We start from the raw sequence: 143,691 nt of genomic DNA, 5'->3' as shown, positions 1-143,691 counted from the left end.
GTCTACACACCGAGTCTACACCGCACACTGGATTAGGTGTGAATGTACATTCTGAATCAGAACCTGCTCATTTATACAATATAGTACGATGATGCCAAAAAGCGTCTTACAGTAAATCTCCTCTCCTTCATTTTGTTTACAAATAGTGGCATGTCAGTTAAGCACAACCACCTCAATATTTAGGGTCAAATTTGGTCTGTTTTTCCACTAACATCTGCTCCCTATGTGGATCGATTTGGATTAAATTTAAACCAGGAGATGCTTGTAATATTCTGGTTTAAACGACACCTCAACTGTCTTCGTGGATTCTCTCAATATTGTGTTCCAGATAGTTTTAGCTGGGTTAGACATATTGCATTGCACAGAGTCTGTGATATCGATCAAATTTGGTTATTTTTTGCAAATTTCTGCTCCATATGTGGATCGATTTGGATGAAACTTTAACCACGTGGTGTTTGTGACATACCGGTTCAAACAAGACGCGACCCTGTTTGTAGGTTCTGCCGAAGTTTGTGTTCCAGATCATTTTAGATTTCAAAATTCAGATAAATTTTCCCGGAACAATAGGGTTTCAGCCTGACAGGCCAGAAACCTAAATATACAATATAAGAAAAAAAAAAGAATCCTCTGTATAAATTATTGTGGCAGTTCGGCCTACCACACGCCACCCAAGTGGCGTTTCAGGGCCCTCCGGCACAGAGACACAGACGACGATGGGTTGTAGACATCAGTTTATTGCAGAGAGGAGGCAAGGTGGAATTAGCTGGGAGCAGATGGAACATGTCATGACAGAGCTCCTATCCTGAGTGTGTGTTTTCAATGGGGTTTTAACCTGCTGCTCCTTACCCCAACCAACGAGCGTCAGGTGTGGCTGCTCCAGCTCTCCCATCCACACACCACAACAATTCATATTTTATTATACACATTTCTGAACTAAATTAATACATTTACATGTACACACACACACACACACACACACACACACACACACACACACACACACACACACACACACACACACACACACACACACACACACACACACACACAGTGTTTCAACATCCCCCGTCTTTGTCAGGTGACTCACATCAATATGCTATGATATAATATAATACATTTTACACATGGGCAGTACGCCCGGATAAATAAACCAAATAAACCACGCGACTTGGAAATACTTATAAGGGCACAGGGGCAGTTTACAGCTGCACGTGAGCCTCACAAGGATAGTTTGGCGAATTGGCGGGCGTGGCAGTAGTAGCATATCAGAAGTTATTGACTTTTTTTCCACATGGGGGATCATAAATGTGTATGAAAACGGTAATACTGAATCAATAAAGGACGCAATGTGTCCCATATTTTTGTGCACACCCTCCTCTAATGCATACACTATGCCTTTACATGCTTGGAATGACACTAGAAAAAAAAACAAAAACCAAAAGAGTTTCACGAGACATAGGGAAGTAGTATTGAATCAGAATTACAGGCAAGTTGTCTGTCACTCCACGTCGTTGCCTTGGTTGCGGAGACTCAGACACCCAGTATTTTAAAAGGTCCGAAAATAGCTTGAGCTCAAATGTGCCTGTAAAGAAAAAGAGGCTGTCCATTAGTAAATTGAATTTGCAATATTGTGTTTCTCCACATTTCCCTCGCTCTCGAACAGGTTCATCTTTATTTCAGTTCCTACATCCAGGAGAGTTGTTCTGATCAGTTTGACAGTAAAAACAAGGAATTTATTTTCACAAAATAATGTATTGTTCAGTCATCCACCATAGTGGTCTCTGGGGTCTACCAGGTCATTTGCTATTTCCCAGTTTATTGATGGGTTCTTTCTGCTTCAAAATATACCAAACTTTATTTTGGCAGACCAATACTGAAAGTATATTAGTATTATAATAGTATTATTATTATTATTATTACATTATTGCATTGCATTATTATTGCATCACATCGACTACCTCTGAGATTGTCACATGAGTCATGGAAATGGAAGAGCTTGTTTTATCCAGAGCAGAGTAGTTTGCTCAGCTGGACATTTATCAATTTCCAGAGTTTACAACTCTATTCATATAGTGTTTGCAAAGTGAAAAACAAAAATAACAAATACCTTTTATAGAAATATATTTATTGATAGAGAATATGATGACATCTTACATTAATAACGTCATTAGTATGACATATGTGACTTATTTACTTTGTTATAAAGGAGCAATAGACACATTATTTTGCTTTTATTCATCATTATGAAGTTGACATTGATTGCACAGTGTAACAGCCATAGAACAATGACACCATCAGCGGATTTTGGATTTGTTTGTACTACGAGCCATAGATAGATAGATACATACATACATACATACATACATACATACATAGACAGATACATACATACATACATACAAGTTTGCCCACTGACAAAGAAATGAACGGTCTATAATTTTAGTGGTAATTTTTGATAGGTTTATTATAACAGTGAGTGACAGAATATGCATTTCATTGCGTGAAATAAGTATTTGATCCCATACCAACCATAAAGAATTCTGGCTCCCACAGATTAGTCCTCTCGCTTTAAGAAAGTACTCCTAATCTCAACTTGTTACCTGTATAAAAGACACCTGTCCACAGAATCAATCAATCAGACTCCAACCTCTCCATCATGGGCAAGACCAAAGAGCTGTCTAAGGACATCAGGGACAAGATTGTAGACCTGCACAGGGCCAGAATGGGCTACAAGACCATTGGCAAGAAGCTGGGTGAGAAGGAGACAACTGTTGGCGTGATTATTCGAAAATGGAAGAAACACAAAATGACCGTCAATCTCAATCGGTCTGGGGCTCCACGCAAGATCTCACCTCGTGGGGTATCAATGATCATGAGAAAGGTGAGGGATCAGCCCAGAACTACACAGGGGGAGCTTGTTAATGATCTCAAGGCAGCTGGGACCACTGTCACCAAGAAAACCATTGTAACACACTACGCCGTAATGGATTAAAATCCTGCAGCGCCCGTAAGGTCTCCCTGCTCAAGAACGGACATGTACAGGCCCGTCTGAAGTTTGCCAATGAACACCTGAATGACTCAGAGAATGCTTGGGAGAAGGTGATGTGGACAGATGAGACCAGAATCAAGATATTTGGTATCAATGCGACTCACCGTGTTTAGAGGAAGAGGAATTCTGACTACGACCCCAAGAACACCATCCCCACCGCCAAGCATGGAGGTGGAAGCATTATGCTTTGGAGGTGTTTCTCTGCTAAGGGGACAGGTCGACTTCACCACATCGAGGGAAAGACGGATGGGGCCATGTAGCGTGAAATCCTGGGTGACAACCTCCTTCTCTCAGTCAGGACACTAAAGATGGGTCATGGATGGGTTTTCCAGCACGACAATGACCCAAAACATACAGCCAAGGCAACTAATGAGTGGCTTAAGAAGGAGCACATTAAGGTCATGGAGTGGCCTAGCCTGTCTCTGGACCTTAATCCTATAGAAAATCTGTGGCAGGAGCTGAAGCTTGGAGTTGACAAGCGACAGCCTCGAAAACCTACTACGAGAAACGTCTGACCTCTGTACTTGCCAACAAGGGTTTCTCCACCAAGTACTAAGTCATGTTTTGATTGGGGATCAAATACTTATTTCACTCAATGAAATGCAAAATAATTTATATATTTTATTTAATGTTATTTTCCGGGTTTTCTTTTTGATATTCTGTCTCTCATTGTTATAATAAACCTACCAAAAATTATAGACCGTTCATTTTTTTGTCAGTGGGAAAACTTAAAAAATCAATGAGGGATCAAATAATTTACCCCACTGTAAACACACACACACACACACACACACACACACACACACACACACACACACACACACACACACACACACACACACACACACACACACACACACACACACACACACACACACACACACACACACACACACACACAGATATTTGGCTTTTGGGTGAAATTTCAGGATGAACCTAAAATGCACTATAACCTTTACAGGTGAACTTAATTTGACTTTCTCTAAACTTTTGAATGAATTCAATTAGAATTGGTATTTAAACAGTCCTCTTCATCATGCTGTTCACATTTTGACATCACGAGACCAAGACGACGCCTAACAATTGACCAACAGTACCTCGCCATTGCGAGGCTTCAAACAGGATGTTCTCAGAGGGAAGTGGCCACTGAGCTTAGAGTGTCACAGAGCGTCATCAGCAGGTTGCAACAGAGATACAGAGACTGGAAGAGTCACAGAAAGGCATAGAAGTGGACGTCCTTGGGCCACATCCCACACTGATGAGCGCTTCATTGTGAACAGTGCCCTGCGGAACCGGATGATGAATGCCACTCAACTCCAGGCACATTTAAGGGAGGTGAGAAGTACCCAAGTGTCACGTCAGACCATTCAAAACCATTGGCGTGGTCTACGTGCTAGACGACATGCAAGGGTACCTGACCACACCACCAGGCACCGCATCATCGTCTTGCATGGGCCAGGGAGCATTTACGCCAGACGAGGGACCAGTGGCCTCAGTGCTGTTCTCTGATGAAAGTCGATTCACGTTGAGCAGAAATGATGGTCGCCAATGATGTTGGAGACGTCAAGGAGAGCGCTATGCATCAGCCACTGTTGTCACCAGACGAGCCTTTGGTGGTGGTGGTGTTACCGTGTGGGCAGGTGTCTAGTCAATACAGAACTGTCCTACACTTTGTGAATGGTACAGTGACAAGCCCATACTACCTGAATAACATCATTAATCCAGTCATTGTGCCCCTGCCTGAACAACACAGGCCTCATTTCATCTTCATGGACGACAATGCTCCAGCTCATCGAGGTCGCATCATTAGGGAACGGCTGCTGGAGACTGGGGTACCTCAAATGGAGTGGCCTGCAATTTCTCCAGAACTGAATCTCATAGAAAACCTATGGGATCAGCTGAGTCGCTGTGTAGAGGCTCGTAACTCTGTGCCCCAGAACCTCAATGACCTGAGGGCCGCCCTTCAAGAAGAGTGGGGTGCCATGCCTCAGCAGACAATAAGTCGACTTGTGAACAGCATAAGACGTGGTTGTCAAGCTGTAATTGATGCTCAAGGGCACATGAAAAGTTATTGAGACATTGACATTTTTTGTTGTGGTATAGCCACCACTGTAGTTGGCTTTTGTTTCAATAAATTGTTTGAGATGAGGAAATCACTATTGCATGCTTCTGCTTAAATGTCGTACTTTCATGATATATCACTGTAGCGTGAACTTTTTACATTTTCCATAAATTTCACCCAAAAGCCAAATATCCCTAACTTTGTGTGTGTGTGTGTGTGTGTGTGTGTGTGTGTATATATATATATATATATATATGTATATATATGTGTGTGTGTGTGTGTGTGTGTGTATATATATATATATATATATATATATATATATATATATATATACACACACACACACACACACACACACACACACATATACATACATACACACACACACAGTATCCTTTAAGAAAGCTACCAGTACCCTGACCTGTGTCCTCTCACCCAAGCAGTCCTTTTAATGTGAGTTCCTGCACGCTTAATTCCCTCAGCTTATTCCTCATCATCTCTATACAAGTCACATCCTTCCTATAATTTAGAACCATGCGCCCCACTTACTCCCCCTTCTTCCTGACGTCCCACACAAGCCGGTTTGATGTCTCCCTAAAAATTCAGCGTTTAGTTCGGTGCGCAACGGCCAAACCGTGTCACCGCAGCTTCCTCTCCCTTGCGACACCCTTTTGACTCCGGTGGTGATGCCTCCCTCTCCCCTCTCTGTCCCGCCTTCTTGGTTTGAGTTTGGAAATGGAGGACGGAGGAGCCATGTACTCCAGGTAAATCATAGACCCTTGCATATAAAAACGACTCGTTGAAATCAGGTTAGGGTTAGAAGGTAGACTATGGTTAAAGCGGTTGAGAACTGCAAACGTTAAAGTGGGTTTTTTTTTTCTCCAGGAAAAACCGCAGCTTCCCCGTTTACATGGATTTGTTTACAGGCCAGTCGTGCCCGTCCCAATATGGCGGTGACGTCGACGTATCGCAACAGCGCGCCGGAGAAGTCAACGCGGCGTCGAGGTGTATATATATATATATACATTTGTCAGTGATTGCAAAAAAACCAAGATTTAACTTAAACGGTGACTATTTCGATTTACCTCTTCGAAGAACGCGTTTCTTTCTTCCCCCTTGTTTCCAAACCGCTGTCGATCATGTACGCGCCGGGCGAAACGTGACGCCGTCCCTTCTCGACGCAGCTCTTCCGGTCGGAGCCAAACTCGCCGCGTGAGTTGAAAAATGCGAACGCCTCTCGGTGTCGCGCCAAAGACCGATTCCCAAAAAGTGATCGCAGCATCTACCTTGTCACCGAAACCGTATTTACGCCTTCAGTTGACGTGGTTTCATTCACGAGGGTTATGTTTTAAAGAGTATGTCCCGCCCATTTTTACCTGTTGAAATGCCTTTAAAGGGCCGAAATCAGTAACAGTCGTTTTCCACTTAACAAAAAAGCGATTGCAGCGCCTACCTTGTGACTGAAAGGTTGTCTATGACTCAAAATTACTTGATTTCACTCTTGATGGTTATATTTGACAGATGATAGTCCACCGGTCCCTTTTACCAGCTGTAATACGTTTAAAGAACCAATTCAACTCATAAAAGGCAGTTGTGCATTTGTCAAACCATAGAAATGCAGTTTTGCACTTGCCAAAAAGTGACTGCAGCTCCTACCTTGTGACTGAAGGGTTGTTTATAGGTCAGAATGGCTTTGTTTCATTCATGGGGGTTATATATTAAAGATTATAACACACCCAGCCCTTTTAACCTGTTGAAATGCCTTGGCCAAAACCAGTAACATGTAGTTTTCCACTCGGCAAAAATTGATTGCAGTTCCTACCTAGTGACTCAATAAAATCATAAAAAATGTGAACATAAAAGTCGTTCTTTCTATTTATTTAATTGCATGGAGGCTGTTTGGTGCTTGTAGCGACCAAGCAGACGGAGGATTTGGACACAGTAATGACATGATTGGTCCGGTGATAAAAGTTGCAGCTCCAGGCTATTAATTCATAATTATATTATTTAATATGAATAACTGATAATAAAAGAAGGGCTTCTATTGCCAGTGGAAACCAGGTGATCAGGTATTGATCACTCAGTAAACAGATCATCGATCTCTCTCAAAGCCGCATAACAATATCCACTAATAAATACATAATGAGAAATAATCTGCTTGGAGATGGATATGGTGCTTCATATCCGCATGTGTAAAGTTAAACAACTATGAATCAACACGTTTTGGAGGGAATTTAACATTCATTTAAGTTTGCATTAAATTATTAATAGTACGCTGAATTTTTATACCTTCATGCATTAGTAAAATGGTTATATATAATAAAAGACATTTAATATTTTAGTTGAATGTATTTTATTGGAGTCTTTGTACATTACCATAGCAACATATCATCACGTTTTGCCGTGGTACCGCCCCCTCGCTTTCCCAGGCAGTTCGCAAAGTGTGCGTTGCCGTGTCGTGCCAAAAAGTGATTGTCCACCAAAAAGTGATTGCCATCCGTTGGATGGGCTATGACTTGTCAAATATGACCCTTATGAATGAAACCAAGTCACTTTTAGTCATAAACAACCTTTCAGTCACAACGTAGGAGCTGTAATCACTTATTGACAAGTGCAGAACTGCATTGTATGAGTTGTATTGGCCCTTTAAACATATTTAAACTGGTAAAAAGGACTGGGTGGGTTATAATCTGTCAAATATAACCATCAAGAGTGAAATCAGGTCATTTGAGGCAGAAACAACCGTTCAGTCACCAGGTAGGAGCTGCAATTACTTTTTGGCAAGTGGAAAATGACATGTTACGGATTTCGGCCCTTTAAAGGCATTTCAACAGGTAAAAAGGACTGGATGGGCTTTAATCTTTAAAATATAACCCTTGTGAATTAAACCAAGTCATTTTGAGACATAAGTAAGGTTTCGGTGACAAAGTAGATGCTGGAATCACTTTTTGGCACGATACCGTCTCCCGTGTTCCTGTTAAACAGTCAGAACTAAGCCCCCTCCTGAGGATGGAGAAGGGAGGCCCGGTATGACTAAGCTCACATGGAACTCTCACAGTGTTGCATTCTCCTCAGTAGGGCTGGGTGATACTGACAAAATCAAATATTGCTCATATCAATAGCAGGTATAGACGCATTAATTGTAAAAGGTAGTACAGTCTACAATGTTCAGAAAATGATAACCGTAATGCTGCCATAAAGACAACATTGAAGTATATCACAATATTGTCTCAGTCCCAGACAGAATGTACCAATAAGCCATCACCCATTCCACCCACCCATACATCACCCATTCCAGGTGATGTGGAGCATTCCACGAAAGGAACTTATTGATACAGTATTGATATTGATTTGACCTGATGTCAGTTTAACCCTTTTCACCCCAACCCTGTCAAGGCTGTCGAAAACAGATTTATTACTCGGTGACGAAAGCAGAAAACCAACTCCATGTCGCAAAATGTGTTAAAATTATAAAACAGGTGTTTTAAATGTCCAGAGAACGACTTGCTTTATTCTGCTTAAACTTAGTGTTGTAGGCCAGCAACAGACAGAAAACAGACTCCTGCTGTCTGGTTCCCTAACGGCCACCTCTGCCAATAATATTGTCAGTAGCAACATATTTAGTGAGAGAGCAGCTTCCTTGTCCACGTGAGCCGCCGCTCTGGATCCTGTCAGTCTCCTAGTTCCGATGGTTATCTATCTATTGCAGAGGTTTAAAGGTTAAATCGGTCTAAATTCGATAGGGCAAATAAAACGTTCTCACACACTTTTCAGACTTTGTCTCGAATATACTGTATACATTTACAAGAAAATATGTCTCCTGAGAAACCGGTCAGACTGGGGAAGATGTCCAGCGTGTTTCCACATGAAACATTGTTGTTGTGACTTTTAGTCAAGCTTAAGTGTGTGTGTGTGTGTGTGTGTGTGTGTGTGTGTGTGTGTGTGTGTGTGTGTGTGTGTGTGTGTGTGTGTGTGTGTGTGTGTGTGTGTGTGTGTGTGTGTGTGTGTGTGTGTTGTATTCCTGGTTTTAATGCGGCAACTTGGACATGAGGGCTGCAGTTTCAATGGGTGATTAATTCCCTCCCCTTTCTTTCCTTCTTTTTTTCTTCTTTTCTTTCTATCCCACTTGGTTTGTTTTTGTCATTCCCCCTATTTTCTTCTCTGCATTACATTTTGGCGGATTAATATTTGCGGTGACAATGTTTCGGCTAAGATCTGCACTTAACAGCATGGTAAGTCCTTTTGTGTGCTTTATCGGCCTTTTGGTTTATATAATTGTTGTTTAAATTCAATTGCTTTTAAAAAGTTTTGGTCCTTCTAGCTATGCATGATATTCTGCCTATAAGGATCCTTTAAGGATACTAGAGGATGTTTCACTTCCTTGAGTGGTGGGAGTCTATAACCCCACAAGAAGGTCTATTAATGAGTCTGTGACGTCATCTTTTTGTAGATCAGTGGTGCGCACTACAGCAGGTTTTCCCTCCAGCCAGAGGAGGACGGTAGGAATTGCACCGAGGTCGAACTCTCTGATGAAGCCCCGGACGACGCAGTTGGGGCTCGGGGGCCCGCCGCCGCCACCGTCATCTGCCAGTCGTGCCCCCAGCGGCAGAGCGGGCGCATCACCTGCTGCCTGGGCATGGGAGCGCTGCTCATCCTCATTGTCGGTGAGCCGCGCTCATCCTCACGACTGGATACGCTGGTTCCGCTTCGTCTCTCTCTCTCTCTCTCTCTCCAGTAAATTCTGTGAAACTGGTTCTACTCATTATGAATTTGGATTTTTGAGGTCCCATTTTGAGTCTACTGTATTCTTATCCATCAAGTATTTGATACTGCACTTACTGTTATACAGGAGAAGTTATTTGGTTTAGAAAGAAATGTGTATCACAGACATCATTAAAAGATTGGGAAACGTACACCAAATACTTTTTGCTCATCAATTGAGCAAAAAATTACTCCTTAAATAAATTGCTTTAGACAGTGTGGAATACATTTTCGAAGTTGAAAATATTACAATTATATGCTGAATAAATATATATTTTTTACATTTTGAAAAAAAGGATGTTGCCTGTCCTGAGGGTGGGGGGAAAAAAAACAAGTAAAAAGATAAACTATAAAAGTTGGAATACAATTATAATTTGTTTTCAGTACTTGGTCGGGCGGTTGTGATACACAAATATTTATATTCCATATGAATATCCCAATTTTCCCAAAAACGGTTCCCAATCAACTGTCATTCTCTACATATGAACAAAATATGGTAAAATTATTATGCCACTTTCGCAAAAACTATTCAAACATTCAGTTATTTTACAAGAACATAATTTACTATAAAATAGAAAGGGAAAGTATGTATGGAGTTAATTAACTTAGAACTAATTACCATGTTGCTTGTCTTCGGGAAAAGCTGATTAAAATTAACATTTTAATACATAATTGTAATGTTTTCAGCCGGACATGAATAAATCTGTTTGCAGCTGTAAAAGTGCAGCCTTGGTATGAACGTTTTGCTCCAAACAAGATTTAAAAAGATTAGGATTTGCTGAACCCACTGAGATCAGTTAGCGCTATAAGAATATCCGGTAAAAGATACTGTAAACTGCTGTCTTTTATTTACTACACAAACATGTTATGCATCATACTTGGCTCTAAATGCAAAATGTTGCCCAGTTGATGACTTTAAAATGGGGGTGGCGGGGTCCTCTAACTCTATTATGTTGTAATTTGCGTTTGTACTGTTTTTGTACCATTTTTAGCTTCTGTGTGTTTATCAATGTAAGGGAACAATGAAGAGGTGAATTTGTTGACGCAGTTTAAATTTCAATACATTGCAACAAAGTTGCCCTTAAAAAAAAAAAAAAGTCTATTTAAATTTGTTAATTTGATCGTTACATCGTTAGTTCTTAATCTTATGATTTTGGAAATGAAGTGGAGAAAAATATTATAATGCATCCTTTTTTTTTTGTGTATGAATTAAAGACCTGAATTAAAGTCCTGACTGTACATTGTTACTTTTCTGAAATCATAACAAATCTATTTAAAAAAATCTTTTTCCCCCCATTCCTGCCAGGCTACCTGATTGGCTACGTGAGCCACCGCAAACCTCTGCAGCAGCCAATGAACTGCACTGCTGAGCAGGAAGCGGGCGAGATGCCGGTGAAGGATCCAGAACCGTCTCTTTACTGGAGTGACATCACCCGCTTACTGGCGCAGAAACTCACCCCCCAGACACTGAATCAGGCTCTGAGGTACCACCAGACGAACAAATAGCAACCCAGAAAGCGCTAGCGGTTTTGTAACCCCCCCCCCAGGTTTCTAGCATTGATTTTGTTGCCACTGTTGCTTTTATGCTGCAACAGGTTTTTCGATCATCACATTTGATAAGACATATAAGAGGTATAGATAAGGAGATGTAATTTTTACTTTGTGCACCGAAAAAGTAGATGCACAAAGTCCATGCCGGATTCAGGACGCATGTGTACCAATGATTCCAAATCATTCTTAATTGGGGCTTCTGTCCACAACTTAGATTTGATTGATCAATATACTCTCGATAGATACGCTACTCACAAAAAGTTAGGGATATTCGGCTTTCGGGTGAAATTTCAGGATGAACCTAAAATGCACTATAACCTTTACAGGTGAACTTAATTTGACCTTCTCTAAACTTTTTAATGCACATATCCAACTGTTCAATGTTTCAGTACTTTTTGCACAACTTGCTGTTCTCTAACAAGGAGCTGAACAGCAAAATTCACAACAGGTGTTTGATCCATGAATCGACCAATACATTTCCTGGTTCAATTAGAATTGGTATTTAAACAGTCCTCTTCATCATGCTGTTCACATTTTGACATCATGAGACCAAGACGACACCTAACAATTGATCTACAGTACCTCGCCATTGTGAGGCTTCAAACAGGATGTTCTCAGAGGGAAGTGGTCACTGAGCTTAGAGTGTCACAGAGTGTCATCAGCAGGTTGCAACGGATAATACAGAGAGACTGGAAGAGTCACAGAAAGGCATAGAAGTGGACGTCCTTTGGCCACATCCCACACTGATGAGCGCTTCATTGTGAACAGTGCCCTGCGGAACCGGATGATGAATGCCACTCAACTCCAGGCACATTTAATGTAGGTGAGAGGCACCGAAGTGTCATGTCAGACCATTCGAAACGGTTTACATCAGTGTGGTCTGTGTGCTAGACGACCTGCAAGGGTTCCTGACCACACCACCAGGTACAGGCATCATCGTCTTGCACGGGCCAGGGAGCATTTACGCTGGACGAGGGACCAGTGGCCTCAGTGCTGTTCTCTGATGAAAGTCGATTCACATTGAGCAGAAATGATGGCCGCCAACGATGTTGGAGATGTCAAGGAGAGCACTATGCATCAGCCACTGTTGTCACCAGACGAGCCTTTGGTGGTGGTGGTGGTGTTACAGTGTGGGCAGGTGTGTCTAGTCAATACAGAACTGCCCTACACTTTGTAAATGGTACAGTGACAAGCCCATACTACCTGAATAACATCATTAATCCAGTCATTGTGCCCCTGCATGAACAACACAGGCCTCATTTCATCTTCATGGACGATAATGCTCCAGCTCATCGAGGTCGCATCATTAGGGAACGGCTGCTGGAGACTGGGGTACCTCAAATGGAGTGGCCTGCACTTTCTCCAGACCTGAACCCCACAGAAAACCTATGGGATCAGCTGAGTCGCCGTGTAGAGGCTCGTAACTCTGTGCCCCAGAACCTCAATGACCTGAGGGCCACCCTTCAAGAAGAGTGGGGTGCCATGCCTCAGCAGACAATAAGTCGACTTGTGAACAGCATGAGACATGGTTGTCAAGCTGCAATTAATGCTCAAGGGCACATGAAAAGTTATTGAGACATTGACATTTTTTGTTGTGGTAAACCCACCGCTGTTGTTGGCTTTTGTTTCAATACATTGTTTGAGATGAGGAAATCACCATTGCATGCTTCTATGTAAATGCCCTACTTTCATGATTTTCCATAAATTTCACCCGAAAGCCAAATATCCCTAACTTTTTGTGAGTAGTGTATATTTGATTAAGAGACTCTAGATAGATATATATGATTGATCAGGAGATGATAGATAGATAGAGAATGTTTGATCAAGATACTCCAGGTGGATAGATATGATTGATCAAGAGACTAGATAAATAAATATGATTGATCAGAAGATAGATAGATAGATAGATAGATAGATAGATAGATAGATAGATAGATAGATATGATTGATTAAGAGATTCTAGGTAGATATATATGTTTGATCAAGATATTCTAGATAGATCTTAATGTATGATCAGGAGACTCTGGATAGATGTATATGATTGATCAGGAGACTCTGGATAGATATGATTGATCAAGAGACTAGATGTATAAATATGATTGATCAGGAGATGATAGATAGATAGCTAGATAGATAGATATGATTGATCAAGAGATTCCAGGTGGATAGATATGATTGATCAAGAGACTAGATAAATAAAGATGATTGATCAGGAGATAATGGATAGATAGATAGATAGATAGATAGATAGATATGTTTGATCAAGAGATTCTACTTTGACACATGTGTTTGATCTAGGAAAGCTTGATAGATATGACTGATTGAGAAATCCTTGACATGGATATGATTGATCGAGAAACCGCAGATGGATGGATTAAGATTAGCAGAGAGACAATGGATTGATCAAAGAGACTATAGATAGATGTGATTAGTTGAGACGATCGAGAGATAGAGCTGATAAGTCGAGAGACTGCCTCACCTCACCGTCACCCCCCCCGCCGTCTCCGCAGTGAGTTGGACCGAGCGGACTGCATGGCGGGGAGTGCTGCCGACATGCACCTCGCTAACAACATCTTCAACCAGTTCAAGAAGCAGCGGATGGATCCCTGGACCGACGCCCACTATGTCCAGCTGCAGACTCAGGACAGGTGATTCCACGCTTGGAGGTGCTGCTCCACGTGGCCTTGAGCAAGAGAACAGGGGTGCGGACTGGGAAATAATTATTTTGATTCAATTATGAATGTAAACAACTCTGCTTTAGAGTGGCTATCTGTAAGATTATTGTTCAATAATTCCATATTTGAACCTTGAAGAATGTGACCGTCGAAGACGAACATCAACCCCCGATGTTTGAAATAATTCTGCCTTCATTCTCCAGGTCTTTGAGGTGCTTGAAAAGTCCTTGAATGAAACGGCATCGTTAAAAATCTTTGATATTCCCCTGGTTTGATAAAGATCACATGAAGCTTTGAAAATTAAAAAAAAAAATAGTATGGCGGGGGAGGGGAGTACCTAAAAGTCCTTGAATTACATTTTGTAATGAACCCTGAAGGGAAATACCACCCGTTTTCAGCATTAAATTGACCAAAACAATCTCCCTGGAGTTGTGGTGGTCCATAGAACCAATTCTTCCACTTTTCTGTACCAGAGAGCGGCAAAATCAGGGGATTTGGGGGGGCTGGGCTGTGACGTACCGTCGATGTCCTCTTATCTCACCCTCAAGAGCCTCATTGAGATAAATGGACAATCTCAGTTCCATGAAAAACAGCATGACTTGATGACCGTGTGACTGTTGAGTGATGGTTAAGTTTTTGTAAAGGTGTCTTAAATCCCGTGTGGGGTGGGCCAAACAATGGCAAGACTTAAACAAAACAAAAAAGATTCAATAATAAATGATTAGAGTGGAGAATAACCTTTTCTTTACCTGCTGATTGGCAGTGAGCGCCCCAACCGTGTACTTTTTGGTACAGAGGAGTTCCAGCCCCGGGGTTATCTGGCGTACAGCGCTACGGGAAGAGTCCAGGTAGGGCTGGGTTTAAAAAATAATAATAATAATAAAATAAAAAAAACAATACTCTTGACAAAATTCAGTTATGTTTAATTTTCTGAATCGATTGAGCTCAATTGCAATAGCTTTCCTTCGAATGTCATGCAACCAATTTACACATAACTCTACACTATGTGTCACCAGAGTCACAGATGTATTCATTTTAAATATTTTGACACTGGTCAAAGCACTTTTATTTTTATTTAAGATAGAATTTTACTGTTTTAAACAATTGTTTTATGTTTTATTATTTAAATAGTTGTTGTTTTGTTCATTTTTTTAACAAAAAGGTCCATACAATATTGCAACTAAAGCAACGTTTAAAGAGGAATTTGAACATTAATTTCCTCTATTAGACGGAATTTGTTTCATTAAATCTTTTTTGTCACGCACGTCAGATGGAACACTGAAAGCTGGCAGCTATTCTCATCATGTATACAATGAAATTGAAATGTGAGATGAATGCTACTCAATACCCAGCTGGGGTGTGTGTGTGTGTGTGTGTGTGTGTGTGTGTGTGTGTGTGTGTGTGTGTGTGTGTGTGTGTGTGTGTGTGTGTGTGTGTGTGTGCGCGTGCGCGTGCGCGTGTGTGTGCGTGCGTGCGTGCAGGGCAAGGTGGTGTATGGCAACTATGGCCGCCAAGAAGACCTGGATGTTCTACAAAGGAAGAGCGTTGAGCTAAAAGGAAGCGTTGCGCTGCTTCGAGCTGGACGCATCAGCTTTGCTCAGCAGGTGTGTGGGTGTGTGTGTGTGTGGGTTATGTTATTTGTTTATTTAATGGAAGACATTCAAGCAATTGTTGTGGGTGAGTTTAACCCTAGAATGAGAGTATGGGTTTATGTCCAGACAAAATTTATCTGGCTTAAAAGGGTTGTTTTTTATTTTTGTTCGTTTTTTTATAACCTGTGCTGTCAGCATGCTGGGCATACAACAAAGAGTATTTGTATGCCGTTGCATCTAGGACAGTGTTAGCCTGCAAGTAGAGTTCAAGTTGCAAGGGGTGTGTGATGTCCAACGCTGAGTGTACATGACTTATCCCCATTGGTACTGGTGTAGAAGGTCTGTATTATGCCGTGGCGCCTCCAGGCAGCGGAAAGAGCCTCGAAGCCCCCTGAACTCCATAGCCTTGTACACACCCTACGGCTGCAGGAAAGCCCTGAGCACCCTGCCCTGCGGCCACAGAAGACCCCCGGGCCCCCAGAGAAGCTCCCCAGAGGAGACCCCGCACCCCAAGGGCACACACATACAACTAACCCCCAGTTGCAGGCACAAGATGAAGGCACAGAACCCAGGCGGCAGGCGCCAGGCATGAACCGCAGGCCCGGATCCCGGCCCCACGGCGACAGACTGACACCCCGCCCGAACCACCTGCCCCACAGGCGAACTGGCAGGACTCCCATGCCCACTCACACCCCGCGTAAGGGCGAGGCCCGCCCCACCGCAGCCGACCAGACGCCCCATCCGGCGCTCACACGGAGTGCCCATACATGTAGCAGAGTGTGCTCAGCACGGGGCACCTGGATGTTTGCCAACAGGCCAATGCAGATATACAGGCCCTCCACCGGGGCGCCCGCCACAGAGAAGCCGTGTAGCAGGAGCAAAAGGCTGCGGGCTGTCCCCCACAATTCTCACGATTTTAGACAATTCTAATATTTTTGGTTGCTGAATAAAGCAAGAAAACAATCATCCGGGACATTTTTGAGGGTTAACGAAGGCGCCATGCAGAATTGTGTTTGGAAAAATGTAAGAAACAGGAGAAAATAGTATTTGGTTCCTGATGACCGCAGATTGTGTAAACGTGGAATGACATCTGTAAGAATTCCCCTTTTGATTTAATTATGGATGGAGAAAATTAAAATAAGTGTATTCACTGTATAGAGATAATAACAATTAACCAATTTCTGTATTTTGGGGTCATCAAATTCTGACATTTACATGCAAAGTTCACATTTGTGCAGGAAGTCAAACATGTTTTGTTTTACATATTTGTTAGGAAGGGCAAAAACAAGTCAACAAGACCTTTAGCACAAAACATCCCACGAACATGCAATAAATGGATCTCACAGTCTGGGAACATTTTCTGCATCTTAGGTGGCCAACGCTGCTGATAGGGGGGCCGTCGCTGTTCTCATCTACCCAGACCGCCAGTTCCACAAGTACAAAAATAATACCAGCCTCTACGGACACGTGAGTCACCTCGTGATGGTTCAAGAACGATCGCTGTTATTCACTTCAATCTGCTAAGAATTCTATAAATGTGTTTGTAACAATAGAAATTCTTCACGTTAAAATGAACTTGCCCCAATCACAGCAGCTCTGCGTATACAGTAAAGCAAGGTATCGGCTGTTTCTTTAAATCCAAAGCGATACTATAGAGCTGAAATGTGGTTTACAGAGGTCTTCCTTGTGTTACAATGTTTTATTTGAGCAATCATGTTAAAATGACTCAGAAAATGGCACAGAATCCCAGGAGCCTCATGCATAATTGAAAAAGGACTATATGCTGTTGCAATGGACCTCCACCCTCTGTTTCTCTGAATTCTGTTTTTTCCACCAGTTTGTTGTCTGAAAATGCATGAAAATACTACAGTATCCATGGGCATCATCGGCTGTTGCTATGGTACTGGTACAAGGTCAAATCAGTCTTGTGAGCTTAGCATGGTTTGGTCTAGTAGTAGGAAACAATGGCATCTGGCAATCTAAATGCCATTAGATTGCCAGATGTGGCCTACAGACCTGTGGTTTGTGACCCCTGGTCTATGGGAAATCTGAATGGAAATCTTACTTTCGGAACTTATTTATTTGTTTGTAAATAAAACAATATTTTATTTATTTATTTATAAATGAATTCGTAATTTTGGTTAATTCATTGCTAAAATGCATGCAACATTTTGTTGCTATATGTCATTATCCCATTAGGTCCTGGTCAGTGTTGATTCTTTGCATATCCCCCTTTCTTGTTTAATATTTATTTTGTTTGTTTCCTGCAGGTCCATCTGGGTTCTGGAGATCCTTACACCCCCGGGTTCCCCTCCTTCTACCAAACCCAGTTCCCCCCATCTAAGTCCTGTGGTCTTCCCTCCATACCGGCCCAGACCATCACCGCCAACATGGCTGCCACTATTCTACAGTAAGGGAATGTCAAGGAAATCAAACCCTCAGAATTCAGATTAAACTCTGACTTTCTTTTTCCTCAGAATTCTCGCTTTGTTTTCAGAATTCTGACTGTTTTCTCAGGATTCTGAGATGAATCTGCAATGTCAAATCATTTTTACGTGGCAATTCTTCATGTGCCCCTAATCCTCTTATATAGTATATCACACTAAAACTTTTAAACAAAACTGTAACGTGAAATAAATATTGGGTCATATCTTCCAGTCATTAACTTTGTTCATTGCGCATAGTAAAATGGTTGATTTCAAGTGATTTGGCCAAGTTATTTCCCACCTCTGAACTCATTACTACTCTACTCTACTCTACTATTGGATTTAAGTGTAATAAACATTTAATTTTTTGTTTTTCAATTCAACTTATGGATGGTATTGTATTGTGTCTCTCTTTGGATCACTGAAATCAACCTCAGACGGGTTTGTGCAGATAAAGGCATAATGAGGAAGGTTTCTGCCAGACAAATTCATGGGATTAAGAGAGCAGCTGCTAAAATGCCATTACAAAGCAGCAAACAGGTATTTGAAGCTGCTGGTACCTCGAACCTCAAGGTGTAGGATTCAAGATTCAAGATTCAAGATTCAAGATTTTTATTTGTCACATACATATACATACTTCCATACATATATGCAGTGAAATGTAATAATAAGCCTCTGGATCCTCCAGAGGCTTGCAGTTGTGCATAAACCTACTATTCGGCCACCCCTCACCGATGCTCATAAGCAGAAACAGTTGCAGTGGGCCCAGAAATACATGAAAACTAATTTTCAAACAAGTCTTGTTTACTGATGAGTGCCGTGCAACCCTGGATGGTCCAGATAGATGGAGTAGTGGGTGGTTGGTGGATGGCCACCATGTCCCAACAAGGCTGCGACGTCAGCAAGGAGGTGGCGGAGTCATTTTTTGGGCCGGAATCATGGGTTAGGGTTAGAGCCGGTAGGCCCCTTTAGGGTCCCTGAAGGTGTTAAAATGACCTCTGCAAAATAGCTTTTGATTTCAGTAAATATGACCTCCTAATGCTGCAAATTCAATAAATGACCATTTTCAGTTCTTTACAACCTATAAAATGTTTTGAAACTCTGTTGTGCATAATAATTTGGAGCAGTGCATTTTGTGTTTGTAATAAAATAAAAAAAAATACTGTTATCATTGGGAGGTTGATGACTTAAATTATAATGACTGTCATTTGCATCGACTATTTAGGAAAATCTGAGAAAAATATCATTTGCACAATAATTTGGAACGCGGTGTATAGACGACATAAAAAGAGGACATAGTGGATATAAAGGACAAAAAAAAAAATTTTTTGTTGATTTACGTTACTTTAGATGGACTCATTCACTATCCTTCCTTCTCTAGGAAGATCGGCGGCCCTGAGGCGGAGGCAGACAGCGGCTTCATAGGAGGCATAGCCTCCGTCTCTTACCGACTGGGTGGCAGCTTCAACATTACAGTGGAGGTCAACAACGTTCTGGTCAACAGGGAGATCCACAACGTCTTTGGCATCATCAGGGGATTCACCGATCCCGGTAGGAGGGACGGATGTCCAACAGCCCCTGCTGCATAAAGACTGCTTCACAGATATGTGGCATTTACATACGCATGTTTTCTGCCTATAGAGGCTGGATCTGACATTTTGTACTCCACAGTTTTCCAATCATTGCACAAATTTGAATGACAAAATTGGCCAAATTTCCTTGGAAAAGTTGCACTCAATTCGCAAACATTAAATTTGTGCAACAATATTAATTTTAGAATTAATTTAATGCCATAAAATACCAGATATATTTATACAATTTAAAGTGGAAATCCATAAGTTGTCCCACAATTCCATTTGGAACTGCAACAGTATTTTTCAGCATCCGGGCTTACCAAAAACAATTTTTTCAAAGATTTGCCTTCTTCTAACATATTAATTTCTTTTTTTTCTTGGCCACTTGGTGTCGTGGATATTTTTTCAACCGAGGGTGCAATGTTCTTTTTTGTGACAGTTTATTGACCACAAATAGTCACGCTGCTTCTTCAAATTCACCCAAATTCACTTTCATTCCCTGCACAAGCAGTTTGAATTTGAATCCGCCTTTCCCACCTTGTTGTTGGGAAAGGCGGATTATGTGGAAAATTATTTCTTTAAGAGCCTGATAATTTTTTTCCCAGTTGCACAGAGCCGCTTCTGCTCTGTTTAAAGTTATTTTATGGATGAATGGTTTGTTTTGTTTTTTTATTTTGTGAATATGTGAATAATTAATGGTTGTGTTCATGTTTTCTATTGCTGCATTTTCTGCATGTTCTGCCACTTAGCTAAGAGGAAGAGGAAACGGACAATGGATTTCTTTTGCTGACTTAAATGCACACATCCCAGAGTTGTTCCAAGTGTTTTTTTCTCCTGACATTTTGCTGAACAAAATCTCCGCCCTCATGGGAATGCTTCCATTGAAAAGCATGGAATCCGTTCACATAATGTTTTCAGAAAATGATTTGAAACATTTGTGTTCTGTGTGAAATGGCTTTAAACCTGCAGAATGAATCACTGGGTTTTTGATTTATGATCATCATGAATCATACACAATATCTGAATTTGTGACAATATATGCTTTTATAATCAAAATCCTATGTTTGAGCCTCGAGGTTTAACACAGTGAACTGTACGTTAATGCAAATAACAGTATATCAGAACAAAAACTCTTTAGTTCTTCTCAAAAACGCTCTCAATTAAAACACCTGTAAGTATTTCCGACCTTTTTTATTGTGTGTGCTCAGATCAATTCCTCATTCTGGGAGCACAGAGGGACTCCTGGGGTCGTGGGTATGCCAGCGCCACCATGGGCACGGCCATCCTGACAGAGCTGTCCAGGGTGGTGCACGAGCTGGTGGAGAGAGGTGAAACAACGTGTGTGTGTGTGTGTGTGTGTGTGTGTGTGTGTGTGTGTGTGTGTGTGTGTGTGTGTGTGTGTGTGTGTGTGTGTGTGTGTGTGTGTGTCTGTGTGTGTGTGTGTGTGTGTGTGTGATTTTATAAAATCTCCATCTAGCTGCCCTTCGGAGATCAACATGGTAGATTGGCTTTGCTATTGGCGGACTTTTTGTGTGACACAAATTGTCACCAAAATTTTACTTTACCTGAAACTGTTTGAATTAATAGGAAATAAACTGGTTAAAGGGTTTAAGACAGTAAGCAGTTGAAAATTGTTTTATTAAAAATTACCAATACAAATAAATAAAATTATAAATATGTTACCAATAAAAAACTTTTAAAGATTAAAGTAGAGAGTAGATAGATTAAAATAGAGAAAAAATATTCTATTAATTCTTCAGGGGACCCTTTGACTTTCCCTCTTATACAGTATATTTATTCAAGTTAATTATATACTGTAATTGAAACACCTTGTAACTACAGAGCAGCAGCGCCAACACCAGGAATATAGCCAAAACTGAAACACCCTCAACTAGTCATATACGTTATTTATTTAATATATTGTTAATATATCATATTTGTATCAAATGTGTTTTCAGATGGATTCAAACCTAGGAGGTCCTTGGTGTTTGCCAGCTGGAGCGCGGGGGAGTATGGAAGTGTCGGTGCCACAGAGTGGCTGGAGGTAAGCACTTTGATTTCTGTAACTGCATTTGTGCAATAATTCCCTAAACCCTAAACGTATTTGGTACCTGTTCCCCCGTTCAGGGTAACATTGCTTCCCTGGACAGGCGAGCGTTCTCGTACATCAGCCTGGACCAAGCGGTCATGGGTCAGTGCAATGACACATGGGTCGGGGTCCTGGTTGATCTTGACTCTGGATGCTTTTGGCTGAACGTGTCTTCACTTTACCAACAGGTAAAGGGGGTTTCGTGGCCTCAGCCAGCCCCCTGCTGCACAGTCTGATCGAGAGAACCCTAAAAGAGGTAAACAAAACCATTGTGTAATAGCTGGAACGGGTTAAACTCCACTTTATTACAGTACCACATTCTCAGGTTCTCCAAGAAAAAGGAAAAAAAACATGGTTTGCATTTGACTGTTTTGTTATGTACTCTCCATTAGAGGTAGTTGATATTGATAAAATGATGATCCAGCTTCTGCTTTGCAGGTAAGAGGTCCACCTGGTCCTTGTCCCCTCAGCAGCCTTGTGGGATCAACAGACTGGTGAGACAATTCCAGCCTTACCTTGTATACAGTAGCATGGGTCATATGAGCGAATTAAGCTGGTACACAGTATATGCATATGTGTTTATAGCATCCACAAGTCAACGATTCTGTTGTTTGTAGAATAAGACGGATTCCTTGTGTAGAGAGAAAGATACAGGCACTGAATTTTTTCCAAAAGAGTAGAGGCTTAATAATACCACTAGTCACTTAAATACAGCAGGCTTATTATAAGCTTAGGATACTCAATAATGTAAAGTTAAACAGTAAGGAAAAGTCTAGAAATACTGAAAAAATAACTTACTGAACATTCTGTTACACTGAACCAAACAACCTCTGCAGATCTGCTCGAGTCTAGATCACGTTACACTTTCAGCCACGGGACGGATGATGCAAGACATATGCATATAACTATATCTCCATCCAGGCAAAGGCCCATGCCAATGGATGACCCCGCTTATCCATTCCTGGCCTTCTCTGGAATCCCCTCTGTCTCCTTCCACTACATCTCCAGAAATGTGAGCCTTGGTTCATTTTTTAATACAAATGCACATGTATATTGATTCCTATGGAGAAAAAGGATTAGGTCACAAATTCTCTATCAATTAATCTGTTTTTATATAAATTAATCATATGTATTCATACATACATACATTCATTTTAAAATCTCATTCATTGAAAATAGTAAGTCTCCATTTGAACAAACTACTTGCTGTTGTTCTGGAGAAGACCGAGCTTTCTCATTTTACCATATTTTTTTATGCAAAATCTAGACAGATATAGAATATTGTATTCTATATGGTTTCCACTGGCTTTTTCCACAATTATGGCCAAAATTTCTGTAATTTCCACGCAATGATATGAAAAAAAAAAAAAAAATGTTGTTCAGATATGATCTGGTTTTTAAATATCTCAAGGTGTCATTTTTCGTCGCTTACTCTTTAAGGTCGAGGCATACCAGTACCGAGGTACCAGCCTGGACGTTATGGATCATCTGGGCTACGAAACCAATCAGTGCACCAGCCAAATCGGTGTGCTGGCAGCGCAATTTGCGGGCCATATGGCGCTACGGCTGGCGCATGACCACCTGCTTCCCCTGGATGTGAATCAGTATGGCAGCACCCTCACCAAGGCTGTGGTCCAGCTCAGCGGGCACATCAGCCAGCTCTCACAGGTAGCACACATACATATACTGGACATGCACACACACGTTTCTTTCTTCATACATGCAGCCCTGGGTAAGTTGTGTCACACAGCGGTTGACCAAATGGTTAAGATTAACAAAACACCCGTAATGTGATGATAAATAATTAAAAAAATACATTTAAATATTTATAATAATCAAAATATTAAAACATTTCATTGTCAATATGGATAACTCGATTTTTATATTGTGTCATCTCCTTGATATATTTTAATTTTTTTTATGGTGATCTTTGTATGTGCCGTTTACAGCGAAATGGCATATACCATATACAGCATATACCTGAGCAGCGAGTCATCCATTTTTTTCTCCTGCAGTCCGGTGAGCTAAAAGAAGTGAGTGCCAAGTGGCTGCACCATGCACGCGGTTCCTTCATGCGGGCTGCCAACGACCTCAGCAACACTATTGCCAACACGGATATGAGCGATGCTCAAGCCTGCCGTGTCCTCAACGACAGGATCATGATGGTGAGATGTCAGTGATCTTTGTGCGCTTTGGTTCATTGCAGTACAATAATAATGGGAATCTTATTTGGCATTATTTTATTAGTTCGGTCAGGACAACTTCGTCAAACAAAACTTTAATTTCAATTTGCAGATAGATCTATTTCGTGGTATGGCTCGTGGTAAGGCTGGGACCTTCCTGCCCTTCGAGGATAAGTGAAAAGCCTAAGGCAGGGAGAGCAGCAGCAAAGACGCCCCATGGGGTGCAGAACAGAGCAGGCATCAATGGCAACAGAAATTTAATTGGTCAGACACAGCATGAAAAGGACCTGGGGTGTAGACTGGCTACAAGCGAATTGCAGAGGAAGCTGCAAGGGTAGGGAGGCTAAAGTAGCTTAAATAAGGTGCCCGATATGAGATTTGCCAATTGGATACATAGATGGGAATCAGCTGATCCATGAGCTAATGTGGATCAGCTGATGTGGACTAGCATGACTTAAACTTCTTTGTGGTCTGCCTGAACTAATTTCAGCTAAATGTTTTGTAAAAGTTAACTACGCACTGTTTTCATATCACAAAACTTTTTTTATCCAAAATAAACTGTAATCCTTCTGGGCACATCCTTCTGGTTGGTAACTACAAATCTGAGCACAAACGCACTGATACATACACCTATACTATAGCTTTAGCAACAGCACCACTGACTTCACTGGCTAAGCCACTTCCTGGTGAGCAGTCATTTCGAAAACCCTCCTGTCATTCTCCCTCCCTCCAGGTCGAGCACAGCCTGCTGTCTCCGTATGTAGCCCCCCAGAAGACTCCTTTTCGCCACTTGCTGTTGGGTTGCGGCCCGCACACCCTGCCATCGCTCGCGGTCAACACTGACCCAGAGCAGCTCCGAACCTGGCTGGCCCTATCCACCTGGACCCTGCAGGGCTCCGCCAACGCCATGGCGGGGGAGATCTGGAATGTTGACAACCAGATCTAGGGGAGGAGGGTATGGAGATGCTTGTATGTGAGGGGAGTCCGACAGACAATATAGGAAACTGATTTTGGCCCTTCCTGGTGAATTTTAAATGTGATTGTGTATGTGCCTTCTTCTTGGTTCTGGTGAAAACCGACATCAGCTCCTCTAAATGTTTACCCATAAGGCATTCATTGCTCAAAAATAAACAAGGACATTAGTAACACTGCCAATACAGTGTACCAGTCGGTAACCCACTGAATTACCCTCTCATGTGTTGCAGCAACCCATATTTTATTCAGGAAAACTCATCTCAAATGCCAAACTCTGCTTTCTCCATCTGACATGCTGCTGTTTGTTGATGGCACCACATCTGCTCTGGTGCAGCTTCATGGCTAGGTCCCAGTCGAAGCAGCCCCACTGCACATCGCAGTGAGCCCCCAGGTGCCGGCGCACCAGAGCATCCTGACTTGGTGATAAATCCCTATCCAACTCATCACGGTCCTTAAACATGAGCTGCGCAGCGTCCAGGCTGCAGTGCGTTACTGTCTCCAAGCCGTCTCTGACGAGTGGAAGAGTGGAAGCGCTGCATGACTCAATCTCCTCTCTCTGACTGTTCTCAAACACCTCAAGGAAAACCAAATTTTTCCCTGGTCTTGGGCTTGGTCAGTGCCAGGTGGCACAGCAGAGGTTGTCTGGCTCAATGCTCATAGATGGAAATGGTCTGTGTCTTTTTAACCAGCTATGGTCTTCAGGATGTCGGAGATCTCCACTACTTACCTGAAGGATATACTTCTCTCCCTACCGACTCTCAAGGCCTTGGTCGTGGAGATTGCGCGAAAGGCTGAAGTTGATGCTTCCTGTCCTTCCACTCATACTACTAAACCGAGCACTGATTGTGTTCAAACATGCACTCCTAGGGTATAAAACAGATAACTGGATATTTAAGTAATATAAAAATGTTTGAAAGAATTGGATTTATTTTAAAACCATGCAGGGGGACCAAGTGTCTGGATAGTGTAGAAAAACACTTTTGGAATGGAAAATACTTTTGTAATGGAAAACAGTAAGATTCACCTTGATTTGCTTGTGACAATGTTTTATTGGCATCTCTCAACCGTTTATTAATTATGACACATTGCACTTGTGCTTTCTTTATGTAACCAATGCGACCCTTTTGAGTTGTGCCTGTACCTTGTTGTTCACCAGCTCCTCACATAACTGGGAAGCTTGCGAAGGCCATGAGATGCACCTGTGTTCCTGTGAGGGTTTTGTGCGTAGCTTCTATATAAACAAGATGTACATTTTGCCAACAGTGCTTTTCGTAAAGGAGGAACACTGGCTATATGGCCAATATTCCTACCAGAATGTTTTTAACACTTTCCGCAGGCTGCCTTGTTTTATGCTGTAATATCTCAATGAAAAACATTAAATAAATAACTTTGTATTATTGTATTCAGACCGTCTATTTCCACAACACATCAGTCAACAATTATTTAGAGGGCATAGAACATGCACATCGGTTTGAATTCAATGCAATATCTTCCTTATTGCTAGTGTATTTCTGCAGAGCTTTTCGGTCGCCTTCACTGGTCCTCCATTTTTTCCAGCTCCCACAGTAGCTCACAGTCAAGAGTTAAAATCTAATTTTTGCACGAGAAAAGAATCGTCCAATATCGGCCTGGAGTACTGATTTAAGGAAGTAATGAAGGTTGCGGTTTTTCCGCTGAAAACTAGTCTTAAGTCTTAATGCATGAATTCAAGATTGGTTCATTGAGCACTCCCAAGCCTAAAGGATCAACGCCACAATCGATTTGCTAATCTCTGGTTATGGCCTTGAGCTATAGACAACTTTTTGAATGTTACTTACTTTTGCCCAATTAGCTCATTTGATTTAGTCATATTCCATCATATTCCATTTATTTTCCCCAATTTTGTACTGTAATTTTTGCAGCAGATAATTAAATAGGATTTTTAACATTTGATTTTGTAAACATTTTCTACTTTGTTCTTGGTATATACTATACAGAGACCACCATTTTTTTAAATTAATAACTTTTAAAATATTGAGCTGCACTCCAAAAAATGAGCTGCTAGATGTCTACAGCAAATTCAATTCATGATAACCAACCAGTAAGAATTATGATCCCACTTTGCTGGGAATTACTGTAAAGGATTGTTTAACACATGTAGACAAGGTAAATAACATCTCTCTATAACCACACATCTTTGAATGTACACAGTTCAAATTGGAAATTGTTATTTTCCAAAACAATGTACAATTAACAATGTGTCTGTTGGGCCCTGGTAAAGAAACCAGGTCCTTGTGAATGTCTGTATCGGAGGATGAAGGTCTTCTTGTGTTGTAGCTGTTGTCGCTTGTGTTGTATCACAGTTTTGACTGAATGTGGACATACCGAGGCAAATGTCACCTTTACCTGTGACATCCTTGTTCTCAAATATGTTCATGCTGTTCTCTTTTGAAATATGCACCATCTATTTATATATTGTATAGATAGATATTGTATGTTCTGTGGATGATTTTTGTGTTAAAAATGAAATCTTATGTCAATATTTTCAAACTAGAATTAACCATTTATTTAGTGAATACTAGTAGTTATGTACTACTAGTTATCTTTTCCTTCTGCCCCAAAACCCTTCCATTTCCCTAATCTGCTGCTCCCTCGCAGAGCATCTGGTTTGTGGAGCAGGTGGTAGAGCTGGGGTCTTGTGTGCTAAGGGGATGGGGGGCAGGATAGGCTTGGCGTCGGACCCGGGCCGTGCAGAGTAGAGGGTGTCGCCAGGAGAGGGTTTCTCTGTGTCTTGATGGGGCGTGTTGGGTGTGTACAGTGATCCTTGTCCTTGAGGCATTACCAGTGTATGTCCGAGTGCAGAGATAACTGGGTGCTCGGTATCTGGTCCCGAGACCACCTCAAAGGCTGTGTCTGGGACCCTGGCCTCAGAGAGCACTCTTGTTGAAGTCGGGACGGACAAAGGCAAATAGGTGCAAGACTCATCTGAGCTGTTCTCTATGTGCTTGCTAATATGTTGCTCATCTATGATTGAGATCACACCAGGATATTCACTTTGAGAAGGCAGAAATGACAGAGGTGTTTGGGCAGACATTTTAAAGATCTGGCTGTAGTTCCCCCGACTCTTCCCTGCAAGGGCCTCTCTGACCAGCTGCTCACTTCTCCCAATGGAGGCCAACTCAGTGGAGGTGTTCTGCGACCTGCGGTATATGTGAACCTGGTTCATGTTTCTGCAGGAGAGGTCTGGGGGCTCCAGGGCTGAGCAAGAGGCTGATGCTGAACGGTCAGACTTAGCGAAGGTTTGCTTCTCTTCTGCCAGAGGTGCTGTGGCTGTGGAGGCATGATCTGGCAAGGCTCCGTCACTGCGATCCCCTTCCATCTGCTCTACCAAGCCCACATAGTCCTTCAGCAACTGTCTCAGAGTATTGTAGGCTTCTGCCTGGTCATCGCATGGAACAACATAATTGAAGAAGCCCGGTTGTTCCCTGTTGGCAACAGCATAGTGGTCAATCCGCCACACCACTGCATCTATCTGGGCCTGGGTGTACAGGCCGCAGCCCCTCAGTCTGCTGACATAGCGCTCCACATGAGTGGGTATAAGCAGGATGTAGCGGAGCTCAAAATAGCAATTCTGTAGACTGAACACACCCTCCAGTTCCATATGGACGCAGCAGATTAGGCCTTCCCTCGCAACGTTCTCAATGGCCTCTCTGCTCAGACCGTAGCGCTGACCCTCGTACTCCATGGTCTGGACAAAGCTACCCATGTAAACCATGTTCTGAAATTCTTCTTCGCTGACGAAATGGTAATCAACACCATCCTCCTCTCCAAGATAGGGCCCTCTGGTAGTGTGACAGGCTCCGTAAGCAATGTATTCACTGAACTCGTGGCACAGCTTATGGGCCAGTTCTCTCTTGCCACAGCCCTGAGGGCCGGTCAGCACCAGCATGGGATATGCAGAGTCCATACTGGGCAGTGTACTATCATAGAGGACCTGAGGCTGCATCAACTGGTACACTAGTTGTGTCATGTGATTCCTCGCTGCCACCACCTCTAGAGGAGGATCATACTTATTCAATGTAGACACCTTCTCTTCAGCTGTGACTTTCTCCTTGTCCAGTCTCATCAGATGTTGAAGGAGGAAGATTATAACAAGTCTGTAATCCTCTTCCTCCTGTACAGGGTTTTTCTCCAAGTTGAGATTGCTCAGCAGGAAAAGGTCATGGATGTGTGTGACCTCCTTAATTTCACAGATCAAGTTTGACTCTAGGTTGATGGAGTACAGAAGGTGTAGGTTCTGAAGGCCAGAAAGACTTCTGATCCGGTTGACAGACAGGTCTAGTACCTGCAGGCTTCCCAGGGTGTCCAATCCCTCTATCTTTTTCAGCTGGTTACCCATGAGGTAGAGGTATTTCAGAGGAAGACTGTCTAGACCGCTGATCCTGGAGATCTTGTTGTGCGCTAGGCTGAGATGGGTCAGGCAACTGCATGGCTCCAAACCCCTGATCTCAATAAAGCTGTTGTGGTCCAGTTTTAGTTTACTGATAGATTTAAAGGCTGATAAATCCTTCATTTCCCTCATGTTGTTGTACGATAAATTCACCTCTTTCAGGTTCTTTGGTGGGTGGAATCCAAAGTAGTCACAAAGTTCATTATGTGAAGCATCCAAGATGATGAGATAAGGCATATGGCTCACAAAGGATAAATCTTTAATTTTGTTGTGTGCCAGCTCAAGTTTTTGGAGATGGACGTAATTGCATAAAACAGAGACTTCACTCAGACCTTGACCTGCCACATTAAGAAACTGGTAAACATGCCGCAGTCCAGTGGCAGCACGCCCAAGGTTACACAAACAGCTCGACACACCTGCTGTGTTGAGAACACCATCTTCCTGCTGCCCAAAAGACTGTTTGAGCAAGATATGCTGTTGCACTTCTCCGGAAGTTGATGGTTCCTCAGCTGACCTCTTGTCATAACAAGTTGCCGACAGAGTTTGGGGTCTCATTATTGTCAGCAGTTGAACAGGAAAAAAATAAATATAATAAATATAACTATCTAGATATAGTTACGAATTGCTGTTTTATGATTAGTTCAAAAAGCAGGGGTGGCCCTGTGTATATATGCATGTGTATGTCTGTATACATGTGCCTTCTTTGGCATTAACACATCCAAATTTGTGTGTTTTACAGCAACTTAATTACAATTGTAATGTTGCATTACCGCCCTCTTCTGTCACTTAATGCTCGCAACCTTGCACCATGTCTATCTCCTAACTGTCTCCTGAGACACACAATCCTTTGTAGTCCTAATTGTGACTTTACTCTATACCAGGGTTATCTCTGATTCCCTCCCATATCTCCAAATGCTAAGCTTTATAGGGGGAGAGCTGTGACATCACAAAGACATCATATGATGATGTTCCTGCAGCTACCGGGGGGGGGCATTCCACGAAAGAATTTTCCTGATATGTTGTTTACATGTGCCTCCCTGACTACTGGGTATGTTCTTACAGATGGATATACAGCAAAAAGTGGAACATGTTGTGATATCCTACCCAATCCTTTGTCTTTTTCAAAGGGACCAGATGGAAAGGGATGGCCCACGGAGCATGAACATGGGGAGAACATCCTCCCCATGTTCACATGGGTTTCCTTCAGGTGCTCCTGTTTCTCCCACCCCTAAAAACATGCATGTTAGGTTAGATACTCCTGCCATTGCCTCTAACGAAGGCAGTCAGGGGTCAGCCAAGAACTTGAGTTGGTGCCGTAGCTATGTGGCAGCCCACTGCTCCGGGATAAGCAAAATACTAGGGTGGGTCAAATACAGAGGACTAATTTCCATTCCATTTTCCATTTCAGGCATTCATAAAGTATACAAAATATTGTTTAAAATGGTCCCCACAATCAGGCATTTTGTAGATAATCAACTTAATGTTATCCTTGTGGGATGTTGTTGTGGTTAATTATTACCCCCCACATGACAAGGAAATAATTATGATGTTATACTAAACCACCAATATTCAAGGTATATGTATTAAATAAACCTTTTAAAAAATGTATGCTGTACAAACCAAAAAAGGGAATTAAGAAAAAAGAAAATAGTCTTCTACAGAAACAGGCCTGAGCAGAACACCAGCCAATGACAGCTGAAACAGAGAAACAGACAAAGGTCATATCCAAACAAAACACCAGCAGGAAAAGGAAACATGCCTAATTTGGTAAAATGTGATACAAGCATTCCAGGAAGCGTGACAGGGCCTTTCCTGGAACAGGGGATGAGGTCACAAGACTGTGATTGGTTCACTGGGACATACCGCCAATGCTGATTGGTTCACTGCAAGGAGGAACTCCATAGTAAAAGGTTACCGGCGTTGAAAGGAGCAGGACATGTAATGGGAGGAGATAACTTCTTGGGTATATAAGGAAGTCCAAGGCATCAGTTTGTTAGTTGGACTCTGGAGTCCCTCTCAATGTTTATTTCTGTACTTGACACTCAGATACACAATAAACTTTTTCGCATCAGACTTTGTCCAGTTGCAGTGTTTTTTCTTCCAAGTTTTTTGAGGCCACATTAGATAGAAACGGGTCCAAAGATCCAGACTGGATCTTTTCACTGGCCAAGACTTTTCACCAGCACCAGGTCCTGACCTTTTTTGGTCGCGACAATGTGAGATAAGATAATGTGGGTAAAATTGTCAAATTTCTTTCTACGGAGCTTTGTTCGGCTCAATGTGATGCCTCCCTGTAAACCCCTGGGTTGAGGACAATGCAGATCAGTCATCTTGGTGGTGGTCCAGAGCCTCATCTTCCAGATTCCAGATTTGTCCTCCTCTCTCCTGTTGTCCATGCGCTTGGGCCTCCCCAGCGCCAGTAAAACGGTTCTCTGTGGGGCATCCAGCCTAGTCTGGCTGATGTAGGAGCTGAGGATCAGGGAGAGCAAGTCCTTCTGAAGCTGCTCCACCCTGTGGTGGGAGGTTGCTGGCAGGCATGCTCCACTAGGAGGCCATGTGGGTCTCCCACCCTGACGGAATGGTCTATGTCAGACACCTCCAGCAGGTCCTTGCAAAGAAGCATTGCCTCACCGGGCTCCTTCTCGTACAACCTGCGTGCCTGAATTAATCTCGATCAGGGTGATTTTGTGCTGCAGGTTGCCCATTCGGGCATCCTGCTCTTCGGGGTTCTATCCTTTGGCTTTTGACAGACACTTTTGGGCTTCTGTCAGGGTCCCAGTGCTTTCTCATAGTTTCATTCATAGAATGAAACATAGAATGAAACTGCTGGCCAGCTTCATAGAAGCTGGCCAGCAGGTCCAGCGCTCGACCCTTGGTGTAGAAGCAGATGATGTACTTCATGATCTTGGGGTTCTTGCGCCAGTCCAGGGACTGCAGGTAGTTCCCGGCCATAATGTAGATCTCTTTCTGACGAGACACGCCGACAAAGAAGACAATCTTCTCTGTATCTCCCGATTTGAGGAGAGCCCTCATAGCCTTTAGCTTATTGCCGGCCTGTGTGTACTTCTTGGTTGCCAGGTGGTAGTTTCCTTGTTGCATGCAGCAGTCTGCGACTCTCTGCAGCAGATCCCTGCGCTCGTCCTCTGGCAGCTCAGCAGATTCCCTGCTGAGTGTCATGGACTCTGCCAGCTGCTCTGTGATGGTCAGACTCTTATCCAGACACAGCTACAAGGCATCATGGTACTTCTTAGAGGCCACCTATAGCTCCACCCCCTTCTCATACTGGGAGTGTTGATAAAGAAGTTGGAGCAGCGCGCTAGAAGGGCGCTCGGACCAGGGACATGTAGTCCTGGGCATACCCGTAGTAGCACAGCGCTGAATTCATGTCAGACTGGCTCTCCAGGTACTGGGCCCACCATTTGTAGATGTTCTTGTCTTTTTTTCTTGTTGACATAGGTCTTCAGAGACAAGATATTATCGAGGAGCATTCTGGGTACTTCAAACTTGTGTGTGTCTGACTTCTCATTGTATGTGAGGGCCAGGTTCTTGTCGCCAACGGCCTCCAGATGTTTGCCATAGTTGTAGTAAGCGGTGCGCAAGTGGATGCGGTCATGGTTTTTTGCTGTTTGAATGGCCAGCTGCCACCGGCCACAGGCCTGGTAGAACTTATTCAGGAGGTCATAGCGCTGACATGCTATGTACAGCTTCTCTGCATCTTCCAGCATTCCCAGTTGAGCTGCCAGCACGGCTACCTGGGCCTCCAGTTCAGGCTTCAACCCGGAATGCCGCAGGGAGTGCGCTGCCCTGCCGTTGCCCATGTTGCCAAGGCAGACCTGAGCCACGTCCAGTCGCCGGTTCTTCGCGACTGCATGCCATGCATGCCATGTTTTCCCAGACTGCCACACTTTTGATGATCTTGATGGACTTGAAGGCCTCATCCATGTTGCCAATGGTGAGATAGAAGCTGAAATTGAGCATGGCGTTTCGCATGGCCTTCTCACAGTTCTCCAGGCCCACAACGTCCCTGAGGGATTTCCTGGTCACCATAGGCGGGGTCTGGGAGGATAGGGCAGGGGAGGGAGCTGATGCCTGGGGCAGATCTGAAGTCGGAGTCTTCCCCAGCCCTGGGTCAGTTTCACCAGGTTTGCAGGTGAAGTAATTGTGGGGTGCGTCAAGGGCCAGCAGGGCCTGCAGGCTGACAGGTTTAGGGAAGCTGTCCTGCAAGAGGAGACCATATTCCTGAGTACAAAAGAAGGTCACCATGGTGACGTCCACCGTGTCCAGGTTGCAGGAGGCACATTCAGAGCTGGCAGGGACCGTCTCACAGACAAACAGACATGTCTCACTCTCGTCCCAGAAGTGCGACACCAGACAACAACCGCTAAGCTCTGTGGCCTGTGATTGCTGCCGCTCCCCGTCGTAGAGCTTTGACAGCTGGCTGTTAGGCCGGCCCGCAAGAAGGTTCAGTCTTGAGCCCCAGTCCAGCTGGGTGACATTGCCCTCCACCTCAGTGGGTGTCTGCAGCTTCCGCTGGACCTTGGCTTCATTCCTATTGCTTCCAGACTGTAGCAGCATTTTCCACATCGCAACACGACCCAGATTAGTCCCTGCCGCCAATATCTCTTTCTCAGAGCAGTAAGACACACAATTGATTAGCTCACCTCTCTCAAAACCCAGATTCTCATCCAACGACAGGACGTAGTTATCATCCCTCTCCAAGTCCCATAGCCTGATGAACTGCTCCCTTGTGGCTGTGATCAGAAGGCCGTTTTCTGTCGAGATGATGTCTGCATTCTGCCCAGCCTGACAGCTCAGCTTCACTTTCATAAGCTCCTGAGCACCCCCCTCAGGTCCCATGATGTACTGTGACAGCATCAGGCTCTCTGTGACCACGACCAGCGTCTCTCGTCTCCCCAGGTAGAAAGGCCTCTGGATGGGACCGTCAACCCTGAGGAGGACACTGGTCTTACCACAAACATCCGCACTGTGCACCTTCCCATCTGCAGTGCTGACATAGAGCAGCAGCTCTTCCTGAGGGCCCTTCTTCATGGCTGATCCTTTCCCATCCTTCCCCCAGTTTCATTTATCTAGAGCTTTCGCTGTTTCTCCCACAGCTGCTCTGGCGAGCATCATCATGTCTTCCCTGGAAGATGGAGGAATAAAGATGCAGCAGCTCAGCATATGGTTGTAGGAGTGCTTCACCAGGTGGCTTCCCGGCAGTCTTCCTCTGACGTTCAACCTCCAAACTGCCAGCAGCCCCATCTGATCCCCGATGACCAGATGGCTTCCTGAGTTAATCTACTCAATCAGTGTGATGTAGGTGGTGTGGGTGTTCTGCGGGACTGTCTGCTTTCCGGAGGGGTGCATGAACAACACCAGCTCCCCAGTCTCCCAGCTGAGCGCCAGCAGGGGCTTCGCCGGGTGCCAGCGAAGTGCCGTGGGCTGGTATGGACGTTCCATGTGGCAGCTCTCCACGTTCAAGTTCAAGTTCAAGTTCAAGAGATTATTTGTCACATACATATACATACGTTCATACATATATGCAGTGAAATGTCATGACACCCGGTGATTACGCACAATAAGCTCTATAAATACTAAAAAATACCAAAATGTGCGTAATCGACACAAGGTGCTCGCGCAGGCAGCCGCAAGGGGAGGCGCCACAATCGCGATTCTGGGTCCTATAATTATATAATTGAATTAATTGACTGTGTTGTATTAAATATACATTTAAATCCTCCTAAAAGTAATTTTAAATAGCCTTACATTATACGTGGTACCCCTGCTGGAGGTAAAGATCTACGCTTCCGCCGTTGGTGGGACTGTTGGAGAGCACAGCCAGGACAGGGTGGGCTAAGTGCCATGCCACCTTGGTGGGAAACCCGTGGGATTCTGATGCTTTAACACGGTGTTCAAAGTACACTGCCATGTTCCCTGTTGCCGTTTTCAAACCCGCAAATTCACTTATCAAGTGAAGTAACACTTGGGTGTGAAAGATGACATTATTCGAGCCGACTGTACTGCGGTTTTTAGCCTAGCATGTGAGAGGAAAACATCTCTGTAGTTACAACTGACATGTTGGGGGGGATAATCTATTTTTTGCTTGTTGATATGTATCTATTACATGCATGATCAATATGTAGATACTGGGCCAATAACAATGAAAAGATTCTTCTTGAAATTGTAAAAGTGCGCTCGCCCAGTATGTGTATGTATGTATGTCCTTCTTTGACATACAGTAAACAGATGGCAGCATTATTTTTTCCTCTTGGCTTTTTATGAATCTTGATTCCTGTACAATTGTATTACTCCCTCCCTGCTGTTTAATGGTTCTCTTTTCTGAGCTTTATAGGAGGGTAGTTTTCACAAAAACATCACATGCCCCCACAGTAGGGAATTCCCCAAATATGTTAACATTTGTTTCCATGGCGACTGGGTTTGTGCTGGCAGATACTGTATATACTGTCACACTCTTTTGCCCAGGAAGCTTCTCGGTCAAAGGGTTGCCGCGAAAAGTGGAATAACTTGTAAACCGTTGACCGATCGCGAATCGCAGGCTTTTGCTGATACTGGAGAAATTGTAAAAGTGTGCTAGCCCTGTGTGGCTGTTTGTGTGTTATGTAAGGGCTGATAGAGACAGTCTAGGAGCTAGTAGACAGTCTCGGAGACAGTTTAGACTTACAAGGTCTCATGCAGAGGGTTAGCGCGAAAAGTGGAATAACCTGTAAACCGTTGACCGATCGCGAATCGCAGGCTTTTGCTGATACCTGCGGCAAAGTTTTGCATTACAAGACAATACTGGAGAAATTGTAAAAGTGTGCTAGCCCTGTGTGGCTGTTTGTGTGTTATGTAAGGGCTGATAGACAGTCTAGAAGCTAGACGACAGTCTCGGAGACAGTTTAGACTTACAAGGTCTCATGCAGAAGCAGTGAGGATAGTTTAGGAGGGTGGTAATGCAATGGGACAGGACACAAGCTGCCATAAAAACCCAAGCAGCTGCTGTGAGTTGATGCAAGGAAAGTTGAAGTCACACGATAAAGGAATCCTCTTCACCCTGTGTTTTAATGGACACCCCTTGGCGAATGCCAGTATTTCCCAACCAGAACTTTTTTATCAGCAAATGTTAGGTAAACTGTGTTAAAATGGAAAATTAGGCTATATAAACGTTGTAAAATTCTTTGTACAATTAAAAAGCCTTTTGGTTATTTCGTGTTACAATGTATTTTGTTGGGAACAAAAAACTTTTACATTACACTGAGCCTTCTCGCACTTAATACCTGATTACTAAACCTTCCTGAGCCTCACTTCTTATGTGATTTGACCTTAACCCGTTTGTGTTGTGCTTGTCGGTTCTCATCTGTTCTCAGTGAGCATAACAGAATTAAATGATTATCACATATTAAATTATGCATATTATATAATCAAACCTCACTTTACTATTATATTACAATTATATTAATATCAGATTAATATTTCTATCAGATTATATTTTTATATGACATATTGTTCATATTATTAGACTTCTATATATTCTTAGCAATGTGCTTTTCTTCTTTGGCGTAAACTAATTGCAACTGTTACTGCTACCTTGCTAGTGCTGAAGCCGGGCGTTTTCTATTTTGTTTTTTATGGCAGCTCACTTACTGCTTTGTTGTGTTACCCTTTTGCCAATTATGTGCTCTCTGTTCACACTTCTCTTCTACTGTACGTTGTGCAAACACTCAGTATTCTAACAAGAGTTGTGACGTCACAAAGACATCACATGATGCTCCCCTGGTAGCCGCGGCGACGCTATGTGGGGAATTCCCCTAATATGTTCAGAAGTTTCTGTGACAACTGGATTTCTCTGCCACACTCTTTCCCAAATTTTGATGAAAAAACATATAATTTTTTTCATATGCCGGAAACCTTCCACAAGGTAGTAGAACGCTCATCCTAATCGAGACGGTCATATTTTGTGCTTTTCAAGAACTTATCACTGGGAACTCACAAGGGTGAAATTCTGTTCATCAATAATCTTGTATGAAAGTGAGTGATGACAGTGGTGAGAGTTAAAAAGGATGTGCTCTTCAGACACCTGCACATTGACACAACTGCTCTCCTTAACATTATTTCATCATAAGGGATAATATTCTGCAGATAAAAGCATTTCATATAAATTAATGTTTTAATGAAAAACTTCAGTTTCTCTAAACAGGACTGCGTTAATCTTTTTTGTGGGGGGGTTGCTGAAGTTGAATCCTCCTCCCATTAAGCGCCGTTCTTTGTTGATCTGGGGTAGGATCACTTGTTGCTCTGTCTTGGCCTTGGTTTTCTCCTCACCCCTCTGCCTTTTCTGAACCACATTCTTCTGCTTCACACTCTGCAGCTCTTCAGCCAACTTCTCGTTCTCTGACTTGTACTCTTTTACCTTGGACTCATACATGTTTAGCTCCACCGTTAATGCCTTGATCTTCTTGGTCTTTTGCTTGATGGTCCAGTGGCTCTGTTGGAGCTGCTCGGCTGTCTCAGGACCCTGTTGGCGGGACAGAGTCTGCTTCAACTCAACATACTCTCTTTCCTTTTCCTGCAATAAAATCTCTTTGTCCACCACCTCTTGGGTCTTTGTGATCAAGCGTTTCAGTAAAGACTGAATTTTCTGGATGAGCCTGAACTGGTCGGGGTCACTGCCCTCAAGCTTTCTCCAGCGGTGTAAATTGGTGGGGTTCTCCAGCATCTCTTGAAGTTTGCTGTTCCTTGTCCTTTCTTTGAGCAGCTCCTTCTGCAGGTCGACGAGCTCCCACCTCAAGTCTTCTGCGTCGGACGCTGTTTTGCCCAGGATGATCTTCTCGTGCCTGCACTTCTTTATCTCCAGTTTGAGCAGACGGATGTCCTCCATTCGCTGCTGGTACTGGATGTCACCCTTGTTTAGGATAGATTTCTGAGTCTTGTTCATCTCGTAAAGAAGTTTAAGTTCGTCATTGCGGCGCAAAAGCTGTGAGCCCATGATGCCACGTTCTCTGATCACCTGATCCAATTCTTGCTTCTGTCGGAAGTTCTCAGTGTCAGCGTCAGCTATGACCTTGCGCAGCGTTTGCTCTTCTGTTATCTGGCTGTCAATGTAATGCTTTGTTTCCTCTGCCTGTTGCTTCATCAACTGCATTTTCTCCTTGAGACCCTCGTTCTCTTTCTCCACATGCTGGAATTCCTGGTGTTCCCTGGCCATGTCTGCATCTTTTCCACTGATCTCCTCCTTCAACTGGTCAATCTGGTGGTTAATGATCTTCAGCTTTCTCTTCATCTCTGTGATCTCATCCTGAGCGACGATGAGTTCCTTGCTGTAGAGGTTCCTCTCTGACACAACTGATTCATACAGGTTCTGCAGCTGCTTGCGCTTGTTCTCCAACTCACCGACCTGCTTCTTATACCCAAACAGCTCTGTTTCCTTGACCGTGATGTTGTCCGTGTGTTGCTGCACCGTGTGCCTCAGATTGCTTGTCTCATTTATATAACGCTCACGGTCTTTCTCCAACTGGCAAATGATCTTGCGTTGTTTCTGTGTCTCCTCGTGGTAGTTGTGGATCTCCTGGTTCAAGGTCTTCTTGTCCTGCTCCTGAAGCCTCACCATGTTCTGCTGTTTCTTTGTTGCGCTTGTAGCTTTTATTACATTCTTTTTCAAAATCTCCCTTTCTCGCGCCAACTCATCTATGTTTTTCTTGGAGATCTCTGCCTGCTTATTGGAGGCCTCGAGTGCTTTCTCCAGACCACAGATTTTGTTTTTCAGTATCTCCTGCTGAACCTCAACTTCCTTCTTCTGATCCTCCACCTGTTGGTACCTCTTTTGGAGGGCCTCTCTCATCTTTGTTAACTTCACTATCTCCTGATTCTTTTGAACCACCACTTCCTCTTTCATCTTCAGCTCTTTTGCTTGTTTGTGATATTCCACAGAGATGTGTTCCATGGCCACGGAGAGCTGCTTGTGGTCATTCTGCAGCTTGGTGCCACTCACATGCATGTTCTCCAGCTCCTTGGTGGTCCGGTCGTTCAATATCTTCAACTCCCTGAGTTGATGTTGGAGTCTGTGGTGCTCGTCTTCGGCCTGCTGGCTCTGTAGGGTCAGAGCTTTGATGTCAGCCATCTTGGCCTCTGTGTTGGCCTGCAGCTTCTCCATATCCTTTTCGAGCCTCTCGCTCCTCCGCTTCTCCCTAGAGATCTTGTACTCGTTGACTTGCAGTTCCTGCTGGAGTTGAGAAATGGTCTCTCTCTGGGACTCATCTAGCTTCTGCTGAGTGACAGCAGCCATGGCGATGTCCTCTCTCAGTGTTTGCATAGTGGTCAGCAGCTGATCCCGCTCTGTGGTCAGCTGCTCCTTCTCCTTCAGGTCATTTTCTTCACTTGTGGACAAACTCACTCCGCGTTCTATCAGCTCATTCAAGTTTTCAATTTCCTCTTTCAAAGTTGTAATGATCCCATTGGTACTTTTATTTTCTTCGTGACCTTTATCAATGTTTTTCCAAGCTATTTCTAGTTCATTTTTCAGATAATGAATAGTTGTCCTATCATCTTGGGACTGTTTCAGTGCAGTAGCAACTTTGGTGGAGTTGGACGCAATCTCAGTATTCAGATCATGGCATTTTGACTTTAAGCTCTTCTCACTCTCATTGGACTTCTTCAAGGCATTGAAGACTTTCTCATACTCCTGCCGCCACCTGTCCATGCTCTTGTCCCCTGCGAGTTCATCAAGAACTACGTGGAACTCTTTCTCCATGGTGAGAAATGTCTCTTCCTTGCCATCTTTTTCCTCCATTAGATCAGCCAAGTTCTGTGACCCTGACCCAGATAAGGAAAATAAATCGACCCAAGAAAATTGATGGATGAACCAAGTAAAATCGATAAAAAAATGTGTTTCCCTGTGCTAACGTGCCTATTTTCCAGGCGATGGTTGTTGTCGCAGGTTAATTAGCAAATCTCGATTCTGACATTGATTTAACTGCTGGTATCCGGCTTGATCACTACTTCCTTGTTGGTCTTCAATGGTTGACATCCCTTGAGGTGTCTTGTTAAATCGGAAAAAGGTCTCAATTTGATTAAGCGCTATGCGTGGAATAGTCTGAAATTGATGGAAGCTTCTTGTGCTTTAACTTTGGCTGACATAATTCTGTGTGTGTGTGTGCGTGTGCGCGCGCTCAACCTTGACCCACCGTTGCCGACTGCCAAGGGCTGGTCCTCCAACGCTGAGCTTTATAGGGGGAGAGCTGTGACGTCACACGTGCCGCCTAGGCTATCAGGGGGTGGGGCTATGTGGGAAATTCCCCTTTGTTTACAGTGTAAAGTTGTGGCACCCAAAATGCATGATACAATGAATATCTTCGTGAATGGAAGCTGGGCTGACCTCTAATCTAGTAATCTAATAAAGTTAAACAATTACACCCTTTAAAAATTTAAAGCAAGATTACTTTTTATTATATTCATTATAGTTTGTTTCCACATGATATAAACCCTCTCCAACTGTTTTCATGACAACTGGGCTTGTGCTGACATATTGCTAGATATAGAATCTAGAAAAAAATCTATCTACTCTGTCGGTCAGTCTGCCTGCCCGTCTCCGTCACTTTTAAAATGCTTTATTGGCATAACAAAGAAATACATTTGCATTGCCAAAGGGCAACACCGTGAACATATTAAAATAAAGATATACAATTTATAACCATAAAGGTGTAATATTATAATCACAGCAATAATTAAATCACTCTCTTTCTCCGCTATAAACTAAACATATGAGTCCGCTTGGTGGAATGAAATAAGTATTAACTTATGGTGTCACAGCACATATAGGACGGGTCCTTCCTTAACCCCAAGAACAGATCCTACATCGCCATGTTCTGCTTCGGGATTATTCCATAATTAACCCGTGGTTGCGGATTTGCCAAATCATGCTGCGAACACTGCTACCTTCTGCTCACACCCTCACAACACCTCACATTGCCTTTACTTCTACTCAAGCTCCAATACTTTAATCTCTTGTATGACCCTTTTATTTGTGTGCCTGATGAATCTGCTGGTCTTTTTTCTTCTATGCTCCAGTAAAGCTTCCTTTTCAAGAACAAGACACACGCTTGTCTTTTTACTTCTCTGTCCTCTTCCGCTGCTTGAAGTCAAGAGGCCGGAGAGACTGAACTTTTTTGGGCGTTTCCTTTCTTGACAACTGGCAGATGTTGTGACTTTCTATCTTCCTGCTTTACCTTCTGGAATGGATGGCCAAGTTCTGAATTGTCAATTTGTGTTGGAGCTCCCTGAATCTTAGCAGCTCCTCTTCATCCGCCATCTTGTGTGGGCCTGTCCCCACCCCCTGACACACACCACAGCATTTATGTCTTCCACAGCAAGTTGCATATGTGCAGTTCTAGTGATGTTCTTAATATAGGGTGTTAGTGTGCAGGGAATTGAAATATCACATTATAAAAATCAAACCTTAACAATGCGTTGAAGATGTAACCATTGCATTGAAAAGTATGACTCAACCATAGACCTGTTTATTTTTTTGGAATACATTTTTATTTCGAGTACATTAATTATTACTCAATGTATTCAATGCTCAAATTAATCTTGAAATATACGCTGCTCAAACTCCAGAATACTCTTGTCATCGGGCAGACAGGTTCCAAACGCTTCAAGTAAAAGGTTCTCTTCTTTAACTGCTTTTGCAAAATCTGCAAAGGAGAGTCGGCCATCATGGTCGTGATCCATCATCTTCAGTGTGATTTCCACCAGGTCCTTAACTCCTTCATCAGGGTCCTCCTCAATAGGCTGTCTGATCAGGCTGTTCATCAGCATATGAAACATCTCCTCTCTCGAGATGTAGCCGTCACTGTTCAAGTCATATACATCAAAGCAGTATTTGATTTTTTCATCCAAAGTCCCACGAAGAAAAACTGAGAGACCCTCAACCCACTCTTTGACACTGACAAAGTTGTCATTGTCCTTATCGAAAGCATGGAAAACCCCGTCCATCTGCAGGTCGTCCGTCATTCCGAAGGTTTTGTGCAGTATGTTTCTGAACATCCCTCTGTCCAAGCCGTGGATGACTCTTCCAGTAACGGGCTGGTCCCCCATGAGTTCATTAAACAGTCTGATCAGGCACTCTGCCTCTGCTTTATTGAAGCGTTTCACTCGTTTAATTATTTCTTCAGCGAGGTTTTGTATTTTCTTTTTATTCATAGCAGACATTTCCGATACCGATTGGGGCATCACGCTAGCAAACTTCCACCTGACCACCTACTCCTCCTCCTTCTTATTGTTGTGTACATATATTATTCATATCTAGTTTTATTTATCTTTATATCTTGTGTGCCTGGCCGACAACAGCTCATGCTGCTGGCTCCTCACTCACTACCGCCCTCTTGGGTTTTCACTCAGCTTTATGAGGGGAGCGTTGTGACATCACAAAGACATCACGTGACGATTCCCACCGGTTAGTGCAGCTACGGGGCTATGTAGGCTTAATATGTTTGTGATTCCATGTCAGTTGGTTTGTGCTCAGATAGATGCTCTGCCGCACTCCACGATGATAATTGTAAGAGTAATAGTAAGTGCCATCTCACTTAATATTAGGTTTGCATGTAACGCTGCCGGTGGTGAGGAGATCTGTCATGGAAGGCTGTTTGCTTAACCATAGTGTTGAAATAGTCCATTTGTGTGAGTCGATCTTTACAGGATCCGATAACGAAGTCAGAGCGAGGGTTGCAGGATTTAGCGTTAAGAGCCTGCGCCACATTTGAATATACACTGTATACAGGATTGTGGTATCTGTAATACATGTGCAATGGGGATGTACCCGAATCCAAGTAAGTTATCGGGAAAGCACAAATAATGCACGGATTGGAACTGGTATTTCTTCTCCCTGTTGCTCATTATTATTTGGGAAAAAAAAAGACTTGTGTGATGGGGGACGGGAGGCACAGGGCTTTATTTGTTGCGTTTCATTCGTAAATGGAGTTCAATAAATACTACATCTATAATAAAAACACAGCTTATTAGTTTTTATTTCTTATATATTTTTTTAAAGATGTGCGGGTACTCTCCACTGGCACATGTTCAGTATCCAATGATAAGACATACATTTGGCTGGGCAAATTAGTTTCCAGGAGTGCCCGCTCTCTCTCTGCTGCATTTTTTGTATTCTCCATGTATGTTCAGTGGTCCATCTTACCTGTTTCAGATGTTAGGCCAAATAGGAGATCAATAGGCAACCTTAAATTAAAGATGAATTGGGGAGGAACCTGTTCCCTTGCATTGTGTGTAGTTCTGTGCATAAATGAGCTTGTTCATGGATCCCTTCCAATTTGTGCCCTTCTTACCTTGATCCTAAGACACCACAGTTCTTTTGTGGCTGAGCAAAGAGCTGATTCTCAAATGCACTGCCTTGATCATTGTGTATCCGGGTCGGAAGTCCAAACTTAAGGCCGTAGTCATTGAATATCCAATCAGCAACCGTCTTGGCAGACTTTGATGTGGTGGCACTTGCCTACTAAAAATGAGTGAAGTGATCAATGATAACTAATATACACTCATATCCGCCCCTACATTTGTTTCAGGCCTTGCAACATAATGCTCAATATCCTTTAGCACGTACAGCCAAAAAGATATTAATCAACATCAGTGATGTGGTTCAATCGATGCCTTGGTGGCCCGTCTCATCATGCATCTCTTTCAGTACTGTCACAACCAGAACTCGGAGAGACCCAATTGACGACACAGGGAGACAGAAGGCAGGCAAAGGATGTTTATTAGCCTGGACGGTGGAGTTGGCTGGGGGGACCCGGTCGGGTAGGGATGGAGCAGGGCTGGGCAGGGATGATGATGACCAGGAGATGGGGTCCAGGATCCGGGTGGAGAAACGGGGAACCAGGCTGGATGTAGAAGGACGGGCAGCCTTGGTCGACGAGCGGAGACAGGCAGGTAAACCGGGCTGGCTGGATTTGGAGAGAGACTGGGTCGACGAGAGGAGACAAGCAGGTAAGGGGAAGATGAGACATAAACTAGGAACTAGAAATAAGCACTAGGAGCTAGGAACTTGGAAGGGAGCCAGTAGCGATACAACTCGGGTAAGCTAGTTGACGGTCTGGCAATGAATGACTGGGAAGCTGGGACTAAATACTGTGCAGGTAATTGAGCCCAGGTGTGTGCAATCGGGCTGCAGAAGTAGGGAGTAGGGAGCTGCAGATGGGGCAAGGGCGGCCTCTAGTGGCGCTGGGAGGCCGTGGGCCTAACAGTACCCACCCTCTACGGACACCTGGAACCGGAAGGGCGAGTTCGATTGAAATCCCGGATGAGGGAGGCATCCAGGATCTGTCTCTGTACAGTACCCCCCCTCTACGGACACCTGGAACCGGAAGGGCGAGTTCGATTGAAATCCCGGATGAGGGAGGCATCCAGGATCTGTCTCCGGGGGACCCAGGAGCGTTCCTCTGGACCGTATCCCTCCCAGTCCACGAGGTACTGGAAGCCCCTCCCCCGGCGCCGCACATCTAGCAGGCACCGCACTGTGTAGGGTTGGCCGGGTGGCGGTTGATGGTGCGGGGGGGGTGGTGGGGCCTCGGTGGGGAGGGAGAGAAGGCTGGAAACCACCAGCTTAAGCAGGGATACATGGAAGGTAGGGTGGACACGGAGGGAGGGAGGGAGACGGAGGCGTACGGCACAGGGGTTGATGATTGACACAATGGGGAAGGGGCCAACATACTGGGGAGCGAGTTTTCGGGAGTCCACCTTGAGGGGCAAGTCCTTTGTGGAGAGCCATACCATCTGTCCGGGGACGTATGTGGGTGCGGGCGCACCGTGCCGGTTCGCCTGCCGCTGGGACCTGGCAGAGGCCCGGAATAGGGCAGAGCCGGCCCTCCTCCACGTCCTCCGGCAGCGACCAATGTGGGCCTGGACGGAGGGTACGGCGATCTCAGCCTCCTGGGCAGGGAACAGCGAGGGTTGGTAGCCCAGAGAGCATTGGAAGGGCGACAGGCTGGAGGAGGCGTTCACCAGGGTGTTGTGGGCGTATTCGGCCCATGGCAGCTGGTCGCTCCAGGAGGTGGGGCTGGTGGTTGTCAGGCAGTGGAGCATGGCCTCCACTGCCTGACAACTCCACTGCCTTGGTCTGGGGGTGTAAACCGGAGGAGAGACTGACTTGTGCCCCCAGCGCCGAGCAGAAGGCGCGCCAGACCTGGGAGGTGAACTGGGGTCCTCTGTCCGACACCACGTCTGCTGGGATGCCATGGCGGCGGAACACCTCGGCCACCAGCAGGTCTGCGGTCTCCCTCGCTGATGGTAGTTTGGACAGGACGAGGAAGTGGGCCGCCTTAGAAAAGCGGTCCACCACAGTGAGGATGGTAGTGTTGCCCCGGGATGGTGGGAGACCGGTGACGAAGTCCAGGGCGATGTGGGACCAAGGACGAGTCGGGATGGGTAATGGGCGAAGGAGGCTGGAGCGGGGTCGGGTGGAGGTGGGACAGGCCGAGACGAAGGACCGGGTGTCAGGGAGCAGGGTCGGCCACCAGAAGCACTGGTGGACGACGGCCAGGGTGCGGGTGATCCCGGGATGGCAGCTGAGGCGGGAGGCATGGGCCCACTGCAGAACCTGGGAGCGTGCGGAGTCAGGGACGAACAGGCGGTTAGGGGGTCCGGTACCTGGGTCGGGCTGGTGTTCCTGTGCTTGGGTGACGAGGGACTCGATCTCCCAGGTGTGTGTGGCGGCAAGGCACAGGGGTGGAAGGATGGGTTCTGGATCCCCTGTCTTCTCCTCTGGCGCGAACACACGGGACAGGGCGTTAGGTTTGGTGTTCTTGGTTCCTGGGCGGTAGGATAGAGAGAAGTTAAACCGGCCAAAAAACAACGCCCACCTGGCCTGCCTGGAGTTGAGCCACTTCGCCGTCCGGATATAGGCCAAGTTCTTATGATCGGCCCAGACGACGAATGGGTGGATTTCTCCCTCAAGCCAGTGGCGCCACTCCTCCAGGGCTAGTTTGACGGCCAGGAGTTCCCGGTTAACCACATCATTTTTGCGCTCGGGTGGGGTGAGCCTGAGGGACAGAAAGGCACAGGGGTGGAGCTTACCGTCGGTTGGAGAGCACTGAGAAAGTACTGCTCCTACCCTTGTGTCTGAAGCGTCCACCTCTACCACGAACTGGAGGTTGGCATCGAGCTAGTCCAAGACTGGGGCCGACGAAAAGCGGCTCCTGAGGTCAAGGAACGCGGCCTCGGCCGCGGGGGTCCATTTGGAAGCCACTGCGGTGGAGGTAAGTGCTGAGAGGGGAGCAGCGATGCTGCTGAAGTTACGGATGAAGCACCGGTAGAAGTTTGCAAACCCGAGGAACCATTGGAGCTGCTTCCTATTGCTGGGGTTGGCCACTCCAACACGGCGGCCACCTTCTTGGGGTCCATCTCCAGCCTCCCTCGGCCAATGATGAATTCTAGGAAGGAAATGGACGGAACATGGAAGACACACTTCTCGGCCTTGACAAACAGACGGTTCTCCAGGAGGCGCTGCAGCACTAGGCGTACATGTTTTACGTTGTCGGAGAGGGATTTGTATAGAATCAAGATGTCGTCGAGGTACACAAAGACAAATTAGTTGAGCATGTCCCAGAGGACATCGTTAATTAGGGCCTGGAAGACCGCTGGGGCATTTGACAGACCAAAGGGCATAACAAGATACTCGAAGTGTCCGAGCGGGGTGTTGAACGCGGTCTTCCACTCGTCCCCTTCGGATGCGGACCAGGTGGTAAGCGTTGCGGAGGTCGAGCTTGGAAAAGTGGGTGTTACCCTGGATGGGGACGAAGACTGAATCCATCAGGGGCAAGGGGTTCTTAGCAACAAAGAAGAACCCTGCGCCTAGCGGAGAAGACGAGGGGCGAATAATCCAAACATTGCCGTAAAACAGTCAAATGTAGAGCAGTGGCGTAGTAAATGTATAATGGAGACTCCATTATGCACTCTGCTGCGGGTCCCCGTTTCCCCTTTCTCCATATAAAAACAGTGTGTTTTTATGGTTTTAGATGTATTTTTTTTTACTCCTTTTCCTGATTGAACGAAACAAAATTCATCAGCCATTGATAGCTACCGGGGTGTAACCTTCCATTTAAAGGACTGTCTCTGTCTTGTTTTGTACCTCTCAGTCTGCAACCTGCAAGAAAGTTTTCGCCACTACCACATCTTTAGCAATGGGTGCAGTATTCACTTCCAATTTGCTGACAGCCAATACATTTTGGGAGCCGTGTACGGGTTGTAGTGGAATACTGACACTTTGGTAAAACTGTATAAATTTATTTTAGATGATTGCAACCATTGGGAGATACAACTGCTTTGAACAAGTCTCTGCGCTGATCTCCAAGGGACATGGAAAAAAGCACAAGATTATAAAGAGCTTGAGTATACGTTGATTGCGTTACCTGCCTCACGTACACAGAAATATGGGCGGTCATTATGTGCTTATGAGGCACAATAGATGTACAGATGCAAACGGGAAAACAGAAAATACCTGGCGCCTTTAACATCCTCCCTATCAGGTACAGCGCTGCTGAATCAGGTTCTTACTGTATCACGTGGTTCACATGGAGGATGTCAGCTCACTGGAGTAATGCATACTTATGAATTGTAAAGTAGACATTATATGGTTTAATAAAGATATCAGAAGTTTTTCTCTTACAAACCCTTTGTCAAGCTGTATCTCCCCTCTGTCCTGTTCTTCGGGGAGGCTAGTAGTTTTGCATTAGGCATCTAGTCTTGCACTACAAATGGGGGCGAATACTGTGCCTGCGCATGGTTAGGCAGTCCGATTGACTCTCTGATTTGTGTAACTTCAGTATAACTAGTATACAGTATCAGGCTGAATTTTACTTGCGTGTTCATGGTTTGGGCCTTTTCCTGCATCCTGCATCATTAGACTGAGCTGAGTGCATGGTGCATGGTAAGTTTCTCGAGGAGCAGTTGATTCCACTGAACACCCCTCCCCACATCAAACATGAACATGAACGAAAAACATGGCGGTCTCCGTGGAAGAGATGGTGGCTGCGAATGACCCTCCCTCGAGTCAATGTTTGGTTTGTCCATTCTGGGATACTGGAGAAACATGGCGGTGAGACATGGCGGCCTCCGTGAAACGTACCTGCTCCCTATGTATATAAAAACAGCTCATTCTAAGGCAACGGCAACACAACAATTCTTATTTTCATGGGATTATACACCGATTAAAATATACTTATCAATATTATATTCCTATTCTGCCAAGCCCCTTTTGTAAATTCTACACACTGCACCTTTAATAGATCAGCCTTTTGTTTGACTCCAATTGGATTCAGAAACCCATCCAATGTGACGTCATCTTTCTGTCACATGATTTCCGTCAGCATGACCACAATTCTCTATCTCATGTTCTCAGCACCTTGGTTGTTCGTTGTACTTCACTGATTATTACTATTTACTGTATTTTAAATGGTTTTTTTTCAGCTTTCAGTGTCCTTAAGAGCTAATGAGATTTGAACAACTCATCATTCACATTATCAGGTTGGTGGAGGAACCCAGGACAAGGAAGCCCGCTACAAGACAACAAGCTGTTACAGGCTGTTTGTTGGTACATGTGTTTTTTTTCGTCTATTTCTTCAATTCTATTTCAAGTTCAAGTTCAAGAGATTATTCCTATTTCTACAAGCAGGGCTGATTCAAACTTCTTTGTTGTAATTTGTATCATTCATGTGAATTCTTGTTAGTTTCCTATTCATTTAGACATACTTTGTTAGAAATATGCACTACTTTTTCCCGACATGCTGTGCAAAAAGCTAATTGACGCCTTGGTTTGGTTTGTCCCTCTCTTGTGGCCAGCAATGGGCACATGGCAGGCTTGATAACTACCAGCCACCCCCCAAAAAAAAGTTACTGAAAAAAAAAGAAAGTAAAAAAATATATATATATAAATGCAGCATTCTATGTAGCCGAGGCAACGTCCAATCAATTTATATTGTTTAACCCGGGAGACTCAAACTCAAATGACTTGGGGGGCCACTGACCAGGTCTCTCTCCTGTGTGGAACATCAAGGGAAAAACAAACTGTCCCATGCATTTTTGTATTTATTTTTTTTGTATGTATTTACACTGAGCTAAAATAGACACATAAACATAAAAAGCAAATGTTATATTCCATTTTATTTCTTATTGGGTGTTATATTCTGATAAAAATTAATTGAGCATTGTGGTTTTTATATTGATATTCGGGCCAGATTTAACTATTTCAGAAACCTATAGTGGTTAGGGTTAAATTGACTCAGGGGCCTGTAGTTTGAGACCCCTGGTTTAACTTCAGGGTCCATGTAAACGTATTCACCCCTGGTTTAACTTGGAAATGTTCAAGTTTTATTTTTTTATTGTATATATAAATATGTTAACAAACTTGCACAACTTTCTATTTTTGACAGTGTTAATTGTTGATACAGTGGTTGTTTTCTATTATTTAGTTAATGTTAAGGTGTATTGTGGATTGCCATTGCATTTTTATCATATCATATTATGCCATCCTAATTCCATCCTAAAACTCTATATACTGGAGCTAATCTTAGCCATGGCTGCTGTGAGCCCCCGTTCAGCGTCCTAGCGTTGCCTTGGCGACATAGTTGCCTCTCAGTGCGCTGGCCCTTTAAGGCTTTAAGCGCACGGATGACGCTGTGGTCCCATGTCGCACCGAAATGTGCGACCTGCCGAAATATCGCTCTTATATCGAAACGTTGGTTCGGGGAGGGAAATGATTGCACAAATGTGGTATGAGTACTTCAGACAATATATTTTAATTTTAATTTTTGACAAGGGCTACATTTGCATATTCTGTGGAGTTTTAACGGAAATTGCTGTAGACGCAATGCTTCATAGGCTGAATTAAATCCGCAATCATGTGAACCCAATATTTGTGCACGCAGGGGATCCCAAGAAATGCAGATGTGTTTTTGTCGTGTGATCTATGCTGTATCTCATTTTAACTTACAAGATAGAAGGATAAAAATAAAAAACAAAAAACAGCGGTAATCTGAGAGTCCCCTTTTTGGACAGGACACTGATCTGGGCGCCACACCGGCAGGGACGCGCCCCGGAATCAGAGCGAGAAGGCGGAGAGACGACGCATCCATCCATTCAAAGCACAAACCCAGGATCTGCGGTGCTAAAATGACATGCATGTAATTCCTCTCTCCTCAAAGGTCTGGCTACAGATTTATCATTGGCTATAATATTCACCTATTTCCTATGAAATGCATATTCATAGTTCGCTTTGCATTGTCACTATTCCATTGCCTTCTATTAATGTAAAGCACTTTGAGTTGCATGTTATGTGTACTGTATGAAAGGTTCTATACAAATGCAGGTTATTATTACATTTCCTTTTGTCAGCTTATTAACATGGTAATTTGCACCGTTTGGGGTGTGATAAAGTTGCGTGTTTTTTTGTTTTGTTTCTTTTTTCTTGCTGCTCTGCGCAAATTAAGTGGGAAGTTATGGTTATGGTTGGTGTAGTTGGTATAGTTATGGTTGGTGTAGGTGGTTTGGTTATGGTTGTGTAGGTAGTATGGTTATGGTTGGTGTAGGTGGTATGGTTATGGTAGGTGTAGTTGTTATGGTTATGGTTGGTGTAGGTGGTTTGGTTATGGTTGTGTAGGTAGTATGGTTATGGTTGGTGTAGGTGGTATGGTTATGGTTGGTGTAGTTGTTATGGTTATGGGTGGTGTAGGTGGTACGGTTATGGTAGCAACACCGACAGCATTTCAGGTACCTAATTTAAGGTGGCATTAAAGCCAGCAGACCAGACTGTAATCAGCTTTAGAGTTCAAGTAGGCTGCAGTGTGTGTGTGTGTGTGTCTGTGTGTGTGTCTGTGTGTGTGTGTTGCAGCCTGCTGGTGGATCTCCAGGTTTATCAATAAACATTTCTATCGTAGTTGCTCTCTCCACTATGATGACATTTTTAGCTGATTAATTAATAATAATCATAATTAATAAATGCAAAAATGATTGCGATTAACTAGAAACTGACCCCATCATTTACTACAACATTCCTCGCATTGCTTTGAGGTGGGAACGTGTGGTTGTGGAATCTTGGCCATCTTCTCAAATAACTGCGACCCAGCGATTGTGGAATAGTTGTGCCGGCTCTATTTGTGTCGCCTCTTTTTAAAACCGTATCTTTCTCTCCATTTCTTTCCAGTGAGTGTTGCTGGGCTTGCCCCCTGCTGCCCACCTCCAGGTGACCCCCGGTGGCCCCAGTCACCCCCCCCCCCCCCCCCCTGTTTATTTCCATTTGTTTCCTACATGTATGATGTAGGAATGTATGTACATGTACCTTTTTATTTGAACACAACTGAGGTAAGGGACTGTCTTGTTCCGTCCCATTCCAAAAAAAGTCCACCCATTGCTTTTCGTTGCTAGGGGAATATTTTTTGTTTAAATACTTTACTTATAAATAATAAATCCTGCACTTCTGTCATGGGGAGACCACATTTGCAACTTTACATTACGTGCTATGTGTGCCAACATGAATTTTGCACGATCGCCCAAGCCTAATATATACAGTATATATATATACATATATATATATACACACACACACACACACACACACACACACACACACACACACACACACACACACACACACACACACACACAGTTGTTGTGCAGCAGCTGTCTCAGGTGTTCTATCACTGTGAAGGGGGTTATTATAGGATAATGACCATCTGGCTGCACATTATTCCACTTATTACACTGCTACTTACTTAACTTAATATTAATTTGAAAGGATTTTATTACCTCTATGCCTAGTTTAAGCGCTTTCGCTAAGAAAGCTTTTAATTGCAACAACGGAGCGAATGATTGCCCTAGGTATGACTTTTCTATGTATAACATATTTACTGTTGGTGAAATGTGAAAATAGACGTATCTCTACATTAATCACTTCAAGTCTTCTATTGTAGTTTATATGTAATGCCACAAGATGGCGCCACCAGCTAGTGTTAGCACTAGCGTGAAGGGCGCGTGAGATGAGGGGTGTGAATCTAGGCGGAGAAGTGGTTGCCGATGACAACGGTCATTATTAACTGTCAGCGGTCATTATTTGGAAAGAACCAATCACGTATCACTGATAGCAGCTATGGACCAATCAGAACAGTGTATTCTACAGAGGCGCGTCATGAAGCCCACATGTATGTCTCCTATATTTAGACTACTGCCCTCGATACCACACTTGCACACAGACGAAAAAAAACAAACTGATGCATTTCTGCTCATTTAGGCCGTGGACATCACATGCACACACATATGTATCTGTCCGTCTCTATCGAGCTATTGTTGTCATGGTTACGCACTGTAAAATGATGGCAACAGTTAAAACTGTCTGTTTTGTGGATGTTCATCCAGTTTTTTTGCCTTACCCTCTCTCTCTCTCTCTCTCTCTTTCTCTGTCTCTCTCTCTCTCTCTCTTACACACACGCAGGCACGCACGCACGCACGCACACACACACACAGACACACACACACACTCTCTTCTTCTTCCCTTTCGCGTCCTCCCATCCGGGATGCTGAATAATTAAACAGTGGGCTTGGATGCTGGAGCCAGGGTGAGAGACAGAGAAAGAGAGGGAGAGCGAGAGGGAAAGATAGAGGGAGAGAGAGAGGGGGAGAGGGAGAGGGAGAGGGAGAGAGTGTTTGGGCGTTAGAAAGATGGAGAGGGATGACGGGGCGTCGAGTTGTCCTGTGCTGTAGCAAGCAGTGAGTCAGCAGCCAGAGAGGGAAAGAAAAAGCCATAAGAGATAGACAGACAGACAGAGATAGACAGACAGAGGGGGGGGGGGCTTTATAGATAGCTAGACACAGATGAGGGGATGGGGTGTGAGAGCGCGAGAGAGTTGATATCCATTAAGCGGAGAAGGTCACAGAGAGGAGATTAACAGAAGGGACAAAACAAAAAACAGCGGAAGTAAGGAAGGAAAGAAGGAAGGAAGGAAGGAAGGAAAGAAAGAAGGAAGGAAAGAAAGAAAGAAGGAAGAGAGAGAGGGAGAGAGGGACAGGGGTAGAGGAGTGGACCAGGTCGGCTGCAGCTATGGGAGAGAGCTACATGTACCAGCGCCTCCCCTACGCCAGAGGAGAGGAACTGGGAGAAGAGGAGGAGGAGGAGGGCAGAGAGATCAGGGCAAGGGACGGCGGACAAATGGTAAAAGTCTCAAGTTGTTTACCGTGTTTCAGGGGTTTTGTTTGTGATAGGGGAGTAGATGAACTGATTGATTGTTATGTGTGTAAATGTAGAGTGTTTATACTGTATTTTGATGTGCGTGTGTGATGTGTGTTTAACTTTGGCTCACATTACTGTGTGTGCGTGTGTGTGTGTGTGTGTGTGTGTGTGTGTGTGTGTGTGTGTGTGTGTGCGCGTGTGTGTGTGTGTGTTGCACATGTGTGCTATTTGGCATGTGCGTGTAAGTGTGCAGTGGTGCAAAGAGTACTTTATTTCTGTACATAAGTACATTTATCAAGTATCTTTAATTACTTAAGTAGATTTAAAAGCATACCTCTCTACTTAATTTCAAACAGTCACATTTATTTGGTTTAAAAATAATGTATTTGTATATTTAATGTAATGTAATTTATATACTTTATAAATTACGACAAGATCACCTCTACAATTTTTTTCACTATTATTGTTGAGGGGTTATCTGCAGAACAAAGGTACCAAAGCACCTTATGCATTATTATAGGCAACAAGTACTTTTACTTTTTATTTCAGAAAATATTTCATTAATAACTTTCATGTCTGCAAACCTGCAAACACACACATGCATGTAAAAACACACTCTGACACATACACACAAAGAAAGTACTTGCTGTTAAATGTAATTTGAGTGTTAAAGTATTAAAAGTAAAAGTACTTGTGTGCCTTATTTTTGGACTTTTTCTTCAGTCACCATTGCCCCAGTGAACCACTGATGGTGTTGGAATAACTTGAATATGGAATAAATTCGGTGTCTCAATTCACAAATATACACAAAATATATTCAGTCACATAAAAATGATGCTACATTTATTTGTAAAATGATGTACACAACACTTATTTCAGGAGGGAGAGATATATTTACGTATTTATCTTTATGGATTATTTTTTTGCATTCAAAATCTCAATACAGATTTGTAGATTGTAGTATTTATTCATATTCTCCCCTTTGTATTCATTTTATTATATATATTTCTTGATTCTGACACAGAATTGCTTCCATAGTTCTCTCAATACTTGATCAGCTGTCACCAATCACTCAAAACATCAGGTTTTAGAGTTTCCCTGTTGATGAACTGAGCATCTGACCGGCTGTGTAGATGCAGTGTGAGGAAGGCACCGAGTGGCTCGTGGAGCTCCTGACGGACGTGCAGCTGCAGCAGTACTTCCTGAGGGTCCGCGACGAGCTCAACGTTACACGCCTCTCCCACTTCGACTATGTCAAGAACGAAGACCTAGAGAAGATCGGCATGGGGCGTCCCGGTGAGCCCAGGGTTTTTTTTTCTTTTTATTAAATATTTCGTAACAGCAGCATGATTTTACGCAGGAGAGACGCTTGCTTTGTTTTGGAGTCAGTGAGTGGTGTTATCATTATCACAACTGCAAAACTCAGGAAAAACAACAAAAGCACAGTTATTATTTTGCCTTCTCAGTTACACAATTTTCAGCCAAGTTGATTTTTTAATCCATTATGAATCTTTTTTCAACTTTGAATGATGTATTGTTTAACGTATTTGCTGTTGCCTCCCTGATTTTTCTTTTTTGTTTATTAATTGGAGGCATTATGTTGTATCATTAACGATCCTGTTTGTTTCAAACACTGAGGCTTTTGCCAGTGTTGAACCATAAATAATGTAAAAATGTAAAAATGCATCGCAGTTGGATATATGATAATGGATTCCCGTTGGGAGTGTGAATATAACGCCGAACTCTGAATTTCCCTCCAGGCGTCTCATTGTAAAATATGAATACGTTTACATGCATCCCATAATCCTTTGCTTCTTGGTTGCTTGAGGTGGTGGGCATTTCCTTGTTCCTTTTTTGTGAATGTTCATCCATAGCTACAGTTCACTGACCACAACTAGCTTCGCCTGCTTAATGAAATTTACGGCAGCCATTTTTGTTGGGAGTGGTGGACCCCGCCACCAACAATGAAAACAGCATGTACTGTAGAGGGAGCACATATATAACATCATTACATTGAATGGCTGTTTCTTACACAGGCAGCTAAATAACACATTGAATATGGGATTTTTTTAAATAAAACATTTATTTTTTCAAAATAAAAATATTAAAAGACGGACAGATACAGGGGTTACATCCTCGGCATCACACAGATGAAATGGCTGAAGACCGGGGAGACAGTGATGGATGAAGGGTCACACGAGAGTCACACGAGATGCATGGCCGAGTGATTGCTAACACACGCTTAGACCACAAAATCTCCAGACGAGTCATACGGACAGCACCTGACGGAGCCACCAAGAGGCTGATTGATTACATCCTTGTAGACAAAAGAACGGGCAGGCGGCATAAATGGAAACAAAACACAGTTGTCCCCGGGAGTGATCACAGTCTTGTCGTAATGACGCTGAGACCGAAACTCAAGAACCTTAAGATGACCCCCCACCACGCGGGGGAAGTACAATGTCGGGAGACCCAGAGACCGAGATGTGCTGGAACCGTTCAAAACAACGATCGGAGGAAGGTTTGCACCGCTGATTGGAATGACATATCGGACGCATTCACAAATGCTGTGACGGGAACCGCCCTCCAAGTCCTGGACAAGGCAAAGAAACTCAAACAACCTTGGATGACGGCGAAATTCCTGAGAAACTGCGACAGAAGGAGAGGTCGAAAAGCCAAAAGATATAAGGACGAGGAGAAACTGGAACGTAGCGTGTGAAGTCGTGAAGCAGCTAACCGAAGAGAAGACGGCTAAAACTTCCGTAGTCAACTATGCCAGCGGTAAACCGCTAGCAGAGGATGGAATGATTCAGACGGACGGGGATTGTCGAACCACTGATGGAGACTGCCGGACGGTGAAAGCTACGGCAGTTCGGGCGCGTAACAAGAAAAAAAGGGTCTCCAGTAAATACCGTCATGCACGGCACAGCTGATGGAAGAAGGGGTGCAGGAAGGCCGAGGGGAGAACGGGTGATGGACGCAAAGAGACGCGGGGTGCGGTCTGGATGTTTGGAGATGGGTGGTGATGTGACAGCCCCCGGGCTCCGAGAATATCCTGGCCTGACCTGTAAGTTTCCCACGTCCGGTAGGGAATGTCCACAAGTTGAAGGTTTATCATCCGAGTTCGGAAGTCGATTGTTCTCTTTGTTATCTGTTTCTGTTGAGTTTCAGGGCGTGGGACGCACCTCTGATCCCTATCGGTGGTTCATTTTGTGTGTTTTCAACCGCTTCTTAAGGTCAGAGGAGACTCTGGGAGGCGGTGAAGAGGAGGAGAGCGCTCTACAAACGCAAGTCCTGGATGAGCAAGGTGCAGTCGGCCCTTCTCTCTCTATCTCTATCTCTATCTCTATCTCTATCTCTATCTCTATCTCTCTCTCTCTCTCTCTCTCTCTCTCTCTCTCTCTCTCTCCCTCTCTCTCCCGCTCTTTTTTATCATCTCCATCATCCATCTCCCTCCCTTTCTCTTACTCCCCGTTCCCTCTGTCTCTCCCCCTCTCCCTGTCTTTCTTACTTTTTAAATGTTGAACACAATCGAGCAAAATTGTAAGTTCTATTGCTTCTACATGATACAATTTGCATATATGCAATATGCATACAATTGCATTTGATTGAATTTACTTACCTTATGGAAAAAAATGTCTTTGTTTTTTTTTAAAACTTGTCTATAAAAGTATTATATTTAACCCTCCGATACCTACGTGCTTCTGTGGGCAGGTGTTTCCAGGGAAACGAGCTGAGGCCGACGGGCAGCAGCAACAGCTGCAGCAGCCCGGTCCCCAGGCTGACCTGGCCACGCCCACCACCAGCAGCGGCGGCAGCAGCAGCCAATCAGGGGCCTCGCTGACCTGCCTGATCAGGGAGGCGGAGCTCCAGCTGTTTGAGCGTCTGGGCGACGGCTCGTTCGGAGTGGTGAGACGAGGAGAGTGGACCGGACCCAACGGCAGAGTGGTGAGTGAGTGAGTGAGTGAGTGAGTGAGTGAGTGAGTGAGTGAGAGAGAGAGAGAGAGAGAGAGAGAGATTCATAGAGAATTCATCCCCAGAGGGAAATTGCAGTGTCCCAGCAGCTCACATCAAACAAGAGGCAGTAATAATAACAACAATAAAATAATAAATATGAAAATAAAAAAAGAATGTGGCAATATATGTGGAAAAAAAGTCAAATATACAATAAAGCCTCACAGCTCACTGTAAATAAAAATATAAAGATCTGGCAAGACAATGGAAAATAACTCTGAAGAATTGAAGCAGTATAAACCTGAAGAATGTGCATATGCAGTAAAAACAGAATGAAGAATAAACCAAAAATGAACAACTTCTGGTTTAAATGTTTTTTTTTAATGCAGATTTTATGGATGTTTTTACATATATCTAACTCTCTCTCCCCTCCTCTCCCCCTCTCTCCTTCCTCCCTCCAGCTGTCCGTTGCAGTGAAGTGTCTGAAGGGAGGCGTGTTGGACTCGGAGGCTCTGGACGACTTCATCAGGGAGGTGAACGCGATGCACTCACTGAGCCACCAGAACCTGATCAGCCTCTATGGCATCGTCCTCACCCAGCCCATGAAGATGGTGAGCGACACACACACATACACACACACACACACAGACACACACACACACACACAGACGCAATCGCCACGCCCCCTGACCATGAAATAACCCAGGTCCTCGCTTATCGACCAATTTGCATAATAACCAGGTCCTAGGAACAGAACTCGTCGTTAAGTGAGTACCTCTAGTAATAATAAGGACACGGGCCAATGCCTTTCACGCCGAAATATCCAGCCTGGCTAAAACTATCCGGCAGACATACTTGGCCAGAATCTACGAACATGTTTAAGATAAGATAAGATAAGATAAACCTTTATTAGTCCCACACTTGGGAAATTTACAAGGTTAAGGTTTTGTGTAAGCCGGTATTTCACAAGGATCACGTGGTTTAAATTTCATCCAAATCGATCCACATACGGAGCAGATATTAGTGAAAAACCGAACAAATTTAACCCAAATTTTTCAGTTTGCCTTGGTTAACTGGCATGTCACACGTCCCATTCTAAAACCAATGAGATGAGATTAAGAGTAAGATGCTTTATGACGTCATCATATTATTTACTATAAATGTAGAAATTCTAATTGAGAATGTCAAGTAGGACCGTGTCCAGTGTGCGGTGTGGACTCGGTCACTTTAACTAATTCACACTTCATCTAATAACTAACTTGTTATTATTATTTCATTAGTTTTGCACCTTTCTGCCCTGTTAGCTTGTGTGAATAGTTAATACAAGCCACAAATGAATGTGACTGCTCAACCTTGTTTACTATTCACTATGTTAGCTTCCATATGACACATTTTTCATTTGTACTTTTGGGAATGGGGGGTGTCAAGTCCTTGAATTCCCAGGGAGGGGGGCCCGGCAAAAAAACACTTGAATACAACTGGTTCAACATAATACCTACTCTACATATATACATACATACATATACTCAACATAATACATACACTATGTTTCCAATGCAACCTGGCAACCCGAAGTTTATGAGGGCTTGACTCCCTAGTCATTTTAAAATGTGTGTCTCAAACAGTGTGTCTGTCTGTTGTCTGTCTGTCTCTCTGTCTGTCTGTCTGTTCATATATGTGCACGTGTTCCTGCTATGTGTGTGTAGGTGACCGAGCTGGCTCCTCTGGGCTCTCTGCTGGATCGTCTCAGAAAGCGTCAGGGCCACATCCTCATCTCCGCTCTGTGCGGCTACACTGTTCAGGTCAGCGTCACCGCCAGGCACATACATACACCATGCATCCAAACAATCAATAACAGAGGGATGGATAGATAAAAATCAAAAATGTAGGGGAAGTTTGCATAAATATACTGAATATAATATCTGTACATGTGCTGCATGTGACAGGGTGGAAAACAAAGAGTTCTAACTATATAGACACTGCAATTCGTTCTAAGTATGAGTGGAAGTGTGTTTGTATTTTTCATATTTCCATGCATGTGTCTGATGTGTGTGTGCAGGTGGCGTGCGGCATGGCCTACCTGGAGCAGCGGCGGTTCCTCCACCGGGACTTGGCGGCCCGCAATGTTCTGCTGTCCACCAACGACACAGTGAAGATCGGCGACTTTGGCCTGATGAGGGCGCTGCCCAAACACACTGACCACTATGTCATGGAGGAGAGCCACAAGGTCCCCTTCGCATGGTAGGACACTTTATCAGGGGGCGGCTTTATTGGAGACAGAAGGGGGGATCCTATTGACGTTGGCCCACTTGGGAGGGCCGTCGGTCGTCAACGCCACATGAATGGCGACATATTTCACTGTCAATGTTTTCACTACACACAGTCTGTTGAAGTATACCACAGCCTGATATTCAGATTGGACGTTCGGAATTGGAATAATTGATGACTGTGGGCTTTCCTCAAGCCCAGTTAATATTCTGATAGTACTAGGGACTGATAGTACTAGGGCTGCCCCCTGAAAGGAGACGAGTCGAATCATCAGCAGGAAAGCCATCAGTCGACTGAGATTCTTTAAGTCCAGCCTGCACAGGAATTACTGCATAGGGATAACATTTCAACAAGGAATTATAAATAAAGCGAATCATTAATATAGTTTTATATGTGTGGTTCGAACATGGCTCTCCCTCTGCCCTGGTTACCGAGCCCTGTTCCTCCAAATAAAACAACTGAAAACAGTGTGGGTGTGGGTCACCCGAGCAGGAGGGGACACGACCTGTAGACTCCTTCAGATTATTTTCTGCGCGTAATGCATGGAGAGGGGGCGATTGGGGAGAGAGTTACAGAGAGAGTGTCCCCGTTACACACGGTTTAGTTCCATACCCAGATGTTCAAACTTCGGGCGCTGATCGCTGGCTCGCGCTTCGTCTGTACCGTCAGAGAGGGAGACGGGTGCATCAGTCCCTCTCCGTGCACTGGCCTCTGGAGTGTTTTTGAAACCCGGGTCAACCCACTAAAAATTGGCGATTTACACCTTTACCATGACGTCACAAAACACAAACACGCCGGAAAAGGGGCGTGTCATGGTTCCTGTGTGATTGGGAATAAAACAGTAGATGAGACAGCAACTTAAACAAACAACGATAAACAAACGAACGACAAAACTTGAAAAATAAAGACGTTTTGAGCCGTTCAAAAGAATCGGATCATTCATGAACGACCCCACACCACAGTAGAAGCAGCGCTCCCCACCGAGCGGCGTGGGGGGTTCTACACTGTGGTCTCCATGGAGTGATCCCCACACTCAAAATCACTTCATGGTTCCCCATGCGGAAAAAAGTCAATAACTTCTGGTTTTGGATTCTAGATGAATATGAAATGATGGAATGATACACGGATATTGCTGTCTATTTACGCGCCAACGTCTGGAATTTCAATGTGCGTTGCGCCGGTAAAGGGACCAAAATTAGTGGCATGACCCAGGTGTCCTGTTCACATCAGAGCCGATTGGAGGTGGAGCCGATTAAAACCCGAGTCTATTGCTGGGTCATTTAATCCGGGACCGAGACCCGGGTTTTTCCTTCCCCACTGGTGACATATGAGGAATGTTAGTGGGTGTAACCGGGTTTTTGGTGCAGCGCAATGGGGCAATAGTCTCTCTATCTCTACCTCGCATATTATGGGAATCAGTAAATAATACATAAAAGGTTTTTATAACTCCAACTCTCTCTCTCTCTCTCTCTCTCAACACTATTTGGAGTGTTTATTTGAAAAGTTTGGAGAAGAGCTTTCTGCCACTTTTAGATACAACGGACTGAACCGGACTAAATGTACAGTCCAGAGAACATTTTTAATCAAGAGGTCCTTCCGTCGTTTGTTGCCCCGGCGACAGTCCGAGCGTGGGTGCAGGATTTTAAACTACAGTGGAGCTGCAAGGAGATTATCCCATCAGTTTTAGATCTGTTTGCGTGATTCTTTCCCTGTATCGCTATATCGCTGATTTTTTGGTTGTTTGTTTGTTTTTTTAAATTCTCTCTGTTTCTCTCTCTCTCCATCTCTCTCTCTCTCTCTCTCTCTCTCTCTCTCTCTCTCTCTCTCTCTCTCTCTCTCTCTCTCCATCCCTCTCTCTGTCTCTCTCTCTTTCTAGGTGTGCTCCAGAGTCCCTGAAGTCTCGGACCTTCTCTCACGCTTCAGACACGTGGATGTTCGGCGTCACCCTGTGGGAGATGTTCACTCACGGGCAGGAGCCCTGGCTGGGGCTCAACGGGAGTCAGGTAATGTGCGTGTGTGTGCGTGTGTGTCTGCGTATGTGTGTGCGTGCGTGCGTGTGTTTATATGTATCCACGTGTGTGTGTGTGTGTGTTGGCGTGCAGATCCTCCACAAGGTGGACGTGGAGGCGGAGCGGCTGTGCAAGCCAGAGGACTGTCCACAGGACGTCTACAACGTCATGCTGCAGTGCTGGAGCCCCAAAGCGGAGGACAGACCCACCTTTGTTGCTCTCAGGGACTTCCTGCTGGAGGTGCGGTACGGGACAGAGCACAAAGTGGCACACGGCACACAAAAGATGGCTGCCAGAGTCACCCGAGTCAGGAACATAATATGATTGTGGAATCTTAACGGTTTTACAAAATGATCACCATCAACTAAAATAGGAGATCAGCTGATGATGTGGGTCAATGACAAGACTTTTATTTGTGTCCGAACCAATTATCATTGAAATAAACTAGACATGAAGACACATGTTAAAGAGAAAACATCTCTATAAAGTACGCTCAACTTGAAAGGTAATTTTGGGAGTTTTGTGGCTTAAAAGGCTTAAAATGTCAGGCGTTGGCACCGTGTTTAAGACCTACAAAGCTTTATTTATGTTGTACGGCCTGACATAAAAAAAAAAAAAAAAAAAGATGTAAAAAGTCTTTCGACTTAATAGACGTACGTGAATAGACAAAATACATGTGTTTTACAAAATATAAAAAACTATAAATGCATGTATTTCAATATTCTTTTGACTTCCCTTTAAAAACCGTATTTGTCGTTTACCCATGTGTGGAATCTCCTTTGCAATATATTCGAGCAGCATCTCGCAGGTCCGATCTATCTTTTCCGTAGCCTGACTCATTAGTTATTTGACAGGGTTCTCACCAGGTCCTTGAGGTGCTTGAGGTGCTTGAATTTCATCCTCAGAAATTAAATCACTGAAATGCCTTGAAAATAGCCCTTTTGTGCTGAGGTGCTTGAAAAGTCTTTGAAAGAAACGCGATCACTGGAAACCTGTGATATTCAATTGTATCGTAATAAAATGTTTCCAGAAATGACATAGAAGATGCCAGGGAAATGTACTTTGGTTGGTTGGAAATAGAAACTTATAATAGCAGATGACAATGACATTAATAATAGATATATAGATATTTCATTGGTAAATATCACATTGAAAATGTATTATATATGTTTCAAGTGTAAAGTAATTGAAAAAAAAGTGCTTAAAAAAGTACTTAAAAGTCCTTGAAGTGAATTTTGTAATGCCAAACCTTGGTTAGTACTGGATTCTTTCATTCAGTATAATACCATAATGCCATGGGACGTGGCGTCTGAGAGTCTGAGAATCATCTCGGTGGAGATTTCAGCCAAACCTCGTGCAATGTACGATGTAGAACCCGGAGTCAAAACTGATTCAAATCATATTCATTCCCAAGTAGGAGCTGTGGTCCAAATTTTTCTTTTTTATAAGGGACATAAGGAGTCGAATTAAAAGCGGACGGAAGTAGACTAAATTACAATTGTGTGTGTGTGTGTGTGTGTGTGTGTGTGTGTGTGTGTGTGTGTGTGTGTGTGTGTGTGTGTGTGTGTGTGTGTGTGTGTGTGTGTGTGTGTGTGTGTGTGTGTGTGTGTGTGTGTGTGTGTTCAGACCATGCCTACAGACATGAGGGCTCTGCAGGACTTTGAGGAGGAAGACAAGCTGCAGATCACCATGAATGACGTCATCACCATTATCGAGGGCAGGTCAGTGTGTGTGTGCGTGTGGCATATCAAGGCCCTTCCTACAAGTCATAACAAAATAGTATTTTGTCTTTATCTTTTTAATGGTTTTCTGCATGTGTTTGTGTGAGAAGAATTATTTTCGACCTCTGCTGGTCAAGTCCCACTGATAGTGGGACACAAAATATGGAAAATATACCACAAAGCCGCCAACCGTACCCAATAAAAAATCTGACGATAATGCACTGAACCTTGTTATAAACAACAGATATAATCTCAAAACAACAGAAATTCTTGAAAACTAAAACAAAATAGAAAAAAAAAAATGTAAAAATTAAAAATAACTGAATATTTTTCAGTTATTTTTTAATTTTTACATTTTATTTTTTCTATTTTGTTTTTTCTATTTTTGGTCAGGCCCAAAAATGAAATATATGGTCCTATACGACAATTTCATAAAAAAATTATATATAATATATTTATTTTATATATATATATATATATATATATATATATATATATATATATATTTATATATATATATATATATATTTTTTTTTTAATGTGTATGTTTGTGTGTTTATACTGTATATATGTATATAATATGTGTGTGTGTGTGTGTGTGTGTGTGTGTGTGTGTTTTTGCGTGCATGTCCAGGGCTGAGCACTACTGGTGGCGCGGTCAGAACCGGCGGACACTACGGGTGGCCCAGTTCCCCCGCCACGTGGTGACGTCGGTGGCCGGCCTGTCGGCTCACGACATCAGCAAACCGCTCAAACACTCCTTCATCCACACGGGACACGGGGACATCGACCCCCACCGCAGCTGGGGCCACGCCGACCGCATCGACAGGTACGAAACACACACACTCACGTTTACACTCACTGCGAATCGGAAGGATCAGGTCGGTTGTTTTGGCCCCGGTGTCCATTATCTTTGTAATTTGTTTCTGTTGCAATTACGGTTTTAAACACTAGAGGGCAGCCTAGCATAACATTTGGTTTTAAGTAGTCCTGGCTGTGTGTATGATTGGGGTAAAATTGCTGGAATTCCTGTTTGTGTTGTTAAGGTTGGCCATCCAGAGTATCAGCTCTGAATGTTTTATGAATTGCCCCGGATCTATAATAGCCCCGTGTCTAAAAAAAAAAAAAGAGAGACGGTTAGAGGGCTTGTCATCTGGTCAGGGCCGGCGTTTCCTCCGAGGGAGTCATAGAGAAGGAGCCATCGTGTCGCAATTTGTGCGAGTTCCACTGCATGTCCCTGTGCCCTGTTCCTCTAAATAAAGCCAATAAAAACATTGTGTTTTTATTTTGTATGTATTTTACCCCCCCCTTCTAAAGTCTCGTAAAATCTCCCCATTGAAATTAATGGGCTTAAATTCTGTTATGTGTAGCACGAAAACAATCATGCTCTGGGACACGGTTCAATAGGTACATTTTTGTGACTATGAGCGCGAAAAAGGGTCAGACCGGGTTGTGCACCAAGCCCCTGATGTCTTTCAATCCTAGAAACGCCCCTGATAATAACAATAATAAAGCAAATCAGAAAACGCATTTGATAAAAATAAATAGATATTATACTCAACCTGAGATTTGAGACCTTGAAGGATCACATACCGTAGCAGTTAATGAGACTTCCCCAAAAGCTCAGCGTGCTTTGCCTCCCATCCCATTCATACTAAATGACACAATGTGTGTGTGTTAGGAGATTTGACAGGAAAAGTGCAAACCTGGCAACCTTGCTCTGATGTTGACTATTAAGCCATGAATAGCTGCAGTGTCAGACCGACTTAAAAAATCTGTGTTGCACAACAGAAAGAACTGCCGAGCGAGACCCTTGAGACTCAAGTCAAATCCTTCTCAAATAGATTTTATTTTTATTTTTTGGCACGGCAGATCACATTCGACTGTGAGTAAATAATGCAGGATGTTCATCCGTTTGTCATATTTATGTCTCTGGTGTTTTAAATCAACCAGTCGTTAGCTATTTGGGCACCCTCTCTGTCTATGTATATTTATTATGGGAAAGACTGTGCTCTTTAACTGTGTTCTCCGCTCTGAAGTCTGTATTTAGGGAACCCCATGGACCCCCCCGATGTCCTGGGAATGAATCCTACCAAGGCCCGGCCCACCAAGCTTCCCAACCGCACCAAGAGTGAGTGGTTCCCATATACATTACATTATACTGCCATTACTTCGACCTGTCACTTTAAAGCAGCGACAGATACAAAGCGTACAAATACAAAATGTGTCATGCAAAATAATGCAATTTATAGTAAACTGTCTGGAGCAGTCAAGTTTATTTGTGGCTTTTATTCCCTATTCACACAGGCTAAGGGGAAACAAAGGTGCACAAGTGAATAATAATAATAATAATAATAATAATAATAATAATAATAATAATAATAATAACAAGCTGCAGTGTATTGCTGCAGGCAGCAATACACTACAATACAATTTGTTTTAGGTAATTATTACTGTTTTCTTTGTTTTATGTGAAATGCATCACAATTTACTTAATGTATAAACATCAAACATGGTGGAGTTACGTGGTGTAGTTACGTCCATAGAATTTTGTGACTGACCTTCAGACTGACCTGGACGTATCAACATGACTTAGTTGCGAGCGTGTCATTTCATGAATCCAACTTTCATAGACATTATGTATGAAGCATTTCCATTTCAACCAGACGTCCAACATTGATTTTAATTTGTAATTTGACATAAGTGTATGCGATAGGTCAGTTCTAAATAATTGTTCCAAATTGCTGAGTTTATAGTTTTGATATTGTTTGTAAGTTCAAAATAGATTAATTAGTAAATTAGCACAACAAATGACAAAACAAGTCAGATAATTGTTTCATTAAACAGTTGTCCAAAACAGCTAGACAAAATTATTAAGCAAATATCACAGTATTTATCAAGATCACAGGTCAAATAAACAATAAATGTTATTAAAATGGAAATCTTAAAAAAATAAAATAAATAAAAAATTGACTTATTGTGTGAAATTGTCGAAGTAAACAATGTTTAGAAACATTTTTGTTGTATGCAGTTTTTTAACTAAAGAAAACAATGTTTTGTCATAATTGGACCCAATAGAGGAGGGAATTTTTATAACGACAGCTTGATATTTTTTATCTGTCTGGTAAGTAAGCTGCAGAACTACTTGGTGCGTCATAATCTTCAGACCTATTATGATGAATGTGAATCAACAATTGCAGACCACGACCCCTTTTTTGATAATTGTACATCTATTACCGGAGATAGTTAATAAACATGCATCATCATTATTTACAGTGACTTCTTAAGTGCCTTACCAATTGGCATAGTGATATTATACAACGCAGAGTCAATATGATCTACACCATGGGTCTCAAACTCGTGGCCCACAGGACGGTATTTTGTGGCCCCCTACTTGACATTGCGCGAGTCGTTGCCCTGGGCGTTTTATTATTTATTTTATCACTTATGGGCTACCGTAGCTCAGGCTCGTGACAGCTTCCGGTGGTGTTTGTTGAGAAGTTAGCCAACGCAAATGAGCAACGTTAGTCACTTGGTTGAAACGTGATTCCGGAGTGACACCAAGTGAAAGGAAAATATATCCTGTCACCTAGTGCAAGGTTCAGAGGACTTAGGAAGTGGGCGGACTCAACAAGAGTAATCAGTGACCTAATAAAGACAGCAAAGAGTTGCAATAGGAAAGGGAAAATAATTACATGGATAGCAAATAGCATGAGATGGGCGGCAAGAACAAAAGATTATTATTACAAGAAGAAATAAAGAGAAGGAAAAAGGACAGATATGTGCGATCGCAAAAGAAAACAAATTTACCAAGAACAATTTTATCAAAGCAAGAAATTAAAACATATAAAACATGAGACAATGCACTTGATGTTAAAAATTAAGTGCAGTAGCATGGACATATCTGTGTGAAAAGCTCTTCTCCACCATGAACTTCAAAGTCAAAGTACAGGTCCAAATTACTGATGAGGATCTTCAAGCCGTACTGAGGGTCTCAACCGCTTCCTCCCTCAAGCCAAATGTGGCTCAGCTGTTTTATAAAACATCATTTGTCTTGTCAGCAATTCTGTTATTGCAATATAATCTCTTCCTGGAACATTATTATTTATTCTACCAGACTTTTTTAATATCCTGATAAAGGGGTATTTCCTTTAATCAAAACAACATCTAGGTCACTTTGTGTCCATGTACAAACATTATGAATCTTGTTTTTAAAAATTGCTGTTAAAACTCATAGCTGTGCATTGTTTATTTCTGGAGTCTCCAAATTGTAAATGACCCTGATGAAATGAGCCTCTTAACACCGAGACATGTGGGGAATCAATGCTTACATTGAAAGTTTTTTCCATTAGTGTTTTTTTCATCAGATTTTTCTTCAATACTTTTTTTTTGTAATTTTGTGTTTGACCTTGACAACTGGATTTTTGGACAATGGCTTCTTTATTGTCTTAGATTTTCGGCAATTTTCCGGCATCTGTAAGAATAACAAAAATAACCTTTGTAATTACTTCTGCCTTTTCATTACAGTTTGTTAAGTTCGGGTGTAGGAAAATGTTTTTTTATTATGTTTATTACAAGAAAAGTATTTCATCTTTTATTTTAAATCATATCTTGTCATTGTTATAGCTTACCTAGTTGCTTTGAAGTACATCCGAAGTGTCTGCGATGGTAGATGGCGTTGTGTCTCGTTTACGTCATTTATGATGTATTCAAGTCGATTTACGATAGTATTCTAATTAACGTAATTTTTTTGTAAAGCTCAGGAGGTAGAGCGAGTCGTCTAGTAAGGAGAGGTTGCTGGTTCGATCCCAGGCTCCCCCTGGTAGCATGTTGATGTGTCCTTGAGCAAGGCACTTAACCCCCTAACTGCTCCCCAGGTGCCTCTACATGGCAGCCCACTGCTCCTAGATACTGTAACGGGTGTGGTTAAGACCCAATTACAGCACAAAGACAGGCAGGGATATTTGGTAATGTCTTTTATTTGTAGAGCAGACGGAAGACAGGCAGGGAGCAGGCAGGATACATAGGTCGGGGACAGGCAGGTTCGATAACGAGGAGTGCAGACAGAAGACAGGTGGAGTGGCAGGCAGGGTACGTGGTCGGAGTGAGGCAGAGTCGGTCGCAGGGAATCAGTCTGGAGAACGCTGGAGAGTCTGGTGCAAGCATCAAAGACAAACTGCCAATGGGTGACTGGTGAGAGAGGCATATACAGTGGGGCAAAAAAGTATTTAGTCAGCCACCAATTGTGCAAGTTTTCCCACTTAAAAAGATGAGAGAGGCCTGTTATTTTCATCATAGGTTCACCTCAACTATGAGAGACAAAATGAGAAAAAAAAATCCAGAAAATCACTGTCTGATTTTTAAAGAATTTATTTGCAAATTATGGTGGAAAACAAGTATTTGGTCAATAACAAAAGTTCATCTCAATACTTTGTTATATACCCTTTGTTTGCAATGACAGAGGTCAAACGTTTTCTGTAAGTCTTCCCAAGGTTTTCACACACTGTTGCTGGTATTTTGCCTCATGCCTCCATGCAGATCTCCTCTAGAGCAGTGATGTTTTGGGGCTGTCGCTGGGCAACACGGACTTTCAACTCCCTCCAAAGATTTTCTATGGGGTTGAGATCTGGAGACTGGCTAGGCCACTCCAGGACCTTGAAATGCTTCTTACGAAGCCACTCCTTCGTTGCCCGGGCGGTGTGTTTGGGATCATTGTCATGCTGAAAGACCCAGCCACGTTTCATCTTCAATGCCCTTGCTGATGGAAGAAGGTTTTTACTCAAAATCTCACAATACATGGCCCCATTCATTCATTTCCTTTACACGGATCAGTCGTCCCGGTCCCTTTGCAGAAAAACAGCCCCAAAGCATGATGTTTCCACCCCCATGCTTTACAGTAGGTATGGTGTTCTTTGGATGCAACTCAGCTTTCTTTCTCCTCCAAACACGACAAGTTGAGTTTTTACCAAAAAGTTCTATTTTGGTTTCATCTGACCATATGACATTCTCCCAATCCTCTTCTGGATCATCCAAATGCTCTCTAGCAAACTTCAGATGGGTCTGGACATGTACTGGCTTAAGCAGGGGGACACGTCTGGCACTGCAGGTTTTGAGTCCCTGGCGGCGTAGTGTGTTACTGATGGTAGCCTTTGTTACTTTGGTCCCAGCTCTCTGCAGGTCATTCACTAGGTCCCCCTGTGTGGTTCTGGGATGTTTGCTCACCGTTAATACAGGTAACGAGTGGAGGACAGAGGAGCCTCTTAAAGAAAAAGTTACAGGTCTGTGAAAGCCAGAAATCTTGCTTGTTTGTGGGTGACCAAATACTTATTACTAGTACTCGTCGGAGACCCCGTCCATCTCCACGTCCTCCGCTAAATGGGCCACGTCCTCATCAAAGGAGGGACCCCAAGGGTCGACATCCTCCGCCTCTGAAACATCGCTGGAGGACGCAGACAAGAGAGGTGGTGGGGTCTGCGGTCGGGAGGGTTGACCCGGTCTGGAGGGCTGGTCTGGAGGGCTGGTCAGGATGGCGCTGATGGAACCTCCTGATGAGGGTGTGGTCCAGAATGTGCCTTGCAGGGACCCGGGAGCTCTCCTCCGGGCCGTAACCCTCCCAATCCACCAGGTACTGCAGGCCTCTCCCACGCCGGCGGGAACGTAGGAGAGGGCGGACAGAGAAGGCAGGACCCCCGTCAATGAAGCGCGGAGGAGGCGGGGGAGGCGCCAAGGGGACCAGAGCACTCTCCTGGACTGGCTTGACCTTGGACACGTGGAAGGTGGGATGGACGCGCATGGACCTGGGGAGCTTGAGCCGCACTGCCACCGGGTTGACGACCTTCTCGATCTTGAATGGGCCGATGAAGCGAGGAGCCAGTTTCTTAGAGTCCACCTTCAGGGGGAGGTCCTGGGTGGAGAGCCAGACCTTCTGGCCCGGCTGGTACTCCGGGGCCTGGGAGCGGCGACGGTTGGCGGCAGAGGCGTTGCGGCCAGTGACTCGGAGGAGGGCGGCCCGGGCCCGGGTCCAGGTCCTGCGGCAGCGGCGAATGAAGGCCTGGACGGACGGGCAGGAAGCCTCCTTCTCAAGGGCCGGGAACAGAGGCGGTTGGAAACCGTAGGAGCACTGGAAGGGGGAGAGGCCTGTGGCCAAACTGGTCAGGGTGTTGTGGGCATATTCCACCCACAAAAGCTGCTCGGACCAGGACGACGGGTGTTGTCATATCATGCAGCGAAGGGCCGTCTCCATCTCCTGGTTCTTCCGCTCTGTTTGACCGTTGGACTGGGGGTGGTTCCCTAAAGAGAGGCTGACGGTGGCCCCCAGGAGCGAACAGAACTCTCTCCAAAAGACAGCGGCGAACTGGGGACCCCGGTCGGATACAACATCTACCGGGATGCCATGGAGGCGGACGACGTGGTACAATAATAGCCTGGCGGTGCCCTTGGCCGACGGGAGCTTGGGTAGAGGCACGAAGTGAGCCATCTTGCTAAACCGGTCCACCACGGTCAGGATGGTAGTGTTGCCGCTAGACGGTGGCAGACCGGTGACGAAGTCCACGGAGATGTGAGACCAGGGGCGATGAGGAACCGGCAGTTGGTGTAGGAGACCAGCAGGAGCAAGAAGAGAGGGTTTGTGCTGGTTACAGGTGGGTCAGGCATTGACGAACCCTCGGACGTCCTCACCCAGGGAGGGCCACCAGAAGCGACGCTGGACGACCTCCTTCGTCCGCTGGATCCCCGGGTGGCAGGTGAGTCGGGAGTTGTGGGCCCACTGGAGAACCTCGGACCGGCGGTCAGGCAGGACAAACAGACGGTCGGACGGACATGCGCTGGGTCCAGGTTGGTCCTGGGCGGCGGCTCTGACCCTCTCTTCCACCTCCCAGGTGAGTGTGGCAAGTAGACGGGAGGACGGTAGAATGGTGTCAGGGTCAGCAGCGTCTTCCTCCTCCTCCTGGAACTGCCGGGACAGGGCCTCAAGTTTGATATTGCGTGACCCCGGCCGATAGGAGAGGGAGAAATTGTTAGGAAGAGCACCCAACGGGCCTGACGGGGCTTCAGTCTCCTGGCGGACTGGATATAATCCAGGTTCTTGTGGTCGGTCCACACCAGGAACGGCAGCTGGGTTCCCTCTAGCCAGTGTCGCCACTCCTCCAGGGCCAATTTGACGGCGAGAAGCTCCCTATTCCCGATGTCATAGTTTCTCTCGGCCGGGGTTAAACGCCTGGAGAAGAAGGCGCAGGGATGAAGCTTCTGGTCGGAGGCGGTTCTCTGGGACAGAGGCGTCCACTTCAACCATGAACTGCCGTTCGGGGTCAGGCAATACCAGAATGGGGGCTGAAGTGAACCGTGTCTTCAGGGCCAGGAAGGCATCGTTGGCGGCAGTGGATACCGAAATGGCACCTTGGAGGAAGTTAGGGCTGTGAGGGGGGCAGCCACCGTGCTGTAGCCTCGGATGAACATCCGATAGAAGTTGGCAAAACCGAGGAAGCGCTGGAGTTGTTTGCGGGTGTCCGGGGCGGGCCAGGTGGTGATGGCGGAGACCTTAGTGGAGTCCATCTGGATGGTCCCCCTCCCTACGACGTACCCCAGGAAGGAGACGGATGGGACGTGAAACTCACACTTCTCCGCCTTCACAAAGAGTGGGTTCTCCAGGAGGCGCTGCAGGACCGTCTGGACGTGGTGGACGTGCTCAGCTTGGGATCGGGAGAAGATCAGGATGTCGTCGAGGTACACAAAGACGAATTTGTTGAGCATGTCCCTGAGCACATCATTGACCAGTAATGTCGTTGAGACCGAGATAGTCAATACAGGGGCAAAGCGACTTGTCCTTCTTCTCCACGAAGAAGAAGCCCGCCCCCGCCGGGGGTGAGGAGGGACGGATGATGCCCGCTGCCAGGGCATCGTTAATATAGGTGTCCATGGCCTCTCTCTCCGGGGCAGACAGGGAGTACAGGCGGCCTCTGGGGGGGGTGGAGCCGGGCTGGAGGTCGATGGCAATATCGTACGGCCTGTGCGGGGGAAGGGATGTCTCCTTGGCCTTGCTGAAGACCTCCCTGAAGTCGAGGTACTCGGCGGGGACCCCCAACATGTCGGGTGCGGAGCTGGAGCTGTTGGATGGCTGAGGTGCGGCGGCTTGCTTCAGGCAGACCTGATGGCACACAGGACTCCATCCCAGAATAGCCCCTGTGGTCCAGTCGAGGTGTGGGTTGTGACGCTGGAGCCAGGGGAACCCCAGGAGGAGAGGGTGACGAGGTGAGTGCAGGATGCAGAACTGTATCGTCTCGTGGTGGTTGCCGGACAGGAGCATGCGGATGGGCACTGTCTGATGGGTGACTGTCCCCAGGAGGCGGCCATCCAGGGCAGTGGCAGGTACCGGAGAAGACAGGAGAACTCGACCAACACCCAGCTGCCGTGCTAGGTTATCGTCAATGATGTTAACATCGGAACCAGAGTCAATAAGTATGGCGAGGGAATGTGAGCCTTGGGGCAGGAGCAGCCGAGCCTGGTAGAGGGGGCGTAGGTTGGAGGGGGGTATGGAGGTGTGGCTCACCAGGACCTCCTCCCTCACTGGCGAGCCCGGCCCTTTTACCGGACACCCGGAAATGTAGTGTCCAGCTAGACCGCAGTAGAGGCAAAGGTTCCCCACCCGGCGTCTCTCCTTCTCCTCTGGGGTGAGGCTGGACCGGCCAACCCGCATGGGAGGGGCCTCACTTGTGGGTTGACGGGCCGGAAGAGCTGGCGGCCCGGAGGAACCTGGAAGATGGGTTGCTGGGCGGTGCTCCACTTGCCTCTGACGCCTCTCTCGCTGGCGGGCCTGGATGCGTCGGTCGCTACGGGAAGCAAGCTCAATGATGCCATCGAGAGAGGTGGGCAGGTCGTGGGAAACTAGCTCATCCTTCACGTACTCTGCTAATCCCATCAGGAACGCGTCAATCTGGGCTGCCGGGTTCCACTCGCTCAGTCGAGCCTGGGTGCGGAAGTCGATCGTGAACGCCACCCTTGCTTCCTCGGAGGCGAAGGTGTGGGGCTGCAGAGCGAAGAGGATGGAACAGTTCGTAATGAACTGACTACAGCCATCTGCGTCTCCGGCGTAGCGTTCTGGAACCCCCACCCGGGGCTCCAGGGAGTACCCAGGCTGGGCCGGTGCAGGTGGGTCCGGGGAAGCAGGCGGTAAGATGAACTGACCAAGAGCGATGGCGAGCTGCTGGACCTGGGCAGCTAGCGTGGCGAGCCCTTGCTCCTGGCTAGCCGCTGCTAGCCGAACGTCCGCTGAGGTGGAGGCTAGGACAGCCTCCTGGTGTTGGAGCTGTGACTCCACCCTTCCCAGGCATGCCAGCAACTCGGGGTTGTGTGCTGGGTCCATTGTTGGCCAGTTTGTACTGTAACAGGTTAGGACCCAATTGCAGCACAAAGACAGGCAGGGATATTTGGTAATGTCTTTTATTTGTAGAGCAGACGGAAGACAGGCAAGGAGCAGGCAGGATACATCGTCGGGGGCAGGCAGGTTCGATAACGAGGAGTGCATTCAGAAAACAGGCGGAGTGGGAGGCAGGATACGTGGTCGGAGCGAGGCAGAGTCGGTAGCAGGGAATCAGTCCGGAGAACACTGGAGAGTCTGGTGCAAGCATCAAAGACAAACTGGCAATGGGTGACTGGTGAGAGAGGCATATATAGTGGTTAGATTACAGATCGGGAACAGCTGTGTGCGCAGGTGAATGGAGTTGGACTAATGGGACAGGTAAGGAGAGGGAGGGGAAGGTAGAAGAAGGCGGAGATCATGACAGATACATAAGATACTAGGATGGGTAAATGCAGAGGAATTGCCAATTTCCCCGCTGTGGGACTGATAAGGGTTTACAAATGAATAAAAAATAAAATAAAAGATACAAATATACATGTGAATCAAAGATTGGTAAAATCTAAACACTACAGAGCGACCAAGTCCACGCCACACACTGGACACGGTCCAACTGGACAATCACAATCAGAATCTGTACATTTAGAGTAAATAATATGATGATGTCATCCAGTGTTTTACTGTAAATCTAATCTCCTTCATTTTAGAACAAGATGTCTGACATGTCAGTTAACCAAATCCAACTGAACATTTCGGGTCAAAATTGTTCTGTTTTTCACTAGTATTTGCTTTGTGTGTGGATCGATTTGGATGAAATTTAAACCACGAGATCCTTGTGACATAGCTGTTGATTTGACACCTCAACCGTGCATTGGCTGAAATACATTGGCTGGTCTCTGTAATATCGTGTAATAAGTTTGGATGAAACTTCAACCACAAGATGTTTGTGACCGTGCGGTTCAAACAAGACGTCAACCGTGTTCCTGTGTTATGCCGAAGTTGGTTTTCTAGATAGTTTTAGGCTTAAAAATTCAGAGAATTTTCACCTGAACAATAACAATATGGGTCTGCCCTCCAGGCTGGACAACTAATAATGATGAAAACAAATAATGGAAATAAATTAAAATATGAGCAAAATGTATTACTTTCAATGAAAATGAAATTAATGAAAATAACAAACCCCTAATTAAGAAACTTTAGATAAACATATTTCATTAAATTTAATTAGTCATTAGTCAAATTAGTGCTTAAAATGTATATTACTACTTTATTTATTATTATCATTATTATTATTTATTATTATATTATTTTTTTTCTGCCGCCACCCCACAATTTGTAGAAATGCTTGCATATAACTATTGAGTGGTCCAGGGAAAGGATATTGCATTGATACAACATTGTGTTGACGTTCTGTCGACGATGTGTAAGCTGTTTGGCTCATAATGGGAGGCTACTTGGCTTCATGGGAGTTCAAGTTCAAGTTCAAGTTCAAGTACCCCCCGAGCTCGGCAGCTGCATGGACACCCCACGGCTGCAGGTAAAGCCCCGAGCACCCTGCCCCGCAGCCACAGAAGACCCCAGGCCCCCAGAGAAGCCGGAAGCCCGCGGAGCAACCCCCACCATACACACCAACTAATTTTGCTAACTAGATAGAGTTAACTACACAGCAGTTAGCCAAGTCGTCTAGGCTAATCGGCGGCGAGTCCAATAGAGGTTTAACCACAATCAATTTGATAACAACATTTAAACAATGAGTCAGTCTTTTATTCCCTTTTTATTATAATGACGGTTCATATACTCACTATCAACGGCAAAGACTGGTTTAATATGTACTAATTGGTTTAATACGTCCTAAATGGGCGGCTCCAATTTGTATCATAATGTTTTCAACATCTCCTCTAATTTATAGCCAGTGATAAAAATGTAGACATGATGTTTTTCTTTTGAAAAGCTAGCGATGAATGAAAAGCTAGTGAGCGATTACGGACATGGAAGGGAGTTCAGTGTGAATGCCTTAAATCGAATAACACACACTGATTCGACTGTCACTTTGTTCTTTGTTAAAGTTCTGGACAAAATTGGTGGATTTTTTATTTTTTATTTTTTCCCGCCAGTGGAAATTTAGTGGAAATCCGTGTTCATGTGACGTAAGTGTCTTATTTTTTTTTTCCTTGAGGTCACAAAGTGCATTTGTGTGTGCCGTTCCTCTTCAGGGACGACTTGGTTAGATATCAGCCACTTGTCTCTTTAAACCTTGCCTTTTAAGGGATTGTTTTGACAAGAGTTTTGATTTTAGCCCTTCCTCTTCACATTCAATGTATTTGGCCAGGATATTGTTTTTTATTTTTCACCCCCTTCTTTTTAACTTCTGTTTAAAAAGCATCTGGCATATACCTTGTGTGGAGTGCAAAATGTAACTTAAACCTTGCTCAGAAAAGGTGTACAAAAATCCTCATGAGGGTGGTATAAATAATTAGTATTTTATATGGGCTGTGTGTACAGTATGTAGCGTTTTGTGTGTGTGTGTGTGTGTGTGTGTGTGTGTGTGTGTGTGTGTGTGTGTGTGTGTGTGTGTGTGTGTGTGTGTGTGTGTGTGTGTGTGTGTGTGTATATATATACACACACATTGGTTAGTACCTACTAAAAGTGGCCCAAGGAAGGACAACCGGTGAACCAGCGACAGGGTCATGGCCGCCCAAGGTTCACTGATGCATGTGGGAAGCAAGTCTTGCCCGTCTGGTTCGATCTCACAGAAGAGCTACTGTAGCACAAATTGGTGAAAAAGTTAATGCTGCTATGATAGAAAGGTGTCATAACACACAGTGCATTGCAGCTTGCTGTGTATGGGAGCGGTCAGAGTGTCCATGCTGACCCCTGTCCACCTCTGAAAGCACCTACAATGGACACGTGAGCATCAGAACTGGACCATGGAGCAATGGAAGAAGGTGGCCTGGTCTGATGAATCAAGTTTTCTTCTACATCGTGTGGATGGCCAAGTGTGTGCGTTGTTTACCTGGGGAAGAGATGGCACCAGGATGCACTATGGGAATAAGGCAAGCCGGTGTAGTCAGTGTGATGCTCTGGGCAATGTTCTGTTGGGAAACCCTGGGTCCTGGAATTCATCAAGATCAAGATCAGGATTAACTTTATTGTAAATCAGACTATACACAGAACACATGCACAGTAGAACAAAATTACGTTGCCTCCAGCTCATGACTGGTATTAAGAAAGACTATGAAAACTGACAAGTAGAGAATAATAGTTAGTTATATAAATGTAATATAACTAAACATTGTTTTTTTGCACAAAAAAAAACATGTTTTTTTGCTTGTTTTTTTGCTTGGCTCAAAGAGATGCTAAAAAAGTTGGTCAGCACATTCTCTAAGCCCATGACCTGGTATATTGTCAGGACCTGCAGCTTTATCGTGAGTTAACTCTTCTCAGGGTCCTTCGGACACCTGGGTCAAGATTGAGTACTTGGTCATCGCGATGAGGGGTAGCTTTCCTCACAGGTGTGTCGTTGAGTACCATGCACAGTCCAAAATACCCGTGGAGCTCATTGCGGAAGTCAGTGTTGTTGTCTGTGATCGTAGTCTGTGATCGTTTGGATCCCTTGCCACTTAGATTTGTGACCATCTGATTATGGCTGCACTTTGCTACCCCCATGTCCCGGTTCAGGTTGGCTCTTGCTGATCTGAGGGACACCATGTCAGGCTCTCTTTAGTGTCTGCACTGGAGGCGATGTACACGGCTGTGATGGTTATGCCAATAAGTAGGGGGAAGATTTTAGGGTCCAAGTTTTATTGTCAAAAACTTTGTCTTGAGAGCAATGACTTGAGACCACTGCAACGTGACTGCACAACTTGTTATTAGTGTAAATACACTCACCACCACCCCGAGATTTACCATCAAGCGTGTAGCTCCTGTCCACTCGGAAGGTTGTTAGCCCCTCCACACGAATGGCGTTATCAGGAGCAGTCGCGTTCAGCTGTGTCTCTGTGAAGATCAGAGCGCAGCAGTCTCTCGTCTCACGCTTGGTTTTTAAATCCAGTCTCAGGTAGTCCAATTTATTTTCCGTTAGCAAGCAGAATAGAGGGGAGCGCTGTCCTGCAGGGGTTAGACCTTAGCCTACCTCTGATCCCGCCGTTGTGTTGCCGTGCTTCTGTTTTCTCTCACGCCGCTTCCGTTTCCTTTATATGCGGGTTTTGCTGGTAGGAGACTCTACGAGGCTGCTGGATCCAGCAAGCATTGAAGTCTGACATTGCGTATAGTAACCGGTTGCTAAACTGCTGGATTATGTAGTGCTAGTACAGTCTGGCCATCGTAAACTAATTAAGCTTTGCTACCTTGATCAATATGTGCTAAATTCTCATTAGTGCGGGAGCCAGTGCAGCCGCTGCTGCACAGGGCGCCGCCATGTGGGTGTTCATTTCACACGTACCACCTACTTGAGGTGGTACGTGTGTACTTCATGGCAGCGGTATTCCCTGACGGCAGTGGCCTCTTTCAGCAGCATAATGCGCCCTGCCACACTGCAAGAAATGTTCAGGAATGCTTTGAGGAACATGACAAAGAGTTTAAGGTGTTGACTTGGCCTCCAAATTCCCCAGATCTCAATACAATCGAGCATCTGTGGGATGTGCTGGAACAACAAGCCGGATCCATGAGGGCCCCACCTCCCAACTTCCAGGAATTAAAGATCTGCTGCTGACGTCTTTTAATAAAATTATACAAAGAAAATGTGTTCCTTTCCTTCCATCTCTTCATGGATTTCCCCAGTTTGGGAAATCCTGAACTGGCCAAAGGGCAGACGTGTCTGTTGTAGCTCGTTCTATCTGAGAAAAGTTTGAGGTTAGGAGAGAAGCTGTTTTGACTTAACCTCCACACCCATCTCTACCTCCAACCATCTATTCGACTCCACTCTTTTTGAACTCCACAAAGTCAAAACTCAATCAATCTCAGCCTCAATTTATTCAACAAGTTACCGTTGCCTCGCAGGGGAATCCCCCTTGAACCTCGCTATACCATTGAAGAGTCACCTGCTTAAAAAGCCAAACGATGTGAAAGTACCTGGAAATGAAGTGGAATGTAAATGTGAAAGTTTTTTTTTTGTTTGTTTTGTTTCTTTGGTTCCTTGATTTTCGTGTCTTTTTGTGTTTTGGTCTCCCAGAGCAGCCCCCACCTCGCCCCCCTCAGCCGGCTGTGCTGCTGAAAAGTACGTCTGAACTTTGCAAACTTTTTTGTGTCTTTTGTGTTGTGTTTGCATTCGTGTTTTTATGTGTGTCAACGCGTGCTTGTGTGTATGCATGCTCATAACATGCATATATGTTTTTTTTGTTTTTACATATGTGCATAGTACGAGTGGGTGTATGTGTTTCTGTGTGTGCATGCAGGCACATCTGCGTGTGCACATGTAGGTTTTTGTATATGGGTGTGTGCTTGCGTTTCTGTGGGCGCTGTTTTTGTTGGTGCACGCGTTTGTGTTTATGTGTGGGTGTGTTTCTCTTTTGACGTGTGTGTGTGTGTGTGTGTGTGTGTGTGTGTGTGTGTGTGTGTGTGTGTGTGTGTGTGTGTGGGTGTGTGTGTGTGTCTGTGTGCGCTTGCGCGTGTGTGCGTATCCAGAGCCCTTCTATGACTCCGTGCTGGACGATTACGATGACCAAGATGAGGGTGGCTCTACATCGGGGCTGAAGAGGCTGGGTGTGTCCCTGGGCCTGAAGCTCCGCCCCTGGGAGGGGCCGGGCATCCGCAGCACCAAGAGCGAGGTGTCGCTCATCGACTTCACCGATGACAGCTTCAGCTCCACCACGCCGTCACCGCTTAATGACACACACTCGGCGGACCAGGACACACTGCAGGTACCACCAGAGAGGAAGTGGGCAAGGAACGGGCGTGTCACAATTGGAAAGTGGGCGTGGCTTCGCAGTCCCCACCAGTCAGTCGCTGCAGGGCTGTTCGTGGGGATTGGATTGGAGAGCGACTAAAATGATTAATCTACACCATCCTCTCTGCAGGCGCTAAACTCAACCAGTAGATGGCGCTGAGTCACACTTACTATCTGTAATTACCTACTATTTTATTAAGTCTCTTACTTACTTTTTAATATTTAATTTATTTTTAATATTTAATAATTTTAATCAAATTTATATTTCATTGAAATCCACATCCCGTGCTATTTGGTACTTATTTTTATTTTTCATGTTAATTTTGAAATATTTTGCATGTTCAATTTTTGTCGTTTAGCAGATGCTTTACTCTAAAATTATAATATAATAATAATAATTACATTTTTACAATAAGTTTATTAAGTCAGCCGGAGCAAACCTGTGTATCAAAGTCTGCCACCTTAACCATTCCCTATTACTTGTACTAGTAGAGTTAAAGTTTAAATATCTTTTAGTGTAGGGTTAGTTATACTCTGTACCTACTTCCTGTTCCTGACTGAGCTGCTGTCACTTCCCCCCTGGGGCGATAAATAAAGTACCATCTTATTAATAGTTAAAAATGATGCTCAGGATTGATGTGTTTCATTTGACAGTCATATCTTTCAGTATTGCTGCATCTCTTCATTGGAGTATTTCAGCGTAAACATTAAATCCCTTACTGGTGCGTCGGGAACTCACAAGACACAACATGTTACTGTCCCCCTATGAATTCACTTTTGTTGTTGTTGTTTTTTATCGTCCACAACAATTGAAATTAATTCTCATTACTTTTTACTTCACATTAACTTCCACTTTCAAGCTTTACCTTGCACTAAGTTAAATTATATTTTATTCTATTTATTTTTATATAGCACAGTAGTTATTTTATATGAATATGTATATACACATATGTATATATGTATATATGTGTGTATGTGTATATACGTGTATGTATGTGTATATATATATATATATATATATATATACACAGTATATATACATATGTGTGTATATATATATATATATGTATATATATTCACTACCACATTGTGTGTGTTTTTGTACATTATGTGTACACTACGATTATATATAATTTACTATTTATAAAATGATTTAAAGTACTTTTTTTCACATGCAATATAATTGAGCAGAGGAATTTCCTGATCAAATATTTCTGATCTTCTTCCTCTCTCTCAGGACACGCCTTCCATTTTAGACTGGCCCCTCCCACTGCCAGCTTATGACGAGGTCGCCGCCGAGCAAGAGGACCAATCCGAGGACCAGGAGGTGCAGTCCATCAACAGGGGATTGGCTGAGGCCGCCCTGCCCACTTGCACAGTGGAGGGCCGGAATGAGTCCCAGTCGGCCGACCTCTTCCGGGAGCTGCAGAGAGAGGTAGAAAATTCAATTCTACCAAATGCCTTTGACGTTTACCTTGTTTCCTTATACTGTTCAGCCTGGTGTTGGATGCCAGTACTGGTGCCGATCTCTGTCCATCACTTAAACACCCCCTGTAACAACAATCACCTGTCCACTTTATTATGTAATAACACCTCTATTCTGTAATAACTTTCTTATGATTTGTAATATCCTATTTCATAATGTAGTGGTTTATAACATATTGCATTGTATGATATATATGTAATAATAAAACTTAAAAAATAAAAAAAATTGGCTTGCATATAAACAAAAAGACAAACACATTATTTAATACGTCATTATTACAAAATAAGGCTTATCGTTTATCAAGATGCTTATAACAAAATACGGGTGTGTAATGTTATGTTATGCTCCTCCCCTCTTCTGCCTCAGGTGATGGTGAAGCTGCAGGTTCCCATGACAACGGGCCGCTCTCTCCCCTCCTCCCCCCTCCCCCTGGCCCCCTTGGGCCCCCACCGCCAGATCTACCTCCTTACCCCCTCGTCATCCTCCTACGAGGATCGTCCCGTCCTGCCCCCCCGCAGCCCCGTGCCCCCCCTCCGCTCCTCCAGGCAAGCCCCGCCCCCACGCCCCCAGATGCGCTCTGGCTCCGCCTCCTTCTCCCTGGCCGTCGAGGAGGGCGCCCCTCCCCCCCAGATCCCCCCCAGGGACCACATCGTCTCCCAGCCCGGCTCGCGCTCCTCCTCCCCCCTCAACTCGTCGCCCCTCGCCCTGCCACCTCCTCCCCTCTCCATCTCCCCCCGCCGAGCGTCGGCCCTGTGCTACGTGGGACCCCTGGGCTCTGCCTCCTCCTCTCTGCCGTCGCGACCCCCAGGCCTGGGCGCCGCCTCCCTGCTGGACCCTCTCTCCTTCCCTGAGGGGCGGAGCCTGCCTTCACTAATTGATGGCTCACAGAGCGCCGCCCCTGCCCCCCTGCCAGAACGCCCTGCCTACCTGGAGAGGTGCGCTGTCGGTTTCAAACGGGCTTTAGATCATTCTACTTTGCTTTTTATATGATTTAATTAGGCTATAATAGAAGAGGAGAGAATATAGATTAAGGCATAATTGAATAATAGAATGGAATATTGGTGCAATAGAATGGAAGATTATATAATGGAATCCCATAGAATATGGTGTCATAAAGAAGATTATGGTATGATAGTATACAATATGATATCATAGAACAAAAATGGTATGATAGAATATGATATCATAGAAAACATTTTGATATCATAGCATGGAATATGGTATAATAGAAAACAATATGGTATAATAGAATATTATAGGATATCATAGAACAGAATATGGTATACTAGAATATACTATGATGTAATAGTATATAATATAATACAGACTAATATAAATAGAATATATCATATAATACCTATTATACAATAAAAGTTGTACATTTTCTTTTTAGAAGTAACTTCTAATCAAATCTAAGGGTCTGTTAAGATTGGCTTGGATTGGATTGCACTTCACAAATTTCTGCAGGGACAATGAGTTGCAAGGAATGCAAAAACAATATGCAAGCATCAATAGTATAAACAACAGGCAGCAATAAATAAGTAAACAAATTAAAACACCTGAACAGCTGCTTCCAGCAACGTTAAGATGCTCTGATTTCATCTAATACACTTCATATCATTTGATGTGACAATTAGTCTGACAAAAAAAATCAATTTCAACTTTATTTGCACACAAATTGGACAATATTGCAATTTAATAACGTATGTGCATTGCATACTGCATGTCCCCATGTAAAAACTGTCCCTTCTGACGACAGACTTAAGATCTGGAGAACAATGATTGCTATCCAGGTTTTCATGGCAATCACCGCAACACTATTAGATTACCCTGGTTAGCAGAGCTCTCAAAAAATACATTGTGTGTGTGTGTGTGTGTGTGTGTGTGTGTGTGTGTGTGTGTGTGTGTGTGTGTGTGTGTGTGTGTGTGTGTGTGTGTGTGTGTGTGTGTGTGTGTGTGTGTGTGTGTGTGTGTGTGTTTGTGTGTGTGTGTGTGTGTGTGTGGCTTAATTAGATAAATCTTATCTGAATATGAACCTGTTTAATCTTGACTCTCCATGGTAATTTGTTCACTTCAACCCTTTAACGGCAATCTCCCTCTTGGAGAACATGCTTTGAATAATGCAACAGAATGCATTTTATCTACTGTAGGCCTATGGAAGTTCAAGTTTCAAGTTTAGTTTTGACATAACATTTATTATGGTACCGTATTACCTTTCCACGTATCAGTACAAAGCTGTATATTTTTCGTGTTATTTGTGGTGATATCATTCTGTGATATTCATAAAATTGCTGCAAAATTAATCTATGTTTACGATCTCTCCTGTGTTCTCCAGATACGGAGCGGCCAACTTGGCCGCCGTCAAGCCCATGATGCAGCACGGCGGAGACAAACCAAACTCCTCCTCCAACAATAACAACGGCTGCACAACGGCTTCCGCCATGCAACAGGGGCGGAGCCTCAAACAGGTGAGAGCACAACCAGAACATTTCTACTACTATAACATCCCATAGTGCAGTTTATACATTGGTATTATTTGAACAAAATAAATGTATTGATTACAATATGTAAAATGAAGTTTCAATACAAAGTAAGCCAAGAACGGACTTGTGTTGTTGGCACGTTGGATCATTCAGTTTGTTCAGCATAGAACTTCAGTTTGGGGTGGAGCTTGGAGCATGAAATTCAACATCTAGAGAGTTCCAGAAAAGGCAAGTATACGTATAGTTTTTAGTAAACAGCCTTCACTTTGGTTCATTCAGTTTGTTCAGTGTAGAACTTCAGTTTGGGGCGGAGCTTGGAGTGTGAAACGTACGTACAGTTTTTAGTAAACAGCCTTAGTCTTTGCCACACAGGAGGTGGCGTACGAGTATTCACAGCATGGGGTCATATTCAGGTTATTCAATGACCGGAGCGCACCACAGACGGCTCGTTTTACCGATATGTGTAAAGTTCCAGCAGTTCCTCGCCATGTGCAACACAGCACAGCGCGTGTCCGCTGAACATATCCCCCCCGCGGTCCGGCTCGCATGTCAACCGCAGATTCATTGCAAAATTTAACCATCTTAGTAAAGTGCAGTTTTACTGCCACTGTTACTTTTTAAAGTCATGATTCCATGAATCTGGATGCAGAGTTGCAGTGAAAAGAAGAGACAAGACAGATGCTGTGTTTTACCCTGAAGCGCTGTGATTGGTTTACGGTGCTTCGCGCTGTGTTGCTGCTACTTTACAACATGTTGGGAATGAGCTGCGGATACAGCCCATGTTGCCGCTATGCATCTGCTCGTCCGCTATATTGGAGACATCAGAATCCGCCAGTAAACAAATACTGTATGTGTGTTGAGAGCTGCAGACTTCTCTATAAAACTGACTGTAACTCGCTTAATTCTGAACCGATTTTCATGAAATTTGGTTTGTTATGAACATGAGAAATTGAACTTGATACTGGTTACTTATAAGAATTAAATTCAGTTACTGGGGGCGGATCTAACCATATTATTTTAATTCACTACCATGTTTGAAGAAAGAAGGTATCATGCGTGCCTCATATTTCACTTTAATTTAACAATTGAAATATATTTTATATATTTTGAATGTTGTTTCATCGAAAACCATGGGAAAAAGTTCCTTGCTTTAAGTGTTTTACAGAATAAATATAAAGCAAAGTTATATCTCTCTCTTTTTCTCAATTCAACGTTCAATAAAGTGGTGTGTGTGTGTGTGTGTGTGTATGTGTGTGTGTGTGTGTGTGTGTGTGTGTGTGTATGTGTGTGTGTGTGTGTGTGTGTGTGTGTGCGTGCGTGCGTGCGTGCGTTCGTGCGTGTGCGCGTGACAGGTGCAGGAGGCAGTCCATGGCGTGACCATGGAGGAGTGTCGGACTGCACTGCAGGACAGCAACTGGAGCGTCACGCAGGCCATACGCCATCTGAAGGTTCAGTTACACAACCCTGTCTGTCTGTCTGTCTGTCTGACCGCATCCCGTATTCTATTCTACTGAGTTATTGATTCAAAGTTAGCGAAAAAGGCTCATAATACCACTAAGCACATAGGTTTCTGCAAAACCCTCTGGTTCTGGATCAAGACTGTGTGTGTGTGTGTGTGTGTGTGTGTGTCTGTCTGTCTGTCTGTCTGTGTATGTGTGTTTGTGTGTGTGTGTGTGTGTGTCCGTATGCGTGCATACTACAGGTGGAGCAGTTGTTCAGACTGGGTTTGCGGTCCAGAGCAGAATGTCAGGACGTTCTGGAGCAGCGCCAGTGGAATCTGGAGCAGGCCAGCACGCTCATACTCAACAACTATGGCCTGCGTCCGACCAGGTACACACACGCACGCACGCGCACACACACACACACACACACACACACACACACACACACACACACACACACACACACACACTTCATCGTAATGCTCTTGGAGACCATTTGAATTGACTATTTGAATTGGGGAAGATGATTGGAATTGATGTATTGCTGCACGGACCGGCACGCGGTGCCGGGAAGCGACCGGATGATTACCTTTTTTTTATATGAATTTGCCTTCGTCTGAATCCCGGCGACGTCTCTGGATCCGAACAACAAAACCAGGCGTGACGGTACATGCACACGGATGCCGATAGATCCTCTGTTAAACCATATCCGACCCTGCCTCGATTCCTATGAAAAAGAAAACCCCTAAAGCTGGGGGGGGGTTCCATGACGATGGCACGCTTGCGTGGCCTGCGCGCTGCGCTGCCAGGCCTTAGCTAGTGTCCCCGCTGCAACGGTAATGTAAAATAAATAAATGTGTTGGAGAAATCTCTTGCGATAAAAGTGATGTATATGTATGTGACAAATAATCTCTTGAACTTGACCTTGAACTTGAACTTGATGAAAGGACACGGAAGTGAGTACGAGTTTGGGGAAGAGCGGATATTAACTTCAAATTGTAACTTCCAATTTCTTATTACCAATGGAACGGGCCTCGCCGGTCCCGAACGAATCCCAATCCCACTGGATAGTACACTGGCAGGCAGTAATGCTGTGGCACAGGAAGTGATTTGGTTTATTCAACACATCAGGAAGAGAGTCGCTGTGGAACTAGACTACTCGAAAATTCTAAATGTGCTGAAAATACAACGGACGGCTTATTGAAAAATGGAAGTCGGGTTCGGAAGTTCAAAGGTAATTTTACCAATGCTGCCACACCGTTGTGGTGTAGCCGGTATGCGTGTGTGTGTGTGTGACTTGCTGCTTCCAGGGGGTCCCCTGGAAAAATTATAACGAGTTAAATTTCACCGTGAAAGAACGTGCAAAAGTAATGTGTTTGTGATCATAGACTCTATGAATGTGGAAGTCTGGACCAAATCACTCGCTCTCTCTCACTCTCACTTTCAATTCTCTCTCAATCAATTCAATTCAAAAGGGTTTATTGGCATGGCATTATAAAATAATAATAATAATATATATATATTGCAATTGGCTATATACAATGTTTACCTAAAATAAAAATAAAATGTTAAGTTGCAGTAAAAAAATAAATAAAGAAACAAATAAATAAATAAATAATTTCAAGAATTTAAAACGATATAAAGGAGTATTAAAACGAGTGTAGATAACCTCAAATTACAATGTATAAGTGTAAATAATGTAGTTATTCACATTTATTACATAATGTAATGTAATACTACATTCCATAATATAGTGTAAAATATCTACAGATATGTGGGAATAACCCAAAAATTTAAACATTGCTGTTAAAAATAAATTAACAGATATGTGAAGATTCCCTTAAAATAGGGAAATGTAACCTTCCATTTCAAAAATATCTGTAGAGATCAGTGAGAGAGATCATTCAGACATGGCGGTCCAATGTATCTGGATATATAAATACAAAGGATTTGGACTAAACTGCAGATGGTCTCTCTCTCTCTCTCTCTCTCTCTCTCTCTCTCTCTCTCTCTCTCTCTCTCTCTCTCTCTCTCTCTCTCTCTCTCAGGAAGTGACAACAGCCACCTGGATCTTGTGCACAACGTGGCACGGCGGGCGGGCGGACGGATGGTGAGAGCTGCCTTCAGCCTGAGCGAATGAGTCACGCCTCGGATGTGCAGACACACCGGTTCCAGGTGTCGGAGGGTTCACACGCACAGCGATCTTACGTGGAACATGGAGCGCAGAACACGTCTCAGCTGTGAATGTCAGACTTGTCCATCTGTGTGGAGCACACCTCGCGCTCCTCATTATCCAGCCGTGCATCAGGTACATGAGTCACACCGCTGATTGGAAATGTTACTATTTATGATGGTTTTTATTAGAGATAGATTATATAAAGCTCCTGAAAATATTGCTACTCGTGTGTGAGTGCGTGCGTGCATGCGTGTGCGTGCCTGCGCTCCCATTCTGCTTCCCGACGTTGTGAATGATGGTAGCCTCGTGTTGTTTACGGACGGAAGCCTTTTGTCGACTACACGCTAGCGCTTGCATTCCAATTTGAAAATGAAAACCCGGTCCCGACGAGGGCGGCGTCCCATTCCAAATGTTATTTGGCGCTAGATGAAGAGCGTCTGAATGCGCTTGACTCATTTGCATTTCCGTTAAAGTTGCGCAAAAATGCTTAATTGAAAAGCTTATCTCGCTCTCTTACCTTGTTGCGCAAAAATGCTTCATTGAAAAGCTTATCTCGCTCTCTTACCTTGTTGCGCAAAAATGCGTCATTGAAAGACTTATCTCGCTCTCTTACCTTTTTGACATGATAATTTTGACTAATTCTCTAATTCTGACTATTGAGAGAAATGGCTCTAAATTGTGACTAAGCGCAAATTGCTTGATTCTCGGGGGAAAACCTCCATGAAATCTTCCGTGCAGCTGCAACATCTGTCGTCTCCTTGTTCAAATCAGAACCGAGTCTGTATTTAACCACACCCGGTGTTCATTCATTCCAAATTACTGTAAAGATTCTATTTTCATATTTCATTTATCTTTTTTTTTTTTCCCAAATGGAATCAACGTTTGCTTTAAAGTTTACAAAACGCTTCCGTATCAGGGAAATGTGGCCTCGCCTTGTTTATCTGGTTTTCGCTGCGTTAAAGTCAACCTGTACAGATACCGCACCATGTTCTCCACAAGGAGTCACGACACCACCTCCTCAGATTTCTTTTATCTTTTATTTTTTTTTGGGGTTGACGCCTCAACTGCTGGTCAAGTGATTTATCATGAAGGTAAATGACTGACAGTGCGGGGACAACAGAAGACACTTGCGATTAAGATAAAATATCAACATATATAATCAGTGTTTTTCCTTTGGTCCTATATGATTTTTTAAAACATTTTTATCAGGTTTTTTACGATACTGTACATTCATTATTTGGTGTGTATGCTTATGTCAACGTGAGAAACTTGACACAACCACTCACCAAAAGCTGTAAAAATGTGAAAAAAAAAATAGGCTTTACTTGGTCACTTTGTTCTATGCGACTCATAAAAAACGGCTAATTTGACAGGTCAGGCAGGTACGACTTCTCAAAACCTCTTCTTCTTTGCGAGCCAGAGGAGTGTTCATGTTTGTGCCAAAACTCCCTGGTGTCGAGAGCCCCCGTCGCATGAGGAACAGTATTAAGGCACAAAGGGGAAGTCGTGCTCGCAGCTGAAAGAAAAGAGGTTTTCTGACCCTGATATCCTAATCGTTTTGTTTTTTTTATCGTTGTGACCAAAAATGCTTGATTTTGCTGCGGCTTTTGCTCAAATCCGGCGATGCAATTGCTTTTTTTTCTTTTTTCATTTTTTATTCTCAATACTATTGCGTAAATTTCAGGAAATTCATAAAGAAAAAAAACTATCTCTTCCTATGGTTCTTCTTCCTTCCTTCGCATTATTGCATATCAGAGAAACAACTGGAAATATTTTAGGACTCTTTTTTTCTGGGCTCAAAGTTACAAAAAAAATAAAATACTGTGCTTTTATCTGGGTCCCATTGATTAAAAATAAACATCTTCATAAACTTTCAGAAGAATGGATGAGAAGTTAAGATCAGATTTGGCCATCTAATGCGGAGAAGTGGTGGCGATTTTGCATATTTGCAGGTTCTCGAAGATAGCGCAATTTCCTGGAGGGACGTGTAAGTAAGAGTCCTAAGTAGTGGAGAGGATATTGCACCAAATTGAGGAGGTGAGCAATCAAAATGTACTCCTCACCCCAATATACTTGAATGGCCTGTCATTGCACAGCACATTTCAAGCCGTTAAGAATCTGGAGTCGGACATCAAGTGTGAAAGGTTCCGATTTGTATTTTTATTTAATTATTTTTATTTTCAGAAGAGTATTACAGCTCTTGTTCAGGTTTTGTCGTTGGTGCTGGATTATTTTGGTTTTCCTTCCTGGGAGTGAGTTTTGGGCTTCAACTCTGGACCAAAGTTGCTCCCATCAGTTGACTAGTTAAATAGTTAAAACGGATAAAAATAATACATGATCCAAAGCATAATAATATCCTCATAATTATAATAATAATTATAATAATATTAATATCAATTCCCTCATCCTAAAAAGAGAATTTCTCTTCCGGACAACACTGAGAGATGTCAAGAAATACAGGATCTTTTTTCCTGACCGCGATAATTCTTTTGGCATTTTTCCCCTCTACAAAATGTGTCGTTACATCCGCTGTTAAATCCTAGTTCATGTGTCAAGTAAATTTCCTTTGTTTTCCCCTCCCACGTGTTTACTCAGGCTCGGTCAAGGCCCCTGCAGTCGCTTCCGTTATTCTAAATTGGAAAACCCTGCTGCGTGCGATTTGCATACAAAGCCGTCGCGAATGAAACCTTGAAAGGGCTGCTCTTCATACATCTCAGCATGGACTTGAAAACCACCCGGCTATAATCGAAATGGAACCGCATGCTCCTTTGTGAATTCTTCCCACAGAAAGTGCATGTCATATTATGGAAGCAGGGAATGTAGGTGCTGAGGCCAAAATAAACCTTGATCACAATGAGGGGGAGAATTTCACTGCAAGGCAAACTTATAAAATCTTCGAGACACAAACATGCTGTCAATCTCGGGCTTAGAAGTCAAATCATGACTCTAAACTACAACTACAACATTTGATCATCTTTAAAACTAGGCACCCGCTTGTGTAAAACATCTTAAATATTTGTCATGAAATCAATCATTTTGGGGATAAATTACCCAGACCAAGACGTGGACCTAAGTGCGTCAAACTGCATTGTGCGATTCACTATAGACTATAACACACCACAGACTATAACAATAATAACTGCCTCATATTAGGATCAAATGATAGTACCACAGGAAGATGTGTTATATATATATATACTATATGTATGTATGTATGTATGTATGTGTATATATATATATATATATATATATATATATATATATATATATGTGTGTGTGTGTGTGTGTGTGTGTGTGTGTGTGTGTGTGTGTGTGTGTGTGTGTTGACTGGCCAAGTTGAAGCTTTTTTATTTAAAAAAAAGTGAATGTTTTTTAAACTTTTGTCAAAAACTTAAGTATTCAATTAAAATGAATTTAAATTAAATTGTCCTGAAGCATCTTTTTTTTACTTTACACTTTTCTCAAGTTAAAACCTTCAGTTAAACTCTTAATTGAAGATGGTTATTTGCAAGGGGGCCTGGGCTGTCGTCTGGCTTTGTGTATTGTATCCACGTTAAGCTTCTCTGTCACGACTCATTTGCCAAACGCGCTGCTCTTCCCCAAGGTTTATCATTTTGATAGCAACATAATTAAGCCGGTGAAATTGTAAATTCACTGAAGGTCTAAGTGGTGCGTCTGAGAATCCCCCGGCGTCCCTCCGTTTTTGTGATTTATGCTGAACGTACGTACTGCCTGCATGGTAACAGCTGTGAAGCTTCAAATGCAAAATGCAAACATGGCGTCCATTGTTTTATAATAAACTTAAGATTTTGGATCATCACCGTCTCAGGACGCTGTGTGTTCTGTGGTTATTTCAAAAACACCAAGGCCTCTCTCACACTCTGTTCCAGGCTTGCAAGATAGGAATCGGTTTAGAAAGTTGAAATTATGGGAACAGGTCAATACTTTACGGTCAATTCTGCCTTGTTCCTGGAGGTGTTTGAATTTTTATTTTGGCAAATGGTGTAAAGTCTCAAGTTAGATCCTATAAGCTCACCAAAACTTTTTACCGCAGCTGTAGTTCAGTACAAAAAAAATCATTCAAATTTAATGACGTCAGGATAGATGAGTCCAGTCACGCTACCCCAAAGCATGTTCCGGATCATCCATGACATTAAAACCTGCCAGAATGCCTTCACTGTGAGCAAAGCAAACTAAGCCACTAAGAGTCACATCTCCGAAGAGTTTGCCACCAATATATCAATGTAGCAGAACTAAAGAACTGTTGTTTGAGGCCGGTTTTGGTTGTAAATTTTGGACGGGTCACCAGTAGGATAAACTGTTATCTGAGGTTTAGCGCTGATCTTATGAACATTTAGAAATGCTGTATCCAGTGTTATTGACGTGCTGTAGATTGTCCCAATTGATTCAAAAAGCCAAAACTAATCTGCAGTCCACCATCAATGTGGTGTATAACGTTATATCATACCTGATCCTATATTAACTGACTTAACTGTTCTTGTTTTTGTTGATTTTGACGAGTTTTAAGTTGTTTTATTGACATAATACACTAACAACATATGAGTACTTCTCATGTTGCACTTATTTATTGAGAAAAATCTTGCAGAGCTAGTTCTGCCAGAAAACTCAACGGCGCAACATGCTTTCACGCCCTTATATGGGCCTTCCTGCTTTGCTGCCTGCCTTGCTTGCTGTATTGCTGCGCTCCCTCCACCTCCCCTGCATCCACCTGCTGGGCTGTACTCCTCCATCCAATGGGTGGATTTGAGCTCGTCACTCCAATAATTCTAGCTCATTAAGGATGCCTATGTTTTGTGTACACCTCACGAGAGCGATTAGCAGTCGAGCCCAGACGCCCAAACTCCAGCGATGCTAGATAAATAAAGATAATTTTAAATTAAATCTAGAGTTTTCTGTCAGAACAACTTTTATCCCGATTCCTTACATTACGTCCATCATGCACTTATTTCTCATTGAATTTAGAAACGGGTACTCGGGTACTTACATTTGAGGTTGCACCAATGGTCGATGTCTGATTTGATCGTTTCTAGCCTCTCATATAAGTCCCTTTTGACAAAAGCGTCTGATCATTGAATAAATGTAAATAATGTGCAGCTAAATACAAAAATTCCATTCTACAGTATTGGATTCACCATGTTTACAACGTTTCTAGTGTAGCAAACCCCAGTCAATCAGGGTCGTCCGACTCTTAGCCAAGGCTGGTAAGCCGCATACAATCGGGGAGAATTGAATTCTTCCCGCCACAAAAGAGATAGTGGGGGTGAGGTTGGGAGGGAAGGCGTGCAAGCCAATCAACCTCATCTCATTGTCTGACAACCGGTCCAATTGTGTGGGAGTGAACACTGATGGGCCCGTGCGATGCTGGGCCAGCACAGTGGAGGCATCACTGGCTCCAGCTGTGGCTCCACGAGTAGCATCTGTCCATTGCAGTATACACAGAGAAGCGCTGGCTGTAAAGAAAGATCTAAAGACTGTTCTAGATGAGGCAGTCTCAATCTCAACCTCATCAAAAGCCGCCCACTGCAATCACGTTTATTTTCCATTTTACGTGATGAGATGGGCAGTGACCATAAGCAGCTTCTGTTACACACCGAAGTACGGTGGCTCTCAAGGGGGAAGGTACTGATGCGACTTTTGAATTGCGTAATGAGGCGAGGGTGTTTTTTCTTGACACAGAGTTTAAACTCGCACATGGCTTCGGTGATTTTGAGTGGCTGGCTGAATTGGGATACCTGGCCAACATTTTCAGCAACATAAATGGACTCAACCTCAGTCTCCAAGGAAAAGCAGTAACCATGTTCAATATCCAGAATAAAATAGAAGCAACCATAATAAAAATGGATATGTGGGCCAGGCGAGTTGACCGGTCATACTTTCACTCGTTCGAGAATCTGTCAGACTCTTGTCTGATTTTTTACAAAGGAAGAAATGTGGCTTCCCATCATTAATTGCATCAAATTGCACCTGCGTGGTTTGACGACCAAGCTGTGCGAATACTTCCCCATCCCAGATGTGCAGTGCAGCTGGATGGAAAACCCCTCCGTCAGCCACAGTGACGAGACCCTCGCAGGCGTGAGCGCAAAAGAGAAGGACGGTCTTGTGGATCTCTCCTGCGACAGCGCATTAAAACTGGCTTTCTCACAGAAGTACCTGACCAACTTTTGGCTTCATGTTGCTTCTGAGTAGTATCCTGATCCGTCCGACAGAGCTGTGCGGTTTCTGATGCCTTTCCCAACGACGTATCTCTGTGAGTCTGGCTGTTCGCCGCTTGTGGCATTGAAGAGGAAATAAAGGAATAAACTAAATGTTGAGCCAGATCTTGGACTGAGACTGTCGTCCCTTAAGCCAGACATCAAGCATTTGTTGTCTGCCATGCAACATCAGGCTTGATGAGGTGAGGTCAAAACACTGCGCCCTTCAGACTGCGCTTACTAGATACAGTTACCAAAGTTACCTGAAAGTTCGATGGATATAAGGTTATTTTTAGCCCACCTCTTTTTTTGTTCTACCAACTGCACTTTATGTATGATATTGCATATGATTATTAAAATAAACATCCTCTGAGATCGCACTGTTTGGCTCCCATATTACTTCTGGTCAGATGTGGGCTGCGAACACTTGAGATTTTCAAGTGCCGAAAGTGAGTCCTAAAAGGTTGGGAAACGCTGCTCTACACACACCTCTATCCCGTCGTGGGAAATCTTCAATATTTCGTTTGGAATTTTCTGGCCCTGACCCCTTGTACAGTCTGTGGCTGGCGGGTGTTGCAAACCGACTATGATTTATGAACGATGCCGCCTCCCACCCTGAGATCCTGTCGTGTGTTTATGCTTATGCTTATGAGGCCTGACGGGTGGCGATTGATCGTGACGATGTCTTCAAAGCTGCACCGCACTCATTACATCTTAGTGCAGTGGGGATCATCTCATCGTCCTCTTCTTTGTCAAATGGGTAGTTCTCATGAAACCACCATAAATGTCATATATGTCCCAAATGAATTGATACGCATATTCACAGAAAATATGAAATAAATCATTCAAATGTTGACTATGATATTATTTCAGTGTTTCTTCTGTGCATTATTATCAAAAATTTATTACTGTAACACATCTGGGTAAAAATACACCTACATTACCGCAACAATGTATTATCTCTTATTTTTAAAATAAATATACATTTTATTAATTTTAAACATGACAATAGGAAAAGTAGTGAGGGAATGTAGTGATAGAGTATACATTTTTTCACATTTTTGTGTGTTCGACCATTTTACGCTAAATTGAGGGAAAGTGCATTAATTTCCGTCACAGCCGTCTTTAATAGGATTTGAGAGATTGAGTCAGATTTGAAAAGTTACAAACTGGAATTGAGAGATTGAAAGCTGAATTAGAGAGTTTGAAAGCCACATTTGAGAGATTGAAAGTCGGATTTGAAGTCTGATTTGGGGGATTGAAAGTCGAATTTGAGAGATTGAAAACCAGATTTGAGATATTGAAACCAGAATTTGAGAGTTTAAAAGCCGGATTTGAGATATGAAAGTGGGATTGAGAGATTGAAAGCTGGATTTAAAAGATTAAAAGTCGGATTTGAAGGATTGAAAGTCGGATTTGAAAGATTGAAAGTCGGATTTGAGAGATTGAAAGTCGGATTTAAAAGATTGAAAGTCGGATTTGTGAGACTGAAAGCTGGATTTGAGAGATTGAAAGCCAGATTTGGTGGATTCAAAGTCGGGTTTGAAAGATTGAAAGCCCCATTTGGGAGATTGAAAGCTGGAATAGGGAGATTGAAAGTCGGATTTGAGAGATTGAAAGTTTGATTTGAAAGATTACAAATTGGAATTGAGAGATTGAAATATTTTTAAAATTTAAAATCTGACTTCAATCTTGCAAATCCGACTTTTTAATCGTTCATATCAGAGTTTCAATCTCTCATATCAGACTTCCCGTCTCTCTAATCCGGCTTTCAATCTCTCATATCAGACTTTTAATTTCTCATATCATATTTTCAGTCTCCCCAACCCGGCTTTCAATCTCCTGAATCCGACTTTCAATCTCCCAAATCCGGCTTTCAATCTCCCAAATCCGGTTTTCAATCTCTCAAATCCGGCTTTCAATCTCTCAAATCCGACTTTCAATCTTTCAAATTCAGCTTTCAATCTCCCAAATCAGACTTTCAATCTTGCAAATCCGACTTTCAATGTCAAATCAGACGGAGGGAGATGGTCACTTAACAGGGCCGCAGTACGATCGGCCACTTATCTTATCCAGCGTGACCAGAGTCACGGACGCCCCCTCCCTCCATTCTTTTAAGAGGTTTAGGTGATAGATATGTGTAGCCCCCTGCCGTTCGACCTCATAATCAACCTTGTTTACCTGCTGTGTGACCACAAAAGGTCCTTGCCACTTCGCAAGCAATTTAGAACTGGAAGTAGGGAGCAACACAAATACTTGTCTCCTGGTTCAAATTGTCTGAGTTGAGCCCCCCGGTCGTATAAGAGGTGCTGATGTACCTGAGCCGGCCGAATCCGCGCATTTAACTTTGCTCTCGGGTCCATTATATACTGTTTTTCATTCTTACTGGTGCTAGGACCTTCCTTCCAGTTTTCTTTAATTAGGTCTAGCCCCGGGGTCTCCTGCCAAAGAAGATTTCAAAGGGAGAAAATCCTGTGGAGGCCTAGGGAACCTCCCGCACTGCAAACGACAGGGCAACAGCAACCACTTGTCCCAATTACATCGTGAACAAACTTTCGAATCATGTTTTTCAGCGTTTTATTAAACCGCTCCACCACACCGTCAGTCTGGGGATGGTAAACGCTGGTCCGAATTGAGCGGACGTGCAGTAACTTGTAAAGTTCCTGAAGTGTACATAACATATAGGTAGTGCCCTGGTCGGTAAGGATTTCCTTCGGAATCCCGACTCAGTAGATGACCTGAAATGCGCCTGCGCTACACTTTTGGCCATAATAGTCCGCAGGGGCACTGCTTCTGGGTATTGGGTTGCATAATCCACTAGGACTAACACAAAACAATACCCACGGGCACTGCGGCCCCATGAGGTCCATACCGAGTCTTTTGAACGGGACCTCGACTAGGGGGAGGGTTCTCAACGGTGTTCTTGGCGTAGTCATAGTGTTGACTAACTGGCACTCAGGACATACAGCATACCATTTACACACATCTGTCCAAATTCCTGGCCAATAGAAGTAGGCCATTTTCCGCTGTTGTGTTTTCTCGTGACCGAGGTGACCGGCCATCAGGTTATGGTGAGCCACCTGGAAGAGCATTTCCCCGCAGCTCTTCGGCACCAACAGCTGGGTTATCTCCTCTCCTGTCTGAGTGTCATGGCTCACTCAATATAACCTGTCTCTAATCACAAAAAATACGTGTGAGTGAGCTTGGCGTCTGGGAGTCTGATTTGGGAGATTGAAAGCCGAATTTGAGAGATTGAAAGTCTGATATGAGAGATCGAAAATCGGATTTGGGAGATTCAAAGTCGATTTGAGAGATTGAAAGCCTCATTTGAAAGATTCAAAGCTGGAATTGAGAGAGTGAAAGCCAGATTTGAGAGATTGAAAGTCTGATATGGAAGATTAAAAGCTGGATTTGGGAAATTGAAATTCGGATTTGGGAGACTGAAAGCTGAATTTGTGAGACTGAAAGCCGGATTTGAGAGATTGAAAGTCTGATTTGTGAGATTGAAAGTCGGATTTGTGAGATTGAAAGTCGGATTTGCGAGATTGAAAGTCTGATATGAGCGATTGAGAGCCTAATTTGAAAGATTGAAATTCGATATGACACATTGAAAGTCGGATTTTTGAAATTAAAAGCCTAATTTGAGAGATTGAAAGTTGGATTTGAGAGACTGAAAGCCAGACTTGAGAGATTGAAAGCCGAATCTGGCTTTCAAAATGGGCAGTCTGAGACATACCCTCGTTTTCAACAACAGAGCAGAAATGTGTGGCCAGAAGTGCCGGTCCCAAGCCCAGATGAATAGAGAGGGTTCCGTCAGAAAGGGCATCCGGTGTAAGAACCATGCCAAATCAAACATGCAGGTTAACAACGACCACCACTGGTGCCGTTAGCCAACAGGGTAAAGGTGGAAATTGTGCTACTGTCGGCCGAAGAAGAAGAAGAGGGCGAAGGCGTGTCCGGAGCCAGCAGGAGGAAGAAGGGTAGGAGAGTAGAGATGAGAGTAAGAATATTGAATGTTGGCACTATGAAGGGTAAAGAGAGAGAGCTGGATGACATGATGGGGAGAAGGAAGGTAGATGTACTTTGTTTACAAGAGACCAGGTGAAAGGGGACTAAGGCCAGGAGTACTGGAGCCGGGTACAAACTGTTCTACAATGGAGTGGATGGCAGGAGAAATGGGGTAGGGATAGTCTGGAAGGAAGAATATGTCAAGAGTGATGGGCATGAAGCTGGAAATTGATGGGGTGATAATGGATGTGGTCAGGGCATATGCTCCCCAAGTTGGGTGTGAGATGGAAGAAAATTAATAATTCTTTAGTGAGTTGGATGTAGTGGTGGAGAGCGTCCCCAAGGGAGAGAGAGTGGTCATTGGAGCAGATCTCAATGGGCATGTTGGCGAAGGGATCAGAGACATAGGTGATGAGAAGGTGATGGGTAGGGATGGTGTCAAGGAGAGGAATGTGGAAGGACAGATAGTGGTGGATTTCGCCAAAAGGATGGAATTGGCTGTTGTGAATACATATTTCAAGAAGAGGGAGGAACACAGGGTGACATACAAGAGTGGAGGAAGATGCACACAGGTGGACTACATCTTATGCAGGAGTAGAAATCTGAAAGAGATTAGTGACTGCAAAGTGATGGTAGGGGAGTGTGTTGCTAGGCAGCATCGGATGGTGGTCTGTAGGATGACTCTGGAGGCCAAGAAGAGGAAGAGAGTTAAGCGCCGAAGATAAAATGGTGGAAGTTGAAAAAGGAGGAGTGTTGCATGCAATTTAGGGAAGAGGTAAGGCAGGCAATAGGTGGGAATTAACGGTTACCAGATGACTGGGAAACAACTGCAGAAGTGGTGAGGGAGACGGCGAAGAAGGTACTCGGTGTATAATGCGGGAAGAGGAAGGAAGACAAGGACTCTTGGTAGTGGAATGAAGAAGTACAGGAGGGCATAGAGCAGAAGAGGTTGACAAAAAAGAAATGGGATCGTCAGAGAAATGAAGAAAGCAGACAGGAGTACAAGCTGATGCGATGCAAGGCAAAGAGTGATGTGGCAAAGGCAAAGGATGGACAGTAAGGAAGGAGAAAAGGACTTGTACTGATTGGTTAGACAAAGGGACCAAGCTGGGAAGGATGTACAGCAGGTTAGGGTGATGAAGGATAATGATGGGAATGTGCTGACTGAGGAGAGTGTGTTGAGAAGGTGGAAGGAGTACTTTGAGGAGCTGATGAATGAAGAAAATGAGAGGGAGAGAACAGTGAATGATGTGGGGATAGTGGATCAAGAAGTGCAGCAAATTAGCAAGGATGAGGTGAGAACAGCATTAAAGAAGATGAAGAGTGGAAAGGCAGTTGGCCAAGATGACATACCTGGGGAAGCATGGAAATGTTTAGGTGAGATGGCAGTGGCGTTCCTAACGAGACTGTTTAACATGATCCTGGAAAGGGAGAGGATGCCTGGGGAGTGGAGAAGAAGTGTACTGGTATCTCTCTTCTCGCTCTTCAAGAATAAGGGAGATGCTCAGAGCTGTAGTAACTACCAGGGAATAAAGTTGATCAGCCACAGCATGAAGCTATGGGAAAGGGTAGTGGAGGCTAGGTTAAGAGGAGAGGTGGGGATCAGCGAGCAGCAGTATGGTTTCATGCCAAGAAAGAGTACTACAGATGCAATGTTTGCTTTAAGAATGCTGATGGAAAAGTACAGGGAAGGTCAGAGGGAGTTGCACTGCGTCTTTGTGGGTTTAGAGAAAGCATATGATAGGGTGCCGAGAGAGGAAGTATGGTATTGCATGAAGTAGCTGGGGGTGGCAGAGAAGTACGTAAGAGTGGTTCAGGATATGTATGAGGGCAGTCAGACAGTAGTAAGGTTTGCAGTAGGCGTCACGAAGGCATTCAAAGTGGAGGTAGGATTGCATCAAGGATCAGCTCTGAGCCCTTTCTTGTTTGCAATGGTGATGGACAGGTTAACAGACGAAATCAGGCAGGAGTCTCCGTGGACTATGATGTTCGCGGATGACATTGTGGTCTGTAGTGAGAGTAGGGAGCAGGTTGAGGAGAGCCTGGAGAAGTGGAGGCATGCATTAGAGACTACTTGGGGTCGACCATCCAAAGGAGCGGAGAGTGCGAGACAGAGGTGAAGAAGAGAGTACAGGCAGGGTGGAGTGGTGGAGAAGAGTGTCCGGAGTGATCTGTGACAGAAGGGTTCCAGCAAGAGTGAAGGGGAAGGTCTACAGGACGGGAGTGAGATCAGCTATGTTGAAAAGGCAGGTGGCTGAACTGGAGGTGGCAGAGGATGGATGAGTATGTTAAGATTTTCATTGGGAGTGACAAGGATGGACAGGATTAAAAATGAATACATGAGAGGGACAGCTCAGGTTGGACAGTTTGGTGGAAAAGTGAGAGGCCGGATTGAGATGGTTTGGACACGTGTGTAGGAGAGATGAGAGTTATATGTGGAGAAGGATGCTGAGGATGGAGCTGCCAGGCAAGAGGAAAAGAGGAAGGCCAAAGAGAAGGTTTATGGATGTGGTGAGGGAGGACATGCAGGCGGTTGGTGTAAGGGAGGAAGATGCACAGAACAGAAGGTGTTGGAGGCAGATGATCCGCTGTGGCGACCCCTAACGGGAGCAGCCGAAAGAGAAAAGAAGAAAGGCATTTCCACCAGAACATACCTTTTGCCCGTATTTGTAACATCGACTATTACTTTTTATTTGTTTTTTATATTTTTTTATATTCGACTCTTATATATTTGCCTGTTATTTTATCTTTTTATGCCCACTATGCAGTTGTTGCCTGTCATGCCCCAAGAATTTCATTGTACTGAATGACCTTGTGTTGTACTGTACACTTGACAAATATAACACTTTGAACTTTGAACTTGATACAGAAAGCACATAGAAAATTGACATTCAAAATCTCCTCCTCTTCCTATCCATCCGGTTTCATCTGTTGCTCTTGAGTGACTTCTCTCGTTTCCGACAGCAGCGTCAGCGCCGCCGGCACAGCTTGTAACTCGATAGGGATTCGTCTTTTCACTCGTTCATGTTTCTGCGTCCGTTTTAACTAGTTTTGAGTCTAATTGGATATATTTTCCCAGATACTCGGTCGTTCAACATATAAATGACAAGGGGCTAATTTGTGTATGTTTTTGCTGTTGTTTATTGTTTTTATAGTCGCTGATTTGGAGCTTCCTTTTCGCTGCTATTTAACGGTTTAATACTGAATTTGTAACCACGTTCATTAGTTTGAGATGAGAAATATAACAAGCAAGGAGAAAACACCCTTGTTCGTTGGGAAGGTTCTACAGCAATAGCCTGGGGCGCTGTTGGCACCGTGCTCTGGCAGGTTATCTCCCAAATAGGAGCCTTTCTGTGTGGAGTGTAAATGTTCTCTCGGTGCTCACATGGGGTTTCCTCCACCTACCATCAGTATGGACCCCCAACAAAAACATGCACACATCATCGTCTGACCAGCGATGGACGCTCATCGACGAATACTGCCCATTGCTCCTGGCTGCCCCCCCAGAGAAAGGACAAGCCAGGATGGGTCAAATTCAGAGGCCTCATTTGACCGGCCACCATCCATAAGCATGTGCATGTGGGTGTGTATGCATGTGTTGTGGTGTGTTGCGTGATAATTAAAGATTCTTCTTCTTTTTAATTCATGCATATATTCATTATACATTTATTCAGTGATCAGCAATTTGTCCAAAGCGACTGACATGAGAGGCTTGAAGCGATCAAAGCAGACATTGAAGAAACCTGTAACTTAAGTGCCTGAGCAACTCTTTCTAAATTCAGTTTCTTAAGGAATCAGAATAAAATTGTGTTTTTTTTTATGGATTCTTTTTAATGTTCTTGCATTATGAATGGAATGAACAATCTTTACAAATATGCAGGAGTAAAAAATGAATATATTTTTCAATATCTTGAAAAGATTCGGTCGAATGTGCAGAGGTATTTAAGTGTGTGTGTGTGTGTGTGTGTGTGTGTGTGTGTGTGTCAGTGAGAGAATGAGACCCTTCATAGATCTCTGAGACATGGCCCTTTTAAAGACCAGCTCAGTCGATCCCCCATCAGCTGGAAGCCGATCTTGTGACTGATCATTACCGATCCCTCGCTTCTCGTTCCTCTTTGCATAGTAATGATTACATGAACAGTGAGTCTATTTATCAATTGGCAGTATCGACTGACTAAGCGGATCAATTATGTGCCGACATAATTACTCCATTTTATTACCTTTTTGGCTCCTTCTCGGTGCGCAGGAAATGGGTCGATTCCTACGGCTTTTATTGATAGCTCACTCAGGCTTGCCCTCCGTCATTTGCTTCATTTTTATTTTTTATTTTTCTTAGCCGTCATTCTCGTTGCTGTTTGTCAGCGTGACTGTCAGTCATGTGGAAAAAGATGGGAGCTCATTTTTCACGCAGTGAGTCCCATCAAAAAACAAAGTGAAACTGCTGTGTTTAGATAAAGAAAGAGCGAAAGAATCACGGGGGAGAGAGAGAGAGCGAGAGAGAGAGAGAGAGAGAGATGAGATGAGAGAAAAGCAGATGGATGGGCAGAGAGCGAGAGAAAGGAATCAGGATGACGTCATTTATTTTGACATCTGTTTTGGCCCTTTATGTTCGTCCTTGGGCCTGCGACTGGAAACTGAAAACCCTGCTGTAGGGGGCGCTATTTGATACCAATAATCATTGTTATTATGGATTGTGCCTTTTTTTATGTTGTTGTTTATTAAATTCACGGTTATTATCCTCCCCTCAGGCCCTGTCCATGTGGATCTTTTAGAAGATGTAGTGTTTTTCTGTGACCTTCAGGAAGCCACCGGCGATGGCTAACGCCCGTCGTGCCGTTCTCTGTCTCCCACAGTCTCTCCAGCTTCAAGAACGGCGTCTATACGGAGCTGTGTGTGAATATCAGAAACAAGCTCCAGCCACCGATCAGACAAATATGCTCCTCACACTCTTCTGTGGTGTCCGACACCAGGTGTCACGGCGTGTCATCGCCCCCTACTGGCCTGGCGTGCCTATGTCAGTGTTTTTTAAATCCTTTTTTGCATTCTCGCCTAGATGACATCAGGTCGTGCTTGTGCCGATTTTGAAGTTAACTTGATTAAGATAATCGGGGTGAGGTGCATACACACACACTAAACTTAATAACAGTCACTAAACTTGCAAATACACACACAGCACTGTTATACCCATGCACATATACACCCACAAAATCTCGCTCACACAAAAACACTCTGTCACACCCACACATACACAAACAATTTTTCTCTCTCACACACACAAACACACACACACACACACACACAAAAACACACACAAACACACACTAACGCAATTATTATCAAACATGCATCTGGATGCACCCACAAACCCTCACTCTCTCTAGATACAAACACACACACAAGTGTGTACAAACAATAAATAAAATATAAACAGTACATACCTTTACCCCCCCCCCCATATATATATATATATATATATATATATATATATATATATATATATATATATATATATATATATATATATTGCTACTGGTAATCAGAAGAATAAGGATATTCTGTAAATATTTATATAAATATATGAAATTATGATGAAGGTCAAATAGGAAAATACTCCTACAGAAGTAATAAACAGTAAAAACAAAAACAATCATTACATCAGTGTTTCATTTTATTTTTAACATGTTAATCTTCACCAATACTGAAAAAAGTGTTTTGCAATATGTTAAACATAACAAATTGGTCAACTTGATACAAAAAGCATTAAGTGCTTTTAATGTTTTTCAGTTAATTTGACTTGTTCAGTAAAATCCAGTCCGTCTTGGGCTTGAACAAGTGCATTGAAATCTGTCTGAATGTCTGAGGTGGATATGCCAAGGACAGCTGAGAGGGGACCAGCAGTGATAGAGGATCTGTATCTGGATTTGTTGAACTTCATCACTGAGAATGTCTGTTCACATACGTAGGTAGATCCAAAGAGGACTAGAATCTTCTGAGCATGCCTCCTCATGTGTGGAAAGTTCTCCTATTTGAGGGAAGAGTTAAAATCAAGCAGTGAGACTGATCTAAAGTGCTCTGCCAGAAATGTGTCAGACTGCAGGTCAATGAGTTCTATCTGAATCACTGGGTGCATTATCCACACTGCAGGTGAAGGGAGAAGAAACCATTTGAATTTCACTCTCAACTGTTTTAAAGTCTTGAAATCGCCTTGAAAACTCACCGTGCAGTGCTTCTAACATGGATGAGTACCTGTGGAGGTGATCAGCTGTTGGTGCGGCTTCCTTCAGTGTTTTGGGCAATTTGGTGAGAATGTTGTCCTCCATTTGGCTTGAGAGAAGCTATAACTTCTCTCATGAAAGCCTTCACTACGCTGTACATTTCATCCACAAAAAGGCTCCTGCATTGCAGTTTGACATTTAGTTAATTCATTAGTGCAGTCACATCTACAGCAAAACCAAGGTCTGGCATCCAGTCTGCATCTGAAAGCTGTGGGATGGCATTTCCTTTCTTTACACAGAACTCGTGAATCTCTTCTCTCAGGTCCCAGACACTTTCCAGCACTTTGCCCAGGCTGAGCCACCTGATAGCTGTTTGGTAGCTTATGTCACGATGTTCAGTCTCATTTTCCTCCAAAAATGCAACAAACTGTCTGTGCTCCAATGCTCTTGCCCTGATGAAGTTAACTATTTTAGTTACAACATCAACAACATGGTTCATTTTTAACACTGACTTACACAAAATTTCCTGATGTATAATACAATGCAAAAATGTCAATATCTGCTCAGGGTTCATTTCTGTCACTTTATCCTGCATTCTCTTCAAAAGTCCAACATTTTTCCCGGTCAAATTTGGACAGCCATTCGTTGTCACACCTGCCAGCTTGTCCCATTTCAGTTCCAACTTGTCCAAACATATATTTTCCTCCGTGAACAAATGACTCCCAGTTGTCATCCCTTTCATTGACTCCATGGCTGCCAGCTCCTCTGTGATTTTAAAGACTGTTGTTATCCCACGTAAGAAGATGAGTAGCTGGGTAGTGTCACGTACATCGCAGCTCTCATTCAAAGCCAAGGAAAAATAGTCAAAGTTGACCGCTCCGTGGTTCAGCCGAAGCTCCAGATTTCGTTGGGAGAGGGCACATTCTCAAATGCTCCCTTTTTCTCCAGCATATTAGTGCTGCAGAGTCCAACAAACACTCTTTAAAAAACTCAACATCAGAAAACAATTTACTTTTTCTAGCGATTTTGTTGGATATGACATAACTTGTCTTGACAGCTGCATCTTTGCATGTGCAAAGTTTAGTAAACAGTCTTGTTGGTTTTGCAGCTTAGCTAGAAAGCATCCGACTCTCTTGCACGCTCTTGATCGGTACTTGTATTTCTCCTTATGTTTGGTAACGTAGTGGCGATTCAAACTTAAATCCTCGAACACAGCGACCTGTCTACCACAAACTATGACCACGGCTTTACCTTTGACTTCTGTAAATACATTTTTAACAGTCCATGTCTTGTTCAAAACGTAGCATTCGTTATCATTTTTTCTTTATTTGGCGTGAGCAGACATCTTGAGGGCTAGCTGGCCAGCATCACTTGTAGCTGTTCACCCACGCATGCGCACCATTATGCAAATAAAAAGAAAGCCACGCTTTTCAAAATAAAAGCAACACAGTTCTATTGCGTGCATAGCATAAATACTTTTTAATTTATGTTCTAATTTACGATTGACCTCACGCGGGCCGGATAGGGACCCGCGGCGTAAAATGCTCAGGTCTGTTCTCGGTGTTGCTTGAAGGTAAGTGTCCTATCCAGGCATACGCTGAGGTACTTTGGGGCTTGCTCAAACTCCAGACGCTTGTTATCCCCAAACACATCCAGTTCCTTCTTTGCTTCCCTGTTGTTAAGGTGATGCCGACGCCGTCTTCCCAGTACTGAGCTGCAGGCGCCACCTGTAGAGGTAGGTAGCCAAGATGCCCATGTCCTGGTTGAAGCCCTCTTCCATCACCTTCCATGTAGGTTGACGCAGCATGATGGCCAGGTCATCTGCGTAACCATATTTCCTAGATGATGTATCTGGAAGGTCATGGATGTAGATGTTGAAAAGCATCGGTGAGAGGACAGAACCCTGAGGAACCCAGGTTCTCAGTCTTCTGAGCCTACTTCTCTGGCCATTGTTGGTCTGTAAGATGAAGCTACGGTTCGACACCATCTCCATAATGAAGTTCACCATATGACTATCTGGGATTGTCCTCAGTAGCTTCAGATGGAGTCTGCGATGCCAGACTGTGTCATATGTGGCTGTCAGGTCCAGTAGCACCAGCCAGCTTTCTCATTAGCCTGAAAGCTGTCTTCAATGTCTTGTGTGAGCAGTGTTACCTGGTCCACCGTTGACCTGCCCTGGCGGAAACCGACCTGTTCCCTGGGATGTTGTGGGTCCACCACTGGCTCAATGCGGCTGTGGATCACCCTCTTAAGAATGTTAAATGGGACACAGAGCAGCGAGATGGGTCTGTAGGACTTGGGGTCTTCCGAGGGTTTGTTTGGCTTCAGCAGGGCTTTGACTGCAGCACAACGGATCTCCGGAAGCAGGACGAGAGGAAGGCGCAGAGCCAAGCAGATGTTGTCGCATTCTGGTGGAGCACGACTTCTGGGTGGATGTTATTGTAGTATCTTGGTATTTTGCCGTCAGGTAACAGAGACCAACTCCTGGTTTATTCACTTTTTATTAACCGTCTTCAGCAACATGTGGCGTGGCCGTAACATGCCAGGCTGGCTATCAGTACAGCAACTAGCAGAGAGAGCGAAGGAGCATTTACTTAAGATAGAGTCCCTCTACTGGCGAAGTCATATAACTGCACTCTATCACATCCCTCCCTTCTTAGCTCATGCTTTTCTGTCCTTTAGTTAACCAACGAAAATAATAATACACCACAGCATTTTCTTTCCCGTCTAGCCAGTAACATATAAACTTATATATATATTTTAGCTTGCTGTACCCTGCTTCCTTTATATAACTTTATGTAACAATCACAATGTCAGAACACCTTTTATTTCTTCCGAACACTTTGTTATCTACTTTTCTTTCTTTTTATTTATTTATTCAAACCCTCATCTCCCCCTTAAGGAGACTAGGCACATTCTTGCCCCTAAAGGCATCCACTTTATGTGGAGTAGTCTTTCAATGGTTTGGAGGACGTTTGTCCCTCCTTGATCTGCGCAATCCGTCGGCTGATGTACCCCCTGGTGCAGTATCCTCCTGGGTCACCACCGGCACAGCACTGTCCTCTCTTTGGTGAGAACTTGCGCCCTCCAGTGCTCCAGCAGCTGGTGGACTGGGTTCTGTTATGTCGTCCCCTGTAGTACTGGACACTGGTGTAGGAAGCTCCTCTTCCTGCCTGCTGAACAGCTGATCGACATGTCGCCTGACCACTTTAACATCCCCCAGCAACACAGTATAGGAAACTGGTCCTGTTAACTCCTGCACTCGTCCAGGTATCCATTTAGGTCCATATCCAAAGTTCTTAGTGTAGACAGTCACCTTCCTCAAAGTTGCGATGTTTGGCATGCCTGTCATGGTAGTTTTTCTGACTTGTTTGTTTTGACCTGACTTTTTGTTTTAAATCTGGGTGCATCAAGTCAAGTGTACACCTCAGCTTCCTTCCCATCATCATCTCAGCTGGTGACAATCCAGTAGTCGATTGTGGAGTGATGCGATAGCTAAACAAAGCCCTATCTACCCTTGTCTCCTTGTCTTGTCTCCCAGCTGTGCTCTTCTTCATCAGCTCCTTGAATGTTTGCACCGCCCTCTCTGCTAGACCATTAGATTAGGGGTGGTTTGGTGCTGATGTGACATGTGTGATTCCGTTCCTGGACGTAAACGCTTTCATGTGTTCGCTGACAAAACACTGAGCATCGTCTGACACGATCATTTCTGGAATGCCATGTGTGCTGAAACTATTCCTCAAACAATTTACAGTCACTGCAGAGGTGGATGAAGTCACTGGATGAACATCCAACCACTTGGAATGCGCATCCACAATTACTAAGAACATTCTACCCATGAATGGACCTGCATAGTCTATGTGGAGTCTTCTCCAGGGCTTTTCAGGCCACTCCCATGGATGTAGTGGTGCACTCGAAGGTGCTTTCCTATGTTCTTGACATGCAGCGCATGATTTTACTTTAGTCTCTATATCCGCACCCATGTGAGGCCACCACATGTAACTTCTTGCCAAACCCTTCATACAGCTCATTCCTGGGTGTGACTGGTGTAATTCTTCCAGCATATGAGCTCGTCCTCTTTCTGGTATGACTACCCGGGCTCCCCACAACACACAGCCATCTTGTACACTCAACTCACATTGTCTCTGCCGATAAAGATTAAAGTCAATGTCATGGTTATCTGGCCAACCTCTCAGGATATACTCTCGTACCCTGGAGAGTATTGGATCTGTTGTTGTCCATTGTCGTAGCTTCGTTGAGGTCATCGGCGGACCATGGTCCTGATCCATCATCAGCACTTGCTCCTCGGGTACTGACACATCACATCTGCGTTGCCATTGTCTTTACCTGCTCTGTAAGCAATGCTGTACTCGTACGCTCTCAACAGCACAGCCCATCTCATGATTCTCTGTGACGCCATCTGTGGTACCGCTTTCATCTCGTGAAGTAGACTTACCAAAGGCTTGTGATCAGTGCAAATCACAAACTTTCTCCCATAAAGATACTTATGGAAGCACGTTACACCGAAGACAATGGCTAGACCCTCTTTATCTAACTGGGAATAGTTCTTTTCTGCAGCATTGAGCGCTCTTGACGTAAACCCGATGGGTTTCTCCTCTCCATCTGGCATGCGGTGTGCTAAGACAGCTCCAACTCCATACGGGGAAGCATTGCACGCCAGTATTAGTTCTTTGTTTTCATCATAGTGAACTAACACACTGCTTGACTGGAACAACTCTTTGGACTTAGCAAAAGCTTTCTCCTGCTCTGGCCCCCAAGTCCAGGGCTTCTCTTTTCTCAAAAGCTCGTGTAGTGGTGCCAGGAAGGTCGGTAGGTTTGGAAGGAACTTGTTGTAGAAGTTTAACAGTCCCAAGTAAGCTTTAAGTTCAGTCACTGACGTAGGTGCTGGCGCTTCCTGCACTGCTTTCACCTTTGCTGGCACTGTATGAAGTCCCTTGGCGTCCACTCGATGTCCTAGAAATGTCACTTCCTTCTCCATGAATTTGCATTTGCTTCGTTTTAGGCGCAAGCCTGCATCTTCTAGTCGCTCTAACACTAAATCTAGTGTGTGGATGTGGTCCTCATCATCCTTTCCTGTCAGAAATATATCATCTAGATACACAGCCACATTCTTTAGTCCCTGTAGCACACCCTCCATTGTGCACTGGAAAATAGCTGGACTAGAGCTCACTCCGAAAGGTAACCTTGTGTATGTGAATAGCCCCTTGTGTGTATTCACTGTTGTGTATTTTCTAGCTTCCTCCTCAAGCACAATTTGTTGATATGCATGACTCATATCGAGTTTACTCTACTTCTCTCCCCCATCTAAGGATGCAATCAGGTCCTCCATTCTTGGAATGGGGTATTGTTCTAATGGAGACACTTTGTTTACTGTGAGCTTATAGTCTCCACAGATTCTCACTTCACCATCTGGTTTTAAGACGGGCACGATGGGTGCCGCCCACTCTGAGAATTTCACTGGCTCTATGATTTTTGTTTTCTCAAGCCTCTCAAGTTCATATTACACTTTTTTCTTCATCGCAAAAGGTACTGATCTTGGCTTATAAAAGCATGGGGTGGCGTCCCGAGCCACATGTATTTTAGCAGTGAATCCTTTCAGCTTCCCTAACTCATCCTTGAACACTGTTTCATGTTTTGAGAGTACTTCCTGTACAGTAGCCTCACTATCCACTATCTTGTGTACGTCTTGCCAGCCTACGGATATTTTTAGAGCTTTTATCCAACTCCGCCCCACTAGACTCGGTCCCGAGCCTTTGACTACAACTACTGGTAACATCTTGGAACTGCCTTTGTACTCTACTGTTAGTTTTGATGCCCCACGTACTTTTACCCTGTGACCACCGTATGTCCTCAGGTTTGTCTTACACTTCTGTAGTCTAGGCTTCTGTACGCTCCATAAGTTGTGGAATGTTGCCTCTGCCATTATGGTCACTCCGCAACCTGTGTCTACCTCATAGGTTGCTCTTGTGCCATTTACACTTAGTTCTATCTTGATGGGCTCTTCTTTGGGAATGACCATCTCTTCCTACATGTTATACATAGTCATTTCTGTACTCTTTATGCTGTATATAGTCAAAAACTCATCACTGCTACTGTCCCCTCCATCTTCTTGCATGAAATTTGCTCTCTTATCCTGCTTTTCACTCCCCCCTTTCAGCTTTTTCTCGCCTTTCCACTTCCCTCTATCAACAGGTTTTGACCTGCAGGCTCTCTTAATGTGCCCCACCTTCCCACAGTTATGACACTTTTCATCCGCAAACCTGCATTCATTAGCCATGTGGCTTATTCCCCCACACCTGTAGCATTTTCCACGTCCAACCTGCTCTTTTGTGTAGGTATCGGACACTTTGCATATGGTACCTGTCGCTCGGCTCCATTTAGCATTGTCTCTCGTACTGTTCAAATCTTTAATGTCCTTGTTCGCAGCCTCCATTGCCTGCATGTGCCTCAGTGCAGTCTCAAACGATAAGCCCTCCTCCGACAGCAGCCGCCGCTGTATGCGGTCATCGTTCATTCCACAGACTAATCTGTCCCGCAACATCACCGTCAGGGTGTCTCCAAAGTTGCAGTCCTGTGCGAGCCTCCATAGCTCCGCCACGTACTCTATTAAACTCTCGCCGGAATTCCTGCTCCTGGTATTAAACTTCCACCGCTACACTATCTCACTAGGCTTCGGGTTGAAATGGTTCTTTAACAACCTCACCAGTTCCTCGAACGACTTGTCTCCCGTTCGCTGCGGACTCAGCAGATTCCTCATCAGTGTGTAGGTCTTCGCGCCCACACAGCTCAGCAGCACGGCTCTTTTCCTCTCTGCATCGCCGATTCCGTTCGCTACGAAGAAATGATGCAGGATCTCGCAGTACTCTTCCCAGCTCTCGACTCGTTGTCAAAGGGTGCCACCGACCCCACTGTAGCAGCCATGTTTTTGTTGTTGTCTTTACTCCGTGATAAAGGGAGCGCCCAGCTTCTTCACGCTTTTAGCAGCACGCCAATATCCTGTTACCGCGATAGCCTTAGCTTTAGCTTAGCTAGCTACGCTTCATTCGGTAACAACTTTCTGCTCAAACTCACGCCACGGTTTTTCGAACATTCTTCCGGTTTATCCTCGTCGCCATATGTAGTATCTTGGTATTTTGCCGTCAGGTAACAGAGACCAACTCCTGGTTTGTTCACTTTTTGTTAACCGTCTTCAGCAACATGTGGCGCGGCCGTAACATGCCAGGCTGGCTATCAGTACAACAACTAACAGAGAGAGCGAAGGAGTATTTACTTAAGATAGAGTCCCTCTACTGGCGAAGTCATATAACTGCACTCTATCACAGTTATCATGGCCTGGGGCCTTGCCTTGCTTTAGTTTGCTGATGGCCGCACTGAGTTCCGCTGTGGTAAAGTCTCCTGATAGGTTGGCATCGGCACTGGCCGCCCTTACTGCCACCAAATTGGAGGTCATTCACCACATGGCCAAAACCAATGTAGTAGCAGTTGTCCTTCTTCAGGGGACCCACTGCAGAGAAGAGGACAAGCTCAGGCTGTCCGGGTTCCACCTCGCTGGGTCCATCTACAGTAGACAGCATGTGAGGGATGACCTCAACTGGACAGACGGTGGCCAGTCTCCATCTGGCTCCAGTGTTGAGTGGCTGGTCACTAAAATCCAGGACGCATCAGTGGTCAACGTGTATAAGCCCCCACCATCAACGCTGACCGGGTCAGCCCTCTCGCTGGTCCCGGCACCCACCATCTACGCAGGGGACTTCAACTGCCAGCATAATGACTGTGGATACAGCCATACATCTGCAGATGGAGATACGCTGTGTGAATGGGCCTCTGGCGCCAATGCTCTGCTCCTGTATGATGCAAATATTTAATGACTGGACAGTGACTCCGTTAGTGAAAGCAGGGACTCAACACTCATCCTCAACATATTTAAACGGAAGCAAACATCCAATTAAACACAAAGAAAGGAGAGTGATATTATCAAAGCCTGGAAGAGGTTACTTCCAAAGGTAGTTACTTGTCGTTTCTCCTCCACAGCAAGGAGAGGAGAGAGACACAGAGAGAGAGAGAGAGAGAGAGAGAGAATATCCACCTAAAAGATATATATATATATATATATATATATATATATATATATAACACACATACATACACAGGCCCTCAAAACAAAGTAGGAAGAAAAAAGAAATTGCGACAAAAGCAAAAATATACAAATGATTAACCATTAAATATCTAAATATGATATAAATATATTGTAAATTAATAATGTGATTTCAATATAATACATATTATAAAATGTTATTGTTAATAAAATGCAATGCTCTATTCTTTATTCCTTCTGATGTTTTATCCATCTAGTGGATTTATCTAAACTTTTCAATGGTAAATAATAAATACAATTGTATTGTAATTGTAATTGTAATTGAGCGTGGAAAAAATACCATGGATACAAAGAGAGAGGGTCATTAGAGAGAGAAAAGTGAGATAAAAAAAGAAAGGAAGCAAGAGACAAAATGAGAGAGAAAGAGATAGACTCATCCTTGAACTTTGGCAGAAATCGATTGTATCAAACAGAGAGGAAAATGTGTTCTCTCTGGGGAGGGGGGAGGGAGGGAGGGATGGACGCCAAATGGTCTCTTAAAGAACTGTTCACCCTGTGGTCACACACAGACACAGACACAGACACACACACACACACACACACACACACACACACACACACACACACACACACACACAGGTCTGTGTAATGGTGTGTGAGGAGTTTTTATTGTGAGCGATGAGACACTCTCTCTCTCTCTCTGTCACCCTCTGTCTCTCACGTTGTCTCCCTCACCTCTATCTCTCCCTTTTCTTTTTGTATTCAAGATTCAAGATTCAAGAGGTTTATTTGTCACATACATATACATACTTTCATACATATATGCAGTGAAATGTAATGCAACGCACCCGATGATAACACACAATATGTCCTCGGAAAATTTCTTTCTACTAGACTAACTAACTAATTCCTAAAATGTAATACAGTAAGTTGAATACTTATAGAATAAAATAAAAATATATAGAATAAAATAAAATAAAACTGAATAGATAAAGGGAATAAGCTTATGTATATGGGATAGGCAATTATGTATATACAGATATGTGCATTAAACTGGCATGTGAATGAAGTGAGGTAGTGTTTGTGGGATAATACAGCACAGTATACAACAGTACGGCGCAGCAATAGGGTATCACCGAACAACCCAGAACAGTGACATAGTATGCGGTACAGTATGCTGCATACAGTACAGAAGGTAGTGGAGCCTATGAGTGTGGCTCAGTGAGGACCCCTGGTGAGGTCAGCATTGACAGTTCTTATGGCTTGCGGGAAAAAACTCAGCTGCTGGAGTGTCCGTTGTTGGGGTGATGAGGATCCTTCATGATCCTGCGGGCTCTGCAACTAACACCTCCTTGTGTATAAGTCCTGCAGGGAGGGGATGGTAGTTCCAGTGGTACGTTCAGCTGAACGCACCACCCTCTGCAGGGCCTGCCTTTCCTGAGCAGTGCAGTTCCCAAATCAGTCATTGATGTTAACTGTCAGGATGCTCTCCACTGCTCCAGAGTAGAAGGACTTCAGGATCCTCACCGAGACCCAGAATTCCTCAGCTGCCTGAGGTGGTAAAGACGCTGCCTTGCCTTTCTCACCAGAGTGTCTGTTTGTAAAGTCCATGTTAAGTCCTCTGTGATGTGGACTCCCAGGTACTTGAAGCTGCTCACCCTGTCAACTGAAGTCCCATTAATCACCAAGGGCGTGTGCGTCCTCGATTGTAATCCTCGCCTGAAGTCCACAATCAGCTCCTTAGCCACCTCCTCGTGGTAGGCCTTTTCATTGCAGTCGGTGATCAGGCCCACGACAATGGTGTCGTCAGCAAACTTGATGATGGTGTTGGAGCTGGACCTGGCCACACAGTCATATGTGTACAGGGAGTACAGTAGGGGGCTGAGGACGCAACCCTGGGGGGATCCTGTATTCAGGGTGAGGGTGGACATGTGCTTCCCCACCCTAACCACCTGGGGCCGGGCTGTGAGGAAGTCCAGGATACAGGCACACAGCGGAGTATTCAGTCCGAGCTCCTTCAGCTTGACAGCCAATCTGTTGGGGACTATGGTGTTGAAAGCTGAACTGTAATCGATGAATAGCATTCTCACATAGGCCCCCTTCCGGCCATCCAGGTGCGTGAGCATGGTGTGCAGTACCTGGGAAACCGCGTGGATCTCTTCTGTCGGTACGTGAACTGCAACGGGTCCAAGGTGCGGGGGAGGGAGACGCAGATATAATCCTTAAACAGCCTCTCGAAACACTTCATGACCACCGAGGTGAGGGCCACCGGACGGTGGTCATTCAGGCAGGCAGGAGAGACAATATTCGGGACATGAACGATGGTGGACCTCTTGAAGCAGGACGGGACCACTGATTCAGCCAGGGAGATGTTGAATATTGTAATGAACACCGGAGCTAGCTGGTTAGCACAGGTTTTCAGTACTCGCCCAGATATGCCATCTGGGCCCGCATACCGCCGCCTTTCCTGGTATTCACCCGCATCAGAGCGTTCCTGACCTTGTGCACGGACACTGACAGTGCGTGCTCATCCCCATCGGTGTAACTTCAATTAGCTTCAGCTAGCGGTGCTGTTGCCAGACTCAAACAGCGCATAAAAGGAGTTCAGTTTGTTGGCGAGGGAGGCATCCACCATATACATATATATACACATATATAAATACACATATACAAGTATAGGGACAGAATATATCTTGTTTGTTTTCATTTTGCCTTTATTATTTATATTTATGCTTTTGAACATAAATGGGAGTTTGAAATTCCAAAAAGATATCTCTCTCTCTCTCTCTCTCTCTCTCTCTCTCTCTCCCTCTCTCTCTCTCTCTCATTATCTCTCTCTCTCTCTCTACTGGCACAGAAAAAGAGACAAACAGGATCGTTCTACTTTAGTCCCCCCCTGGTCTTCATTTTTTGGAAGTGACCTGCACCCACTGTGCGGTTGCCAGTTCAGCTCTGGGGCTGAACTCTTGGTGCTGGAGGTGGGGTCCCAGTGAAGGAGGTCGAGCTGAATTCCCGGTCTGTTCGGGTTAGTTGGTTATTTATGTTAAATCAGTAAATATGTATTTGTTTTAAACACCTAGTTTACCCACTTGTTTTTTTTATGATGTGTTTCCTGACTATGTCCGAATATGATTTTTAATTTTTAATATTGTGTTGTGATTTTTTATTTACAATCAAAAGGGTACTTCCAGAATATTTTAGTAATTGCACCCCCCCCAAAAAGAATTCTATATACAGTATGCACAATTCTCTTTTTTTTTTGTAAACATCACCTTGTTTATTTTTAGGTTTATTGGAATTTTCTATATTTTGTATATTGCCATTTTTTAAGATTTTTCTATTGTATTCAAACTTTTATTGGCAATTTGCTGTGATGTATGCTGCTGTTACACCCATGATCAAAGTATCTATCTATCTATCTATCTATCTATCTATCTATCTATCTATCTATCTATCTATCTATCTATCTATCTATCTATCTATCTATCTATCTATCTATCTATCTATCTATCTATCTATCTATCTATCTATCTATCTATCTATCTATAGATCCATATATCAATAGATCCATCCATCTATAGATCCATCTAACTATCTATAGATCCATCTATCTATAGATCCATCTATCTAGCTGTCTACAGATCCATCCATCCAGGTGAGGTCGCAAAATGCTGCACCAATGTACAGCAGTAGGTTGAAAATTTGAAGCACATTTAAAGGACCATACTGGTGTCAAATTGAGTTTTAGCCCATTCACTAATTGGCATGCACCCTTCACCTTTGTTTTTGGATTTTCGGGTTTGGGAAAATACTACCCATATGGTGAGAGAAACACCAAAACTATATTGTGGTCCCACTGGAAAAAGGTATTTAATATTTCCACATTTTTGTCCTTGTCAAAGCGATGGCACTTCCCACATTTTCAAATTAATTTATTTGAACAGTCCAGTCCGTCCTATGATGGCAGACAACCTGAAGTCCAAGTGCGTCGCTAAAAATCCTTCCGAACACGGATAGAACATGCACAGACAGCAACAGCAACCGCAACAGGAACTGAGCCAGGAACTGACCGGGGGTCCCTGGTGCTTAGCATTGGCAGAGAGCCACGGATCAGCGCTGCATGCTGCTGGTTCTTTCCAAGGCACCGCGCTTCTTGTTTGTCCTCCGTTAAGTTCAACCTCCTGTAAAGGTTGACCCGCTGTCCAACGCACGTCCACTCACAGCATCTTCAGGATAAGGTCTTTATCTGTGCACCCGCTGGAATGTCTCTCTGGAAACATGCTGTGGCTGTGGCTGCTCTCGGGGGTTGCATTTCTGTGACTCTGGCTCCCTTTCAAGCATAATATATATGTAATGTATAATTTTTTTAAATGTTCATTGACGTTTCTGTGCCTTTGCCTTTCCGTATCATAGTAGTATCTACACTCTGGGGTTGCTTTGATTTGCACGGACACTTCATACCCCCCTTGTCAACTGTTCACAGGAACATTCCTTCATTGGCACATTTTTGATTGCAAATTGAAATAATGAATGATCCAGTAGCAACGTAGCAACACAGTCAAACATTGGAGCGATTAGTTAATGTGCTTGTCCTTGTGTCGGGATACTTCAACTGAACTCTAATCACAGCTAATTGGTCTCCCAGTGCTGTCCCCTTCTCTCTTCACGTGGTTCAGCTGGTGTAAAAACAAGGCTGGTGGTTATTTGGAACCGTTGGGGGGATGGTGCGGTTGGGGGGGATGGTGGGGGTGGAGTTGTTGTGCCTCTGTCGTTATGGATCGACAGCGGCGGGCTGATGCTTCCGGCTGATGCTTTTTCCCTGTTCCCTTCCTGCTGCGACCGGGGGCGGGGTGATGTTGTCGCCACTCAGGATCGCGTATTGCCCTCTGGAGGGGGGCCATCATCCATCTGCTGCCTCTGTTTAGTTTTCCAGTTCACTTGGTGGTTCTTTTTTTTTGGACGATCCAATTGAGCTGGACCATCCATGTCTCGCATTCACTGTTAAAATGACTGTGTACTGTATGTAGCAGCCAAGTGACCAAGTCCCTCTCATCCAAGTCACAAGTAAGTCTCGAGTCCTTTGGTCCAAGTCTCAAGCAAGTCCCAAGTCATTTTTCCTCGGTCAAGTCAATTCACAGGTTATGTCAAATTCAAGTCGAGTTCAAGATATTGCCGTCTTACCTGCTGTATCCGGTCTCTCTGAATAGAAAGATGATGTATTAGTACCTGTATAATAATGATATCATATGGGCAATCTATCTAACCTGTTCAAAAAGTATGACAATTAATTCAATTAGTGTTATAATTATTTAATTAATGATATTCAGTGAAATAGATGTAATCAAACAAAAAGCAAATTACTCTATAAAAGCCTATATTTTTCTGAATTTCTTATCAGTTAAAAAATTTCCCCTCCCCATCACTTTTGAACAGTGATGTACTGACAGCCAGACTAAACAACAAACTTTGTTACACTACGCCCCTGTCCGTCTGTCTGCCTGTTTGCAGAATATCTCAAAAAGTTATGAACAGATTTGCACAAATTTATTTGATTGAATGAAAATCCAAAAGGGATGACTCTTGGCACAGTCGCGGCGGACATGTTGATGTGCTCTGATCATCATGTGTGTGTGTAACCAGCGGGATGGTAAGGAGTGCTTCTCGTTTAAAAAACATCAGGTAGCTTGACTGACAGGGTGGTCATCCAATCTGGACAATGCCCAGTGTGCGCTCACATACCAAGTAACGTTACACGTGACAGTTAAAATCTGAGCATTGACCGTCTATATATACTTTTGGAGCATGACCGATGACTCGTTTTTAGGTCTGATGTCGATCCAGATTTTGGAGAGTCCTACTGTAGCTCACCAATTACGAATGTTTTGACCGATATTTTGTAAAAAAAAGTGCAGAATTTTGAATCAATTTGAAAAACGTATATTTTCTTAAAGTTTAGATTTGAGAACATTTAACTTATAACCAAACAAATAAATAAAAATAAACACACAAGGAACTTTTTGATAGATGAAAAAATATATAAAAGATGATTTAAAAAACATTTTTTTATTAAAATTATTTCCGAGTTCCAGTGAACGTATCACTTCCGAAACAAATTATTTTTCCAAGTTTCCCATGAATGCACCATGGCTTCCTGCTTGGAAAACCATGTCATAACGCAAGTGTAAAAAAAAATGGATGGATTTATAATGCCTTGTCAGACTTCTGTGTTTATTTTGATGAGTAACTTAAAAGTTGTGTAAAACAGATAAGTACAGGATAAATGGTCAGTTTTTTTTGTTTATTACACTTATTTAAAAGTTGGGACACATCGGCTACATAACTGCCGATCCTGATGTGGTCAAAAAAGTCAAACAATAACCGCTTTTGGATCACTGTCACAAATCAGTGGCAGAACTGCAATTTTACGGCAGTGTGTGACGTAATTTGGAGTCACTGTGCTTTACATTATCTGTACGTGGGGGCGAATGTAAACAAACATGGAGGAGCAGGGCGCTTCGCGGACCAATCACGGCACGGAAGAGAAAGAAACACTGTCCCTTGTTTACAACTAACAACTTCCTAAACATCAACTTGTGTTTGATAAGGAAATTTCAAACTGCACGATGGCACCATCCATGGATTACAACAAAATCTGTCCGTCTGCTACGACAAAATGAGGTGAGGGGGACCGAGCCCAAATAGAGGACCTTTTTGTTTGCCGATCGTGTTAAAGAGCTTTAGAGATTTCAGTGAATGAAAGTGAACACAAACAAGCCATTCGAGTCATCATGTCTCAAGTCAAGTCACGAGTCTTTAACTTCCAAATCCAAGTCGAGTCTCAAGTCATTTTACATTACATTACATTTAGCAGACGCTTTTATCCAAAGCGACTTACAATTGTTCAAACACGGACGGACGCAGCCATCAAGAGCAATTAGGGGTGTCTTGCTCAAGGACACTACAGCATGCTAGCAGGAGGAGCCTGGGATCGAACCAGCAACCTTTAGATCACTAGACCACCAGCTCTACCATTTATTTTCTGTTAAGTGAAGTGCAAGTCTTCAGAATAGTGACTCGAGTAGACTTGAGTCCAAGTCCACATCTTTGGTATATAGACCCACAGAAGTGTGTACCGTCCACTTGGGTATGCTGGTTCTGGAGATGGTTGGGTGCGAACATACCTGCTCAAAAGTACGCTTTGGCATTTGAACGTTCAGTACCGAGTCTGTGTTGGAGAGGGATCTATTGGCAACATGTTCCCACCCAACCTCCCTCTCCACGGGTACCACAGTTGCATCACAGAAGGGATTATTTTGCACCCAACGCCATTTCACCGGGAACTATAAGGCTCCACGGTTCTACCCAAACCCGAACACCTGAAGTCTGAAGAATTTTATTCTGGCTAACTTTGTTTGGGTTGGGTAGCATTCCATCGCCTCGGGCGCCAGGTCTGGTGTCATTATGTTTAATACTCGACAGGATCATAGAGAAGCCGTCAAAAGAAAAAGGTATGGAAAGGTTGCTGGAATTACATTTTTAGACATTTAAATTAACGGTCCGTTCCAATTGGATCGCAGAATTTCCCGGGTCCAATAGGGTTCAGGTCCAAACTTTGGGACCTGTGAAGACCTCTAATCTACAGTAAGATGAACACAGAGCCATGGCCACAGAGTTCACATTCAAGGCTCAAGTCTGGACTCTGGGCCTGCGTTCCAATCCGGGCATCCCATCACAAGGGTCGCATCGGAATGACACATGTAACCGAAGCCACTGACAGACACTCACATGGACAAGCCGCCGGATGGTTTGGGGGGAACAATAGTCTTAATTAGCGATCCTAGGCGATGTGACGGGCAGATGACCGCTTCGCTGCCGCAGGGTGGGCTCATGCCATACAGGTCAGGCAGCAGAACAAGAATCCAACCGCCCCCACTGGAGTGCAGCTGCTGGCCAGTGCGTCCCGTACCGGCCCTAAACCGGGCTTCACATGATGGTCATCTGACACGGGGTTCAGGGTGGGTGATGCTAGTGCACTATTCGCATATATAAGTAATCGGAATCGCGTCCTTGTTGTATGGTAGTATACGCCACTCACCAAAAAAATATTTCACCAAAAGAACATAGCTATTTTTGGCGACGATTTTCTCATGAAGCGATGAACACACCTTAAAGTGATCGATTCAGTGCACATCGCTCAAGGAAAGATAAAATATGGAAGCTTTTTGATGGAGCGTGTTTTAAGAGGGGGCTATTGAAGTGTTCAACTGACAATCCATAAAATCGTCTGGGTTGGATGGATTCCAGTGGAGTCCCAAAACTCTATTAGAATTTTCAACATCATGGTGCACCCTCATATTCGCTCTAAGACTCTGAAGTAATTTTATTTCTCCAAAGTTTGCTTCTTCTAATCAGTTAGGTTTCTTGGTGGTAATATTTTTTCATGCGAGGCTGCTGTGGTTATTCTTCTTCTGTTTGTTTTTCCAGTTGATCAGTGCGTTCTTGCCAGAAAAAGCTGAATGTGTTGATTACTGATGCCAATTACTATATGCTGATTACATTGTTGGTGGTGAGGTCCACCACCAATAATATAATCAGCATATAGAGGAGCACATGCAAAACACAAATACATTGAATGGCTGTTTCTTATAAAATACCAGCTAAATAAAGTATCAAATATGTGACCCACCGCGTACTTTAGGGTCATTTGGTGGCTTTCGAGATTAGATTTAATATTTTATAGATTTTCGCCATTTGAGCAACAGCATAGTTAAATCACTGCCATTCATGCTGATTCGTCCCGTAAAAATTGTAACTTGTGCTGCTCTGGTTTTTGAAGTATTTAACATTATATTACATTGGCTGTTATGTGACTTTCCACCCGATCATCATCCATATCGCTCATGGGTGACCAAACGTCCTGACTTGTGCGGGACAGTCCCTAATACAGTAAATATATATACATTTTTATCATATTGACATTTATTCCCATGCATGTTGCACCCACTCTCTGCACAGCTTTTGTGTCAGCAAAGTGGATCCTCTTCTCCTGCGCTTTGGGACAGGTGTGGGAGAGAGTGCGTTGCTATGGTTACATGGACGCACACACACACACACACACACACACACTCACACAGGCGTCTCTTTCTCTTGGTCTCTCATACAGTAAATGTAGCCTCGCTGAAGTTATTTATTGTGCATCTGCTGAATAATCGAACTGAGAGAATTATTTCCGGAAATGTATTTTTATTTTGTGAAAAATTATTTCATAAAAAAAATTAAAAAAAATAAAGAAACACGCTTTCTTCATTTTTGTGCATGTTCAGAAAATCTTCTGCCGACCCCCAGAAAACATTTGACCGACCCCCACGGGGGTCAGGAGCCACAGTTTGGAAACCCCTGCCATAGACAGATGATATTTCTCCCTCCGAGACCCTGGACCTCCCTTCCCCTGTGACACTTTAATTGACAAGTGCTAGATCTCATGAGGGAGGGGGTCACGCTCCAGTGGGTGAGACCTGGACGCCACCGGACCCTCTACATGTAATGCTGCTGGTGAGCTACTTTTATTCTGTAAACTGAGCAACTGTTCGACTACCACAGGCGCCACCCAGAGAGGGGTTTTTACTTGAAATTACATTAAAATGTAAACTTGTTGTCCTCTGTTACGAGGATTAGTTGCAATTAACCCTGAAAAGCTCTCCTCCAATCCACTTAACACGCCCCCACTTGATTTTCCAAGTGTGCGTGTGGGAATCACTTCTCCTTGACACGACATTCAACGTGCACACACACACACACACACACACACACAAAAGTACAAACACACACACACACACACACACACACACACACACACACACACTGTATATACGACATATACTGACATGCAAACATTTCCTACTGCATGCATTCTCATTAACACAGATCAAGAACATGCTGCATACACATTCGCCCAAACACACACACACGCACACACACACACACACACACACACACACAAATACAGATCTAAGTGGTTTATAGGGTCATCCAGGAACACCCTTTGAAAACAAGATAAGTAAGGATTAAGCAGAATTATAACCGCAAAATAAAAACCTTGATTCGTGACGGTAAATCAGGAGATGCATATCAAATATTTTACATTTTTAAAACGGCATTAGAGTTTTCAGATTATGAGGACATCAAATGTGTCCTGACGATCCAACACACACACACACACACACACACACACACACACACACACACACACACACACACACACACACACACACACACACACACACACGCACTCCTCTTGCACATATTGCCCTCTCCTGCTGTGTGGGAGTGTGTGCGGTGTGGATGAAATTGCGCAACACACCGGTGCTGTACCACAAACCTCTTAAGTGGCTCTCAGTCGACTCCCCTCCGGCATTACCGCTGTACCCAGGCTGCACTCCAACTCCGACTGGAGGTCAAAGTGTCATGTAGTGGCCGTACACACCCAGATTGCAGTGAGAAGAGATTGTGTGTGTGTGTGTGTGTGTGTGTGTGTGATGGGTATAGATGCGGTTAATGGTGTGGGTAAATGATTACTGATGTTTCTTGCGTCTCTGGCTCTCGCTCACAGTCAGGCCAATCGCTGTCCCCGTGAGAGAGAGAGAGAGATAGAGAGAACACGCCGGTCCAAAAGTGTGATCCAGAGGATGTACGTGAGGAAGCACTTTCTCACGTACAAACACATTTTCTTTTTCATTTGTAGTTGTCAGAAAATAGATCAGAGTTGAATGAACTTAAATCAATTGAGTTCTGAATATTTCATCTTTCTGTTTTCTGTTTTCAGTCATGAGTAACATTCAGCTGACCATCACCAGGTGTGATTACTGTTTCCAACACTCCAGAGTCCCTGGGGAGAGTCACGTTCAGTGCCCTAACTCAGTGTTCAGAACTGCTTATTTCTTTCCTTTTAGAGCTTGATAGCTAAAACAATTTTTTTTTTTCGTTGGGGCTCTTTTGTTATGAATAAGTGTTAACATGAAAATGCATTTACAAGAAAGTACCTGAAAAAATAAAAGCCAAATTTGACAGATTTTGCATATTGGGAAGAAAGACGGGACCTGAGAATGACATTCAAAGCCATGTCTCTGGGATCACAAGGCAAAAGTGGTAACCGCTGTGCTGCTGTGCCAACTCCTGAACTGCCAGAGAAGATTGATTCTTCTTGGCTCGAGTTCCACTAGTTGGGGAACTCCAGCCCGGTGTCCTGGAGCCCAACATCCAATGGCTCGTCGAGCTAAGCGTTCTCGCTGTTGGTCAAGGTGAGTATATGGCCACCAGTCTTATACCATATTTCTGTGTGTCTTTGCGGCATTGCCCAACACTCTTCCTAAACTCCTTCACGAGTGGCCTTGCTAGTCGGACACCTTTAGTCAGTCCACTGGCTTGCCAGTCAGAATACTACATCAGTTTTGGTTCCGCAGGTCAACCGTTGTTATTGTTCCCCATTTGTTGTTCCAGCTCAACAGTGTTCGTCTCTTCTCCCCTGATGGAAAGCTCTCCCAGTCCCCTGTGCTTGAGTTTCCTTCTTTCCCTGAAGGATAGTCCAGTTGGTTTGTTACAACCAGAGCTAGGAGGGACCCAAACGCACGACACAGAGATGGGGGGCAGACAGGGGGCTAGACAAAAGATGTTTATTAAACAACACCGTGGAGATGGCCGGAGGGATCCGGTCAGGTAGGGATGGAGCAGGGCAAGGTAGGGATGATGATGACCGGGCAGTAGGGGTCCGGGGTCCAGGATCCGGGTGGAGAGACAGGGAGCCGGGCTGGATGGAGAGGGACGGACAGGCTTGGTCGAGGAGAGGAGACAAACAGGTTGGGGCAAGACGAAACAGGGAGACATCAACTAGGAGCTAGGAACAAAGAGTTAGGAACTAAGAGCTTGGAACTAGGAACTAGGAATTGGCCAGTAGCAGTACAACTTGGGTAACCTAGTTGACGGTCTGGGGAGCTGCAGAATAAATACTGTGTGGGTGACGAAGGTAATTGATCCCAGGTGTGTGAAATTAAGAGAGGCCTATAGTGGCGCTGGGAGGCTGTGGGCCTGACAGTACCCTGCTCTATGCCACTTGGCGTAAATCTGGAACCAGAAGGGCAAGTGCGGTTGAAATCCTGGATGAGGAAGGCATCCAGGATCTGTTTCCGGGGGACCCAGGAGCATTCCTCCAGACCGTACCCCTCCCAGTCCACAAGGTACTGAAGGCCCCTCCTCTGGCGCCGCACGTCCAGCAGGTGCCGCACTGTGTAGGCCAGGTGATCGTCGATGGTGCAGGGAGGTGGTGGGGCCTAGGGACACATGAAAGGTTGGGTGGACACGGAGGGAGGCGGAGACGTATGGCACAGGGGTTGATGATGGACACAAGGGGGAAGGGACCAACATACAGGGGAGCAAGTTTTCTGGAGTCCACCTTGAGGGGCAAGTCCTTGGTGAAGAGCCACACCTTCTGTCCGCGGACGTACGTGGGTGTGGGAGCGCGGTTCAGGTTCGCCTGCCGCCGGGACCTGGTGGATGCCTATAGTAGGGCAGAGCAGGCCCTCTTCCACGTCCTCTAACCGCCACAGTAAGTTTCACTGCGGTGGAGGTTAGGGCTGAGAGGGGGGCGGCGATGCGGCAGAAGTTTCGGATGAAGCCCCCCACCTCTCCAGTAGCCGGTTGTCAAGGCGTATCGCGGTATTTACCAGTTGGTCCAGGTCCGTCGGCTCGTTCTGCCGTGCCAGCTTGTCCCGCAACTCGTCGTTCAGGGCGCGCTGAAACATGTCCTGCAGGGCTCCGTCGCTCCAGCTGCTTTCCGCGGCTAGAGTCCAGAACTCAATGACGAGGGAGGCGTTGCTACGGGGACCCTGGCGGAGGGAGAGGAGTCTTCAGATCATAGGAGAGGCTCTCACGGCTCCTCTGATCCCACACCGCGGAACCCCAGGCGAGAGCCGCTCCTCTCAGGCAGGAGATGAGGAATGCGATGTACAACGATGGCTGCTGCTGGAAAACCACTACATATCGCACTAGGAATGCGCGGCAGGTGCCGAAGTCGCCATCGTAGAGCGCTGGAGCCGGAACGTGGGGCTCATGGGGGAAGAAGGGGGCACTGAGAGCCATGATGGAAGGTGGAAGGAGGGCCGGAGGAGCAGGGGGGGGCCGTGGGAGCCGGAGGAATCTGCAGGCGTTGAGATGGTCCCGGAGGTGGTCCCCCATGTCCCGGGGGGCCTCGTCATGTTGACCAAGCAACACTTCTTGGTTCTGGAGAGCGCGGCTGGGCCAGACCGTACTGTTACGACCCGGGCTAGGAGGGACCCAAACGCATGACACAGACATGGGAGGCAGACAGGGGGTTAAGAAGAAGAAGAATCTTTAATTGTCACGCAACACACCACACTACAACACATGCATACACACACGCTCTGGATGGTGGCCGGTGAGGCCTCCAATGGTAGGTGGAGGAAATCCTGGGGGTCACTGTCACAACCACCATCAGACCGGAACTGGGCCAAGGCCTGCCATCCCATTCCCAGCAGGACGTCCTTGGTCTTGAGCACGACAATCATCCAATTATCCATGTCTTCTGCTCTATTTGGTTTATCTTAGACTATGCTGTTATTTTGCCATGCGGGCTGTACTATCTTTTGCATTTGCTAGTGTTTTTGTTTTTGCTGGTGCTGAGTTGTCCATTAAAACCTGTTCAACAAACCACTTTCCTCTGTTTTCGCCCTGCACATGGATCCTTTGTACAGTGTATTCACACTATTAAAAATCCTACAAATAAAAAAGGCATTTGAATTGAAACTGGAGTCAAGATTCTCCATCGGTACAAATTGCTTTGCTGCTGAGAACATTGTTATCAGTGTACATAAACAATGATCGCTTCATTGGCCTGCATGTCAAACCAAGACCATAACTTGTGATGTTCATCTCTTGATAAAGCCCAGCTGGCTACTGCACTGGCCAATGTCCATCAGACCATTATCACCAGGTCTGTAACTCAAACTACTATTTATCGTTTCAACATTGGCTAATATGTGTTTATCATTGAGAAGAAGAGGGAGGAGGAGCAGGATGGGACTGAGGTGATAGATTATTGTCTATTCTATTTTCCAATCCTTATCCCAAAAAGGATCAATTAATCTCACTGGCTTGATAATTAGAAATCGATCGGGACCAACACATGTTTATCCATTATCTTTTGCGGTCTCCCTTCATTATCACACACTAAATCTGGGGAAACACTTTCCATTGGGGATACACATTCTTTTTCTCTCACATTCACACGTTCTGTTCCACTCTATCATACAAGTGAAAGGGACGGTCCCCATAATACACAATATGAACTACACGTCACCTCCATAATAGGGTCTATTCTTATTTATTTAATAACAATTGCAATCTTTAAGGCACTTACCTGCCAAGTCAAATTCCTTGCATATGTACTGATGACCCCATTTCCTGCGCATTTTAGAGCTGTTACGTGTCCTTTGACCAGTATCTGATTTCAGTGCCAAATTTTCCAAATTTCCTGCTAATAAAACTGTACTTGGAAAAAAGTAACATGGTTGCGTACACAGCTGGTACGCAACCATGCACTCACGCAACACTCACCTTGAAAATAATTCCGAACCATTTCTGCTTCTTTCGGCTGAGCCACTACAGCCTACAGCGACTACAGCCTACAGATATAGTAGAATCCTCCATTCTTATCTGAGTTGTCACTTTTTCTCTTCATTAGTATGCTAACTAGGAGAGAGTAGTATTGGTGACGGCTTGCTGAAGAGTCTTAAAGGGTGAGTTTCGAAGGATGACAGGGGGGGGCTTCTCTGATGTGATTGGGAAAGCGTTCCACAGAGAGGGGCCGACATGTGGAAAGGCCCCCTGTCACCCAAGGTTCAGCACTTACTCGTGGTGATTTGCAGGAGACGAGGGGGAGCCATGTTGTTAAGAGCATCGTAAGTGAGGAGTAGGATTTAGAAGTTTATCCTGTATTTGACAGGAAGCCAGTGGGGCTCTTGGAGGACTGGGGTGATGGACCATGCTGCAGGTACCATAGAGGATTCTGTTTCTCCAGTGGAGACATCTGCTAAATCAGACAGTCAATCAGTAGCGTTGGACTATTACTGACAAAAGCAGCTGCTAAAGGATTCCCTAGTAACTACACCAACATTGCCAAACGTGATGTTCCTTCTCTACAAGCCTTCTTAGCCTTCTGAGCAAAGGGGTCTTGCAACACCTATCATTGAATGTTCGTCCATTTTTATGCAAACTAAAATTAAACTTTTTAAGCTTACTTACTACTTATTACTTAAGGGATATAAGCAATGTAGTTAATAGGGCGGGGACTGATAGAAAATTGACAGTTCTGAGGGCGAAAAGGATTTCCTCCTAAACAGAGAGTCTGGACTGGACTGCCTTTTGAGCCATGGAGCTCACATCATGGTCAATTTGGCGTGAAATATGAACGATTGTACCTTTAATGTCTGACAACTCAGATGTGTCGGATTTTGTATTGGAGGTATTCTCTAGTGCCAATAGTGCATTCTTAGCCTGGAATTTAACCAGAATCGTTCCATCCCAAGGGCACCAGAGGTACTCCACTGATAAAAAAAGCTCTAAAAAGCTGGCGATACACTTAAAAAGATGCAAGGACAAAAGACGTTTGAACCACCAGAGAACATGTCCCAGAACACTCAATAACAACTCAATAAGAACTCTACGGTGAAAAAAGCACAAACTCGACAGCCGGAGAAAGTGGGAGTGGTTTTAGTTTAGATAAAGATGAAAAAAAGAAAAAGAAAAATAGCGATATCACACTCAATGTAATTAATTGATAGGACCCGTATTTCCTCAAATAGTGACCGGGGCTTTTATTTACCTCAACTGCCGTTTGTGTGCTGTCTTCCTCAAAATAAATACATCTAAAATAAACTGGCATTATTCTTTTGTTCTGAGACATGGGAGTGGCCGCACAGTGGACCAGAGATCACTCTCTCTCTCCGTTATGCAATCCACTGTTCTGATCCAAGGGGGAACGTCGCCTGGTTTAAAATGTTTGTATCATAGTAGAAACTAACACAAACAATACATCTAAAAGAAGAACACAGTAAAACCAGCACAGGAACCGCGTGGGATGCGGAGGGAGGCACAGCGATGGAGGAGAAAAAATATACAATACCGACTCAGATTCAGCCTTGTTTACTAGTTTATATTTCAAGTTCAAGTACAGTTCAAGAGATTGTTTGTCACTTGCATATACATACGGTTTTGAGGAGATACGGTGTGCATATAAAACAGGATTCCAATGTTGCGGCTGCGGGAAAAGAAAACCAGGAGGTTGAATGAGCCAGAAAGGGTGGTTGAAGTCCGTCCCCTGCCATGACGCAACAGCATTTGGACCAATCGCCACAAGGGGAGCTCTCAGAAGAAGATAAAGACCAAAGACAAAGTTCGCTTCTGTGGCTTGTGCAGAGAACACCGCAAGGACCCTGTTCCCCTGAACCCCTGTTCTGAAGATGTCATTTTGCTCAAAAACCTCTACTTCTTCTACCTCCACCTTAATTCTCATTCCTCAACAAATCAAAAGCCGAGTCCCTTGATTGCTCGCTCCTTCGTGCACACCGCTTCATGGCACCTTGGTTTCCTCGCTGTCCATTCCACTTAAGTGTCCTGCTGCCCCTTCTGTGTTCTGTGTGCACGTCTTGCTAATATCTTGTCAGTAACTATAGAAACTGACGAGATGCAAATGGCTTTACAAAGGTTACACGGCATCGTTCTCATTATGGGAGCACCTCCGCTCTATCAAGGAGTGTACACACGCACAAATGTGCACACACACACACACACACACACACACACACACACACACACACACACACACACACACACACACACACACACACACACACACACACACACACACACACACACACACACACACACACAATGTATACTGTGGTGAGTGTACATACATTACTCTAGACACAAATGAACTATTAAGCGCATGAATGGCTGGATGGGGTCAAGGCTGCAGTGCACTCTGCTCCCACTTTATACTGGTTCTACTTGCTCTTTCACCATCTGGCATTGCCTTTCACTCTCCCTCTTTCTATCTTTGTATGTACACATCCCTCTTCATTTATAGGTCTTTCGGCTCCATTCAAATTTGTCTCCCACACACGCTCTCATTCTCTCTCACTCTCACTCTAGTGTGGCACGGTTGCACAGTGGCACAGTGCATTGCACTGCTGCCTCACAACAAGAAGGTCCTGGGTTCGATTCCCACCTGGGGCGCTGTTGGCACCATGCTCTGGCGGGTTATCTCCCAAATAGGAGCCTCTCTGTGTGGAGTTCGCATGTTCTCCCCGTGCTCACATGGGGTTTCCTCCACCTCACGTCAGTAAGGACCCCCACCAAAAACATGCACCCATCGCCTGACCAGTGATGGACACTTATCACCTGGTCCCCGGGCGCGTCCACATATGCTGCCCACTGCTCCTGGCTGTGCCCCCAGAGGAAGGACAAGCCAGGATGGGTCAAATGCAGAGGATCCATTTCACCGGCCACCATCAAAGCGTGTGTGTGTGCAAGCATGTGTTGCGTGACAAATAAAGACTGTTTCTTATGGGTAAATCTTTTTGATATAGCTATTATAGATTTCAATGGAAAGTATTTTGCAAACGCTTTCAATGCAACATTAATTCATTTAGATAGAGAGGCAAACAAATGATAGATAGATGGATCGATGGATAGATACTGTTGATACTTAACAAGCATATTTTCTTGACCCATTCTTCTTCTTCATTTTATATTCCTATTAAGTCTTCCAACTTTTAGGTTTTTCCATTATGTTTTTGTTTACCCCCCCTTCCGGCCTATCTGTCATTCTCTGTGTTTTTGTAATCAGAGTAAATGAGCACTAAATTATTGCAGCAATTTCAGTCCTGGAACTCCAGACAGGACCAGACAGACACTGTGTGTGTGTGTGTGTGTGTTTGTTGTACGTGAGTATGCGACCAAATGGGGACATTTTCAAATACACTTGTTGCTCACCAATGGAGGACAAATAACGGATGCAGGTGTAGCTCTATTTCGGTTTTGTAAAATGGTTGATTAAGTTTTGATTTTACAGGAATGAGTGACGAATGCAGGGTGTTGCCTAATGTTACAGTCATGGATTGGGGTTGAATTAAAAATCAACCTTAATGTCCAATGTCCTGATAATTTTCAACTTGTGTGTGTGTGTGCGTGTGTGTGTGTGTGTGTGTGTGTGTCTACTTCTGTCCTGGTGGCTGTAATTTAATTACATTTTACCTTTTACAGCATGATATGAATACTTAGCATGTAGAGAGTTAAAGTATAAGATAATTAGGGAGCATAAAAGAGAATAACATAATACGAAGAAGAGTTCTATATTTACAAACTCTAAAAGCGTGCACTATGATCAGTTAAAATGATCATAGTGACTCACCAATGTATGAAAAACGAAATTCAACAATTCCAATTACATTTTTAAAACGCATTTGTAGCTACATTTAAATTGAATGCAGTTTTAATGTAACCTACATTGATACTTAACTTAATTGATACAAAAAATACAGAGAGGCCCCCTAGAGAGACTGGGCCTCGGGTTGTTCTGATGTGGAAAATCTGTGTTCAGATAGAAAATTTCCACTCCAGGATTTTGAGTCAGCCATGTAAATTTGTGAATTGGAAATAACCCAGAGGTCCAACTAATGAGGGAAATCAGTGCAGGGCTCGAGCAAAAACATGGCTGGACTCAAACTATTACGCATGTTTAATGTTGCTTTGCAGTGGAATTGCACTTTAAAACTGAGGTCTGTTAAAGGTAGGATGTTCGTCAACCCAGGCCTTATTTAAATGTTGGTTCCTATCATGTATTACTCTTTAACCTCGCTGAACTATCCATCTATCCACGCATCTATCGCTGGGTTCGCACATGCACTGCAACACTGAAATAATCCGGACATTACCCTGACTTCACCAAACCAGCACCCTAGTACAAAATCTAGGTAATGTCCGATTGAGTGGTATGTGTGAACACAGCAGGTAATTGTCTGGATCATTCACAGCGAGCGAGGGGGCATGTTGTGTGTTGATGACATCTCTATCATGCGGCAATTAATTTTATTTGCGGATCTTCGTGCATGGAGCATAGCTGCTTTGTACTCCCTTCTGCTTTCCTTTATATTCCTTTCCACTCTCTTGTTTATATTGTGGATACGTCCAAATACAAAGAGTATCAACAGCAAATAAAGATACATTTGTAGCCTTGTCCGCCATCTTGGGTGTGCTGTAAAACTCTGCAGCGTCAGTGAGTCATGGCCTGCCTCCTGCATGCTCTACCCAGGCTCCGCCCCTCATCTAAACCAAACAGATTACTTCCAGGTGGTGTAAAAACGTCTCACACGAACAACCTCCAGTTTTTTGGACAATGTCCAGAGTGCATGTGTGAAAGCAGCTTATGTGTCTCTTGCACCATTATGCGTTGTCTATCTGAACTTGATTATATTATTAAATGAAAAATGTAATGGAAAAATTGCAGAAAGAAGATGGAAAACACCCAGGGCTGTATGCATTGTGTAACAATCGAATCCTTGTGACAGTGCCTCCGGGTAAGGGGGGTGGGGGGGCGTACTAGGGCGCGATTTGGGTCCGGGGTGGGGTCCACATGGCGGCTGCTCGGCCTGCTCTACCCCTGCGTTGATCGCGTTGTGCTTTGCCCATCTCTCCCAGTGCCAGAACTCAAACTCAGTACATACACCACACAATAGGCCTAGGGTTTGCGAGATGGGTGGGGTGCGAGCTATGTGGGTGGCGATGTGGGGGCGGTTGTGATCTTGCCCGTCACGCTCTGGCCCTGACGTGCTTCACATCTGTCCTGAAATTTTAATACCAATCATATTAACTTCGAACACATACACATAGGATGGCCATAATGATGGGTTTCCATTGACCAAACATATTCTCCATCCATTTGGAGAAGGGGTTGTATATTCCTGAGTTTTCTGCTAATTCGGCTGGCAGGCAGCGCATATTTGACAGTGCTTGCGTGACCGAGCCGTCAGGGGCTGTGTTATTGGGGATGAAGGTGCAGCAAACGTCGCAGGGGCGAGGCAGAGGACAAGAATGCGAATGGAGCTTCGGACAGGGACGCGACCAAAGCTACCGAGGCTCGAAGAAAACACCAAACCAGGGTGACGACGACCGCGACATTGGTCCAGAGAATGCCCCGAACCACGTCGACGGCAAAGGCGCTACCCCAAACCCAACCAGCACGCCCAGTCGGCCCAGTCGGATCTGACTGATCTCCTGCCGTCACGACAGATGAGGTGTCCACGGGGGGTAACGTACAGACACTCACACACACCGCACCTACACTCGCTCCATGCAAAGAAGACGCGCTTGACACTGATACACTGCCTGCGTTGCTACGTCAGAAAATTGCATTATTAGAAAACTCCCCCTCTGGTGAGCCATCTGTGATTCCTCAGCTTATCAGAAAATGCCTACCATAACGTGCCACGTACCACTCACGCCGGGCGGGGGCCTGGTCGGCTGCGGTGGGGCGGGCGGCTCGGGCGCGGTGTCGGTCTGTCACCGTGGGCCGTGATCCGGGCCCGCAGTCCGTGCTTTGCGCCCGTGGCCCGGGTTCTGTGCCGGCGGCTGCGTCTTGTGCCTGCGCCCAGGGGTTGGTTGTATGTGTGCGCCCCTGGGGCGCAGGGCCTCCTCGTGCTCCCTGGGACTTGGTCATGCTCCTCGGGCTGGGCGAGGGAGTTGCTCCACGGCCCTCTGGCTTCTCTTCTCTCTTCTTCTTCCGTGGCCGCAGGGCCGGGTACCCGGGGATCTCCTGCAGCCGGGGGTTGTTCGCGGGGCTGTGGAGTTCGGGGGGCTTCGGGGCCCCTTGCGCTGCCTGGAGGCGCCGCAACATAATACCGACCTTCTACACCAGTACCAATGGGGATACGTCATGTACACTCACCGGTGGACAGCTTACACACATACACACAGCCACGCATGCATGCACGCACACTTGCACACACGCACCCCTGCTTGGAGTGCACCCCAGCAACCGGGGGTGCTTTCCTCTCCTTTCCTCCCTTATTTGCTGCCATAACTTTGACAGGAGGAGGCCACGGGACCAGTTGTATTTCCAGTTTTCCTGGACCTAATTCAGTTTTTCAATACATGTTTTTGTGTGAATGTTGTTTGTTTCTATGTTTATTTGTCTCACCGTGGTGATTCTCCCCCTCTTGGAGTAGTGATCAATTGTTTATAGATCCAAACATGATGAATAGTTCTCCAAAAAGGGGGGTTCTGGTGGCTCTCCATAACCAAAACGGTGCTCTTGTCATGCTACAGGGCATCCACAGGACAGAGTTAATTCAGCAGTTCTTGATGATTTAAGAATTAATAAAGAGTTGCATTGCAGGTTGAGAACTTGAACTCCTCTTGGAGACTAACTCTGTCCTGGATGCAAATGGAATACAAATACTCTGTGTTGTATGCCCAGCATGCTGACAGCACAAAAAAAAAAAAAAGAAGATAAACGTCTCAGCTTTCTAGTGGACTCTTGCGCCACTCAATCTGTTATTCAAAGCAAGGAGATATGTTTAAGATTAAGCGGCCACTCCTCATGGTCTACCAGCGCGAGTGGTCGAACGGTTTTAGAAAATTTCTCTACCCACGCCTGTTGCACTTGGCACACGGACGGTGAACGGACCACAAAGCACTCTTTTTTGATATCTGCTTTGTACCCTACTAAACCTAGGGGGTAGGGAGGGACCTGATGTGTTCGCTCGGCATCTCCATCACCTCCACACCCAAAGGCTAAGGGTTGTGGCGACGCCGACAGATCACACACATGTCTGCCTCGACGCAGACCCTCCGCTGTATGCCTACCAGTGGTGGACGGGTGCCGCCGCTGGCAGCAGACTGTCACGTGCCGCGGCATCATTTGTTAATCCTGATTCCGATCACATGTCCGCCGAAGATCTCCACTGCACCTCGCACGTACACCGCGGACCAGACAAAACATACGAGGACGAGTTTTATCGTCAACAAACTGACCGCCTCGTCACATCTGATATCTTTTTCGATTCAGAGCCATACGCCTCGACCCCGACCAACAGTTGCTGTTTACCGTCCCGGATTCGGCCCCACATGTCTCTATTTCCAAATCTCTACATGAAACATGGCAACACCTGGGCACCTTTACGCACCGCTGCGTTCAGGCCTCTGACTGGGGGCCAAACGTCACACACTCGCAGTGTCTTTTTTCTCCTCAGACGAATTCGTTTAAACTACCATTCGTCGCACCGCTCTCCACTGTCCGAACCGTTCAGCTCGTGCCGGACGAGGCCTCCACCGGTCGTTACCTATCCAAACCGTCAACACCTTCCGACATCTCCCCATTGCTGGCCCAAGTCCCACCCACAGGGTGGGTGGGACTTGGGCCACTTAAAAACTGTCCCCCGGTGCACATCAAACCCAAATCCTCTTTCCGCCCATCACAAAAACAATATCCATTGCAACAGGAAGATGTCGATGGCATCACCCCCGTCTTTGAGTCTCTCCTTGATGTGGGAATTATCATCCCATGTGACGACTCCCCTGTCCAAACACCTATATTCCCAGTCAAGAAAATCCGACTTCAAGGGCAACCCACCGAGTGGCGCGTTGTCCAAGACCTGCAGGCCGTTAATGCGGCCATTTACCCCCCGGCTCCGAATGTTCCTAACCCATACACTATCATGAGTCAAATCCCTTCGGGATCCACTTGGTTTTCTGTCATTGACCTCTCCAATGCTTTTTTCTCTGTCCCAGTCCACCCAGACTCCCAGTTTTGGTTCGCCTTCCACTTCGCTGGAAAACGCTACACCTGGACGTGCCTCTGCCAGGGCTTAACCTGCAGCCCCACCCTCTTCTGCGAGGCTCTCGCCCACAGCCTCGCCCCCCTCATCCTTTCTGAGGGAACGGCCCTCCTGCAGTATGTGGACGACCTTCTCATCGCCGCTCCCACGAAGGCCCGGTGCGAACAGGACACCCTCACACTCCTGCGGCACCTCTCATCTGAGGGTCATAAGGTTTCTCTAAACAAAGTTGTCTCCCAGAAGGTGGTCTTCCTTGGTCACGTCATCACCCCTCAGGGGAAAACTTTGTCCCCCGCCAGAATCCAGGCCATCATCGACGTCCCCAGACCATATAACAAAAAGAAAATGCTCTCTTTTCTTCGCACCATTTCATCCCCATTTTTTCAGCCTTCGATCGCCCCCTCGGGGAAATCACCCTGTCCCGCAGCCTTATGGCCTCTTCTCCACTAACATGGACCGAGGACACCTGCACCGACTTCGGGGCCCTTAAGGTGGCCCTCCAGACGTCTCCAACCTTGGGGATTCCAGACCCCCTTCGGCCCTTTGTCCAGTTCGTGGACGAACGCCAGGGCAGCATGACATCTGTCCTATTACAAAAACATGGCGACGCCCTCAGGATGTGGGCTTCTTCTCATGTTTATTAGATCCGGTGGCTCGTGGCCTTCCTCCTTTTGGCTTTGCGGCCCTCACCTACATCAGTTCCTTCCCCAGTCTTGGTCTGGCGTTTGCGCCCTCGTTAAACTACGTCCCGCCATTACCATACTGGATAAATTACTTCATACCGCGCATTATTATCCCCATTATCGCCATCCCGCCACCAACGGCCACCATATCGCCGGAAGAGAACTCACGTCAGGCGCTGTAAAATACTTATCCGGAGTCCTCCCCTGCTGGGGTGCAGTCAATAACGCCCACAATGTCGACGCTCTCAACATGCGTTTAGAGAACCTCACCACACTTGTCACTGACGGCTCCTCTGCTGTCACTCCCTTTATGACAGCCACGCGTAATATGTTACTACAACACCAAGCCGCCCTCGACATCATCCTAGCTTCCAGTGGCGGCCTCTGTCATGTTATCGGCGATTCGTGCTGCACCTGCATTCCAGATGCAACCGGCAATATCTCCCATACGATTACAGAGCTTAACTCCCTTCTCGCAGATATGAAGGCTGACGACGTCCCTCCTCCCTCGGGGTGGGACTGGTGGTCCTGGCTCACAGACGGCGGCTGGCGTCTGTGGCTCCTTCGTGCCGGCGTCATCGTCGTGCTGGGCTTGGGCCTCCTTTTGGTTTTATCATGTTGTATTGTTCCCCTCGCTCGTGCGGCCGTCACAAAACTTGTTTCTTCCACTTTCGTTCGTTACTCTGCCATTCCACAGATGGACGCCCCCTCCCTCGATGATCCCTTTCCCCTATCCCTCCCCGACTTCGACTCAGATGATGACATTTCCACAGTTTGCTAGGGACCTCCGTCCCTCTCCCCTTTATGATGGGTTCTCTTAAACCTTTGGGTGTGAGTCCCTGGATGTTCTCGGGTTCGCCAATCAGAATCAGAATCAGAATCAGAAATACTTTAATAATCCCAGGGGGGAATTACTAACAGCCAACAGAGGTTTTCTACATATCTGACGATTATCTGCTTATTTTTCGAGTGTTAATACTTTGATAACATGTTTGCCAAGCACTATCTGAACAGCATGCACCCTAGGCAAGGACGCACTATTCCCATAACAAAGAACACCTGTGACCCGCTAGCAGAACACACAAAGACACATAGTCGAAGACAAATCCTTACAAGGACTTCAAGGTCATTAACAGATGGGGCAGTGCATCACCCCACCCCAACTGTCTCACACATCGCACCACATATATACATGTGTACTTCCTGTATCCAGCAGGACGGGTGAGCTCGACTACAGGCTGCATCCTGCCATTCGCTCTCTCCCGCTCCTCTCTTTGCAAAGACTAACTCTGTTCCTCTCAAATAAATATACACGCAACAAAGAATTTGTTCACGATCCTTTATTACAGAAATTACCACGACAGTATCATCGTCAGTTACTACTCTAGCTACAACATTGGCAGAAAAGGATGTTACAACAACGATGATGACAACTTCTACGTCTGTAATTCATGGTAATCATACAAGTGAGGTTGTGAGGATGAGATCCACTACCAATAAAACAATGACAACTTTTTCGCTGTCTATGAAGTCTGTAGATAAGACGCTGACACCTATCACTACATCCCCATCATTTAAGAAGTTGGTAAATATAACACAGAAGCCTATTGTGAAGGTGGAAATAAATTTGAACAATAACAAGGAGAGCTCTGTAATTAGAGAGCCAATTGCTGAGGAGATTGATAGGGATTCAGGTGAAATAGTTCAGATGACTATGTCGGATGTGGTCAATGATTTTCTTGATGCTGAGTGGACATCAAAAGACACAACTAAACTCTTCATGCTTTACACAAGCGAGAAACCGTGTGGAAAGCATATGGGTTTGATTCCTTGGTGCTGCAAATAGCAGACCTGTGGGCAAATAGAAATCTGTGGTTACAACAGATAACTCACTCCGTTAGAATGACTACTAATTCGAATTGTCCATGTGTGGTGAGAGTTCCAGCTCCGGGCACATGGCCTTCAATTCTAGCGACGGTACCGGAACCTTTGACCCTGAATTTCAAAGTAATGCATTATCGTGGCAGCTATTCAAACAACAAGCAGCGAATTAAATATGGATGGCTGTGTCGGTCAATCTATTTAGACCTAGACGTAGGTGTTCCTGGTTTAAAGAATTATCATATTTAAATCTTCTTGATAAGTATGAAGATATTCAAACACTAATACCTGATGCTATGGAAGTGACACCTGCGAAAGGTAGAGCTTGTTTTTGTTCCAATGATACTTATGGTGGAGATGGTTTATGGTTTATGGGAATATCAGAATGTGAAAGTGACATGATGCAATTTGGACAAGGTGTACAAAGGATGGTTGATGACACATATACAGTAACCTTTCATGCACCACATCATCGACAGAGTAAAACTTTAAGCGTAAAGAATCAAACTTTACCGGGTAATGTGACTATAGGAACATTTAAAGATGTTGGTGGGTATGTGATGATAAAGCATACTTATTTCTGCCATATGGGTGTATTGGATGTTGCTATATGGCACAGTTGAAACTTCCTTATGATGTTTTTGTTATCCGGAAGCGACAAGAGCCAGATGAGGGTAACTCTACAAAGACTGCCGAAAGTAGGGAGAAAAGGGACTTGGCACAGTTTCACAATTTGGAATCTTATCATTGGAGGATATCTTTAGGAGAAAAATGGGCCATAGAATTATTTCCATGGTATGGGGTCACATTCTTAACTGATCATATTGATAATATCACATATATCCTACAAGGTTTTGCAAATGAGACCATAAGAGGTTTTGAATATTTGTCAAACACCCAGGGGGTGCACGGGGCTTATATTTTGGCCAAACAAGGTGGCCTCTGTGGGCTTTAAATCTAACTGGAGATGCCTGTTATACGTTGATCCCTGATGTCGCCGATAGCATGACTAATGTCATAGATGTGTTGAAACTTATAAGGGATGCGTTTGGGCCATCACTAGGAGCTATAGTAGTTCAGATTCTGGGGGCCGCTCTTCTTTCACTGTGTGCGATGTTTTGTTTTTGTACGGTGTTGTCGACCTTTGCTAAGGCCATGATATTGAGATGGGTAGGAGCTGTAATGCCGGGAGAAAATGTTCAGATGCCACTTTTGGGTGGTAATGACATCAGTGAAGATGAGGAGGAAATAGTGATGAAGGAGGAGCTAACTCTAGTAGAGAAATATCCATTTTGAATATCTGAAAATTTATAGACAAAGCGGGTAAACAGAAAATGTTAATCATATATTGGAATAATGTTAAAGTATAATGCATAAGTGAAATTATTATACTGTATTTGGTGTTTGTGTAAGATACTAGCTGGTGATTTTTTTCTATCAGGACCAGTCAGTGGGTAGCTGTGTCCAGAGATCCTAACAGCCTAATGGACTTGAACACTCAAAAGTGGACATTCAAAATGGAGGATGAAAATGGACGGCAGACCCTGAATGAGGACATCATTATCAGGGGTGTCGAGTGAAATATCATTAAAAGTTAATGGTGTTAAAAAGCAACAGTTCAATAAATACATATGTGTCATGCATGTTTATATAATATTGGAGTTTGTTTATTACAATGTAACCTGTATTATTGGTTAATATTTTGTATTCTACACTAGATATTTTTAGCGAGACATATTACTATGATTTAGTATTGTTTTCTTTGGAGGTTTCTGTAACAGGGTGAAGTGAATACATTGGGACCTCAGGTTTTTTTTTTTTTATCGGTCTTGAGGGACATTGCTGTTAGGCAGGGAAAGGTCCACTGGAGGGTCCGATGGGTTGACCAGCCTGACTTTGGACACATTTTTTTATTTATTTCTGAGGTTCAAAATGTATGCATTTATATGCAACATCCTTTACAGTTTCTTAATTCTTCTTTTTCTGTTAATTGATTTGGAGTACAATAGGTGGTTGCCTGGGGCAGAGGGACCGTGAGAGAATTTTCCTGTCTAGATTGTTTGATGGATGTATTAAAAAAGGAAGCTGCCAGATGGGTTTTTCACTCTCACACTCCACAAATTTACTGTATTGCTACAACTAAGCATGGTCAGAAGGGTATATTATAATCATTTTGATTGTTAGTATGTGATTTATTTTAAGCCAATTAACACCATAAGTTCATTTCTCTTCTCTCGGTCGAGACTTTGTGTAGTCTCGAAGGGGGGAAATATGAGTTGTCTGGAATGTTTGAGGTCCCATGAAAGTCCACATTGTATAATATAATTACTAACAGATGTTGCCAGGGGTCTCAAGAGAGAGAGCCCATTGCCAGGGTCTCCAGTCATAAGGGAGGTGGAATGTGCTTAGATGTATGTCAGTCAGCTGAACTGTGACCCATAGATTGGAATCAGATGGGCTACGTTGTCTCTGTACAAGCATAAAGGACACTCACTAGTTCCATTCGGGAGGGAACCATTTGACTTCTGTTCTCTCCCAGACATCCATGGCAAGTCTGGTTTGATGCTGTTCTTACTTGTAATAAACGTATAATTATAATCAAGTCAGCGTCAGCGGAGACTCCTTCTTCATCAACAAATCATCGACAACAAAGAAACTACACTACGAAGAGGACAGCTACTCCGGGTCAGATCTTCTCTCCACCAATATCTTTCTACTCTTGTAGATTAACAGCAACATTTGACCATTTCTCACCAAAACCAACAAACAATTATTTTGAAATGACAAATAAATGTTTCAGTCTCAGATAATGTAACAGTGAAAACTTGTATCTGCAGAGTCACGGAAAGGACACTGTTTTGGTACAGTTGGGTTCAGATCACTGGCAAATGCATTGACTCCAAGAGAGCCATGTAATATTCTCCACTGGAGAGCACCTGCTCTCTTGTTTAAAGGAGCCTTGTACAAGACCCTCCACACAGGCATGATGCTGTTCTCTGTCCTCAGGTACTCTCTCTACACTGTGTTCCGCCTTCTATTTAAGTTATTTTTGTTCAAGACTTTGACATAATGTTTGGAAAGTATCTTACCCTTCACCATGTACAAATCTATTTATTTTGTCATTTTAAAACTCTCTGTTGTCTCTTTAAAATCCTATAAAACAGGATTAAAACCAAGCTCTGGAAAAGGGCCATTTTTGATGGGAAGTTGCCATAGTCCCTCAGCATCTCCAGCTCCTCCTATGAAAGTCTTTTAATCCACATGTTTAGAATGGCCCTTGTGTGCCTTGTGGATCTGAGGTTTAGCAGTTGAGTTGCTGTCTGGGTGTTGTGGAGTCCTGGTCCTGCTGCATCTGTTATGTGGTGTAGCGTAATGCTCCCAGTGGAAACCAGTCTCTGGAAAAGTTCTGGTGTGTGGTGTGGTCCTGGAAATCCAACCTTGCTCTGTGGATTAGAGGCTCCTCCAGTCCAGTCAAAATCCAGTCCTAGCACACCTATCCTTCTTAAAATACTGCTTTTTAGCTTCCTTTTTAGGCAGCCGAAAAGTTGTAATCCTGCTATTCAAGTGGATCAGCCCCTGTCTTCCTTCCTCTTTTCTCAAAAATAAAACACTCTGAGATACCTTGTGGAGTTTGTCCCAACAAAAAAAATTAACCATTAGAGACTGAATTTTCTTAATCGGACCTGCAGGGGGCTCCAAACAGGCTACCCTGTGCCACAGTACAGAGGCAACCAAGTTATTTATGAATAAAATAAAAACCTTCCTCTATTAGACATCTTGGATAGCAGCCACTTCAACTTCAACCTCCTCTCGACTTTTTCTGCGACTCCTTCCCAATTTTTCTTGGGAAGCAGTCTGTTCATCCACAGGGTAAACTCCTTAATATTTTAAACCAGTCTTACTCCATCTGAGACCTCCTGGTAGTTTAGCATTGCTCTTCTCCCAATTTACTTCTGCAGCTGAAATAGTACCAAAATCTTTTACTATTTCTACCAGTTTTCCAACGTCATCTTCTTTGTTTGTAAAGACAATTATGTCGTCAGCATAAAACACATTTCATACTAAAATCAGATAAAAGCAGTCCTTCTCAAACATTTTGGATCTCTTGTAACATTGGTTCAATGGATAATGACTACAACATGCTAGATAATGAGCAACCCTGTCTGATCCCCCTGTGCACATTAAAAGGTCAACACAGACCCCCATTGATCTTCAGTACACTCTCAATGCCCTTGATACAAAACCTTGACCTTGGAAGTGAGACCTATGCTGAGACCAAACCTTTCCAAAGTTTTCCTAAAGTATTGATGCTCAACCTTATCAAACACGTTTTGCTGGTCTAACAAAATGAGACCAGTAGCTAAATCCAATGAACCAGAGACTTCCAAAATGTCCCGAATCAATAATATATTGTGTAGGATGGACCTACCAGGCACGCAGTACGTGAGGTCCTGATGCATGAGCTCTGCGATTACCTTCCTCAGTCTGTTTGCCAGCACCTTGGAACGGAGCTTGATTATTTTTTTATTTTTTATTTTATTTATTTTTTTAACCTGTGCTGTCAGCATGCTGGGCATAGAACACACAGTATTTGTATGCCATTGCATCCAGGATAGAGTTAGTCTGCAAGTGAAGTTCAAGTTCTCAACCTGCAATTCAACTCTTTATTAATTCTTAAATCATCAAGAACTGCTGCAATAACTCTGTCCTGTGGATGCCCTGTAGAATGGCAAGAGCACAGTTTTTGGTTATAGAGAACCACCACCAACCCCCCTCTTTGGAGAATTTTTTCATCATGTTTGGGTCTATAAACAACTGATCACTACTACAAGAGGGGGAGAATCACCCCGGTGAGACAAATAAACATAGAAACAAACAACATTTACACAAAACATAAACATTGGATGACAACATGAAATGAAAAACAGTGAATAAGGTCCAGGAAAACTGGAACTACAACTAGGAATGCAACGAGGAGAGTGCTGGGGTGTACTTGAAGCAGGTATATATGTACGTGTGTGATGTTTGTGTTTGTGTGTGTGTATGTGTGTGTGTGTGTGTGTATGTGTGTGTGTGTGTGTGTGTGTGTGTGTGTGTGTGTGTGTGTGTGTGTGTGTGTGTGTGTGTGTGTGTGTCTGTGTGTGTGTCTGTGTGTGTGTGTAAGATGTCCTCCGGTGAGTGTACATGACTTATCCCCATTGGTACTGATGTAGAAGGTCAGTATTATGTCGCAGCGCCTCCAAGCAGCGGAAAGGGCCTCGAAGCCCCGCCGAACTCCGCAGCCCTGTAGACACCCTATGGCTGCAGGAAAGCCTCAAGTACCCTGCCCTGCGGCCAATGAAGACCCCCGGGCCCCCAGAGAAGCTAGAGGCTCGTGAAGCAACCCCCACGCCTAGCCCCGAGGAGCATTACCCAGTCCCAGGGAGCACGAGGAGACCCCGCAGCCCAGGGGCGCACACATACAACCAGGTGCAGGCACAAGACGCAGCCGCCGGCACAGAACCCGGGCCACAGGCGCAAGGCACGGACAACAGGCCCGGATCCCGGCCCCACGGTGATAGACTGACACCTCGCCCGAGCCGCTCGCCTAACAGGCCAGCCGGCAGGACCCCCATGCCCACCCACACCCTGCGCAAGGGGGAGGCCCGCTCCACTGTAGCTAACCAGATGCCCCACCTGGCGTGAGTGCCAAGTGCCCATACACGTAGCAGCACGTGCCCAGCGCGGGGCACCTCGATGTTACTCACCCCCCACCCCCACCACCACTCAGACCACCTAACTCCCCCGTGGGGCCCCGGGATCCCCCACGAACACAGGCCTACGCACCACAGATGTCCCCAGAGCTGCCCAGGCATCCACCCAACCGCAGAGCCCCGTCAGGCCAGGAGGACCCCCACATGCCCAAAAGCGCGACGACATTGCACCGACTTAGGAAGACTCAAGTACTAAATAATGGTGTTATGTTAGTGATAAAAGTTCATTAAATTAATTTCATTAAATGAATCAACATTGTTTTTGGATATTGCCAATAGTTTTTTCCATTGAGATGTAATCTATTAATAACTGCAACCATTGGGATGTGGTGAGATTAGGACAGGAGCTTGATTCTGTGCAGAGCAGAGATACCGGTTACCAGTTCTTTATCTCTTCGAGGTCGCCTTTTTTTGGTGAAAGGGTTAAAACCACCCTCCTGCAGCTCAGAGGTAAAACCATTTCATTTTAACTTTCAAAATAAAAACATTTATAACATCTCTGTTTAGTTCCTCCCAAAAGGTTTTTTAAAACTCTGCCCCCCTCCATGCTCTGCAG

General features: G+C 44.4%; 5 protein-coding genes and 1 pseudogene across 7 annotated transcripts; 2 read left to right on the top strand and 4 right to left on the bottom strand.

The window, feature by feature from the left end:
- The first annotated feature begins 5,844 nt into the window (after positions 1-5,844).
- Positions 5,845-26,339, top strand: tfr1b (transferrin receptor 1b). Of its 2 annotated transcripts, XM_080020626.1 has the most exons (20): positions 5,845-5,875; positions 9,325-9,343; positions 9,562-9,775; positions 11,179-11,356; positions 13,934-14,071; positions 14,862-14,946; positions 15,580-15,702; positions 17,062-17,157; positions 17,961-18,100; positions 19,498-19,667; positions 20,899-21,018; positions 21,649-21,734; positions 21,818-21,881; positions 21,968-22,035; positions 22,218-22,273; positions 22,701-22,791; positions 23,220-23,447; positions 23,795-23,944; positions 24,696-24,917; positions 25,272-26,339. In XM_080020626.1, the coding sequence occupies exons 1-19, from the start codon at positions 5,847-5,849 to the stop codon at positions 24,906-24,908; spliced, it is 2,268 nt and encodes a 755-aa protein (XP_079876752.1). In that variant the 5' UTR covers positions 5,845-5,846; the 3' UTR covers positions 24,909-24,917; positions 25,272-26,339. The 2 variants fall into 2 exon arrangements, with proteins under 2 accessions (XP_079876752.1, XP_079876751.1); XM_080020625.1 differs by having other exon boundaries at positions 24,696-26,339.
- Positions 26,340-27,515: 1,176 nt separating this feature from the next.
- Positions 27,516-29,921, bottom strand: LOC307245053 (leucine-rich repeat and guanylate kinase domain-containing protein-like; the record flags this gene model as incomplete). Its single annotated transcript, XM_080020463.1, has 1 exon — positions 27,516-29,921. The coding sequence occupies one exon, from the start codon at positions 29,919-29,921 to the stop codon at positions 27,516-27,518; it is 2,406 nt and encodes an 801-aa protein (XP_079876589.1).
- A 1,921-nt stretch (positions 29,922-31,842) lies between these two features.
- On the bottom strand, positions 31,843-34,826 carry LOC307245052 (intraflagellar transport protein 140 homolog; annotated as a pseudogene). The gene has a single exon. The product of its transcript is annotated as an intraflagellar transport protein 140 homolog (transcript).
- A 2,707-nt stretch (positions 34,827-37,533) lies between these two features.
- LOC307245051 (cilia- and flagella-associated protein 58-like) lies at positions 37,534-40,113 on the bottom strand (the record flags this gene model as incomplete). Its single annotated transcript, XM_080020462.1, has 1 exon — positions 37,534-40,113. One exon carries the CDS (start codon positions 40,111-40,113, stop codon positions 37,534-37,536), a length of 2,580 nt encoding a protein of 859 aa, XP_079876588.1.
- A 1,832-nt stretch (positions 40,114-41,945) lies between these two features.
- LOC307244875 (calaxin-like) lies at positions 41,946-42,572 on the bottom strand (the record flags this gene model as incomplete). Its single annotated transcript, XM_080020242.1, has 1 exon — positions 41,946-42,572. The coding sequence occupies one exon, from the start codon at positions 42,570-42,572 to the stop codon at positions 41,946-41,948; it is 627 nt and encodes a 208-aa protein (XP_079876368.1).
- A 10,885-nt stretch (positions 42,573-53,457) lies between these two features.
- tnk2a (tyrosine kinase, non-receptor, 2a) lies at positions 53,458-104,175 on the top strand (the record flags this gene model as incomplete). Its single annotated transcript, XM_080020461.1, has 20 exons — positions 53,458-53,568; positions 54,720-54,882; positions 56,823-56,893; positions 57,301-57,534; positions 58,002-58,151; positions 59,247-59,342; positions 59,600-59,781; positions 61,685-61,811; positions 61,911-62,057; positions 63,444-63,538; positions 64,173-64,367; positions 65,578-65,669; positions 79,060-79,104; positions 79,512-79,747; positions 81,011-81,208; positions 81,626-82,194; positions 83,595-83,727; positions 85,095-85,190; positions 85,445-85,572; positions 104,118-104,175. 20 exons carry the CDS (start codon positions 53,458-53,460, stop codon positions 104,173-104,175), a joined length of 3,126 nt encoding a protein of 1,041 aa, XP_079876587.1.
- Positions 104,176-143,691: the final 39,516 nt, after the last annotated feature.

Source organism: Zeus faber, assembly GCF_960531495.2.
Source record: "Zeus faber genome assembly, chromosome: 19".
NCBI classification, from domain to species: domain Eukaryota; kingdom Metazoa; phylum Chordata; class Actinopteri; order Zeiformes; family Zeidae; genus Zeus; species Zeus faber.
Note: the sequence above shows the minus strand (reverse complement) of the source record. Positions and strands in the feature narration are given on the sequence as shown.

Coding starts and splice junctions, on each gene's coding strand:
- tfr1b (XM_080020626.1), top strand. CDS start 5,847: ATGGAGGACGGAGGAGCCATGTACTCCAG. Junction 21,735..21,817: donor GTGCCACAGAGTGGCTGGAG/GTAAGCACTTTG, acceptor TCCCCCGTTCAG/GGTAACATTGCTTCCCTGGA. Junction 22,274..22,700: donor CTTGTGGGATCAACAGACTG/GTGAGACAATTC, acceptor ATCTCCATCCAG/GCAAAGGCCCATGCCAATGG.